Source organism: Oryza glaberrima, chromosome 7 (assembly GCF_000147395.1).
Source record: "Oryza glaberrima chromosome 7, OglaRS2, whole genome shotgun sequence".
In the NCBI taxonomy this organism is placed as follows: Eukaryota; Viridiplantae; Streptophyta; class Magnoliopsida; order Poales; family Poaceae; genus Oryza; species Oryza glaberrima.
This window is the reverse complement of record NC_068332.1, coordinates 12993455-13137633: the sequence shown is the minus strand read 5'-3', so window position 1 is coordinate 13137633 and position 144179 is coordinate 12993455. Positions and strand designations below refer to the sequence as shown.

The window sequence follows — 144179 nt, the reverse complement described above, 5'->3', positions numbered from 1 at the left end:
GTAGACCACGCGAACGTCCCCATGGAAGGCGTAAAGTTCCAACCGGCGGCTTTTTAGTGGCTAAAGGGTATTTTGGAAAGAAAAGAAAATATTTGAAAAGCAAATATAAGTTTAAGTTGGAAATTCAAATATAAGATTAAATCAAATAGTTATTCAAATGGTATTTGAATAAATTAAGGAAATTCAAATAAAATCTTAAAATAGAAAATTTGATATCAAAATGAAGAGTTTGAATTTAGATGAATTTAGGTACAAATTTCACTGGAATCGGACCTACGGTTTAGGAGATATGGGCTTCTAAAAATTTGGATTTGAATTAAATCTAGAAAATGAGAAATAGTACTGTGCAGGGGCCCACCTGTCAGTATCTTTTCTTTTTCATTTTCTCCTTCTTCCTCCCGTCTTCTTTCTTTTTCTTCTCTTTCCAGCCGAGCAAACAGAGGAGAAGGGAAGGAGGGGCGCCGGTTTTCCGGCAGCTGGAAGACGGCGACGCCGGCGGCGGGTGGTGTTCCCGAACACCACGCATCCGGGGAGGGCGGTGGCTGGCGGAGAGAGTGAAGGAGAAGGCCGGAACGGCGACGACAAGAGCTCGACCGTGGCAACAAAAGGAGTGGCGGTGATGGCTTGTTGTGGTGGCTAAAAGAGAAGGGAAAGGGGAAAAATGGGTTCACCTCGTCGAGGCAAACACGATGGCGCAATGGCTTGGCCGGCGGGGCACCGGTGGAGGAGATCGACTAGTAGTTGACATTGGGAGGAGAGAGAGAGCTCGGTTTGACATAGGCGGCGAACGTCGGTTTGGAGGAGGAGGGCAAGAGGGTCACGACGCCGGTGGAGTGGAGGAGAAGGAGACGGCGCCGGCTTCGTTTCTTAGCCGCGACGGAAGAGGAGTTTGCGGCGGCGTGCGCCGTGCGCGTGTACGACACGCACACTGGGAGGAGCCCGGGGGGGGGGGGGGGGGGGGGGGGGCGATTCGGCTGTGGGCCGAATTAGGCTGAGGGGAGAGATGGGCCAAGGGAAGAAGGAAAGGAAATTTTGGCCCGATGACAAAAAGAAAGAAGTCTAATTTGAATACTTGATTTGGATAACTAGGTTTTACAAAGAATTTGAATTCGGAAAGAATTCACAAAGGAGATTTCTTAATTTATTTGAGTGCAATATTTAGAGGTGGAGTTTGAGGAAATTTATTTCGAAGCACTCAAATAGGAAGGGAAATTAATAATATTCCTCGAAATATTTTTGGGAATATTGAAGGGAATTAGTTGAAGGCAATAAATAGGATTTGAACTCTAAAATTGGTGTGATGTATATTTGTGGCTAAAAGGGAAAGTTGAGTGAAGAATATAAATTGCAATAAATAAAGAAGTCTAATTTGAATTATTCACAATATTTGCAATAATACTATTCTTGTGCCGAAGAGTAAATCAAGCCACAAAGATTAAATTGGTGGCTAGATCAAAAGGAGGAATTTGGATATTTGGATCGAGAATCAAAGGATAGGTTTAAGATCAAAGATGGGCTAACAATTAATTCCAATGAGATTGGAATTACTTTGGTTTAGGTTCAAGGCAAAATTGGAGGATTTCTTGGACCATAATTCATAATAGTAAAAATAGTTTTCAAACTAAATTTGAATAAAAGAGTTTTAGTCGAAAGAAGGTCTAATATTCAAAAATAGAATTCCAACAAGAAATACCAAATATGTTTTTAATTGAAAGGCACAAAAGAGATTAAATACCATAGAAGTTTTTATGCAAGTTAGTTTTAGAAGGTCCCGCTAATTATATTTTCCTAGGTTTAGAAGGTTATTAAGAACATAAGAATCGGTATGATGCAAGATTAGAAAATAACACATTTTAAGGATGTTACATCATGTTACGTAGGTTCCTTTTTTATAAAAATATCACAAATCCGCTGAAGATTTTTCCTTAACCAGCATACCAAACAGAATGATCTAGAAGGAGAGAAGTCGGATGGATGGGTGTTCGGCCTAAACCCACCACGGTGGATTCGGCCACGGCGGACTAGAGGAGGGAGCCCAACTCTGATGGAGAAAAACGATACTAATCTCCTAACAGAAACCAATCTATTTCCTCCTGCACGGTATAGGAAACCCTACCCCTTCATGCAATCATGTAACTTCACAACCGACCAACGAAAACTTGTGAAAACTATAAAAACGGAAACCATGTGATGAGTAGATTCGATTTTTCAAGGTCCCGGCTACAAGCGACGAGATGCAAAACTGGACCCAAAACTGACGTACAATTCACAGACTTAGTGATTAACCTGTTAAGGTTAAGGATACCCAATAGTAATCGACTAAGCTCGATGGGGCCCACCATATACCAAATCTTATATAGAAGGAGTTCCGGATAAGGAAGGACGAAAAGAGTTCTATATGGAAACGACGAGGAGTACTTGAATCGTATCCATACTTGACTCCCTAGTTTTACATGGACAAGGGGGCATCTATGGGTATAAATACAAGCCCCCCTAGGAGGAGAGGGGACAAACCAATAGACACCACAGGGGCACAAGCCAACACACGTCGCCAAATATCGACATCAGAGATAAGCCTAGGAAAACCCTATCGGTGCCTACGGGGGCCGGTAAGAGGGATCTAGCACCATCTCTGATCTCGACGAGTTCATACTCGAGGAGAAAGACTATCCTTTCGTCGACTACGAGTTGGTTATCTATCCGCCAAGTCGACAATGATTAGATAGGTTCTCTCAATTATTGTACTCTGTGGTTTCTATATCAATCCAATATAAACAGGACGTAGGGCTATTACATGTCAGATAAGGGGCCCGAACCTATATAAAAATTCTTGTCTCTATCTCTTTTACCTCAATCTCGCATATACCCTGGTACCAACGATCCCCATACTATCCAAATACCCTAGTCGTGACTATCAAACGTCGACAGTGGCGCGTCAGGTATGGGGATTTTGGTGCTTCAAGGTTTCGACAAGATGGGTTCAAGAGATGGATTCTCCGACGACATACCACTCGACAACTTCAGCTGTAGGGAGACCTAACCCAACCAGAGTATGCCCCCCCCCCCCCCCCCCCCCCCCCCCCCCCCCCCGATGAGATCAGAATCATCGTCGCGGAGAAGAAAACACCGACCTCCACACAGCCGTGCAGCTGCTGTCCCAAACGACTCCCATCCAAGGATTGGCGAGCTCGACTTGGGCACAGATCGATCTGCACTGCTTCGTTCCTTGTGTCCGGTTAGGACTGGAATTGGGTAAACGGAACATATGCATGCATGACAACCGTGCCAGCCAATCAGGACTCACGGGACATTTATCCACGGGCCTACATGTTTGGTGTATGCACATCAATACATGTCCGCACAGTACGCCTGCACAATATTCAAACAAATCAACAGCGGTATTTAGTATATTGATTTTTTAAATTAATCTCCTAATTCCGTAGATATATCCGGCATGTATCTACAAAGTACGTAATATTTTGTATACAATTTACCGTACCTATTTTTCAACTATATACAATATTGTCAGATCAATAATTTATTATGTTTATCTAGAGCATATGTGTTTTTTATACAATATTTATTGTGCGAGTGTTTCCAATATTAAGCCAACTACGGTTTAATACTGGGGCTCGCCCTATTTTCTTCAGTATAAATCATGCTTGTTTACGGTTTACATAATGCTTGATATTTAATTTGCTTATTATATCCTGATAATACTAGAAGATTTATGCAGTTTTTTGAGTACATACTCAATTTTCTTTGCTATATATCTTGTCTTCTAGAAAATACTTATCAGGAACAATTGAGCACTTGAGTAGGAGGTGGTCGAGTACACCCCATTATCAAGAACATTCTCGAAAAATGCTGAGTTGTCACAACCAACCTACCAACAAAGACCGACAACTTATCTCATCTATAGCGCCAGCCACATCCGGACTATTGGAGAATATGTCATTAACGGATAATCCCTCGCGAACGACGTCGGCTTGATCACCCGACATGATTGCGAACAAACATCCGCGGATATGCTGCAAGTTGGGTATGTGAGTCATGCTGGCCACATGAGATGCACATGCAATAGCCAACTGTAGCACCCTTCCAGGTGATTGAGATACGCCTACACCTGGTTCTCGACCAGTAGATAGTAGCGATCTCTCACCACCTAAAAATTCATCTTCGGGTGATCGAGATACGCCTACACCTAGTCCTCGACCATTAGATAGTAGCGATCTCTCAGCACCTAAAAATTCATCTTCGGGTGATCGAGATATGCCTACACCTGGTTCTCGACTAGTAGATCGTAGCGATCTCTCACCACCTAAAAATTCATCTTCGGGTGATCGAGATACACCTATACCTGGTCCTCGACCAGTAGATAGTAGCGATCTCTCACCACCTAAAAATTCATCTTCAGGTGCTCGAGATACGCCTACTCCTAGTCCTCGACCAATAGATGGTAGCAATCTCTCGACATCTAAATCAGCATTGTTGTGATAGTGACAACCAAGACCGACTAGATCGCTGTTGTCACCAGGATGACAACGTCAAGGATTAATGACATCAGGACGACAACAAACAAGGTTAGCGACATCACGACATCACACGATGTCGACAACACTCGAGATCCCTAGACTTCTAGAGGGCCCAAGGACGAGGTAGTAGGTCCAGGAGCTAAAACTCCGACTACGATAATTCCTCATTGTCTTCATCGTCATCAGGAGGCTGTTCTCGTAGGTCACGAGAATGTCGTCCATCTATTACACTAGATTCCCTTCAAGTGGTCGAGATACGACTACAACTAGTTTTCTACCAGCAACGTAGCGATCCTCACACCACGACTTCTAATGGTCAAGGTACGATTACGACTGGTCTTTGACCAGCAATGTAGCGATCCTCGTACCTCAACTTCAAAACGGTCAAGAGACTGCTACTCCTGGTTCTCAAACTAGTTCGTAGCGATCTCTCGTACCTCCACTTAAAGTGGCCGAGTTATAGCTACAACTGGTCTTCGACCAACGGCGTAGCGATTCTCCCATTACCTCTGCGATTTGTTGAGTACAACTATACACCTGGTCTTCACCCGGTGTGGAAGTCGTCTCATCACTTCATATACATTAACTTATGTAAGTGTTTATTTGTGCAATATTTGTCCGTTGATCCCTTACCACGATAACACCTACTCTTGAAATCGAACCTACTGACCCTTTACGCCGTTCCGACAAGCCTCCGAGAAACCTACGGGAATTTCGGCTAGGGACGCCCAGAGCAGATAAGGTCTTGTCAGATTCTGAGAGCCGAATGACCATGTAAGACCTGGTCATGTAAGAGTGTTAAAAAGGTGTATTAACTAAGCCGTGTAACCGGTAATTGATTTTTCCAACTTCACGGCTGGGGGCTAGGTAAATCGCATATTCAGCTAGGCAAGTTACGAGTCATCGTGCCTTCCCCTCCGAGAACGATTTCCCCGAGGACAAGGCTAGGGGCTAGGAGGAGTACCAAACTTCATTTGCAGAGGGCAACTCTAGCGAGCGTACTCTTTTATTGTCACAAGTAGATTCAATTTATTTTCAAATATTTCCATACATATTATAACATCTTGCCCTTGAGCGTTCGCTCGGGGGCTATTTCTATTTAATATTCTATTTTGAGTATTGATTTCAGGAAAGTTCTATTCAACATTGTCGAAGACTCCGTGTCTCTACGGTTTTACACCGGGATCGACTAAGCGAGTACGGTAAATGTTCTAGGTATTGATTTCAGGAAAATCAGACATCAGAACAATCAAGTTAGACTTCAAGGCTTTGTCGCAGACTCTACGCCTACTCGATTACTCGAGAACGGTTGACGGAGCTCGACCAGGAATATGGAATGAAGCGATGGTGTACCTGCTGAGACGAAATTTCTTGACTTCAATGCAAATTCTCGATTAGAGTGAGACGGAAGACTTAGTCGCATGCTCCGTACCTTCTCGGTTGACATCGGAGATTAAACTAGCCAAACCTAATATAGTGCCTACAAAGGACGATAAGAGGAATCTAGCGCTATCACTGATTACACCGAGAACGGTCAAGTAAGTACGACAACGGTTATTCCAAAGTCTTCGGTCGAGAACATGAACTCGTTCATTTGCATTGAAATCGGGGGCTACTATCAGGGTTATGGATACCACATACCCAATAGTAATCGACTAAGCTCGGCGGGGCCCACCATATACCAAGTCTTATACGGAAACAAACCTCGTATATAGAAGGAGTTCCGGATAAGGAAGGACGAATAGAGTTCTATATGGAAACGACGAGGAGTACTTGAATCGTATCCATACTTGACTCCCTAGTTTTACTTGGATAAGAGGGCATCTATGGGTATAAATACAAGCCCCCCTAGGAGGAGAGGGGACAGACCAATAGACACCACAAAGCTACAAGCCAACACACGTCGCCAAATATCAACATCAGAGATAAGCTTAGGAAAACCCCATCGGTGCCTACGGGGGCCGGTAAGAGGGATCTAGCACCATCTCTGATCTCGACGAGTTCATACTCGAGGAGAAAGTCTATCCTTTTGTCGACTACGAGTTGGTTATCTATCCGCCAAGTCGACAATGATTAGATAGGCTCTCCCAATTATTGTACTCTGTGGTTTCTATATCAATCCAATATAAACAGGACGTAGGGCTATTACATGTCAGATAAGGGGCCCGAACCTATATAAAAATTCTTGTCTCTATCTCTTTTACCTCAATCTCGCATATACCCTGGTACCAACGATCTCCATACTATCCAAATACCCTAGTCGTGACTATCAAACGTCGACAGAACCCTAGACCTAAGTGATGAACAGATGCAATACTCAAAACTAAAAATTAAATCTAAAACTAAACCAGCACTCGACACGACGATGCAATCTAGAATTCAACAACGCAAAAACTAATAGAACAATGCAACAGCTCAAACTGTCTAGGTAAAGAACAAATATTTTTGTGTGGTAATTTTCTGGTTATAGGAAGATAAATTACCTAATGGGCAACCGCGCTCTGATTCCAACTAATGAGGGTGTTAAGTCCCGATCTTCCGAATGGTTCTGATAAACAACGATTTGGGCAGAGTCGTGACACAAATCGATCAGGCTTCTTGAACGCATACGCTCTTGAGGTCCATCTGAAAGTAGACTCCATAAGCTTTCCAACAAGTACTCATGGGCCCCGAAATTCTTCCTAGATCAACGACTAGGTCCGTTTGAAGTTGATGCTGTCAGGAGGCCCGAATCTGAATCCAAAATGTGTAGAACTTTATATCTTGTCTTCTATGGACTAAAAGTGATGTGGTAAGATGAAAGAAGACTTGGAGAAGTTCTTGTATTGGTCCCCAATCAACTTCTTCTATAATCCATGCATTCCTTACGCTCGGTCTCTTTTCTATCGCCCAAGCAAGTACCTCTGCAAACAAAAACACACGAAACTTATTTGTGTAGCAATGGTTGTTCAAATATATAACAAGTAAATCTAATGTAGAACATATGCACGTTTGGTTGATAAATACATAAGGTAGTCTTGGTTCCATCCGAGCTAGTTGTGTCCTCATCACTAAGGCTTTGACGTACATACCCACGGTCTAAAAGATCTTGGACTTACTGCTGAATTTCCTTAGTCTCCTCCGGGTTGGTTCGATAAGCAGCACGGTTTGGCAATGAAGCTCCTAGAATCAAATCAATTTGATGCTCTATCCCTCTCATAGGTGGCAATCCCGAGGTATCTCAGCTGGAAAGACATCCTCATACTCCTACAAAAGGTTATTAACAGCAGGAGGTATCGAACTAGCAATATGATCTACAGAAAACAAAACTTGTTTGCATACTAAGGAATAGCAAATATCATCATCTGAAATTTCAGCAATGTCACATTTTGTTGCAAGCATAACGCCACCCTTCAATTTAATTCCCTCAACCTTAGAGCTTGGTGAAAGCTTATCCTTTTTAGGTGGGAAAACAGATTTAGCAACTTGCTGATTTTCAGATTCATCAAGTTTCAAACTAGCAGCTCGTTCTTTATCAGCTTCTACAATTTCAGCAAGGGTCAAAGGTAGCAAAGTAATTTTCTTTTCATTATGCACAAAAGTGTATTTATTACTTCTACCATGGTGTGTAGCATCATTATCATGTTCCCAAGGATGACCCAACAAAAATGAACAAGCTTGCATAGGAACCACATCACAATCAACAGAATCTGCATATGAGCCAATGGAAAATGAAACTCTACAAACATGTGTTACCTTTGCTCTTACGGAATCGTTTAACCACTGAATATGATAAGGATGTGGATGTGTATGTGTGGTCAAGCCAAGCTTCTTGACCAAATCAGAACTCACCAAATTGTTGCAGCTACCTCCTTCAATGATCACACGTGCACGACGGTTGTTGATGATGAAGAAAATCTGAAACAAATTATGGCGTTGCAACTTCTCAGGCTGTTGTACCTACGTGCTGAGCACCCGCTGCACAATGATGGTCATGTGGGCCGTTGTGTCATCACGACCAAAGACTTTGCCATCCTCATCCTCAACTTCTTCTTCCTCCTCTTCCTCTTCAACGTCGGAGGTGGTGACGTAGCCATCTTCTATAGCAACATATGCCCGTTGACTAGGGCAATCTTTCTGCACATGCCCAAACCCCTGCAACGGTGGCACTGAATGCGTCCCGTCGAGGCGACGGATGATGCACTCTTGGCGGGTACATGCGAAGAACTTTTACCTGACTCTGCTGGTCGTGGGGGAGGTGGTTTTGGCGCTGCAGAAACTCCGGAAGCAGTTGGTCGCTTGCTCGCTGGTGGGGGAGGCGCCCGGAAAGAGACGGCCTTGGGCTGTCCCGCAGATGGCGTCGTGCGCGGAGTGTATGTACTCACCTTGTTCTTGCCCTGCTGCTCACGCCCCTGCAATTCCTTCTCTGTAAGCATAGCAAACTGAAACAACTGGTTGACAGAGTTAAATTCCTTATAATCAACTATGTTCTGAATTTCCTCCTTCAAACCATAATAAAAACGACAAATGGCATCCTCGATCCCCTCCACTTATGCCACAGCGCCGCAAACCCTTTTTGTAGCTCACCATAGTAAGACTGTACATATTTATCCCCTTGTTCTAAACGCATCAGTTTCTTGCGTAAATCTCTATGATAAGATGGAGGAACAAATCTATCGCGCATAGCTATCTTAAGTTCTTCCCAAGTAGTAGGTAAAACTCCTTCATCAGATAACCCTTCCCACCACATGATAGCAAAATCTTTGAACTGACTACTAGCTTGTCGAACTCTATGTTGCTCAGGCACAAGGTGGGCATTAAACTTTTTTTCTACTATCATCTCCCAATCAAGGTATTTCTCAGCATCATAATATCCCGAAAAATATGGTATTTTAAACTTAACCTTAGCATAAGTATCATCGGGCACACGATTATTATTACCTTGTTGGTGGTGGTGAGTGCCACCCATACTTGTGTTGTTTGTGTGTAGACGACATCGTAGCCATGCTTGCCTTGTAGCTTGTGCATTAACATTGCCACTAGAATCATACACCATGTCTTCAGGATGACCATCGTCGTTGCTGCCGCTCACTTCCTTATTGGAAGGTTGTTGTGTCTCCAACGCAGCAACCCGATCAATTAGCGTGGATATCAGCTTGTCCGGCCTCTCCATGTGGTTTAGGAAGCCGATTTTATTAAAGCCATTTTGGACAGACTTTGCAACGGCCTCTGTTATGTCCTTTTGAACATTTTCTTGGAAAGTTCGTAGTTGCTCTTGATTGACACAGTCAGCGAAATCCTGCAGAGTCCCCTCATCATCGTCACCTGCCATTGAAACACCAAAATAGCAATAAACAATGAAGGTTATCCCTAATAATCTACTACGCAGGTGTAGTAGTGCCTCTCAACAATTCTCAACAATATGGAGCACCTAACCGAGCTCTTATAAGGTTCTTACTAGCAAAGCAAAGGATACTTGGAAGGCGTAGTAAGCGATTGCAGGGATCAAGAACCTGTGCTGTCCAAAAGTAATATGTTGAGCTAGGAAGGCCAAATATATATATATATATATATATATATATATATATATATATATGTACATGTATATATATATATATATGTACATGTATATATATATATATGTATATGTATATGTATATATATATATATGTATATGTATGTATATGTATATGTGTATGTATGTATATGTGTATATATGTATATGTACATGTGTATATCTGTATATAGACATGTGTATATCTATATATATGTATATGTGTGTGTGTCTCTCTCTCTCTATATATATATATATATACATATATATATATATATATATGTATGTATGTATGTATAAGTACACAATCCAATGACAGATAGTAATGCTGAATAAAAATCCCAAGTTACTTGCCCTTATTTGCTGCTGTAATCGTGTCCTAGACAGTAGTGGCAACAATGATGGCTCAAACGAATATGACACTAGTAAACTGCAAGGAAGGACTGGCAGGCAAGCTTCAGCGAGTTTCAGCAAAAACAACAAAACTGATCTGGCTGATAAGCTCAACGGAGCGTGCCATCAGCTTAATGTACTAGTGGAAATCAACTTTTCTTTTTTTTCTTTTATTTTTTTGATTTTTTCCTTTTCCAGGAGCACGAAAATAGGCACACCACCAAGTTAAAGCTCAATTGGTGTTGATATGTGGCCTATGGAATTTTCTGAAACAACTATAAATAATGTGCAGAAACTTGTGAGCTCGAGCATACAATTTTGCAAGCCATATTTCGGAATTTTGGATTCGCCAAACCCACCTATTGAGGGCACACTATGTCCTTTACACATACGGGCCCCTACTGGGCTTAAATGGCTTGGCCCATCTATCTGGCGAAATCCCCTGAGGACGTAGCGGCCCGCTAGGCCTCCCGACAACGAGGTTCGGTACTCTGGCGAAACCCGTGCCCGTGTGCCGAGGCTTTCGCCGCATCATCTTCGCCCGTGCGGCCTTCTGGCAAGGACTCCACCCGGTGAAGCTGGTGTAACCCAAGCCACGGCTTTCGCCCATATGGCTTTATTCTCAACCTTCGACGCCTGCCTCCGGAGTGAGCCTGTTGCCTGAGTCTTTTGGTTTCGGCAGGTTTGGCCGAAGGCCCTCCGTGGTAAGACTCCAACATACTCAAGATAAAGATCGTGCAAAGTGTGTGTGAATAATATGGTGGAAAATATGATGGAAAATAAAATGTGGATAAAAAAATTGCTTCTCCTTTATGCTTATGCTTTTCTTCCAAAATATCCTTTAATTTTCATAGAGAGGATATGGCTACTTTTTCTTTTTTTTCTCTTTTTTATAATGCTCTAATTTTGGGAGAGCAATAATTTATTATTTTTCTCATAGCCATACCTTTCCCTCTTTCTTTTTCTTTTATTTTCGCAAAGGATTTTTCTTTGGAAATCAAACATGGATGGAGAGCTTATTTGTGGATAATGATGATATGGATATGGTGGACGAAGTGGATGCTATCTTCTAGTGTAGAAGCTTAGCATATGTGTGCATATGTGGGTGTATGATCTTGATCATAGAGCAAGAAAAGTATCTACACAAGTCACAAGGATTTGACAAAGTTCAATGGAATTACAAGTAACCAAAATGTATATGGCTTAATCAATATGGATATTTTTGGCTCTGGTAGGGATTCATATCAAATGAGGAATTTCATTTTGGAAAATAAAACATCCAGAATTCAAGTCAAACTTAGAACAGGATCATAGCAACTCTTATTTACTATCTCATATCTCGCAACAAACTAGACTCAGATCAGCAAAGTGCAGCTCACTTACCTCAGGTTCCCGGATAATTATTGGATACTCTTATTCAAATTTTAGAGAGTACTTAACCATGAACCATATATGAGAGATATAAAACAGAGCAACTACTCATCATTTCAACATGAAGAACTAAGCATGTCTTACCTAGCATATTAAATGTAACCTATCTTTTTTTGGTATTTTTAGTTTTGCAAACTTTTATGTTGTTTTTAGGTTTATAAATGCAATGCAAAAATTTAAACATGCAATTTGAAAAGGGAAATATGCAATGTGATACAAGTTACCTTTGTGGGAGCAGAAGTATCTCACCCCAAGCTTGCTTCTAGCTATGGCTCATGGTGGATATCAAATCCCTGGTAGCGGTAAAACGTTTGCCAATAGCTTGCTGTTATTGCATCATAGTGTTGATGTTCGCGAGCTGTGCATCAACAGACTGCTACCATTCCCGTGACTGTACCACATGATCCTCCAAGGTGTGTTGTTCGTTCCCTACCTACAGTTCAAGTGTATCCATCCTCTAGGTGAGTTCTCCTAGATCCCCTCGAGAGGAGACTGAGCGACGCATCCAAGAGGATGAAGGTGGACCACTTGAATTGGAGGAGCGCGAGTATCCCCAGTGCAGCTCCTATGGCTCATGCCACCGGCCGTCGCTGGTACTCTGCAAGGATGAACCTCCGGCGTCTTGTTGCAGGAATTGGGTCCAACAGGGGCATCCGTAGTCGGATCCCAACTGTCCCCCGTACATCTGCACTGGTGGCGAAGTGGAAGATGTCTCTTGTAGTGCTTCTCTCGCCGCGTTATCCTGCGTGGGACATCACGAGGCAACTCCACTTGGAGTGGAATGGTTAGTTCTCGGCAGTTATACAAATGAAACTCCGGGTTTGGTAACAGGATCTCATTTGTATAGTCGGGAAACAAAAATCATTTGGACCATGTTTGAGTGTGTGGCCTTGAACCAAATAGGCCTCATCAACATTAGAGCGGATAGCAGGAATACAAGATATTTGCACATTAAGCATAATCCCAACTCTTCATGCTAAACAAGTCACCAAAGAAATACACTCAACAGGACTAGACGACTTCACATTTTCTAACCATTGCTTGATCATGGGTTGAATGGGTGAAACTTTGATTTTTCTATCCATGGCATTCAAAAGGATAAGTTCGTACTATTCGGATATCAGCTCTAGGAAACAACACGAAACCAAGCAACCTATGCAACAACCCCAAGGTAGGATAATGGATGTCACTAGTTCTAGTATTTTTATAGGATGAGAGACCCGAAATACTTTGCCAAAACATACGCTTGTTAAAAATCAGGAAATGCGTTTCTGAAATTAACTTTGCATGTTTTGTCAAAGCCTAGATGCAAGCTAAGGTCTTTCCAAGAAAAGTGATATTCCTTCCGGAATGTAATGGACCCAAAAATTGTAAAACCTTGAATACATATTATAATCAGTGAAATGGGGTCCCCTCTGTCTTCTGAGATTATTTTGCTTGTTTTTGGATTTTTCATGCATCCGTCATCTCATTCATATGCATTGAAACTAGCTTGGAATAATTTTAATAATTAATCTGTCTATGCAAAAATCCTGGAAAAATTCAAAAAATTACTATACACTATGATATACCTTCTGTTAAATTGGCATTATTTTATCAACTTATTTGGTACCTCAATTTATTTAGTCAAACCAGTCAAAAATTGGAACAAAAACATATCACTTAGTCCTCTTTCAAAATCTACCACAGTAAAACCATAACTCCTCTGCCCTTGTTTTTTCTTTTGCCATATAGATCATCATGATCTCCACTCATAGTATTTTTGCCAAAAATTTCATCTCAGAGTAACCCACTCGAAATAGCCGGTCAAAGAGACAAAGTGGGTATGTGATTTAAATTTGGGAGAATTCAACTTGACCTTCACTCACCCTACCCTATTCCACTTCCAGTGGGTCCAGCCTTCCTTGGCCCCACTATCTAGTCAGTAGGCAAGCCCAGGTCACCACCCAGCCTTCCCACCTTCTCTTCCTCTCTCCCTGTCCTTGTAGGCATTTCGTCGAACATGTGGCATGCGTCTTCTTTTGGAGAAGAAAACTACACCACTCAGTTTTCCACCACGCCAAGCCGAGCCTTCTCCGCTAAGACTAGCCGTTAGAAGTCTCTGCAGGTGGGCCTAGACACCGTGTCTCCGTCCCATCATCCACCTCGCGCCATTCTCCTCCTCAATCGTCACACGAGTATGGCTCCATTGAGAGTAGACGAAGTCGTTCCGGCAAAATCTCCGCGCCCCGATCAAATCTCCTCCTTCATCCGTCCAGATGTCCTATTCCATCGCCACGCTGCTCGAGAACGGAGAGACAGAGACGAGACCATAGACCGAGCTCATGAGCACCACATCCAAACTCCACCATTAAGCCTACCCTTGCGCCAACACTCTCTCCTAGCTCGCCTCTTCACGTTCCAAGCAAATCCATGGAAGGAAGTCTCTTGGGACGGCCGGAACGCGAGCGCCCGCGTCGGTGCCGGCAAGCCCACGCTGCCATTGATTTCCCTCTGGTGAGCCTCGCGAGAAACCGTTCACGTCATCTTTCTTGGCATCCCTCACTGAACCCATTTTACCCTTGTCCTCAGATGAAACACCGCCGGGCAACGCTGCCTCTCCAACGTTCTTTGTGTCGGCCAGAACACCGCCGCCGCCGCCTTCACCATCGATCCGCTGCCACGATGAGCTATAGCTCAATCCCTCTCGCCACCACACTCCTAGGACCACCACAAGACTTTCCCCCTTGACTTTCCACAGGTTCCATCGTCAGAGAAGCCCCCCGGCTGACGCCACTCGCCGCCGGAGCAGAACACCATCCCCGGAGCTCCCCTCACCGCTTCCACCCAAACCGTGCCCGGGGTGAGCTTTCTCATCTGCTATAGGCTCCATTCAGAGGATTGGTTAAGGACGTATTCGCTGCAGCCGCTTCGCCCGCTGCCTGGCTGCGAGACCTCCCATGGCAGCCATGTTTCCTGTATCGATCTGTTTGTAGGAAGAAGATGATGACCTATTTGTAATTCTTAAATCACACAGGTATACCAATGCATATTTGCTGTGAGGAGATTTGATCTGAAAAGGACCCATCCGTAAATAGCTATAACTGGGGAGTTTTTCTGCATTATGTATTCACTCACGTTAAGCTCCACCCGACATGTAGGCCCCACTGTCAAATAAAGGAAAAACTAGAAAAATGATTTCCGAGATTTATTTTTACACTGTAAAATGCTGAAACTTTGAAAAATCACAGGGAATTCATTTTAACTCCGATTTGAATGAACCAAATTTTAGTGTGATCCTCATGATGTTCTCTTTAAAATGGTTGGAACAAATCTTGCACAAAAATCGCGCAGATGTACAGCTAAATTCGAATTTTCAAACAGTGAGTAGTAGTCTTTGCAAATTTCAGGATTTTAAACTTTGAAAGCTTATATATAAGGCATACGAACTCGGATTTAAATGATTCTTTCACCTAAATTCATCTAAAATCATCCCCCATCTACTGTACCAGAACCATGCATATTTGATTATTTTTTATTTTTGGTGTTTATTTGGTGTTCATTCGAATTTCGTTTAAATTTGAATAGACAACGAAGTTGCAGCCGTAGAGGAGTGCGAGCAGGAACCTGAGACTTGTGAGGAGTTCATTGAGCAAGGTAAGTCCTATTTAATTCCTCCTTCGAACATGTTGAATTCTATATTTTTGCAAATGCTATATTGTTTATAAGTTGCATGCGATATTGCAAAATGTGGGATTTCGGTAGAACAACTCCTATTTGCTGCACTTATCCTCCTTGATTATTGATTACCTTCCTGTTGATAAATCTAGGAATGGCTGTGGCACTGTCCAAGTGCCAATTTGGGTACATTCGTGCTACTAATATAGCTATTGCTTAGCCATGCTTAGAGTTTCGTATGTTACAAATGATGGATTATTCACTCTTCAAAATTTGGGTTATTTGAAAATGTTGGACAGAGGTGTCGCCTCTGTTATTTGTGAAGATGAAAACTGAAAAATGATGATTTTAGGCTTGGGCAGCAAGTGGTGTGCATATGGTGGTAGTTGCATACCGATAGGGGAGTGTTCGTCCGAGTCGATTAAGGACCGAGCTATGTGTTACCAACTAAGATTTACAGTGCAACCACATGTGTTATTTATGGGGTAACCTTACTTATGAAGTTGCTTAATGTCTAACCTTGCATTCGGATGATGTAGTAGTATGGACTAGTTGGAATGATGGTTTATAGGACCAACCTAGTGCGGTTTGTGCCTAGGCGTCTAAGCGTATCCAATATAACGGTTAAGTGCCTCGTTGAGGGAACGGATGGTTCGCTTCATGACGCTAGTGCCAGTGAGGGCCCCCTGGACGAGCAGCACTAGGGTTGCTTCTAGTGTGGGTATACACTTGCTGTGCTCATGCAAGATTAGGCTTGAGTAATGTAGTAACTTCGTCATATGCTAGCAAATCGGGTACCGTTTGGTATTGCGTGACATGGTTTACATGGTTGCTAGTTTGTGTCATGTCGGTACAGTGCACAGCCTCTACAGGGTGTTGAACTAATCAATTAGTCGTGCTCACGGTCATGAGCGACTTGGTGAAATGACACAAGTATAGTGTTGGTGGTTTAATAAATGTTTTGTGAAATTGGCATGGTGGGAAATCGGTGATGACTTTGCCTGATGTGGGCTGATAGTAAAATGGTTACTTGCTGCCTTGGAGGGCACAAGGATGATATTAATATGATGCTTATGTTCCTACTACTATTGTTTACTTATTGCTTTACAAATTTCGTTGCAATCTATTACTACTTACTATTGTGAATCAAAATTTGCTTTATGATGAAATTTAGTCCACAAACATAGCCTCATTTGATCTCAGCTTGCAATAGACATAGGCTTCCCAAGCTTTGGGTAGGACTTGCCAATACGTTTGTATTGACCCACCTCATGTTGTTTTTAGAGCTTGATGCAGGAAATGAGATGCCTAGTGACGAGTACTTTGCACCGGGTACCGGAGGTTTCGAGGATGGTTCTTTCTAGGGTGATTCCTAGTCGATTGCCTGTGGTGGTTTGGTAGATGGGCATACCGAAGAACTTTATATTTTGTTACTCTTATTCCGCTGCGTTTAAACTTGTTCATTTGGCCGGCCCTATCTATGTTTTATGACTTGTGCACTCGCTAAGATATGTGAACCTTGTTATCTATTTGTATGTGTATTATGTGTGGATATGATGACAAGGTTGTTGATGCGTGTACTAGCCACTGATCATGGGACTAGTACGGTGTACGCTCCGGGTATTTGGAAAGTCCATCCCCGGGTGCCGACACGGAATAACCGGAAAGTAACACCATCGCCTACCTCTAGCAAGGTACATAAAAACTACATGGTAAGCAAACGGGAACCCGGCTCGTCTACACATGCAAATTTATCCCAACCTATAGCACGCCAAATAGTATGAAAATCAGCATCCATACCTATCCTTTTCAGAAGGTCGAGTCGTATGCTCAGGTCTGAGCACACATTCGGTCTTTCAGCATATGATAGGCTTGCATTTCCCGGTCGCCCACAAGGTCAAGATCGGAGTTGTCGTACAGCCTCGGTGGAACATACGCCTCCTCCATGGATGCATCCGCGGAAGAAGGTGTACTCCGCTTATCGTGTCAGCTTGTCAGTGTGCTTGATCATCTCTTGAATATGCCCGAAAGTTGTTTCTTCATAGCTACAGCAAAGAGCAAGAATACAAGACTACTTGGACGGGGGTTAAGCATGTACCTGCCGATTAGCCTTGCACCGAACTAAAGCAAACTTGTATATGCAAAGTGTCTAAACTAAATGCAGCAAATTATGTGAATTTTAGGCAAGCTTGCAAAACTTTGAATGAATTTTGAGAGCAAGGTTTTGAGAGGGAGTGAAAATGAGTTAAAGTGGTGTGACTTCCCTCTCCTAGCCGAGCTGCATATATAGTGTATGGATAACGGCTAGTAATGGCATGTTGGCCAAACTCCTGGTGGACCCAACCGGCCCCACATTTAGCCATTGGGTTCCAACGGCTAGTGTGGAGGTGGTTGTGCAAAATTTTGCCAAAAATTGCATTTTATTTTGCTCACAAAAATTCATTGGAAGAAATTGCCTCAAATCCAATTCTCAATATATAATTTTGAAAAATTCAAACATGCTTTGATGCAATGGAAAATAAATATGAGATAACTACCAATTTACCTGTTGGCAAGGGCGGCGTCGTTTCAAGTCTGACGAGCACGACCATACCTCTGACGCATTTAGCTCGATGAGGCACCTAGTTCCGGAGGTACAGGAACGAGTGCCTTCTCCTTAACCCACCACACCTTCTTTGTCTTAAGTGCGGGCGGCGGCCTCTTCGTAACTGGGAACACAGGTTGACCGGCCTGTATTCTCGGCTTCTTGGATGCTGGCTTAAGGTACTGACAGTTCCTCATTTCTTCCTGCTCCAAGAAGCTCATCATGAAAACGATGAGGCTATCTGTCCTTCGGGGTTTTACCTTGACCTCTTTGTGGGTTCGGTTCGTTCTTGATCTACCCCATGGAGCAAAGCTCCATCCTCGGCCTCCTTGTGGACGATACCCGTTGTTGTTGTTCATGACCATGACGTCCTCACGGGTTTCCGGACAATCCATTCTAGAATGACCAGTACTGCCATAGACCTCACATGTCAGGTGAGAGCCCAGAGCCTTAACGGTACCCTGATTGGCGTCCTTCTCATTGTTGTCCAGTCTCTTCATAAGGAGATCCAACTGAGTGGCTAGCATTTTCGTCCACTTGACGGTGTACATGCCACATTGACGGGTTTGGAGTCATTCCTCATTCCACCCCATATTTGAGAGCATCTTCTCAATCGGTTGGCATCTGACTGTTCTTGAGAAGAATGTCCCTCCAGCAGCAGCATCCAGGTGATCCCAGGACGAGGGGGTTAATCCGTTGAAAAAACTCTGCAGGATGAGTCACTCGGGCATTCCATGATAAGGACGGGCAGTGACGTATTCCTGCAGCCTTTCCCAGGCTTCAAGAATGGTTTCATCCCTCGTCCGCTGCAAACTGGATATTCTTCCACGAAGAGCATTGGTCTTGTCTATCAGGAAGAATCTTGAGAGGAATGTCGTTGCACGGTTGGCGTAGAACCACTGTTTCGCTCTCCCGAGGAGGAAGAACGGGAATAGTCAGAGCCTGATAGTATCTGGAGTGACTCCGTGCTACCGATTCCAGGAATTTGTGCAGATGAGCACTTGCATCCTCATTAGGCTTGCCACAGAACGGGCAAGCCTGCGCCATCTTGATTAGGCTGGTTTTCAGATCAAAGTCACCATCTCCCATGCCAACTCAAAGTCCAACGGGCACGTTGTCAGCGAAGGGAGCAGCGAACTCGTGAAGGGTCTTCTCAGCCATATCGTTAAGTGTGATGGCGCTGGTATGATTTATCTGGTTAGTGATAAAGTCACTTGAGGAGAGATGACTCTGGGTCTGACTCTTCTCAGGTGTGATTCTGGATTCTCTTTGAAACTTATCAGCAAATCCAAACCAGTCATGCACTACCCTGTTTTCCCATAAAAGAGAAAACAAACAATGTTTAACTACAAAGGACAGTGACTATACACAGATAAATATGAAATTATTAGCGAGTAGTAAACTCTTAATCATTTATCTTCCCCGGCAACGGCGCCAGAAATGCTTGTTGGTATTTCTTAGCAACACTACTGGAAATATAATTCCCAGCAATAGCACTAGAATAACCTTGGTATGTTATGGTTACATATGTGATCCGCAAGCGCACGGATATACCAATGTAGCATTTCACCAGGGAGTATTCCAAGGTATCGTATTTATTTTATCCCAAGGGAAGATATGATAAGAGAGTACTATGCTAATAGTTTATATATTACTTCTATACATCAAGATCTATGTAGGGACAAGTTAAGCTTAAGGGCAGAGTGACACACAGCTAAGGATTCCGCTAACTCCTCCTTATCCTAAATATGACTTCCTGTACTTCTAGTATACAACATCCTAGTCTATTCTACTAGTATACTCTATGTAGTATAACCCCTTTAACAATGCAGCATAGCTAAGCTAGAACTTAGCAATGCCCTCCCGATGCATCGCAAAGTTACCCCAGGCTGCCGAGTTTCTTACGACAACCTGTCATAACCCTCCAACCGAAGTAGGATACATAGGTGTATCCAACCCCAGGAAATTGTATGTAGAAATATAAATTACGGGGAAGACGCCCATACTAAGCTGTCACCATCAGCGGCCTGCTACTCTCCCGTCGAATATACCCCCAAAATAATGATAAGTGATAACCTAAACCCCATGCTTAAGTTACTACTTATTACTCTATAGGCTTGCAATCGGTGCAGAGCATCTGAGTCCCTGGGCCATAGCTCTTGGCCTAGCCAGAGCAGACTTATGACCCGGTAATTAGACATTATACCAGCATCAATGCATATCCCAGAAGGTTTAACTACTAAGATTATACTGATTATAAATAAACTAAGAATGGTACTCATATTCTATGATTGGAATAAAGTACTAAACTTGTATAAAGAAGAAACATTATATTAATAAAAAGGAAGTCTTACAAAAGAAGAAAGGAAAAGCTAAGAACTTTAGTGAACTTCCCGAAGCTTCCGCGGACTCGGAACTACTGTAATTCTATTCCACTAGTATGATACTAATTCTAACTTTGGAGAAATGGACCTTCAATCCTTGCTTGAGTGTGTGTTGAAAGTGAAGGAGGTGAGGTCCTTTTATAGCTCCCAAAGACGGTTGTAGAGCATGGGAATTGTCGGAAATGCCCCGCAACCGCCATCAGAACTTCATCCGGAGCCTCCACGCCAAAGGAGAGAGCCAACAGCTGGGTTCGGCCGAACCCTGGACTGGCCCAACAGGCCTGGTTTTTGGCCTGCTGCTTCCTCCTCGGCCTCCCTTATCTCCTGGCCAAAATGCGGTTGGATTGGGCTCAACAAGGGGTCGGTCGACCCCCTATGGGCTCTTCTGGCCCCCAGCTTCTTCCAAGAGACTGGTAGACGGGCCCCCTAAATCAGTGACATGGATTCTAGGCCCATTTGTGATTGTTAAATTGGACTTTTGGGCCTTCTCATACAATTGCAGGTCACCGGCAGACTTTCGACTGATTGATCGATATATTTCCACCTTCTTCTCTTCATTTATGAGTGCTTCCCCCGCATACATGTTAGTAGCATAGCACATAGTGGAAGTATATATTTTATTTTCAAATTATGCATTGCAAGCATAGCTAGTCTTCATATATTGGATAATATTGACGGTCGAAACTAGTCGATAACGACCGTCAACACCCTCCTTGAAAGATCTCGTCTTTGCGCAAGCTAAAAACCCAGCTGGCTCAATTAGTTGCATTAGTACCTGCAACTGAATCTGGGAGGATTCCAAAGCAGCCCAAATCCTCCATTAAAAATGTCAAGGCGATCACAACAAGGGGAGATAAGTCCACTCATGATCCGCCATATCCTAACCCTGCAGGGACTAGCAGTATCACTAAGGAAGCGCCATCTGGTAATTCGGCTGATGAAGAGGTTCAGCCAGAGAAAACTATGCCGCAGGAGTATTGCAACACACGCTTGCTGCCATTTCCTCAACGGAGTAGGAAACCGTCAGTGGATGAGCAGTTCGCTTATTTTGTTGAAGTGATCTAGAAAATCCACATCAACATGCCGTTGTGGATGCTATGCAAGTGCCAACATATGCACGATATCTCAAGGATATCCTTAACAACAAGAGACCGCTCCCAACAATGGAGGTGGTCAAGCTGACGGAGCAATGCAGCAACGTCACACTCCACAAGCTCTCGGACAAGAAGAAAGATCTGGGGTGTCCTACGATCACCTGCTCAATCGGGACAGAACAGTTCGACCAAGCCCTGTGTGATCTTAGAGCAAGTGTAAGGTCATCCCAAAGGACGTCTTTGACAAACTTAACTTCATGGTGTTGGCACCAACACCGATGCACCTGTAGCTGGCCGATTCATCAGTCCGTTACCCGGCAGGCATAGTGGAGGATGTGCCAGTCACGATATGGGATTTCTTCATCCCAGTTAATTTCGTGGTGTTGGACATGGACACGGGAAAGGAAACGCCGCTCATCTTGGGGCGTCCGTTCCTTAGCACCGCCGGAGCCAGCATTGACGTGGGAACGAAAAGTATACGTTTCCATATCAACGGGAAGGAAGAAAAGTTTGAGTTTCAGCCAAGGACTGAACAGTGCTCCATGGTCAGAATCAAGTTTGGGCCAAACCCGCAAAACATCTAAGTGGTCGAAGTGGAACCACCCAAGACGGACAGCCTAGTGAAGTTCATGCGGAATTTCCTAGTGAAGAAAACAATGTTTCCCAGCAACCGTCATTGGAAGACGCTGGTAAAATCTAGTACACCGGCCAAAAAGTTAGAGCAGCCGGCTCAGAAGAAGCCGTCTTCCGCACCAAAACCAAAGAAGGTGTGGAAGTAAAAACCAAAGACACCCACTCCATCACCTCCGGAGATGGGTGGAAAATTCGCGAACTAAACCGAAAGAAGGTACGGTCTTGCACATCAGACCCAAAATGATGCGACCTTCACCAACAGGTAAACTGTATGTATCCGCATATTTATTTTCATCAATTTGAATTTTTGTATCAGCACATGTTTGAATTTCAAAATTTGCATTTAGGATTTTGAATTTTGAGGAAATTCATTCAAATGAATTTTTCAGAGCAAACCAAAATAAAATTTTCAACGAAAATTCACTATGCCACGACAACACTGACCGTTTGAATCCAACGGTCAAAAGTGGGGCCGGTTGGGCCCACAAGGGGTTCGGCCGAACCTCTGGTTCGGCCGAACCGGCTAGGCAACGGCTACATGCCATTTTTGGCAGGGCAACGGCTAATGGGGCCAACATGTCATTTTTTACCGTTGTGGCTGCCCTATATAAGCCAGCCGGCTGTGAGAGGGAATTCACCCCATTCCAACACATTTTCATTCCCTCTCCAAACTTTGCTCTCTAATTCATTCAAGCTTTGATAGTTTCCCTCAAAATTCAAATACTTAGTTGCAAACATACAAGTTGCTTTGGTGAAACTAATCGGCGGGTGAAATTCTTGCTATTCTAACCCCCGCCGAGTTAGTCCATTCTTACTCCATTGTGCAGAATGAGGAGGCGATTGTCTCGTCTGTTCAAGGGATCCGACTCTTCATCAAGTCATCATGACAAGTCTAGTGCTCGTTCATCAGCCGATGTCTCGATGGAGGACGCCGACGTTCCGCAATGTCTCTTGAGCGACGCCGACCTCGACCTTGTCAACGATCGGGAAAGACAAGCCTACTACATGCTGAGAGACCGGGAGTATGCTCACACGCGAGAATACTCTCCGGAGCTGCTGAAAAAGATATGTATGGATACTGACTTTCATGCTATATGGAAAGCTGTTGGTTGGCAGAGATTTGTTGTGGTAGATGAGCATGGTTCTCGTTTGCTTACTTTGCAATTTCTATGCACCTTGAAAGAAACAACAGAAGATGGAATTTCCTTTCGCTTTTTCCATAAGGAACACACACTTTCATATAAAGGATTAAGTACACTTCTTGGTTTTCACGATTCCTGTAAAATCGATCTCCAGAAAGGAATTTCTGGGTTCGAGAAAAATAGGTTTTGGGAAGACATTTCTGGTGCTTCAATTTACAAGAAACCTAGGAGGAATAATATCCATAATCCTACACTTAGGCTTATGCATAAATGGATTGCTATGACTCTGTTTCCTAGAGGTAATCTTAGACCCATTAGGGGGGATGAATTAATTATCATGTTTGCCATCGTTAGAAAGATCAAAGTTGCTCCTGTGAAATGTATGATAAGGCAATGGTTAGAAAGTATAAGATTTTCTGCTCCTGTTGAGTGCACTTCCTTGATTACTCGAATAGCAAACGGACTAGGGGTCATCAATGACCAGATTGCTTATATCTCAGCTGTCGTCCTTGTATTCATGAGAATTATCTAGTGCAAGGGCATATTCTTAAACATGGAGTAGATGGATCTTTGGTATACTGTTTACCCGGTTGTACAAATGAAATCCCGTTGCCTAATGCGGTATATCATTTGTACAACTGCCATGAACTAACCATTCCCCTGCGGACCATAGAAGAATCTCGTACAGGTGAAACATACAGGGAGACACGCAACATGGCAAGGAATGAACAAGAAGGTTCATCATCCTCAACACTCATGCAGATGTATGAGGCAGGTTGGGAGCCAACTAGGGATGCACCCGGATGGACCCAGGCTCCACGCCACAGCATCGGAGTCTCAAGCTAGGCAAGTGCTAGTGAGGACCAGCGGCATGCCCCTCATAATATACAGTAGGGAGACATGAACAATCAACCCCCAGATCGAGTGGTATGCCTCCATCTCTAGGTAAATGGCGCTCAAGTTCCTCTCGTTGGGACTTGGGTGAAATCACCAGGAGAATGAATACCCTTGATATACAGACGGGAGAGATCTAATACAACCTCGAGGAACACATAGCACAGATGCAAGAATGGCAACAGACTGCTGATGCTCAGTTCACCAACATCAACAACATGATGCAGCAACAGCATGATGACCTTCAAGCGTACTTTCGCTTTCAGGGGTTCAATTCTTACCAAGGACCCTGAGCGAAAGCCAAGCTTAGGGGGAGACATCTTCCCCCACCTAAGGTAACTTGTATCACATTTCATATTTCCCTTTCCAATTGCATGTTTGCTTTCCGATTGCATTTTATAAACCTGAAAACAACATAAAAATTTGCAAAATAGAAAATACCAAAAATATAGGTTAGGTTTTGTCATGCTAGGTAAGACAAACTAGTTCTCTTTGTTGAAATGTTGAATAATTGCTCTGTTTATATCTCTCATGTATGGGTTCATAGGTAAGTGCTCTCTCAAAAATTAAATATGAGTAGCCAACAATTATCTGGGAACCTGAGGTAAATGAGCTGCATTTGCTAATCTAAGTCTAAGTTGTTGCAAGATATGAGATAGTAAATAAGAGTTGTTATGATCCTAGTTTAAGTTTGACTTGAATTCCGGATGCTTTATTTTTCAAAATCATAAATTTAAAATGTTCCTCATTTTATACAAATTCCTACCTGAGCTAAAAATGTGCCATCACGATTTAAACCATATACATTTTGGTTACTTGCTATTCCATTGAACTTTGTCAAATTCTTGTGACTTGTGTAGATACTTCTCATGCTCTATGATCAAGATCATACACCCACATATATGCACATGCTAAACTCCTACACAGGGAGCTAGCAACTATCTATTCCATTTCCATACTACCACCAAAATAAATTCTCCATGCTTTTATGTGCTTTCTTCTCCTAAAAAGAAAATCCTTTCTGAAAAAAAGAAGAAGAATGAGGGAAGCATGGTTATGAAAAAAAATTAATAAAGTTATGCTCCAGAAAGCATGAGCACGATATAGAAAAAAAAAAGAAAATAGCCATGCCCTCTCCTCATTAATAAAAGAAGGATTTTTGGGAGAAGGAAGTAAGCACGAAGGAGAAGCGTTTTCTTTATTTTTCTTCATATTACATTTCCACCGTATATCACACACACACACACACACTTTGCACGATCTTGATCTTAAGTATGTTTAGTCATCGACTCTAGTCTGAGTTTTTAACTTAGTAATAAATGTGAATGCAAGCATACCATGTTTGATCCCTACCGAGCCCCACATATCAATCCTTAGAGTAGGAATCAAAAAGGCAAATGGTGAGGAATTCATTTTGATACACTTGGAGAGACTGAGCGAATCATTTGAGGAACTTGGTTTTCTTTTGCAAAATCATTTGAAAACTTCCAGAATAAAAGTTGAATAAAGATTGGGTGATTAGTGCTCTAACTGTTGTTCAGTCTCTCAACCGACCAAGGCAAGGAGAAGTAGTGTCTCGGGGGAATCAGGGGTAAGGGTAAGCCACCGTGCCAAATTATTATTTAATTTGAGAGAGAGTACATATACCTTGCACCTGTATCTTTGAGATATACAATATAGTAGCAACTCCTGATCTACAATCAAGTCTTTGTTTCCTTTCGTCCTTTACGGGGGACGAGCAAAGGTTTAAGCTTGGGGGGTTTAGTTGACGGTCGTTAGCAATTAGTTTTGACCGTCAATATTACCAAAATAGAGGAGAACTAGTTATGCTTGCAATGCATATTTATGTTAGAATAATAATATTCCACTAGTTTTAGGTTTACTAACTTTTTGCAGAGAATAACTATAAAGTGGAGGAGAATCGACATCAAATCAGACGATAAATCAATTGGACGATGTCGAGAATCAGACTTATGCATGAATAGGCCAAGAACTCAGAATTGACACGATGAACTGGGCCAAAATTCACAAGTCTGTGTATGGGAGCAATAGAGGAGGCCACCTGCCGAGTTTGGGCCAGGTCGGCCTAGCCCATGGTTCGGCCGAACCTGCCGTGGCGCCGATGGATGCAGGGTTTTGATGGATGGCTAGGATTGATTCCCAATGACGGTTGGAGGGTATTACCGACCTTTCCAACCGTCAGAACCGTCATTACCTGCCTATAAAAGGAGCTCCTCTTCTCACTTCACTCACACACTCCAAGCAAAGCTCTCTCATATTCTCTCAAGTTTAGTTTAGTATTCTTAAGCTAGTGGAGTAGGAATAGAATAGAAATCGGAGTCCGGAAGCCTTCGGAGGAGTTCGGGTATGGCTCTAATAGCTTTCCTTTCCTCTTTTGTAAGCTTTGTACTTTTATTAGAATACTCTTCTTTATATATTTATGGTATTGAAATACTTTCCGAGTATATGAATGCCAACTTTACATTATGTTCATGTTATACTAATTAATTATACTGCTAGCTTATCTGGGAGATGCATAGGTACAGGTATAATGTTTACTTATCCAATTACTCTATGTCATGATCATAATATTAGAGTAGTATCTGGTAATTTAGGCATGGTGTCTAGATTACGGGATATCATTATTTGGGGTTATATGCTGCGGATGAGAGGTGGACCGCTGATGGAGACAGCTCAGTATAGGTATTCCTCCGCGCGTGTATATTGTCGTAAGTTAATTTCCTGGGGAGGGTACTCCTCCGTATTTAGCCCCGGTTGTATGGTCATGACGGGTTGTTGTAAGGAACTCGACAACCAGGTGTGGCTTCTTGAATTACTAGGAGGGCATCGGAAAGAGGGTATTAGCTAGTTAATCATATAGCTAGAATGTATGTATACTATGTATATTAGAAGTATAGGAATAGATTCTGTTTCTATTTTATTTCCACTTAGCTTAGATATTTTAGTATGAAAATGAGTAGCTCCCTGCTTGTGTGTCACTCTACCCTTGATTTATCTTAACCCCTGCTTAGACTATGATTATTACAAGTAACATATAAATTATTAGTCCTGTTCTCTCTACTATGATTTTCCCACGGGATTAAATAAATACGATACCCTTGAAATACTCTCGGGTGAAATTCTACAATGGTATATCCGTGCGCTTGCGGATAAACTCTGTAACCATAATATACCAGGAGTATTTCTACGCTATTGCTGGGAATTATATTTCTAGTAATATCGTTAAGAAATACCAACACGCGCGAAGACCAATATCGTAGTCGGGTCTTGACCACTTGTAAAGGTGGTAGGACCGCTACGTCCCGTGGCCATGCGAAGATCAACGATGTAGCCGGATCTCGACTGCTAGTAAGGTTGGTAGGACCATTACAAACTATGGTCACGCAAAAACCAATTGTAGTCAAATCTTGATCACTTGTAGAGACGTTAAGACTAATACGACCTCTGGTGCAGCAAAGACTAGCTGTTGTAATTAATAGCTTTCCGGCGGTACATATAATTGCTGGGTACTTTTTTTTTTATGGAAATTGGGTTGTTTTAGGTGAGAACTGAAGAAATAAGGCGCCCATAGACCAAGCGCACGAGCTTTGTGTGGACCGGATCACCGGATACGGCTAAGCTAGAGGTGGGGTCCTGCCCCTACTCTACTCCTAGAGAAGGCGGAATTGCGGTTGCGGGCGGGCTACGGAAACCGGCAGAGCCGTCCTTAACAAATCGGACGGCTGGGATGAGGCCGTACTCGTAGTGGGGGTGGGTCGCATGGCAGCCGGAATCGCGGGCTTGCAGAACCGTTGGTAGCAAATCGGACGGCCACAATCGAAGGTCATTTAGTCGTACAGTAAAAAAGAAATACTCGTACTAGAGTAAAAAATACCACACCCGGCAGAAGGCTTACGTCACAGCGAGAGATCTGAACCGTTGGAGTAGATACGAATGGTAGAGATTGTAAATGGTGGGGCCCACATTGAGCCAGCACAGCAACGTTATAAAAACGGAGAGGAGGGGAGGTGGGGGCTTCCCTCTTGTTGATCGCCTTCGTCTTCCACCTCACCTCCGGGCTCCGGCCCTCGTACCAGGCGAGACGAGTGAGGCGCGCGCCGAAAGGTGAGGAAATCTCTCCCTCCTCCTCCTCCTCCTCTCTTGTCAAGTTGGATTCGTTTCTCTCTTCTCCTCGACCTCGCTCTCTCTCTCTCTCTGTGTGCGCTGCTCTGCTCTGCCTGTGATTCGATTCGTTTCGTGGTGATTAGATCGCTAGCGCGTCCGTTCGTGTACTGTAACATCGATAGCTCTCACTGATGGTACGGTGGGGTGCGTGCGTGCGTGCGTGCGTGCGTCTGAGGTTGGAGGGTTACTCATCGATCTGGTAGCGAGCGTGCGTGCGTGCGTGTGAGGTTGAAGGGTTGCTCACCGATCAGGTAGCGTGCGTGCGTTCGTTCGTTCGTTTGTTTTTTGGGACCCTTTTGGTTTCTGGGAGATGGTTAGTTTTCTTCTCGTCTCGGGGTTTTGGTGATTTTGCTGCTGCTATGCTACTATAGTCCATGGTGATCTCTGTTCGCGCTTCTTCCGTGCGGACGAGCACCGCGAGTCCATGGTGATCTCTGTTCGCGCTTCTTCCGTGCTTGCTTGGAACGTTCTCGACGAGTATGTCTTGCTCGCTCCTTGGTTCTATCGCTTTGCACGTCGTTCTCGTGTAATAGTACGTTCCGTGTCAGTTCAGTTCTAGTACTACTTGTAGCTAGTCAGCGCGGTGTATTGCATCTCTCTCTCTCTGCTCTGCTCTGTTCTTTCGTGTCTGCTCGCCAATGGCTGCCTCGTTGTCTTTCTGATCGGTGGTTCTCTTGGTGAAGGAGGAGGCTACCGAGCACATCCGACTCCATGGGTCATCTCGGTTTTGCCGGACTTGTTGTCGATCGATCGATCGATTGGTGATTTTGTTCATCCGGCATATATTCTCTTGTTTTTGTTTTCTGATTCTGATGATATGCGCAGTTGCGCACACGAGCGTGCGTCTCCTATTTTCTGCTCTTCCGGAATGAATACTAGTAATTGTGATCATGGCATTACTAATTGATGCATGTAATGCAATTGCAGGGCATGGCAAGCACAATGAGTTGAGTTGTGATCTAAATTCATTTACACTTAATAAAGGCCAGCTACTAAAGATCAGATGTTTCATGAGAGGTCAAAGCACATTGATATTAAGTACCATTATATTCACGATATAGTCGTGCAAGGTAAGCTAAAGGCATGTAAGATAAGTACTCATGATAATCCTGCTGATATGATGACAAAGCTTGTTTCTGTTGCTAAGTTTGAGCTTTGCTCAAGCTTAGTTGGTATAGTGGTTTAGCCCAAGAGGCTATTTGGCGCCGAAAGTGTTTGTCTTTGTTGTGTTCAGGGTGAAGGATTGATTCATGCTACAAGAAGGAATTTGTCTCAAGGTGGAGTTTGTTGAGTTTGATCCAAATTCATTTGCACTTAATAAAGGCCAGCTTCGTCATCCCTTTTAGGGTTCCACCATATATATACCTCTTGTAAACCGCCGTGCGGCGATGTAACCTCACCTCAGATATAGTGAAGATATTTTGCTGGCTGGCGCCCGTGGTTTTTTTTTCTCTCCTGTTTTAGGAGGGTTTTCCACGTTAAATCTCGTGGCTTCTGTGATTGATCTATTGTTTTTTATCGTTTGTTCGCTCATCGTTTCCTCACACAATGAAGAAGAAGGTGGAGTCCAAGCATAACAATAAGGACATGAAGATGGCGTTGAAGCATGATATACCACTTGAGGTTCTGCAAGAAGGAATCCCAACTGCTCTTCGTGGCGCGCCTGACAACGAGGTTCAGGCTGGGAGAGTCATAAGAGTTTCCAGCGCCACCGGCTTGAAAGAGGCTCTTCAGCAGGCGGGGCCGGGAGCGCCTCTCAAGGTCTATGTCGTCAGCTACTTACCTCCGTCCACCGCGGCTCAGATCCGTGAGATGACCACCACTACAAGAGGAGGCAAGGAGGCTCAAGAGAAGAAGCCGTCCGCCAGCGCCACCATTGCCATGGCCCAGCCTCAGCAGGATCAAGATAAGGCCGCCAGCGCCACCATTGCCAAGGCCCAGCCGCAGCAGGATCAAGCCAGCGCCACCATCGCCAAGGCCCAGCCCCAGGAACAGGAGAAGGCCGCCGACAAGCTGTCCTCCAGCGCCACAATTGCCAAGGCCCAGCCCCAGCCGCACGACCAAGAGACGGCCACCGCCCCGCCCCAGCCGACCAAGTCGTTGTCCGCGCCCTTCAAATTCAAGGTCAAGCTCAGATCGCACTCCAAGGAAGACGACAAGTTGAAGAATGCTGGTAGCAATGCTCAAGAGAAGATACCTACCACTGTCAAGTTCAAGGTTGATAGTCCGAATCCGAATGCCTCCATCGGCGAGGAGGAGGAGAAGGGCAACATCGCCGGTTTCATCATTGCCAATATTCACGTTCTTGAAGCTAAAGAGATGGCTATGATGGCCATGGAAGGCGACATGTCCGTCCTTGAAGAGCTCCAGAAGAGAATCTCATCCTCTCCAGATCTCAGCCCGCATGATGTGCAAGTGCAACTACCAACAACCGCTAACAATCTTGGAACCGATAAAGGGAAAAACATTCTGTTCTCTCTGAAGAAACGATATCTGTTGGCTCATCTGCAAGCAGGTAAGATCTCCATCTGTTCGTATCCGCATGTACAATGTAGAATCGACTATTGCTTGCTTGCTCGATCTGTTCGTATTGGTCTATTTGCTTTGCTTTTATAAATCTTGTGAATTCCCATTAATTAAGATTGCTTATTGTTGCATACACGAGTTCCTATTGTATTACGTTCGATTGAATTATCAGCATTTGCAAATGTTGTGCCTGCATCGATCATATATGTGCACTGCACACGGTCCTCTTCTTAATTACATCATCAGTTTCTTAGATCTTCATCCACCCTAGCCTAGTGGCTGATAAAGCTATCTGATCCTGCCAACTGAGATTATGATGATTGTTTTAATTTGTGAATACCTACCAAGCCGTCCGTCCCATGATCTATTGTCCCTTGATCCATTAATTAATTTGTATGTTTTAAGTTTTAGATAGAAGACGCCCATCTGAGAGATAATTAACTAGTTAGTTAGTTAATGCTTTGATATAACTAACCATGCCGCCCACTGTTTTCTTTTTCCTTCTTCTTGAGCGCACCTTACTATCTTAGAACAAAAAAACTCAACCAGATTGTGATTGAAAATTTGAGCCCCAAACTGCTCAATTTATACTAGTACCATACTATCTTAGAAAAAAAAAACTCAAGCAGGTTGTGATTGGAAATTTGAGCCCCAAACTGCTCAATTTATACTAGTACCATACTATCTTAGAAAAAAAAAACTCAAGCAGGTTGTGATTGGAAATTTGAGCCCCAAACTGCTCAATTTATACTAGTACTGAATATGATTGAGCAGAACGTAGTTAATACTCATCGAAGTTACAAGTTACTAGTGCTAGTACTCTACTCCATATTGTTGTCTCATCATTTTGTTGTCTGATCAATTTCGTACGGGAATTCTCTGTTGGGCAGGGCTAGGCTGGAGTACAAAAGTAAATTATACTACTCCCATTATTTATACCTGCAAACTCTCTGTTGATCATTTTGGAGTATTATTTATGCTTGCATGCAGGCCACAGCAGGATGGCCACAAACATCCTTAAATACGTGGATCTTGCCCAGTACAATTCTTTCATAGAAGAAGCCGACCCTGAAAAGGCGTCAAAAGCTATGGATGCTGTCAAAGCTCAATATGAATTAGAATATCCTGGAAAGCACAGCCCAGGATGGATGGCTAAGCAAGTGTTGGGTGTTGCAGCCCATATGTATTGGGAGAAAAAGAAGGCCAAGATAATGGGCGAGGATGGCTTATGGGCTGCTGACAAAACGACTGTTCTGACCAGGCTGAAGAAGCAGAGCAAAAAGATGCAAAGACTCGCCAACAAGAGGTCGCTCATAGGCGCCGCCCTAGCAGGTAAGCCATTGCCATTGCCACTACTACTGTATCTCGATCTATTTACTACTCACTCCGCTATTATATATGGTAATTGAGTTGCTCAGTCAATTAACTAATTGTGTTTTTAATTTAGGTTAATCGATCTGACAATTTAATTCTTACTACTTACTCCTCCACACAATTTTCTTTTTTTTTAGACTTCCGTGCAGTCTGAAGAGCCTGCCCGAAGGGCGAGAGGGGCCAACCCAGTTCAGTTCGTCCAGAAGCAAAGAGGAGTGGGCGAGAGGCCAACCAGTCTAGCTAGAAGAATATAAGAGTGGGCGAGGGGCCAACCGCCAACCAGAAGCAAAGAGTCGTGTTGACGTCCCGCGCCATTACATCAGTAGAGTAGGAGTAGGAGTATGTACTGTTTGCAGTAGTACTGTTGCCTCTTACTTGTGTTAGCTTTTTTATTTCTTTCGACTGATGTTTTGCTTCAAGTTACTGAGTTTGTCAGATTTCTGCTTCTGCTTACCGTCTGTAATTTCTTTCTTATGTTTGCTTTGCGTTGTGCCATGTGCAATTTGGTACTACTATTTTACACAGTTTTCTACTACTAGGCTGTGTTTAGATTGGCCCAAAGTTTGGAATTTGGTTGAAATTGGAGACGATGTGACTGAAAAGTTACGCGTGTATGAAAGGTTTGATCTGATGGAAAGTTGGAAGTTTGGAAAAAAACCTTGGAACTAAACACTACTAGTAGTTCTCTGACTTTATGCTCAGAAATTGCCGTACAAGTAACTTCGGCTGTGAATTAAAACTGCCTAGCAGGCACTTTCTTTCACACACTGACTGAACCCAACATTGCCCTGATCATCTCGGCCTCCTCTAGGTTGTTCCTCACATATTCCTAAAGCTTCAGGTGGGTTGCGTACTTGGGTGGAAATGCATTCCCATTGTCATGTGCTGAACTGAAAATCACAGCACCAGGTCTTAGAACTATTATATCCTGCTCTATTGATGCTGGAGGAAAATGTGCATAAGAAGAATCAAGATCGTACACATTGCTGGTTAATTGATCAAATTGTCCTGGTTATGGATTATAGATTCCATTTTTGCTGTCAGAAGGTGGCATCTAGTTAGAATCCACTCTCTTGTTAATTTCCCACTGGCCATTGTTGTTTCTTATAATTCCCAACTTAAAGACGGCCACCTGTATCTTCAAACAACGGTTCTTCTCCCTTAATCTCGTGCTTTGCAATTCCTATGTTGGGCTTGGACCCTATATCTGTGGGCATACAGAGAGCGCCATCAGATAAATGCCACTGCGTCCCTTCAGTTCTGCTCCGCCTTTGACTCTCCAGGAACCATCATGCTTGATATCAATTTCAGATGCATCATCTCCACAACTTTGGATCTATAGATGACTAAGGCCTGGTTTAGTTCCTAACTTTTTCTTCAAACTTTCAACTTTTCCATCACATCAAAACTTTCATAGACACACAAACTTCCAACTTTTCCATCACATCGTTCCAGTTTCAATCAAACTTTCAATTTTGACGTGAGCAATGGAATTCATTTCCACTATAAACTCACCAAAGCGCTATGATGGATCAATGATTATGTTGTCCAGAGAGTAGTTTTTCAGGCAAGTTGGGCACTGCCACTGCAGACAAGAAAACAATATAGTTTTGTTTGACAAGGAAAAAAAAGAGAAACATGCTAATTGATGTGAGGAAGATAATCAAACCCATCTTGAACGTTGATTAAGTTCCACAAAAGCTTCTAATTCAAAACAACCCATGTGAACACAGGGTTTGAACTGGCCAGTTATCTTGATCCTTGAACCAGTCATCTGTCAAGATAAAATATCTTTTTCGTAAGACATTTTACAGATATCATAACTCATACGAATACTCCATAGCTAACTTTGCGTGAAGGAGTGTCAGCCATACTATGAATCAAACATCATATGGTTAGCAAAATAGGATCACAAAAACATCCAGGTTAAAAATTATAATGAACATGTATAGATGATAATTCAAGCAAGAGTAAATTTAGACCTATGGTGTCAGGGATGCAACATAGAAAATAACTTCAGACTGCATAAGCCAACACTCCAATGAACAAGAGAAATATCATTAAGGATCTAAAGCATTCTCAAAAATAGTCACAGTACTTACAGGGAATCGGAGATTTACAGAGACAGAATCAGCTACAACTTCAATATCACTGTCACTGTCGGCATTACCCGTCTCAGTTCCACCACCAACACAGCAACACACACGAGCAAGGGCATCATTGAAATTCTCGCCATCTTGTTCCTTTGGTACCAAAGATAGAACCTGTTCGCCATAAATAAAGCAGGGTACCTAAATCTTAAAAGTTGCCATGCTGGATGGTTCCTCCCAGGTACCAGCTTGTGCGTAGCAGATCTTGAGAGAACCAGCCAGTTTCTGGCCTGATTCAACAAGCTTCATACAGAGGTAAAAAAGGGAAATGAAGTAAAAAAACAATAGGCATTTGTTGCGAAAAAGGGAGGTATCAGGATGAAATTACCAAGAGATATCCCAGGTGCTTGCTAATCCAAAACAATCTTTATCTGCCAACATTTATCTCTGAGACTGACTAATATTTTGGTTCACAATGTCAGTACAAATGCATAGAGCATCTCCAACAGCCTCCATATCCCACTCTCTAAGTTAAATTTTGGTAATTTTGAAGCAAAATCATACTCCAGCAGACTAGCCAACCGGATGGCTTTGGCTAAACTCTTCCTCGCGCTGGCCAAATTTGGCCAGCTAAAATAGCCTAGCCAAATTGTGGGTCCCACGCCTTTCCCCTATACCATCCCATCCCGTACTCTCTCTCTTGGCACCAGATCGAGCGCGCCCTCCGCCATGCCGTCCCTCCGCGCTACCACCCTTCGCCGGTGCCGCCCCTCCGTGCCGCCGCCCCTCCGCATTGCCCCTCCGCCAGCGCCGCCCATCCGCACCGCCCCTCTGCCGGTGCCACCCCTCCATGCTGCCCCTCCGTCATCGTCGTTGGTGGCGCCATGTGTGCTTGATGATGGGAAGGAAGGAAAGGGGAAAAGAAGGAAAGAGAAGCAAGAAGGGGAAAGAGAGGAAGAAGAGGAGTGGAGGTTGACATGTGAGTCCGTTGTTATTTTGGAGAGGATTAATAGAGAGTCTGTTGGAGTAACCATATAGTTTGACCAGCCAAATCAGATAGAGAGTTGGCCATATAGATGTTTGGAGAGTCTAATTTAGAGAGTCTATTAGAGATGCTCTCAAATAGTTACCTGTTCTATAGATCTCCTCTTGGTAATCCTTACTACCAAACAGAATGTGCGAGAGTCACTTCTAGATAGAACAATCTTATTAGACCCCTCTCTCACATATGCTGTTAACTGGATACAGAAAAATGGGCAGGGAGAAAATATAAATACCCAAATAGAAGAGTCAGTTGACATGATGATGTAAAAAATATTTCAGATGAATCATCTATTAACTTATTAAAGGAATAGAAAAAGGAGCCTTCACATGCGCTCTCATGGCCTAAAAATTATCATATTAATTAGAGAAAAAGAAAAACAGAGTCCATATAGAAATACAATTTAGAAATAGTTGAAATTCGGAATTAAAAAATAAGGAATATTAGAAGATGGGACTTGAGTCATATCGAAATACAATTTATAAATAACTGAAAATCAGAATTGAAAAATAAATAATATTAGAAGAAGAGTATAGAGTCCATATAGAAATACAATTAAGAAATAATGTAAATTCAGAATTAAAAATAAGGAATAATAGAAGTAGAGTATAGAGTCCATATAGGAATTTAAAACTAACTAAAATTCGGAATAAACATAATAAAATTAAAAGTAGAGTTTAGAGTCCGTATAAAAATACAATTTACAAATAACTAAAATTCGAAATTAAAAAAAACATGGGAATAAGAGTCTAAAGTCAATATAGGAATACAATTTAGAAGTAACTGAAATTCGAAATTAAAAATTAAAGAATATTGAAAGATGAGTTTGGAGTCCACATAAAAATACAATTAGAAATAATAAAAATTCAGAATTAAAAATAAATAATATTGAAAGAAGAGCCTAGAATCTATATAGAAATACAATTTATAGATAACGAAAATTTGGAATTAAAAATAATAATAAATATTGAAAAACGAGCCTAGAGTCCATATAGGAATATAATTTAGAAATAACTAAAATTTTATATGAAAAATAATTAATAACTAACACTTATATAAAATACAATATGAATATTACACATTAGTAGTTTCGTAAAGTTAGTACAAAATTTAAAATTATATTGTCATTTTAATATATTTGAATAGTACATTGAGAAAACATATATGAGAGAAAATATAATGTTGCTAGCCGCGTAATCTGCGCGGGCCAACATGCTAGTTCTGAGTAAGACAATAGCATGCTTTATCACAATAAAATATTACTGGATCATCATCTCTACCATTCATCCCCTAACTGTTGTGTGGGACTGTGGGTTGCCTGTTGACAACCCTAATAAGTATACTGAAGAAAAGAAAAATCAATTGCCAACATGAACAGTTCAGAATCTAAAGTAGTGAAAAAATAAGTTTTCCAACACCAGATTGCGTCACGTCATCAGATTAAAACTGTTTGTTGAATGCACCAGGAATTGAATCGCTACCGTCAGATGCAAAGTTAAGGTGAGTGAAAAACAAACGGTTTTGCTACTTATCTGTCGACAGTTTTCAGCGCTAAACACTGTCGATTTGTTGGTTGTTCGATCCGGCTCCAAGATTCGTGCTGAGATATTTCGTTATTGGATCCAAATCAACTTTGTCTGTCCGTTTGGCGCTGTTCCCAATTTTCAAACAGTATAATGCCGCGTCAGTTCTGTTCTTTTCTATAAATTTCTCGTTGGGGAGGAGACACAAGCGGAGGCTGAGGCGAAGACCCCACTCTCGGCGATTTTCTCGACGCCGGCGAAGACCCGGTCTCGGCGATTTTCTTGCCGCCGGCGGAGAACCTCTCGGCGCTGGTGGTTTTTCTTGCTTGCGTGCTTCTCTTCATCCGCTCGTGTCCATCGTGCCCGTAGCTGATCTGCTTTTACCTTGCTCTCTTCTAAAATTTTCAGGTGATTTTTTCGCTTCATTTCTCGATTTGGTTTCATTTTTTGGGGCATTTTAGATGTTGTGTTTAGATCCCGCATGGTGTCTGCCATATAAATTGTTTTAGGTTTGGTGGTTGTTCTTCTCCTAGATTTTTAGGGGGTTTGATTCGTTGATTTCATCCCGCATGTATAGTCGTGGATCTGGGATGGAGACACTAATGCTTTCTCTTCATGGCGAACCGTGATATCTGTGTGCTCTTGCTTAGTTATGTTGACTAGATCTGGTGGTCTACTGTATCGTGCTAATTTGTTTTATCGCAGATCTGCACAGTACAGATTTGCATAGTTTGCAGACATTCCATTTGGATTGATCCCTAGTATGTATGTTCTGCATGTTGCATCTGAAGCATTTGTTCAGAAAAGTTTCAGATATGCATTTGGGTTGATCCCCCCTAGTATGTTATGTGACTTATGTAGTTATGTGTTTCAAGCATTTTTCGTTTGAGTGATGCATGGACAGATCTAGCAGTATGTTCTTGACCGTTTGGTTAATTGGAATGGTGGGATTCTAGTCCAAGAGATCTGGTTGCAGGTTTTGCAGCATTTCAGTGCTCGATGTTTTCCTGTTCATGAATTTGTATCGGGTTCAACTGTGCAAGTTTGGGGTTGCAATTTGCTTGGATTCTGGTGTGATTTGAATAGTGAAGGGAAAACATTAGTTCAACTTTATCTGAATGCTGCATTCGTTGCAACTTTTCCTAGTATACTGCCTGTTGTTTGGTTGATTAATTGCCCAACTCCCTGTTTGTGTCTGAATTCTTCTGCATTTGAAGCATTTCATTTCAGAGATGTATGTCCCAGTATGTTCTGAGTTGTTTAGTTAAATTAAACCCAATTCCCTGCATGTGTTCTGCACTTCTGCTCAATTAGCTCAGTTTGTGTAGATATTTTTCCAAAAATATGCCATGTGACTCACAATCCTTATAGAATCTGACATCATTTGGTGCTCATCATACAACATGGTGTGCCCATAGAGTGTCATATTTCCTGCTCCTGCAAAATTAGCTCAGTTTATAATCTAGTTATATAACATTTACACCCTAGTTATAAGGCAGTTACAAGGTAGTTACAGGGCAGTTACAGCGTAGTTACATACCAGTTACAGGGTAGTTACATAGCAGTTACAGGGTAGTTACATGGGAGTTATAGGGCAGTTACATGGAAGTTACATGGCATGCATTGGAATTGAGCATGAGCTCTTATGTCACTAGTCTTTTTTCATCTTGTTTGCTTAAGTTGTATGCAGCTTTTAGGCATTGTGTTGAAAGATGATTTTTTAGTGGTGCATGTATCATTGTGTAAAAAAGAAGCAAAAGCATCAGAGTGTGATAATCCAGTTATCCAGTTACATGAAACAGTTACAAGAGTGTTTTGTATGATGCAAGAGCATTAAAAATACCGGACATCGGCTAGTTGCTAGCTAGGGTTAGTTTTGTTACCCAGGTAGCTTTGTAATTGCTTTTTTTGGGAGTTTATGTCGTTCATATTTTATCATTTGCTAGATTAATTGTTGGACTGTTTTCTAAGCGTACATGGTAGATGAAACCTGAATTAGCATTTTTTTGTCCATCTAAAAGTATGTGAGAAATCCAACCTGGAGGAGCAGATGTTGGTTCATTTCTTGGATTTTCCTCCATCTACTTTCGACTATGTTCTTGAGTTGTTTTAGATATGCTTCTTGTTTCGAATCTTTTTTTGGCTGTGTGATGCCGGAGCTTTTTCTTTCTTGACATGCAAGTTGATCTCTATCTGGGCCTGTGTTTTGTTCTCTTCATGGGCTTAGTAATCAAAGTCTGAGTAGTCTAGTTTTTGGGATGGGTCTTTTGTTTTGTAGGTCTGTTTTGTTTTTTATTTAAAAGATTGGCATGTTCAGTGTTTCTTAACGGGCCCATGCACTTTAAACGTTGGTTCTGTGCTTTTAGCTGGTCCAGACCCGTTTCCTAGGACCCATTGATTGCAGATCGTGAGGTGCAAAAATTTGACTGCTTTGGGCCTTAAAAACTGTCGACAGCGCAATAGCTAGTCCCAAAACAAATCTGGTCAATGGTCGAATGCTCCAGATTGGGCCAACGGTCCATGGTCCACGCGAAGCGTCATGAACAGGGGAAGCCGAAGCGTCGCGTGTGTATATAAAAAGAATCACCGAGGAGGTGAAAAGATACGGAAAAAAAAGTAACGCAGAACCCATCTCCTCCGAAACATTTTGATTGAAACATTCGGGCCACAATTTGTTGGTATTTCTTACTACCATAGATAAATCCGCAAACGCATGGAATACCGTTGTAGTGCTTCACTTTCAGGTGACCCCAAAAGGATATCAAACTCAGGGAACGTGTGAAATCTATCTAATACTAAGACTATCCAAGGACAACAACTAATGGTAGGCAGGCTAGAGAGGACTTTCTATGTGTTCTAATTATCTACGCAAAGCAAGGTAATTCCCTATCTGTTGCTTTGGGCACCGACCCCTGCTGGTCTGCCAGTGTGGTTCCGGCTATAGCTCTATGATGTACCCGAACGTGCAGGATTGCTAGGACGGGATTCAGGGCTGTCACCACCTGCCGTCTACCTCTGACAAATCCGTAGTATACACAACAAACAAATGTAATATCTAACCTAGAAACCACGTCTAAGTTATTAATTACTACTCTAATACTTGCGCAAGGACTTCCTTCTCTATCCGGAGTCCTAGTACTAGAGCACTTAGTATAAATACCAAACAATGAACCCGCAAAGATGGAAATCTATCTTACTTAAACAAAGTAATTAAATAATATAAGAAAGGAACACGAATGCTTACTTTATAGAAGAAGTTCTCCAAACCCGGAGCAAAGCGTACCAATAGCTCCGGTACTTCTCCTGAATTCCTCCTAGGAAGCTACACTCGTCGAGGTAGAAGTCGGATGAGCGCCAAACTTCGGGGCACTTCTCCAGAGCTTCCCCTCACTCTCTACCTTATTCTAATGTACAAAAGATACAATAGAGCCTCTTGTAATCCAACTCAAAGTTGTGTGTTGTGAATGAATGAGAGGAGCTCTATTTATAGCCTCCATATGACAGTTACAGGTAAGGGAAACGACCAAACTACCCTGCAACCGTCATTGGGATGAAATCAGGACCGTCCATGTGAAAGATGGCGATGAACGGCCACCAAAGTGGTTCAGCCGAACAGGAGGTTCGGCCGAACCCAGGACGGCTCCGTTCAGCCCGTTTTTCGTCGTGGACACTAATTTTGAGGCCCTCAGCCCATTGGCATGATAGTTGGGCCCATTTGGAGTTGTTTAATTGACTTATGGGGCCTCAAATCCGTGTAAATGTGTTCTGAATGCGCGGAGGTGCAGTTTGTCGCTTGGTGCATACACATATTTCACCAACACTAGTGAAAATGATTAGTAAAAATCTCTACCACTCAGTTGGATACCATGTTTTATTTCATTATATGCAGGTATTGACAATCAGATATTATGATTTAAGGACCATCAACAACACCCCCACACTTAACCTTTGCTCGTCTCGAGTGAAGGCTATGGACTCTACAACAAAGTTATGACTTCCTTACTAATAATCATGCAAACAAATTATTCAAAGCCATACCTGTACTTGTGGGTCTTTGTAGTGTCTACCATGCGATCCTGAGCAATTGAGAAATGGAACAATCTTGACTCAAGTCACCCTAACTTTTCATGAAGAACAACTTGGGTTTTTTTTTCAAGTAACACAAAACTATAACTTTGCTTTTCTCCTCAATTGATTCTCTCGATCACTCAAGGTGTATGATTCCTCACAAAGGCATATGATTGCGCCTTTTCTTTTCCTACCATCTAATCAGGCTTATGTGGAGCTCAGGGTATGGAAAAGAGTAGAGCATTACTTGTATCACATATATTGCAAAGTCAAATAATGGATTCACGGAAATACAAGACATACTTTCTGGTCAAGAATATGCATGTGTATGTGTATGGTGAATTTGTGGGTGGAAAAAGGAAAAATAAAGATAACTCCTTTTGTATACCTCCTCCTCCATTTATTTTTTTCTTTTGAAATTTGGAAGAGTGCATGGCTATCTTTTTTTTCTTTTTTTTTCACCATCATGCTCCATATTTGTATGAGCATTTTTTTCTCTTTTCTTTTTGCATAGCCATGCCTCTCTCTTTCTTTCTTTTTTTTTGAAAGAACTTTGGAGGAAGAGGCATAAATAACATTGAGTATTTATTTGATAGATGAAATGAATGACAAACGGGAGATGCTAACTTCCAGTGTAGAAGTCAAGCATAGGTGGGTGTATGTGGAGTGTATGTGTGTTCTTGACCACGAAAGTATGAAAAGCGTTTCACTAGGGTCACAAAATTTGACAACGCTCAATGAAATGACAAGCAGCGTATGTAGCAAGCTAATCATGAATGATAAACCTATGGCTCTAGTGGGAATAAAAATATCAATGAGGAGTTTAGCATCGTTATATGTTTTTTTTTCTTTTTATAAAATTCCCAAGTGTACAACATGAAGAGCAAGATTTCTATCATCAGACTATATCACATTCATCAATTATCTAGATAGCATGGGGTCCCTATTGAATATGTCACCACAAGCAACAAATAATGAGCAAAGAATAAAAGGCATGCATGTTATTTTCAGAGAGATCATGGACTCTAATTGTACCATCCCTAGCTTGAGTTTAATTATCTTCGATATTTTAGAATTGACGATCAAATTGAACTCAAGATAAAATGGATGTCCAAAGAAAAATTGTGCAAACCTGCGCTCTGTATAAAACAGAGGGCGATTCATGGTAAAGGAGGTTCAGCTGAACTGGGGTTTTGGGGTTTTGGCTGACTCCTCATTGGTTCTGACTGCAACAATTTTCCTTGTGTGGTTTGTCATGGCTCATCACTTCTGGGGTGATCTTGCTTTGGTTATGGCGTTGACGTGCAAGATCACCTCCACACCTGTCTTCGTATCTGGGAGGCTTTATTGGACAAAAAAGAAAACAAAAGACAAAAGTGAAGCAAAAATGACTCACTTGGTTCGAAGACCAAGGAGCCAACTTTATTTTATTCTATTTTTTTATCAAGATATCTAGACCTAAGATAATTAGATGGGGGGCCAAAGGACTCGTGGCATTGAAAACTAACGGATCAAGGGGGACCTAAAGACTCTGGGTAGAAGCTAAAAGACACTAGATTCACAACATCTAAGTCATGATCAACTTCTAACGGATCAAGGAAAACTTTTAACGATGGCCATTTACATTGAAGATGTTACCTTCGTTGTCGCGCAGCGTGACGGCTCCATGTGATGAAGCGTCGACGACGGTATATGGACCCATCCATTTACTTCAAAGTTTTCCATGTCCGAAAAGCTTCACCCGTGAGTTGAACAGCTGCACCTTGTCCCCTGCTTTGAACTCCTTGTGCTTGATTCATTTATCATGCCATCTTTTGGTTCTGTCCTTATATATCTTGGCATTGTGGTAGGCCTTGTCCCTCCATTCTTCCAGCTCAGAGGGCTGCATCTTCTTGTGCTGTCCGGCTCCCTTTAAATCCATGTTCCATGTCCGGATAGCCCAGTGTGCCCTGTGTTCTAACTCTACTGGAAGGTGACAAGTCTTCCCGTAGACAAGTTGGTATGGTGACATACCGATGGACGTCTTATAAGCAGTCCTATATGCCCAAAGTGCATCGGGTAGTTTGTTCTTCCATGCCTTCCCTATCTCGTTGACAGTTTTCTACAGAATATTCTTGATTTGTTTGTTGCTCGTTTCTGCCTGTCCACTAGTCTGGGGATGATACGGAGTGGCGATGTTGTGCTGAGCCCCAAGTTCTTGCAAAAAGTTTCGAAAGGTCTTATCGATGAAATGAGACCCTCCGTCACTTATCACCATCCGCGGAGTTCCAAAACAAGGGAAGATAATCTCATGGAACATCCGGCAGGCGTGCTTAGCATCTGCGGCTCTGCATGGCATTGCCTCTACCCACTTCGACACATAGTCAACGGCCACCAGGATATACTTGCAGTCATAGGATTTTGGGAAAGGTCCCATGAAGTCGATGCCCCATACATCAAATAGCTTGACTTGAAGGTTGCATGTTAGTGGCATCGCATCCCGAGCAGTGATCCCTCCATGCTTCTGGCAACTTGTGTATCTTCGGATGAATTCTTTTGTGTCATCATACATTGATGGCCAAAAGAATCCACTCTGCCAGATCTTTGCGTGAGTCCTGAATGCTCCATAGTGACCTCCATATGAGGCAGCAAGACACTTCTCAATGATTTTCATGCCTTCATCTACCGGAACGCATCTTCGTAGTAGACCGTCTGAACAGACTCTATACAGGTAAGGTGCATCCCACAAGTGCCTACGACTCTCGTAGATCAACCTCTTCTTATTTTCTCCCGGTGGTATATGCCCCCGCAACCATGAAGTTGACAATGGTTGCATTCCACGGATCAGAGTCTGCGACTTTCAACAGCATGTCGTCTCGCAGATAGTCATTTATCGATCGCTTCTGCATGTTAGTGATTTCCATTCGCGACAAATGATCTGCAACAGAATTCTCTACTCCCTTTTTATCTTTAATTTCAATGTCAAATTCTTGGAGTAAAAGAATCCACCTAATCAGCTGAGGTTTTGCATCTTTTTTAGTGAGCAGGCATTTTAGTGCAGCATTATCAGTGTAAACAATTACCTTAGCTCCCACTAAATAAGTTCTGAACTTATCAATGGCAAACACCACGGCTAGGAGCTCTTTTTCAGTTGTGGAATAATTAAGCTGAGTTCCAGTCAACGCTTTACTAGCATATACGATAGCATGGTGTTTTCTATCCTTAGTTTTCCCAAGGACAGCTCCCACAGCAAAATCACTTGCATCGCACATGATTTTAAACGGCAGCGACTAATCAGGGGGTTGGATGATTGGTGCTGAGATGAGTGATTCCTTAAGGATTTTAAAGGACTTCATACACTCATCATTAAAGTCAAACAGAACATCCTTAGCTAGCACGACAGTTAGGGGTCTAGCAATTTTGGAGAAATCTTTTATGAAGCGCCTGTAGAACCCCGCATGACCCAAGAAGCTACGGACTCCTTTGACATTGACAGGAGGTGGAAGCTGTCGAATTACTTTGATTTTTGCTTTGTCCACCTCAACACCCCTTTGATTATGTCCCAGGACTATTCCTTCACGAATCATGAAGTTGCACTTTTCCCAATTAAGTACCAAGTCCTTTTCCTGACATCTTTGTAAGACCTTGTCTAAGTTCTCCAGACATTGATCGAAAGTTTTACCATAGACTGAAAAATCATCCATGAAGACTTCCACGATATCCTCGATCATGTCAGAGAAAATAGACATCATGCATCTTTGAAATGACGCAGGTGCATTGCACAACCCGAACGACATTCTTTGATATACATGCGTTCCGTATGGGCACGTGAACGTGGTCTTACTTTGATCATCAGGATGGATGGGGATTTGGTGATAACCAGAATATCCATCAAGGAAACAAAAGAAGGAATGGTTCGCTAGCCGCTCAAGCATTTCATCAATGAAAGGTCAGCGGAAAGTGATCCTTCTTAGTAGCTAGCCTTGTTGAGTTTCCTATAGTCAATACACATCCTCCATTCCGTTACGGTTCGTTGTGGGATCAACTCGTTGTTTGAGTTTTCAACGACCGTCATACCTCCCTTCTTAGGCACTACTTGGACAGGGCTAACCCAGCTATATGGCACGGGAAAGGTAATCCCGGCATGAAGGAGTTTCAAGACTTCCTTTTTGACGACCTTCCTCATCGCATTATTTAACCTCCTTTGAGGTTTCCTGGATGGAGTGTAAGACGGGTCTAAGGGAATGCGATGAGTGCAGAGGGTCAGACTAATACCTTTTAAGTCTTGGAGGGAATAGCCAAAAACAACACGATGCTTTTCTAAAACAGCGATAAGTCGGGCAGTCTCCTCCTCAGAGAGTTTGTCACTTATAATGACAGGAGACTCCGCATCGCCATTCAGAAATGCATAGCGTAGGCCTGAAGGTAAGGGCTTTAGCTCAATTGGGGCTCGGGATGGCAGATCCATCGTTGCTCTAGTTTCATCCTCCCCTTCATTGAATTCTTCGATGGATTCATCGAAAATAGACTCTGGGGTCTCGAATGGAGAAACGGCCATCACTTCCTCAATTGGCTCAGGAATAGGAAGAGGCTCCATCAAAGATTTGGTTGATTGAAACACAGGGACGGAGGTGGCAATTCTTCCTATTTTCAAGTTGAGGATACCGGTTTCGGGCACATCTAAGAGTTTCTCTATGGGATGGCCTATGAGTATGTCGAAATCAGAGATGTCGAACACATGGAAATCTAAGATGATCTCAACGTTGTTGTGCCGTGTAGGCACTCCAGAGATAATCCCTAAACCTTCAGTAGTAGAGTTTGTGAAAATCCGGAAGGTTTTGACGGTTGGTTCCAACGGTCTGTCCCCTAAGCAATCGAATGCAAAGGTTGCGGATATAATATTGGCACCAACAGAGGGATTATCCAGAGCACGGACCAAATTACCTCCAATGAGACACGTAATGGTTAAGGAGGGGCATCGGATCTGAATCGATTCAGATGAGAGCTCACCTTCCCTCAACCATTCATTACTCATGATGGTGGTCAACTTCTTCATCGTCTCTTTAAGCATAGCTTTATCGAGAGGTTCATTAGAATTGACCTTGGTCAGTGTTCTCTTCTCGCAGGAATAATTCAAGGTGTTCCCATAATCTTCGAAAAGATCTTCCTCGAATTGGAATGGAATTTTCGGAGGATGAATTTCTTCTTCCTCCGGCTCTTGCGACTGGGATGAGGAGTCGGCAGTTGAGTCGGGTTCTGACTCCACATGTAGAGATTCCTCATGGATAATCTCGACCTCCGGGACAGCTTCGCTTCGACCGAAAGAATCGTTCTCTAAGATCAGATCTAAGAGTTCTCTTCCTTCAGTGGTTGTTTTGTGTGCGAACGATCCTCCGGCGGAAATATCGAGATTTTTGGCAGACTCCTTGTCCAACCTGTACCAAAAATGTTGTAACAACACATGGTCGGGTAAAGACAGGTCTGGGCCAGACTGAGTTAACAGTGAGAACCTGGCCTAGGCTGCACCGAGAGATTCCTTCTCGTTCTATCAGAAAGAGAGGATGTCTAATCGAAGATTGATTACACAGGTTAATGGAAAGAAAGTAAGGCAGAAATTGCACTTAAGCTCCTCCCATTCACCGTGAAATTTCTTGACAGACAAAGTGTACCATTGCTTCGCTTCATCTCTAAGAGAAAAAGGAAACAATTTCCACTTAAGAGTTTCATGTGTCATGCCTACGATGGATACACACGAACACACTAACTCAAAGTCCCGAAGATGGAGGTATGGGTTTTCACCGGTACTACCAGAGAAGGTTTTCTCTCGAACCATGGCTATAAAGCCAGGACTGATTTCGTAGCCATTCGAAAGGATTGGTTTTGAAGAACACCATGGTTCACAAAGATCAGCCCGAGGAGCAGAAAGGTTTTGAATTGTTGGTTGCTCCAACAAGGAAAAAAAATAAAAGAAGAAGAAATAAAAATAAAGATATGAGGATGACCTAGACTCGGATAAATTAGCAACCGTTCCCCAGCAACGGCGCCAGAAATGCTTGTTGATATTTCTTACGACCACAGATAAATCCGCAAGCGCATGGAATACCGCTATAGCACTTCACCTTCGGGTGACCCCAAAAGGATACTGAACTCAGGGAATGTGTGAAATCTATGTAAGGCTAAGACTATCCAAGGACAACAACTAATGGCAGGCAGGCTAGAGAGGACTTTCTATGTGTTTTAATTATCTATGCTAAGCAAGGTAATTCCCTATCTGTTGCTTCGGGCACCGGCCCCTGCTGGTCTGCCAGCGTGGTTCCGGTTATAGCTCTATGATGTACCCGAATGTGGAGGATTGCTATGACCGGATTCAGGGCTGTCATCACCTGCCGTCTACCTCTGACAAATCCGTAGGATACACAACAAACAAAGGTAATCTCTAACTTAGACACCACGCCTAAGTTATTAATTACTACTCTAATACTTACGCATGAACTTCCTTCTCTATCCGGAGTCCTTGTACTAGAGCACTTAGTATAAATACCAAACAATGAACCCGCAAAGATGAAAATCTATCTTACTTAAACAAAGTAATTAAATAACATAAGAAAGGAACACAAATGCTTACTTTATACAAGAAGTTCTCCGAACCCGGAGCAGAGTGTACCGATAGCTCCGGTACTCCTCCCGAATTCCTTCTAGGAAGCTACACTCGTCGAGGTAGAAGTCGGATAAGCGCCAAATATCGGGGCACTCCTCCAGAGCTTCCCCTCGCTCTCTACCTTATTCTAATGTATGAGAGGAGCTCTATTTATAGCCTCCATATGACGGTTACAGGTATGGGAAATGACCAAACTACCCCGTAACCGTCATTGGGATGAAATCAGGACTGTCCATGTGAAAGATGGCGATGAATGGCCACCAAAGTGGTTCGGCCGAACTGGAGGTTCGTTCAAACCCGGGACGGCTCTGTTCAGCCCGTTTTTCGTCGTGGACACTAATTTTGAGGCCCTCAACCCATTGACATGATAGTTGGCCCATTTGGAGTTGTTTAATTGACTTATGGGGCCTCAAATCCGTGTAAATGTGTCCTGAATGCGCGGAGGTGCAGTTTGTCGCTTGGCGGATGTGTTTTCTTCTCAATATACCTGCATACACATATTGCACCAACACTAGTGAAAATGATTAGTAAAAATCCCTACCACTCAGTTGGATACCATGTTTTAATTCATTATATGCAGGTATTGACGGTTAGATATTATGATTTAAGGACCATCAACACTATTCAGTATAGAAGACCATTTGCCACGGCATGTTTCAGATAACAAAGTATGAAGTGACAAGACCACAGGTATAGCTAAAGGGATGAAAATGTACAAAGTGTTGCATTCCTAAGGGCCTATTTATGCTATTTTGGAGCACTTTTTGCCATTTTAGATCTAAACACTAATAGTAAAAGTTAGCAATTTGGTATTTGGCATTTGCTAGTCCATGGTAGCAAAATTTGCAAAAAAGTGCTCCGGGACCACACCCTCCCTCTTTCTCTCTCTTTAGTGCTAAAATGGTAAAACTTTAAGATGCATATAAACACCAACTAGTACTTTTGCAATGTCAAATCTTTTACCACCAAAACTTTTGCCATTTGCCATTCCAAATGGATCTAAACAGGGCCTAAATAGATGAAATAAGGAATATGCAAAAGTGCATGAAGGATGCAAAAAGTTGTGCATACACAAATCACCCACAATAAAGCAAAACAAGAAGGAGCAAATTAACTGGCAATGAAACAAAATATGAGCTGAGGATGAAATTTGGTTTTTGATGCAGCAACAAGCACCACCATCCATCCATCCATCTAGCTTGGGCAAATAGGCTCAATTGTACCACCTAAAGCTTGATAGACAAAAAAGCTACGACAAACATAAGTTCAAGACATCCTAAGAGCAAGTTTAATAGTATAGCCTACTGCTAGCTCCAAATCATCTATAGCCAATGCAATAGCCAATTCATACAATAGTTGCTTACTATACTATTTATATCTGGTCCCACCTGTCATACACACAATACGTCTTCTTTATTTTGCTTTATCTCTTTAAAATATGTTTATAACTGGTTTATAACCTGCTATTGTACCTGCTCTAACAGCGAACACCAATCAGACTATCCAAAAATTCAAGGCAAAAAAACAAGCCATACAATAATTCAAGAAGTTGTAGAAAAACTATTGATAACAAAGGAGACAATTAAATGACGTATGTTCCAAGACACACTGTTATTGTAACATGACTTGTACGAACAAACCAATGCAATGAATTTGAGAATGTGATTCAATAAATGAATAAACCATTTTCTATGAAACCTATTGTTGAAGTAATCCATGGCGCCATCGGCTACCGCCATCGGCTACAGCCATAAGCTACACTGCCATCGGCTGTCTACTGCTCTAGTTATCCACTAAGCGCTTGATTCCGGTTTTGTTGGGTCATGGCGCATGTATAGCTCTGACGCATGCTGTGTTGATGCGGGAGTTTGTTTCGTTTTTCCGTTTTTAGGGAGTGCGTGTGCCCTGCATGTTCTTCGATCGTGGGATGGCGTGATCACCTCGGGAGACATGGCTGGGGCGCCGGGTTGTTAGGAACGCGTGGCGCACACCTCGGTCGTGGGATGGCACGATCCAATCGGAGGTGGGAGACGTGTGTATGTTTTTGTTATTTAAGTTCCCTAATGCATCAAAAAAACGCTGCCAAGTTTTACGCAGCACAAACATCGTCTTCTCGCTTGCTCTGTTTTGATCGGCATTTCATCGAACACATGCGGTGGTTCGATAACAATTGGTATCAGAGCCTTGTTGGCTTGCTGGTGCCATGGCGGAGCGCACACCGCCGCGTCCCTCTCGCACACCACCACATGCTCCAATACCACCACACTCGCGCTCTCCTCTTTCTCGCCCGTCGCGTACACCCTCACGTCGTCGTCCTGCTGAGTCCCCGCCGCCGCGCCGTGCGCGCGGGCGTGGCGAGCGACAACCCTTGGTTGCTCAGCCGTGCATCATCAGGGAGTCGAGCGCCGCCGTTCACTACCCGGTCCTGACGAGGACCAACAACGAGGAATGGGTGCTCCTCATGACCGTGAACCTGCAGGCTCAGGGGCTCTGGCACGCTGTGGAGCCGTACGAAGACGAGGAGATCGAGTACCGCGACGATCGGCTAGCGTTGGCTGCGATCTTGCGAGCGGTGCCGCCGGAGATGCTACGCTCCCTCTCCACCAAGCGCACGGCGCTGTCCGCGTGGGAGGCGATCAAGACAGTCCGCGTCGGCACTCAGCGCGTACACGATGCAAATGAGTAGCTACTTCGCCGGGAATTTGCGGATGCTCGGTTCAAGGATGGTGAGAACGTCGATGACTTCTCCATGCGCCTCACCGGCATCGCAAACAGCATTCGCACTCTCGGAGGCGATCTCCCCTAGGTAGATGTTGTTAACAAGCTGCTAAATGTTGTCCCTGAGCATCTCTCGCAGATAGCCATCTCAATCGAGACACTCCTAGATGTTCGTGACCTGTCCATTGAGGAGGTCATCGGCTGGCGAACATCGCGGGCTGACCGGGGTGTACTACATCCCGAGCCTCACCGCCAACCTGATCAGCGTCGGCCAGCTCGACGAGAATGGCTGCGAGTCCCTGGTGCGCAATGGCTTCATGCGCATCCGCGACCAGGATCAGCAGCTGCTGGCGAGGATACCGCATTCAAGGAACCAGCTCTACCCCATCCGCATCAGCGCCGCGCGTCCGATCTGCCTCACCGCCCGCAGCTCCGACGAGGCTTGGCGCTGGCACACGAGGTACAGTCACCTTAGCTTCCAATCGCTGAGGAAATTGGTGCAGGGTGACATGGTGCGCGGCCTGCTGATGATTGACCACGTCGATCAAGTCTGCGACAGCTGCCTCGCTGGGAAGCAACGCCAGGCGCTGTTCCCAGCATGCACGAAAAATTTCGCCGAACACTTGCTCAACCTGGTGCTCGACGATCTATGCGGGCCGATCTCGCCGGTGACCCGGAGTGGCAACCGCTACTTCTTGCTGCTAGTCGACGATCAAGCGCTTCTAGGCGGCGGCGGAGCTGGAATCCGACTGCAAGCTCAAGGTGCTCAGGACCGATCGCGGCGGCGAGTTCACCTCCGTCGAGTTCGGTGCCTACTGCGCGGACCGCGGCGTCCAGCGCCAACTCACCGTGCCCTACTCCCCGCAACAGAATGGGGTGGTGGAGCAGCGGAACCAAACCGTGGTCACCATGGCGCCCTCCATGATGAAGGCCAAAGGGCTCCCTGCTCGGTTTTGGGGGGAGACGGTTTCGACGGCGGTGTTCCTCCTCAACCGCGCTCCTACGCGAGCCCTTTCCGGCAAGATGCCGTACGAGGCCTGGCACGGCGTCAAGCCGGCCGTCCACTTCCTTCGCACGCTCGGCTGCGTGGCGCACGTGAAGAACACGAAGCCCAATCTGAAGAAGCTCGACGACCGCAGCTCACCGATGATCTTCTTGGGCTATGAAGCTAGGTCCAAGGCGTACCGGGTGTTCTACCCGTTGTCTAACCGTGTACAGGTCACGCGCGACGCTGTGTTCGACGAGGCGGCCAGCTGGGACTAGGCCGCTCATGGCGGCGCCAGCGACACGGACGGCGCCACCGATTTCACCATCAAGTACACCGTGGCGCCGACCGACATCAACGCTCCAGAGCAGGAGCAAGCCGGCATGCCGACACCGAGCTCTGGCTCACCATCGACCGCCACGGGGAACGCACCCACGCCACCGACGCCGGCAACGCCGGAAGCCGAGACAGGTGCGGCATCGCCCAAGTTCGTGTCGCCCCCAAGCAACCTCACCGACGTCCTGGACGCCGATCATGATGACGACGTCCCTCTTCGGTTCCGCACCGTCGAGAACATCCTCGGACACACAGCGACACCGGGCCTCGTACATCTCGAGCTGGACGCCGGTGAGCTGTTCTTCGTGTCGGCAGAGGAGCCCGCTTCATTCAAGGAGGCGGAGCAACACCAGAGCTGGCGGTGTGCCATGATGGACGAGATGGACTCCATCACCGACAACAAGACGTGGGTCCTCGTCGACCCACCACCGTCGCACCGACCGATCGGGCTCAAGTGGGTGTACAAGGTGAAACGCGATGAGCGAGGCGCCATTGTCAACTACAAGGCGCGCCTTGTCGCAAAAGGGTACATCCAGCAGGCTGGCATCGACTTCGAGGAGGTGTTCCCGTCGGTGGCGTGCATGGAGTCCGTGCGGCTCTTGCTCGCCGTCGCGGCGCACGCCGGCTGGGGCGTCCATCACATCGACGTCAAGAGTGCTTTCCTGAACGAGGAGCTCGCCGAGGAGGTATACGTGCAACAACCGCCGGGGTTCGCCATCGAAGGATAAGAACAAAAGGTCTACCGGCTGCACAAGGCCTTGTACGGACTTCGGCAAGCGCCCCGTGCCTGGAACGCCAAGCTCGATGACAGCCTCCTGTCGCTTGGTTTCCAGAAGAGCGCCAACGAGCATGCCGTGTACACGCACGTCAAGGGCGATGCAAAGCTGATCATCGGCATGTATGTGGATGATTTGATCATTACCGGTGCAGATCAAGCCAGCATTGGCGCGTTCAAGAGGGAGATGTGCAACATCTTCAACATGAGCGACCTCAGGCTCTTGTCCTACTACCTTGGGCTCGAGGTGAAGCAGAGGGAGATAGGAATCTCGCTCTGTCAGTTGGCGTATGCCGGCAAGCTACTCGATAAGAGCGGCATGGGCGATTGCAACGCGTGCGCCACTCCGATGGAGACACGCTTGAAGCTGAGCAAAACAAGCATGAGTCCGCTGGTGAACGCGACGAACTACCACAGCATCATCGGCGGGCTATGCTACCTGGTGAACACGCGGCCGGACATCGCTCACGCCGTCGGCTATCTGAGCCGATTTATGGAGGAGCTGCACGAGGATCATCAAGCGGCGGTCAAGCATGTGCTCCGGTACATCGCCGGAACGCGGCACCATGGTGTTCACTATGCCAGGAAGCAAGACGGGAAGCCTGCGCTGCATGGTTTCAGCGACAGCGACATGGCCGGCGATCTGGACACGCGTCGGAGCACGAGCAGCGTCCTCTTCTTCCTTGGCTCCAGACCCGTCTTGTGGCAATCGACGAAGCAGAAGGTGGTCGCGCTGTCGTTGTGCGAAGCAGAGTACATCACCGCCACAGCCGCCGCCTGCCAAGGTGTTTGGCTAGCTCGGCTCCTGAGTGACTTGCTCAACTCAGAGCCTGGAGCGCCGGAGATCAAGGTGGACAACAAGTCTGCCATTGCAATGACCAAGAATCTCGCCTTCCATGACCGAAGTAAACATATCGACACTTGATACCATTTCAATCGGGAGTGCGTGGAGAACGGGAAGATTGTCGTCAACTACGTTCGCACGGAGGAGCAGCTGGCGGACGTACTGACAAAGCCGCTCGGCCGTGTTCAATTCCAGGAGCTGTGCAATGGGATCGGCATCGTTGAGTTTGATGGCGATGACGGCAAGAATTAGGGGGGAGAATGTTGAAGTAATCCATGGCGCCATCGGCTACCGTCATCGGCTACACTGACATCGGCTACTGCCATCGGCTGTCTACTGCTCTAGTTATCCACTAAGCGCTTGATTCCAGTTTTGTTGGGTCATGGCGCATGTATAGCTCGGTCGCATGCTGTGTTCATGTGGGAATTTGTTTCGTATTTCCGTTTTTAGGGAGTGTGTGTGCCCTGCATGTTCTTCGATCGTGGGATGGCGCGATCACCACGGGAGACATGGCTAGGGCGCCAGGTTGTTAGGAACGCATGGCGCACACCTCGGTCGTGGGATGGCACGATCTAGTCGGAGGTGGGAGACATGTGTATGTTTTTGTTATTTAAGTTCCTTAATGCATCAGAAAAACGCTGCCAAGTTTTATGCAGCACAAACATCGTCTTCTTGCTTGCTCTGTTTTGATCAGCATTTCATCGAACACCTGCGGTGGTTCGCTAACACCTATTATAGAGTATACGTTGTTACATACAGTAAGCCAAGGCACATACCGTTAATCTGAATATCATAATGTAAAGGCTAGTGGATCCTGAAAGGTACGTTATCATTGAACAGGATATACCAAACCTGCATGAGAATAAAGATTGCAACGGAAAATCAAGGCCAAAATTCGATATCTGCATGAGTAATTTGGCCAATATATTGTTAAGGGTATAGATGTTCAGTGGTATTTTGAGGTTTTCCCCATCTGTTTTGTATAACATATATTTGTCATTTGGACCTAATCAATGCAAGAATTCAATCCCCAATTTCCTCTCTTCTCTCTGAAATTGACATGGTATCATAGCATAGATCTAAACTCTAGCCACCAAATCTTATCATTGCCGGCGTGCCGGCGGCAAGTCGCCGCCTGCGAGCCATCCTCGTCATCCTCCATCGGCAACAAAGAGCTGCAGCAAGTAGCAGCGTAGTCAAATCCAGACAGCTGTTGGTAGCCTCCCGCCGCCGGACACAGCGCCCGTCCACGCCACCAGTCGCGGCTCGTCGTTCTCGTCGTTCTCTGCCATGCGCCATCACCAGGCAGGCGCCATCCATCACCACGATGGTGGTTGTGATGCCGTCGCGGTGCTTGACGATCTGTGAAGTAATAGCAGCATCAACAACAAAATGTTCGTAGTCTTCATATTCATCTAATCAAGCAGCAGCACCTCGTCCGTCTTACCATCGAGAAGTAGCAGCAGCAGTCATGCGTCTTCAAGCAGCAAACAACGAGCAGCAGCAGCCAGTAGGAGCAGCTCCTGATCTCCCTTCCAGATCCAGCTCCAATCGTCGTCAGCCTCGTCCGTTTTCCTCCAACTAGCAACCATCAAGATGCATTCATTTCTTTGGCCTCTCATCGTGCTAGCTGCAGCAGCTGCATATCAGTATATCCTTGGTATAACTTGATACCATGCCAATCTATCTCCAACTTCCCCGGCTCCCTATCGGAGTTGGCCTTCGTCATCAGTTCACAGCTCTATGTCAGAGCTGATCATCATTCTTTCATCATCATCAACATCTAATTCAGCAAAGGCCTGAAGAACAGTTTGTGAAAGGCCTCTATCATCATCTTTATCATCAATGTCTCATCATCAGTCAAGGGCCGAAGAACAGTTTGTGAAGGTCCATTGTTGTCATCATCAACAACAATATCTCCGAATCAATGAAGAGCCGAAGAACGGTTCATGAAGGCTTCAAGGTACCAAGGGCCGAAGAACAGTTTGTGAAGGCCCCAAGGTCCACTTCATAGAGGAGGGGATACATTTTGTCTTCTTCATCATCATCCAAGAATTGGCACACTTCGACGACATCATCAAGATTTCGGAGATAGGCTAATATTTAGTTTGTGTTCTCATGTTTAGTTTACACTCCAAATGCAATGTTATTTTATACACATTGCATTTGAGTGGGGGTGTTAAGGGTATAGATGTTCAAGGGTATTTTTGGGTTTTCCCCATCTCTTTTGTATAACATATATTTGTCATTTGGATCTAATCAATGCAAGGATTCAATCCCCAATTTCCTCACTTCTCTCTGAAATTGAGGGTGTTAGGAATATATATGTACTAGATAATACTCTGCGCGTTGCTACGGGATATCTAAATCGTTGTAGAGATGTTAGCTTGTTGAATTGCTGCTTTCTGGTTACATGATAATATAATCACTACAAAAGAAAAGCCAAATAACGAAATAGGTGTGAACAAACACTTGATGGTCAACGTCGTCGTTGATGATTGATGCTTGATGAAGAAACTTAATTTACAGGATGCAACAATCAGTACTTGCTTTTGTTTATAATCGATTGTCAAATAAAAACACTCAGTTCAAATTATTGGATTAAAAATTTATAATTTGCAAGGTAACCAACTTGCAAATTGTAAAATAACAAAAAATAACAAAACGGTTACAGTTTAAAATAGCACCTCTAAACCTAGAAACATCTGACCTGACCGACATGAATGGATTAGCTGATAGTGATCAGAAGTGATAAAACAAACCAATGCAATAGAAGGAGTATTGGAGGATAATGTTACCATGCATTATCTGGACATCGGAAAAGTTGATATATCTGGCAGAAACAAATAGGATATGATTATATGAAGACTGGCGCCTTCAATTTTGCACCCCCAAACTGCCCAACTCAGAAGGAATTTGCAGTTCACCTGTGATTGATCAGCAAGGTGATGTTGTCTACATGAGGCGACTTGAACGAAGCTCCTAGATGCAAGCATGGCAAACACAAAGCCCAGTGGTGGTGCTTAAGATCTGAGGGATGATGACCAAGATGCATGATGATAGGAAACATCCAAACGAAACCCCTTTCTTCGTTGAATGTGCATATTTGTTTTATAGGCTAGATATGACTTTTGAGCTCCTCTTGGGGAAAACGGTGCAATCACTGATCATATTGGACTGGTAGACTGCTAGGCTCCTTGGCAGTTTCGGCCACACATCAATTATCCGCAAATTAATCATCGAGTGATAGCCGAAAAAACGTTTTAGTCTCTGGTGCAATTGAAGCTAGAACCAGATCCAATGGTGTACATATGATGTACATATTGATCGAACGGCAGATATAATGTTGATGACGTGGCGAATTAAGGAGGCAGCTTTGGGTCTTAACTTTATAAAAAGAAGGGATTAGTGTGTATGTGTTAAGGGGTATTTCTGTCTTTTCACGTTGTATTCATCTCATATTAGCCATAAGGGCCAACTCAATGAATCACGAGTTCAATCTCCAAATTCATTCTCTTTTCACACATATATATCGAATTTTGGCCTTGATAAGAAAGCGTCTCAAAAATTAATAAGAAAGCATAATAAGCATACTTTATATACTTTATACTGAGACGCTTTTTACAGATCTTAATACGTTATGGCCCAAAATGATTAGGTATGGTCATCCTGAACAAAATTGATAGTTGAATGGAACAGGGGGAAAAAGCAATGGAGTTAACCTGGAGGTCATATTCATCTTCCTGAAGCATCTCCCAATTAGCTCTCTATAGCGGGAAGGTCTTCTCGAAGTATTGTACAGCATATGACCTGGACATAAGCATGAATCACAAACACAAAAACGGGGAAAAGGAAGTGGAGAACATTGTAGGACCCATTCTGCTTCCTTGCCCCTACACTACTGGGGAAAGCCTCTTCTCTCCCAATTCGCAACCCCTTTTACTCCCAGGTAGCGAACCGGGAGGGAGAATCCGAGACTGAAGATCGCTATCTTTAGTCCTGGTTAAAATACCCGGGAGTAAAAAACATCTTTAGTGGTTAAGCCACGTGACTGACAGTGACTGACGCAGGCATCTTTAGTCCAAAGACTTTTTTTTTTCTTTTTTTTCCTCCTTCGGTTCTTTCTCTTTTATTTTTTTTCATTTTTTTCTCCGCTCATATCGATTCATTCATAGTAAACATATTCATTCACAACACCCCAAATACATTCACACAAATCATCACAGATTCGTTCACAACATATACATTCACAAATCAACATCCACAAATCCAACATATACATTCACAGATCCATTCACATAAATATTCACAAACACATTCACAAATCAACATTCAGAAATCAAACATCCACAAATCATAAAAAAAGGAAAAAAATCATCCCCGGCCAGATCTGGGGGAGAGGAGGCGAGGCCGACCTCCATCCTACCGCCCCGCGCCCGGCCGGCGCCGGCCAGCCTCCCCTCCCGCCGCCACGCCGGGCCACCGCCGGCCGACCGCCCCGCGCCCGGCCGGTGCCGGCTGGCCTCTCATCCCGCCGCCTCACGTCGGGCCGCCACCGGCCGGCCTCCATCTTGCCGCCCCGCGTTGCCCAGCGTCACCCCATGCCCGCCGTTGCTTCTGCCGCCGCCCGCCGAAGGGGAGGGGAGGGAAGGAGGGGGAGGAGAGGGGAGGAGGAGAGGTGGTGAGAGAGGATGAGAGGAGATAAGGATGGAGAGAGGAGATGGAGAGGCTGCAGGATTGCAAAAATTATGTCTAAAACATTAACGGTTGGACCAATAGTTTACTATTGAACTTCTTTGACAAAGTAATTTAAGTAATGAACTACTAAATAAAGTATTTAAAATTGTGAAATAAAGTTCATTCTAATCCCTTCTTGGAATTTATAAATATAGAGAATTTCGATGAAAGTTTTGCTCTCGACACAACAGTAAAAAGCTTATGTATGTATATGACCTAACGAATGTAATGATCATCCATATGTGTATCATGAATTTGTGTTAAATAAAACATGAAACTGGAAATACCAAGGATTGTTTAGTTTTTAGTTTGTACTTTTTATATATAATTTTAAAATTCAAAATTAATAAATACTAAGTTGGACAAATCGCAAACACCACAGATTCAACGAAAAAAGACGCAGCGATCTACCAGGTTGGGGCAAGCTTATTACGGTTAGTAGAAATAACACAAGCACGAACCTAGGCACTTGTTGTATGTCTAAGCTTAGGTTTGGTAAAACGTGCTCAAGAACCAAACATTTTTTTAACAACTTGCATGAGACAGTGCGAAGTTCTATTGATAGAGCAGGAGAAAATTACAAGATTACAACACTGGAGGGTCGTAACCAGGAAAAAGAAAAAATATACCACCCCTCACACACCGACAACGCCAACACACATGACCAGGAAAAGGCTAGCACCAGACCGGCCGCCGCTAAGCGTGACCAGCCGCCGCTAGACCAACAAAGGAACACATACGAGATCGTCCTATAGCTAGGGGGTGCCAAAACGATATCTTCAAGAAGAGAAGCAACGGAAAACCGCCGCCACCGTCCATCAGGGCTCAAAGGAGCCAAGACTGGGCTTTCGCCCAGCAACCACCCTTGAGGAGTGAGACAGCACGACAACGCCCTCAGGAGGGGGAATTAACCATCATTGTCGGTCCAGCCAAGGCCAGGCTGGGTTTTCATCCGCCGCTAACCACCTGCGAATCCACGGCTGACGCACCGATGCTCCACCACCACTCAACCTCTGCCGACATGTGGGACCCTGCACCGGCGCCCCCCTCGCCGGCCAGCCTTTGTGCGCCGAAGACCGTGCCACACCAACCGGCAACTCCTCCTCCACCACCGGTCGTGCCTCTCGCGCCAAACCGGCCTCCTCCACCAGACACGCCAATTCGGCCTCCCTCCATCGGCCGCTTCTGTCGTGCCAAGCCGGCCTCCATCTCCGCTGCCCGCGGGCCTCCATCTCCGCTGCCCGCGCCTCTTGCACCGAGATGGCCTCCGCTGCCATCGGCTGCACCTCTCGGCGCCAAGCCGGTCTCCGACCCCTCCTCCATATGCTGTTGCGCTGGCCAGGTGCAGCCGTCTGCCATGCCCTCGGCTAGCCGTTCGAGGCCACCATGCCACCTCCCACACCACTACCACAGCCGCTGCTGCTGACGGCCAACTCGCCGCTGGCCAGCCGCAGCCCATCACCGTCGTCCGGCCGCTACCACGACCGCCGCCACGAGCTCTACGTCGCTGCCTCCGCCGCGAGTGACCCATTGCCACAGCAGCCGGCAACCGCCATTGTCGTTGACCAGCCACCGTGCTGTCGCCGACGACAAGACGCCGCTGCCACCGTCGCCATGAACTCTGCGCCGTTGCCACCGTCGCCGTCGCCCCGTGCTCCCGCGCTGTTGCTGCAGACGCTGTCGCCGCGAGCTCAGCGGTTCCGCTACCGCCACGAGCTTGCCCCGCACCAGATCTGCCCTCGGGGGGGCCAGATCCTTCTCCGGCGCGACGGATACCTGCTTGCCATCGCCATCCTCGCCGGCCTCCGGGCAATGGCCTCCTTGCCATCGCCCACGCCCAACCGCCGCCTGCCAACGCTGGGCTTCCACACCCGCGCCCGGCCGCGCCGCCCGCGACCTCGCCCGGCTGCCACTCCCGCGCCACCGTTGCCGCCACCGCCTCTTCCCCGCCGCCAGCACGCCCACTTCCCCACCGCCCGCCGTCGCCAAGCATCAGCCCTGCCATATCCGACCAGATCCGGCCAAAACGACGTGGATCTGGGCGGGGGTTTCCGCCGCCGCCGGCCTTCTCCGCCGCCACCTCTCACCACCAGACACCGCCGCCACCACTCCACCCCGCCGCCACCACTCCACCCCGCCACCCACCGCCGCCCCGCCGGATCCGGACGGTTGCCACTGCCGCCGCTCGACCAGCTCCCTAGACCGTCCAAGCGCGCGCTGGGCGAAGCCTCGCCGCTGCCGTCCCTGCGGCCGCGCAGCTTTGCCGACACCCGCTCAGGCGGTGGCGAGGCAGAGAAGGAGGTGGGGAGGAAGAAGTTGGCGGCGGTGTCGCCTCTCGTGTCGCCCGTGGGAGGGCGACGCGAGTGCAGAAGGTTTGATAGAGTATTCCTTTTACTCAAGAACCAAACATGCCCTAAAGCTTTTCATGCTATTATGTTTTATGTATACATATTTCTGTAAAGGTAAATAGCCCCATCGGAATAAGGTAAAGCCAAAATTTAAATTTTAGAATTTAATTTTAAAGTTGATTTTGAAATATTTTCAACGTAGTTTTTTTAGCATTAGCTTTTAATTCGCCAAGAACACATATATAAAAATTTTACACATATTTTTTTTTGTTACTAAGCCGTTACAGGTTATAATAAGTTTTTGGGCAAACCGATGAGACCCAAAGTGTCAAAATTAAGGTCCCGTTCTCTAACAAGAGTTGGATGAAGATTAAGATTTTCATGGCACGCTTTTCAAACTGCTAAATGGTGCGTTTCCTGTGAAAACTTTCTATATGAAAGTTGCACTAAAATACCATATTAATCTATTTTTCAAGTTTGTAATAATTAAAACTCAATCAATCATATGTTAATACCACCTCGTTTTGCGTAAAAAACTTAATATTCACCTTTATCTTCATAAGAAAAGAACACCAACTAAATAGAGAGCATTAGAACAAATGAAACCTAGCTAATAGGCACATACATGTATACTTTGGGAAGAAAATAAACAAACTGATCATCATCAAGACCTACTTACTACTCCTTCCTTTCTTTTAATACATGGTGATGTCGTTGATTTTTTATACATTTGACCATTTACCTTATTAAAAAAATTATTTAATTAGTATTGTTTTGTTGGGACTTAATTTATCGTTAAATGATCTTGTAAGCATGACTTAAATTTTTCTTATATTTACATGAAAATTTTAAATATGATAAATGATCAAACATTTATTAAAAGATTAATGATGTCATCTATTAAAAAATAGAGATAGTAATAATTAGCGAGTCCCATGGATTGTCCCTGTATGTCCTGTACGTATATACTTCGGATGGGTGCTGCTCTGCTAGCTCTAGCTGCTCAAGTTGCAGAACGCATAATAGAGCATTAACTATGGGTGTGTTTAGTTCATGAAAAAAGTTAGAAGTTTGGAGAAAGTTAAAAGTTTAGAAAAAAAGTTGGAAGTTTATGTGTTTAGGAAGTTTTGGATGTGATGGGATGAAAAGTTAAAAGTTTAGGATAGTTGGAGGTGACCTAAATATGACCTATATGGCCTGTGCTTCAAGGATGGAGGAGGTATACCAGGCTGTACAAGCTCAACTATAGCACACCTTCCCTCGGGTAGGGCGGGCCTGACGCCCGCCGGAATCATCTCTCTGTTGGCCGGCGGTCAGGGGTGCCGTACATATTGTGGCCTGAGCAGCGGCAGCATATTTGTGAGGCATTATAATATCCATATCTATACACATCGAGAAACCATATGTATGCGTCGTAAAACAGTTTGTTAATTAGTACCAGTAGTTGAACCTATTTGACAATACAGCTATATATATAGCTTCTTCCAAGCAACAACATGGTACTCGTCTCTATTTATTGCGGAGCTTTTGTTAAATTTGCTTGATCGGTTGGCACTACTCTAGAATTGATCTTTAAATATACATATCTTTATTTTGACAAATAGATTAAAACAAGGCCAATATGTAAAAAGCTTTGAAAGTTATTTGCTAAAGACCCGTCTACCAAAATAAGTTTATTTTTTAGACAGGCCTGTTACGGGGCTAGTATCAAAAGTTGTCACGACCGACCCATCAACACATCTCTCCGTTCTCCCTTTATATATTTTGCATGTTCCCTTCTCTCTTATCTTGATCTATCCATTTCCTTCCCATCACCTCTCCCTCTCTCTCACCGCCTACTTGAAACCACCACTAGTTGCCCAAGGGGGAGCGGGCAACAAGCGAGAGCTTCCGGTGATGAGCACGGGCACCACATGCCTTGGCTCCTCCATCACGTGTGCCTCGTCTCCTCCTCCTCCACGGTTGGCGTCCTCATGATGGTTGGATCCAGCGTCGACGGGCTCGCAGTGGCTAGAATCAATGGCGACGGCTAGATCCGGCATTAAGACGGGTGTGGCCACCGCGTGCCTCGGCTCCTCCTTTTCCACTGTGCACCTCATACCCTCCTCTTCCACCGCCGTTCGTATCACAACAATCGGATCTAGCACTGATGGCCTTGCGATAGGTGGGAACGGCTGCGACGAGCGCGGCCACCCCACGCCTCAGTTCCTCTTTTTCACTGTGCACGTCTCATCTCCTCCCCTACCACTACTGAGGGCATAGCGATGGCTGGATCTGGCACCGACACCCCCGCGATGGGTGGGAGCGGCTGGCGACTGACGTGGCCACCCCACGCCATGACGCCTCCTCCATCACGTGCATCTTGGCTTTCTTGACCTCAACAGCAATGACATTAACAGTTTTTGGCTTCGGGCGACGGCAGCAGATCTATTTAAGGCATTGGGACTAGGGTTTCTGTTTTTTTAGAAGTTTTATTTTTTTTGGGTCAAAATTCTAGTGTAGGCCTATAGTAGTGTGAAGTGCAAAATTGGATTTCTCATCAGTTGTGGTGCCTAAGTACGAAAATCTTCATTTCTACATACATCTTGGTCTAGCGGGTGGAACACCCGTCCACAAAAGGTGAATATGCACGTTTGCAATAGTAATTCTGTAGTAGTGTGGACGGGCCGGAAGGTTTCATGTAAACTTTCAAAACAAATACTTCTTTTGTTTCAGGTTTTAAGACGTTTTTTACTTTAGTCAAAGTCAAACTACTCTAAGTTTGACTAACTCTGTAGAAAAAAAAGTAGTAATACTTACAACACCAACATAGTTTCATTAAATCTATAATTTAATAAATTTCATAATATATTTATTTAGGGTTAAAAATATTATTATTTTTTTTCTATAAAATTAGTCAAACTTAAATAGTTTAACTTTGGTCAAAGTCAAAACGTCTTGTAACTTGAAACGGAGGGAGTAACTCACGATGTTCCTAGTTGTCAAATTAAAATGTAGGTGTACATATGTACACATCATACCGTCCAGTCTAAACTATGGTGCATGCATTAAGTTCGAGAATTTGTTTTCTACCCGTATATATTCGTACTTCTGTATATAGTACGGGGAACGTACTATATTCGTTCATCAATCGGCACGGTACTGAATATTTGCGCATTTTACTCAAGCCATCTGTACCTGTACGTATATTTGCACATTATTCACACGTACAATGTATATACTGAATATAGCCTCTCTACGTATCCCCCCGTACGTGCACACTAGTACTGATCCAACAAACATGCACACACTGATGAGGCGATAGAATAATAAATAATATACCCACAAATTAAAGTGTCCAAACGATAGAACACTGCAATGCATGCACCCCATGAGCTAGCCGTCCTGGTGGCCTCCATCATCTAGCTAGCTAGCATTGATCACCAGCACATGCTGCAACACACAGCACAAGCCGCCGTATAGCACCCTCTCGCTGTATACCACCCGGGCGGCCATCAGATGAAGTGCAAATGCATGCAACGCAAGAAAGCTATAGCACACCGTGCTACGTACTACATACTGTACCAAAAGTCCAATCCTCCGGTCCATGTGACTGCCGCTACATTGCACACATCAACACTAGCTTTGCATCCGTGTAAGTGTGTAACCACTGAACTGCCAAACCACCACACCCATTTTTTAGCTCGGTTTAATTTTTTGCCCCCAATCTCACCTTGCTTCAGTATGGAACAGGCACCTAACAACTGTACTGCCCGGCTGCCAACTTCCATTCTCCATCCACCCAATTAATACAGTACACCAGCCTAAATCAACGTCCACCTACAATTCCACACTTGTTTTTTTTTTTTTACTACTACATAGCTGCATTCACCGTATCAATGGTTTCATGCACGACCATGTGAATGAGCATTGTACCTTTAGGTCTCTACCAGTGTAACAGTGTAGCTCATCTTTGCTATAACGACCGGCCAGTCTCGGTCCATGGTGGGATCCATGATCCATCCATCGCAGCCGGTTTGTCCTCTGAAAAGCACGCACACATTTACTCCTCGCTCATCACCTCCCCAACGACCCAACTGCGTGCTCCTTTATTGCGCCACCGCCATGGATAGAGCTTCGCACATGGCCGGCCAGCCAGCCCAGCTGCGTGCATGCACTGGTGAGCACCATATCGATCCGTCGATCACTCAATGCTAGCTGCTACAGCTTTACAACTCTATGGCCGTCTCTATATAAGCCAATGCTGGTGCAGGCTTCAGAACCAATCAGGCAGCGCAGCCTGCAGATCAAGCCAGGAGCTTCTTGAATTTCTTCTCTCTTCTTGTTGGGAGGAAGAAGCAGCAGCTGCAGATAGCTTAGCTACCAGACACAGCCATGGCGGGGAGGGCCAGGGGAGCGGCGCTCGTGCTGCTGCTGTGCCTGAGTGGCACGGCGGTGGGCGTGTGGGCGCGGCCGGTTGCCGCCAAGGGTGACGACAATGCTGCCGGTGAGGAGAAGTCCCTCTGGTTGAAGAAGCAATTTGGAAAGGGACTTGGAGCCGGGCTTGGTGGAGGTTATGGGAAAGGTGGTGGCTTTGGAGGTGGTGGTGGAGGAGGCGGCGGCGGTGGCTTCGGAGGTGGTGGTGGGTTTGGTGGAGGCGGTGGTGGCGGGCTCGGTGGTGGAGGAGGTGGTGGCTTAGGCGGAGGTGGTGGGTTTGGCAAAGGCGGAGGGGTTGGCGGTGGTTTCGGCAAGGGCAGTGGTTTTGGTAAAGGTGGTGGGTTTGGTGGCGGTTTTGGTAAAGGCGGTGGGATTGGTGGAGGCATCGGACATGGTGCTGGAGGTGGATTTGGCAAAGGTGGTGGTTTAGGTGGTGGCATTGGTCCTGGCATTGGTGGTGGCTATGGTAAAGGTGGAGGTCTTGGTGGCGGCATTGGTAAGGGTGGTGGACTTGGCAGCGGTTTTGGAAAAGGTGGTGGACTTGGGGGTGGTGGCGGACTTGGTGGCGGCGGTGGTCTTGGTGGTGGCATTGGGAAGGGCGGTGGACTTGGTGGTGGTTTCGGAAAAGGTGGTGGTCTTGGGGGCGGTGGCGGACTTGGTGGCGGCAGCGGTCTTGGTGGCAGCATTGGGAAGGGTGGTGCTCTTGGTGGCGGCATTGGCAAAGGCGGTGATCTCGGTGGCGGCATTGGCAAGGGTGGTGGAATTGGTGGTGGTTTTGAAAAAGGTGGCGGTCTTGGGGGTGGTGGTGGACTAGGGGGAGGTGGCGGTCTTGGTGGAGGCATTGGGAAGGGTGGTGGTCTCGGTGGCGGCTTTGGTAAAGGCGGAGGTCTTGGTGGTGGCTTTGGCAAGGGTGGTGGAATTGGTGGTGGTTTTGGGAAAGGTGGTGGCCTTGGGGGCGGTGGCGGACTTGGTGGAGGCGGTGGTGGAGGTGGTGGAGGATTTGGTGGCGGTGGAGGCAGTGGGATTGGCGGTGGTTTTGGGAAGGGTGGTGGATTTGGTTTCGGTGTTGGCGCCGGAGGTTTCGGTGGTGGCGGTGGAGGTGGCGGCGGTGGTGGCGGAGGGATCGGTGGCAAGCACTAATACACTGGTACCTACTTCGTTTCAGTTCTCTTGCACTCCATGGGCCATCATGGTATTTAGCTTGAGCGAGTAGCTGCAATATTATGTAGGCTTTTGTTGTGGAGCTTATAGCAGTACTGTTGCGTTTGATGGTTTCTCCCCTTCGGACGTTTGGATAAGTCTGTTGGTACCCTATATGTTGTTATTAATTTGTGACGGTGATACCATATTATATATGTACTTAAGTACTTCATGTGTCAACATATCATATGTTTCGAACGATTGGAGGTATATATATAAACTTCATATTAAACACGTGAAATGATGTTTATCTTTTTTTGAAACGAACGTGAAATGATGTTTATCATCCGTGCATCATCTTCCTCATCAGAAATGCAAGTATGCAACGAGACCGCTGAAGCCGGCGCCGCAGCATCTGCGCTTGTGCCCATGAGCGACTGCAATGCGCCAGATGGCGAGCAGCGAGCGAAAGCGGCCCGTAGAGAAGACAACAGTCGGAAGACGCCCAAATTCGAATGCCAATCTTTAATTCTTTATACAGCCAATAGATGGATTACGGAGAAAATTAAAGCATCAACGTCGTGGTCACCTGAAAACCCTGAGGATCACATCTTTAAAGTGAGAAGTACTGGAGGCCTCACAGGCATCACCTGTCAAATTTTCGCATTTTTCCAAATATGTGTGAATTTGGTAAAATAATATTTAAATTCAGCCAAAATTTGTTAAAATTTAAAATAGTTTCGTGAAGAAAAACGACCGAAATTCTCGAACAGGCTTTACGAAATTGCAAATCATGTCACAAGCATCACCTGCCTGCATGGCCAGCCCTGGGCCAGTGCGGACGGTGCGATCGTATTGGGCCTCCAAAAATTAAGAGCCTCCAAAATATGCTATGGTATCAGGTCTGATAGGCTTAGAGGAAAGATAGAACTCCAAGTATTTAAAAATATATTTGGATTTTTACTAAGCTCAAGAAACTTGACATCAATGGATGATATGGAACTAATAGATTGTTGTACTACTTTTGCCAAAACTTTCTCTTCGGATGATTCGTGTGATGTGGACTTAAATGATCTAATATCTAAATTAAAGGTTTTGCAGCTGACTTTGCCTGCTATGGAGATTTTTGAGTTTGTTAAAGAAATGGACAGCTATCCCAATGTGTCTATTGCTTATCGAATCTTGTTTACTATGCCGGTGACCGTCGCATAAGCTGAAAGAAGCTTTTCAAAGTTGAAGTTATTGAAATATTATTTGAGATAAGTGATGTCTCATGAAAAGCTAAATGGCTTGGCTACTTTGTGCATTGAGAAGAGGCTTCTGAATGAGATTGATAGACACTATCATCACTGATTTTGCATCTAGCACTATTAGAAGAAATTGTTTTAAATGATCTAGAGACATTTCTTTTTTTATTTTAAACTTATTAATGTGAAATTCGTTAATGAAAATGAGTTTTTAAATATTATCTTGTATTTTAACAATGAGTTTTTAGATATTATCATGTATTTTTACGATGAATAGAAGCCTTTATTTTTTTTTCTGCACCAGGCCACCAGGTTAGGGCCGGCCCTGACCATGCATCCCTCGGCGGCCATGGAAAAACGATCAAAAGGCTGGACGCTCGATTAGCGTTGGGCGGTGGATGTGCAAAGGCAAAGGATACGGATCCATTGAAGATATAGTATTATTAGAGTAATGATGAACAAACGTGACACAAAATAAAATAATAAACTAGAAATCTAATAATCTATCTAGTACTCTAATTAGCTAGATCATTGGCACTAATGCCAGGACGTTTTCAGATCATCGGAAAAAAGAAGGCGGCGCAAACCACGTCGGCGCCCGGCAGGCCTCCAGCGGGTCATCACCAGCGCCGTCCTTCCACAGCATCTCCAGGCTCCCGCTCTTGACGTCGAACGTCCCGACGCCGGTCAGCCTCCGGTTCGACTCCCGCGCGAAGCAGCTCACCTTGTCCGCGAAGTAGACGCGGTCCCCTCCGATCGCGCCGCCGGGGGCGCGCACGGGCGCGGCGCAGCCGTTCCCGACGAGCAGCGCGCGGCCGCGCAGGTCGCCGGCGGCGCGCCACCCGAGCGGGTCGCCCGGGTCGCTGGCGAGCACGGCCATCTCGTCGGCGCGCGCCAGGACGTCCCACCACCGGAGCACCACGTGCGGCGTGCCGTCGAGGAGGAAGAGGCGCGCGCAGAACACGTCGGCGGACGGGAACTTTTGCCGGCGCAGGGCCTGCCTCGGGCGCAGCCTGGCGACGGGGAGCTTGCTCGCCTCCACCGGGCAGCCGCCGCCGCCGCCGCCGCCGCAGGCGCTCAGGTCGAACACCTGGATGTCGAATAGGGCGGTCGGAGCCAGGTACGTGACGTGCGTTTCGTCCGTGGCGGTCAGGCCGAAGAACCTGCCGCCGCCGGCGTGCACCACGTCGACGACCTTCTCCGGATGGCAGCGCGTGCCGGCGTTGGGAGTCGTCAGCTGGCGACACTCGCCGAGCCCGGCGGCCGTGTACACCACCCTGTCCCAGAACACCGCGACCGCGAAGGCGCCCACCTCGCCGTCCCCGTCGTCGGCGCCGCCGGGCGCCGAGAAGGCGATCTTGACCAGGACAGAGTCGAGGAAGGTGTCGACGGGGAAGAACTCCGTCACGGCGGTCGGCGACTGCCTGTACTCGACCTGCTCGTGCAGCCTCCTCGATGCACGGCCGCGGCCGAATCCGACGCCGGGGCACGCGGTGAGCGGCGGCAGGTCGACGCGGGCGCCGGAGAGCGGGTCCAGTATCCTGACGCCGAGATCGACGTCGACCGCGGCGATCCAGCCGTCGTGCATGCCGACGCACCGCGTGCCGGGGCGGTGGAACGGGAGCTCGAAGCCGGCGGAAGTCCCCGTCGAAGGGAAGAACACCGCCGGGGACGACGCGGCGGCGGCGGCGGCGTCACCATGGGCCGGCGGGAGGCGGAGGAGCCACGGGAAGGGGTCGATCTTGTCCGGCACGGCGGACGACCACGCGGCGCAGACGGCCCTAGCGCGGACGCGGGACTTGATCGGCAGGGAGGCCAAGATGAGGCGCAGGGTGTCCGGCGGCAGCTCGGGGCAGTCGTGGTCGCCCTTCCTGCTCGCCGTCGCCGTCGCCGTCGCCATGGTAGGGTAGATTGAAAGGCGGTGTGGTTACGTTTTTGCCTGACACGTGAACGTGACACGGCCGAGGCTAGACGTACACAATAGGAGAATACGGAAACGTTACCAGTTAGGTGTTGGATAAATAAGTACTAACGTATGACGTAGTACGATTCGTACCGTGTATCTTGTTTGTATACGACTGAAACTGAGAAAGCTATTTCGCGATCAGTAGCGCCGTAGGGGTGAAAACGGATCGAATACGGTCGGAAATTAAGGATGTGTTTGGTTCGTGGTCAAGACAGAATAGGATATGACCATCCATATTTCAAGGGATATGGTGGTCCAGTTTTTTGTTTGGTTAGGTGGATATGGCCATCCAGTTTCTTATTTGGTTGGGTGGTTGAGAATGGATTGGATGAAAACGACAACATATTAATTAATAATAAAATATGTTAATTATCATTAATATAGCTATAATTTATACTAATTAACAACAAAATAGAGTAATTATATCTAATCAACACTAATTTTTGACAAGTTAATTACTAATTAACAATAATATACTTTAATTATTGCTAATCAAGAACTAATGATCAAGATTAGCAAAGATGGATATCCTCATCTGGTCAATTTGGCCGGATACACTCATCCAGTATCTTCGTGGAATATTCCCTCTCCGGGCCGCCCTATCCACCCTTGCCCACCAACCAAACACATTCAAAAACTAGATCACCATCTCCCATTCAGGGATATCCCTCTAACCAAACACACCCTAACTCTATCGTATTCGTTTTCATAATTTTTTTCGGAATCGAAATAGGAATCGGAAATCCGGATATGAAAACAAAATCGAATATTATCGAATACAAATACAGAGTGAATATGAAGCGAAAAGAATACGGTGACAAATATTAACCAGAATATAAAAACTACTCACTACTACACAAACAATTTTTTTACGTGACCCTATAATTTTTGCAAACGGATCACAACTTGCCACGTCGGCATTTTCGCATCCGACTCCTTAAGACGCCAAAATGAGCTCATTTTGTGGACCACTTAAGACACTGTGTAGAAAAATCAATTTTTCCATACGGACGTCTTAAGTAGCCGTATGCGAAAATAAAATTTAAAAAATTGAAACTAGTTTATTCAATCATATGAACACCAAATTGGATGATTCTTTTTCCTAAATGTTTCTAAAATTATGCTCTATCATGTTAATGTATTTTTACTGCTATTATTTTGGTTATTTTTTCTTGTGACTTTGTTTTATCAATTAAAAATTTGTATTTCAAAACTTCAAATGATATTTTGAAGTAGTAAATAATTTCAGCTGAAAAAATCATGAACATAAAAGCTGTAGAAGTAACTCATCAAGACATACAATATTTATTTTGCTCATTTCTTCATCCGACAAAGTGACAGTAATATTGTTCACAAAATTTACATATCTCTATTATAGTTTATAAAACCATATGAGGGATATGTAAATTTTGTGAAGAATGTTACTATTACTTTGTTGGATGACTTTGATGGATGAAGAAATGACCAAAATAAAAGTTATAGATCTTGATGAGTTATACAGCTTGTATTGATGACTTTTTCAGTTGAAATCATGTAGTATTTGAAAATATTGTTTGAAGTTGTCATATTTTCAAATTTAAATTCAAACTGTCAAACAAAGTCATATAAAAAAATGACCAAAATAAAAGTTGTAGATCTTGATAAGTTATACAACTTTATTTTTGACAATTTACCATTTGAAACCATTTACTAAATGAAGAATTATTTGAATTTCTTATATTTTAAAATTGAAATTTTATATAGTTCAATGAAACTCGGATAGAGAAATGACAAAAATAAAATTCGGAGATCTTAATGAGTTCTACAACTTTGTTTTTGACAACTTTTCATATAAGCTCATTTAGTATCATAAAATTCAATTCGAAATTTATTTTTGCTAAGAAGTCTGATTTGCCTCCTCATGGGTTGGGCTAGCTTATGGGCTATGGCAGCCTTATGCGTAAGTCGGATATCCGATGGAAAATACCTGATAGGAATAAGTTCACTTTGGGTCTCTCAATTTGTCGCCCAGTCCGATTTTCATCCCTTGACCGTAAAACCGGGTATGACCCATCCCCCAACTTACGAAAACCGGGCAAACGTGGTCCCTCGGTGGTTTTGAAGGCGGTATTGGCCGACGTGGTTTGTTTGACTAGGCCTCCATCCCACGTGCCATTGACGTGGCGCTTACGTGGCAATTATCTCCCGGAAAAATAATAAAAAGAATGGCCCCACATGTCAGAGGACGGCGCGGGTGGGCGGCGGAGCAAGCAAGCTCCAGCGGCGGCGGCGGGCGTGGTCGGTGCCAACCCCAACTGTAGCGCCGCTGGTCCGAGTGAAGGCGAGCAGAGCGGTGGCGCCCTGGAAGACGCCATCGACGCCGCCGACCACCCGGACGCCCTCCGCACGCGCCGGGACGGTATCGCTGAGCGCCTCTACACCGCGCTCGTCGTCCTCCTACCGCCGCTCCACAAGCCACCTACGCCGCGCTCTCCCCTCCCGACGTCGTGCTCCGCCTCCTCGCCTCCCTCCCCTGCGAGGACCTCGCCGCCCGCTCCACGTCGCTCGATGATGACCTAGCCGCCGTGGACGCATCCACCTCCGAGTCCCTCGCGGCGCTCGAGGCCCGCTAGGCTGCCGTCCCCGCGCGCCTCGCCGAGGCTGAGGCGGCGCTCTCCGTGGCCGTTGCGGAGGCCGAGTCCGCGAAGCCCCCGCCCACCGACGTCTGGGGCGCGCTCCGGTGGATGTGCGGCCACCGGCCGCATGGATGCTCCCGCGTTGTGGGGCTTCATTGCGGCCCGCCGTCCAGAGCTCGTCGCCGTCTGGAAGGAGGTTGGCACTGCCGTCGCCGCGGAGGATGGTGTTGGTGAGGACCAGGTCTGGGTGCCGTCGCCATGGCGGAGGTGGCGAGGGTGGTGCTGGAGGTGGAGTTGGTAGCGGCAGCGGCTGCGAGGGATGTGGCAGTGCCGGGGAGCGGCGGCGGAGTCGGTGGTGGTGGCGCTAGAGAGAGAAGAGAGAGGAAAGGGGATAGAAATGAAGACAACGACGCTGAGTCGACTCACCCTCCACCTCTGCTCCTGCGGATGCCGTGGCGGAGGAGGCGACATCGTGTTCGGGGTAAGCATGGTGCGACGACTGCCCTATTCCGCCCTGTCGGCCTCGCACCGCCGTCCGCCTGCCGCCGCCGCCCCCCGCTCCGCCCCCCGCTCAACCACCCACGCGAAGCTTCTTGGTGGTCGGCTGCGTCGATGGCATCTTCCAGGGCGCCGCCGCTCTGCTCGCCTTTACTCGGACCGGCGGCGCTCCGGTCGGGGTCGGCACCGACCACGCCCGCCGCTGCCGCCGGAGCTCGCTTGCTGCGCCACCCACCCGCGCCGTCCTCTACCCGGGAAGGAGAGAGAGAGGGAAGAACCGAAGAAGAGAGAGAAGGGAGAGGGAAGGAGAGTGAGGCTGACATGTGGGGCCCACATGGGCCCCACCATTTAAAATTATTTTTTTGTGCAGCTGACATGTGGGGCCATTCTTTTTATTATTTTTCCGGGAGATAATTGCCACGTAAGCGCCACGTCAATACCATGTGGGACGGAGGCCTAGTCAAACAAGCCACGTATGCGCCACGTCAGCCAAAACCGCCTTCAAAACCGCCGAGGGACCACATTTTCCCGGTTTTCGTAAATTGGGGGATGGGTCACACCCGGTTTTGCGGTGAAGGGACGAAAATCGGACTGGGCGACAAATTGAGGGACCCAAAGTGAACTTATTCCTACCTGATAATATCCGATGGATATCACCTATATCATATTCATTTTCATATCCGAATTCGTTTCCGAATTTGAAAATTTCCAGATATATCCAACCGAAACTATCTAAATCCCAAAAAAGGTCCGGTCGGACGGAAATTATCTGAATCACTTTCAACCCTCGCGCGCACCCCTCTCGCGGTTGAGCGAGTTTTCCATTTTTTTTCCCTTTTTTCGTTTCTGTTCGGTTTGCCTTTTTTTTCCCTTCTTTCGTTTCTTTGGTTTTTCCCTTTTTTTTCCCGGTTTCTCTTCTGTTTTTTCCCTTTTTTTAAGATGTATGAATACAAAGTTTGTATTCGTACGTATACAAAGCTTGTATACGCGTTTGTAAAGTTTGTATATTTGTATATGCGTATGCAAACTTTGTATAAGTGATGTATTTTTTAGTTTTTTTAATACGTATGTATATAAAGTTTGTATACATCGTATACAAAGTTTGTATATGTCCTATATAAACTTGTATATGTCATATATAAACTTTGTATATGTGTATAGATTTTTTATGCATTAAAATATATTCATAAAAATAAATAAATAAATAAATATATATACATACACACACGTATCTATATATATATATATACATGTATATATATACATATATATACGTATATATACATACACACATTAGCAAATGTTTGTTGTAGCACTACATTGTCAAATTATAGAGTAATTAGGCTTAAAAGATTTGTCTTGAAATTAATCGCAATATGTGTAATTAGTTAATTTTTAGCTTATATTTAATACTCGATGTAGGTGTTCGAACGTTCGATGTGATAGGGTGTAAAGTTTTATGATTGGATCTAATCACAGCCTTATACAAAATTTTAAAGATGGTTCTTGTACTTTAAGTGTATCTTTTTAATATACAAGTTTGCATGTTTTTCCTGTTGAGTAGATAATACTTTAGTTGTTTTCTTTACATTTTTTTCAGAATTTAAATACAGTGGTATATACGCAGAAAGGTCCTTGAGGATTCTAGGAATAGGTCGTGTGGTCCCTAGCACGTGCTAAATCAAAATTCATTAAGAGTGATCAAGTTTTAATTTAGTTGCATGCAAGTTCTTGGGTCCACATGTCATGCTATACGATTTTACAATTTCAACCTTACATGTTTTAAACTATTTCTAATCACAGTCCTTAGTGCCTAATTAAATGGGCCCCACCTGTCGTTTGCTCGGGGGAGAAAAGAGCGGCAGCAGCAGGAGCAGACCTCGCCGGCCGGCGAGGTTCACGGCGATGCCGACGGCGGACGGTGCATTCTCAGCCGATCCAACCAAAAGAGAAAATGCAGATGACTCCATTGCGAACCCGTAGATGGTGGTTTTGTCGCCGGAGCAGCGCGTAAAAGTGATTTGTGCGGCGACGGCTTTGAGGCTGCATGTGCAAGCGAAGGTTGAGCTCGGATTAGGCATTCTTGATTCATGCATGTGTGTTTATAGAGGTCCTAGGTACTCACAAAGCTTGAACCCAGCACGGTGAGGTCTGGTCGTCTGGACAACGGCGGCAGTGGAGAAGATGGCTCGGCGACGAAGGATGGCGTCGGCTTCACGGCGACGGGCTCGCTCCGGTCGATGGGATGCTCAGAAAAGGTGTATGTGTGGTTAGTGAGATCGCTAGGGAGTTGCATGCGCAAGGAATTGATCTGCGGCTCACCGGAGGAAGAGGATTCGACGGCGGCGGCGGTTGGCCGGAGTTGAAGAAGATGATGCCGATCTCCCCGTTAGCTGCGCCATTGGCTTGGATTCTTGAGGGCTTTTGAAGAGGAGATCGATAGGAGGATGATGGCGAGAGGACTCAGCTCGGGGTGGTATCCTCCGTTGGGCACGACGACGATGCTAGTGCCGGCGACCTACGGTGCTCGCTCCGGGACAACGATGGCGAGGTCCGCGTTCCCGTTACTGCAGTGGATGAAACAAGATGGGCTCAACAGAGGAAATGTTCGGCATGGAGAGAAGAGTATGGAACGGAGATGAGTTAGGAATGGCGATGACTCGTCGGCGACAGCGAGCGTCGTCTTCTTCATGGCCGGCGGCGGAGAGTGCGACGGAGGGGCTGGGGGCTCTCTCTCTCGGTGGGCTAAAAGAGGATGTCGGCGTTGCCACGACTGCGGACACGCGTCGAGCACGAACAACCGCTCTCGGTCTCTGGCCGCCTGTCTCTGTGTTCTTGTCGGTTAAAGAAACTACACAGGGGTGGAGGCAAGCCAATGAGGATGTCAAGTGGATCAAGGGCGATGTGGTCTATGGGTGGGTGTAGAGAAAGAGGTGAACTCTTGTTTTGGATATTCTCTAGGATTTTTCCTTTTTATTTCTTCTCTCTATCTACTATGTAATTCAATAATTTAATATAGAGAACCGATTAATAATTGTGGATATTTGTGATAGCAGATAAAATAATCTAGTTTACATTTTTCCTAGTTTCACTAAAAAAATATTTATATTTTATTCTCAGTAAAATAATTAAGAATGGCTTGGTAGAAATTGGTTTGGATCTTTAGGAGGACAAAACCACTGAAATAAACTATGGAAAAATTATATTCTTACATGTTAAATAAACTAGAATTGAATAATTTTGTTTCATATACACTTTGTACATATTGATGCATATTTTGATGAGTATTGTCTTTGCTAAATAAATTTAAAAATAATATATTATTTGACTACTTTGACCCATTTAATTGAGGTAATAAATTTAGAGATTAAATTATCTCAAAATTCCAGTGAGTTCTAAAGGTTGGGTAGCATCTACATGAATCTTTCCATGATTTTATGTTACACCATTTATTTCTAGGTATTCATTGAGCTTAACTTTTACATTATGAAGATGCTATATTTGCATATATTTTGCCAGAGGTGGTGTCATTAGACTTGATCCTTATGTCTTCATAAATACTTCCCAAAGGTATTTTACTAGGTAAAGCTTAAGAAAAAATTGAGTTATGGAATGCATTCAAAATTGAAAAACACACAAACAACTAAAGTCACATTAATGGATTATGCAAATACAAGCACTCAACCAAGTTTTAGCTTTTTATATAGGTTGGTAGGGAAAAGGTTTTGAATCATTCTCAAATTCTCTTATACTGAATTCTATGCAAATTAATCGCTGGAGAGATAAGCCACGTGGCACATCCCTATTCATGGAATCAGTCTCCACACATAAGAATAACAGTCGGAGAGATCGAGAAAAGAAAAAAAGGGAAAAAGAATGCTACGTTGTGCTGGGTCTTGCATACACACATGGGCCTGACGCCCCATGTACCCTAATAGCATGAAAAAAACAGTAGATTTGTTTTCTTATGTATCAACCTCTCATGAAGAAAGTATATCTTTCAGTGCTAGCGCATGCATGCCCAACAAACGGAGAACTATAGAGAATTATCGAAAAGAAAAATAAGTACTCTTATCATCCATTTGAGTTTATAAGATTATAATAGTACTTTTCTACTTAATTTTTTATACATTATTTTCCCATGTTTGATAAACTGAGCTATATAAGATACAAGAATTTATTAGTGGCCAAGTTACAAATATTTCTGACCAGATGGAGCAATACAAAATTGAACAATAAAAAAGGGAGAGAAAAGGGAGAATTGTTAGGATTTCTAACCCATGGTAAAAAAATTTCATAAAGATAATTACTTAATGTTTAATCAAAATCGAGGCAAGTAACATCCTATATGCCTAAAAAATAAAATAGTAACTAGCGAAATTAAAAGCACCAAAGAAGTAGTATCAAGAATCTCATTATTAAAAAATATTCAAATAAATGTAATCTACTATAGGTTTAATGGAAAATTAAGATAAAATAAGTGCATAAGCAAGTAACGCCAAGAACTTTCATACGATTTTGTAAAATATATAGACATACAATTAAGACAAGAACCATTACCATGTTGATATTTTTAATGAACTAAAAGCAATTGCTTGGAAGAAATCAATGTAGTAATAAATACACATGATAATACACACAGGGCTAAAATTTACCAGCGTGCGAATTGGCACACTGATTTTGTAGTTTACTTATGCGAACTAGTCATATTAGACTCACCTAGGTCTTTTAACGGAAAAAATTTAGTCATGAATTTCGAAACACATTTTTATTGTTCTATCAAAGTCAAAATTTGAAAATCAAATTTTGGGTATGTTACAATTGGCCTCGCACCATATATAGGACATATGGAAGAAATATGATAAGTCATGGAATAAGGGAACTCAGTGACACTATACTCTGAATTTTGTGAGTTCAATTAAAACCAGTTATAGCTGCAATTTTTTTTATTCTCAACATATGAAGTGATTAATTAGAGATCAATGAAAAGGTATGATGCAACTCTCCTTGAAAAAATATTCTTCAGAAAACACTATTGTTGGAGAATAAGGAGAGTTGTTAAAAGCTGGGAACGATTGCAGAGTTGATGCTATATTGGCAAGAAGACAAGAAGTATCTCTGAGTTTTATGTTTCTTCTTATTAGTTCCTTAAGCCTAACTTTTTTTTTGACTGAAGAAGTTTCCTAATTACGTTATTTTAATCCAGAACAGTAGTACAGAGTGTAGTAGTCTAACGTAAAAGTTTAGTAACTAAGAAATTGGATAAAAATTAAAATATACTCAACCTTGCCTACAACAGTTTCGGTACTAAAAATTATCCCAGCGTTAACTGATATAATATTTAAACATTATTTTCATTATTTCAATTTTAGAAATCATATGTAGTCATTTGAAGAGATCTTTTTTAAAAATAACCAATTTATCGCATATATGATAGAAAAATGTATAAGTATTTACAATATTAATATAAGAGATAATCTAAAAAATGCCATTGACAAGCGTCCAAGTCCCAGAAATACCATTGACAAGTGTGAGTTCCAAGAAATGCCATCGTACAAACGATTTTGTTTCAAAAATGCTATCGCCGTTAGGGTTCCGTCCATTTTGCGCCGTTAAATACACTGTTCATCCTATAGAACTTAACGGCACGGAGTGGACGGAACCCTAACGGTGATGGCATTTTTGGGACAAAGTCGTTTGTACGATGGTATTTCTTGGAACTCACACTTGTCGATGTCATTTCTGGGATTTGGATGCTTGTCAATGGCATTTCATGGATTATCTCTTAGTATAATACCCCGTGCAACACACGGGTTGACGAGATATTTTAATCCAGATATATTGCATAATACTGAGAGGTACTAATCCCTTAACATTAATTGTGGGCCCACGGAATTTACTAGCATTAAGAAGATGTTGTCATAAACAATCATCCATGTTTAGCAATGTCAGTAAAATACAGAAGATAAGATTATCCACTTACTAATTAACATCATTCATTTAACACAAACTTAGACAGATGTTTAGGATAAGCCTTAATTTATTTGTCACGGAATGGCCAGACATTTCATACAAGATTTAAGGTTGTACGCTATTATTTTGTGCTAAAATTATACATGAGAGACAGAGTATTGGTTTAAAACAGCAAGTATTTGGTACCTAACGAAAAATATTAGTATAGATAGCCAGACGTCCGGGATAAGTCTTATGTTTGGATGCCATTAATTTCACAAAAATACAAATGTTTTTGATATATATATGTAACCATGGAACAACAAAAAAGGTACACAATCCATAGCTTCATACAGCATAACCAAATGGGCAAGCAGATGAAGTCCCGTAGCCTACTCTTGGTTCTGTTCGTAGTTCTTCTTGCTATGCCTGCACGCATATATGGTAATTTGCTAACTGTTATTCATTCTCAAAGGGACATCTAATATTTTCGTTCAATAAAGAGTTATTTTGTTCTTCTAGAGTAGTCATGATGCACTAAGAGAACATATCTTGTAGGTTCCATTTTGTTTTTTTTGTCTTGTCCTCCCTATTCACCAATCCATGCATCGCATTTGTTTTATTTTTATTTCTATGTTTCATTCTAAATGTGTTCGTTTTGTTTGTAAGGTAAACACATGGTTTACACTGCTAGCCAAACCAAGAACGAAGGAAGGTACAAAGTCAGTATCAATGGTTTGGAACCAGTGAAATGCACCATTTCCCCAGATGGATACTGCTGTTATGACAAAAAATCGAAAGATTACAAGACGTGCTACCCTAACGCATCAGAATGCTGGAGCAATTGCTGTAAACTTGAGGCTCGTGTTTGATCGGCTGACAATGCTTGTAATTCTAAGGAATTTATAATAATACCTGTTGCAAACCTGCGTGATGCATGGGTTATTATTGTAAATATTACTTAATAAAGATGCATTAGTTGTTTTCTAAAATTGCAGTGATTTAGAGTCCTTTGTCAATTACAATATGCTAATTATAATTCTGGATTTCAAAACATAATACAATTTCATATGTATTAATTAATTCCGAAGTTAAAATACAAAAAATAAAGTATCGAACGGTAGTATGATAGAATAAACTAGGCTCATCGGCCTTGGCCCTCCCCTTATGGTCCTGTCAGGGGTACCATATTGGCCCTCACTTACACATGGCACTACGAGAGTATTAGGTATCTGACGTCTTTTCGTATTCAGATAAATGAGGCCCTCACTAGGCCTTCGCAAGAACTCGACTTGAACTTGAATTCACTAATTTGATGTCCATCTAGTTGGAAATAATTTTTGACTACTCTATGCCCTAGGTCTAGTATATATGTTCAGAGTTGTTCTGGTTTTAGAAAGGAGCACCTTAGTGTAGTACAAGAATTGTTGGTTTGAACTTTATTTCGTCAAGATAAGATGCCGACTACTGTAAAGCCTCCGACTAGTCTCTTTTACTCAAGAGGACCAATTGCTATAATCTCCTATACAGATTGGGCACTTTCTACGAGCTTTGTCGCAAACAAAAAAAATCTGACCATTTATTATGTTATCGAACAATCATAACCTTAGATTAAAAGATCTTATATTACGGACCACTTTTAGAAGCCCATTCAAACCACACGTACGTATATCAATCCATGTGCAGCATAGTACATACGTAACAACCAAAACCTCTCAGATATATCTCCTTATCTCGATCAGCCACCGTACATAACAACAAAGTTTGTCAATAGATCTCCGTATCAATCTCATATTGCAACTTCCACGACTTCCACTAGTATGCCTACACCAGGAGCTGGAATAGAGACGACAGGGTACATCATGCGTATGATGTCCAGAATTCTCCAGTGTTGGGCAAGGTGAGATTTTTTCAGTCCCAATTATATTTTATTAGTTAGAAAGATCCGGTCAAAACTTAGAAGCATGTTGCAACCGTGATACCTCTCTTTTCAATGAAAGATCCAAACAGAACTTTATAATTTTAATTTTGTTGTTTAATTAAATGTTTCCTATCTGAAAATAGGTTGTCCAAGTTTTAGATCCTATCTGATGCACGATGCAAAGGCACATTGATACATGCCTACATCATACTATAAAGAAATTTCAGGCCATTAGTCTCACAAGAACAACTTTCGAGGTTTCTTCAGTTGCACAGCATCGTCCACAAGAAAAAAATAACATATTTTCTTAAACGTTAGCAACGTTACTAAATCAGAACATGCGGAGTCCATTAAACATAGCAAAACTGGGGACCTATATGGATTTTCAAGCATGGATGTCTTTTTCCGAGAGAATAAATAGCAAAACATACTTATCAGGTAAGATGTTGGTTTGCTATACTATTTCCTAGCAAGAAAATTAATGACTTCACTTGCTTCACATTAACTCCATGTGTTTGTTCTTAGATTTCATTGGCATCGCACCATATGTAGTAGGACATATGGAAGAAATATGATAAGTCATGAAATAAGGGAACTCGGTGACACTATACTCTGAATTTTGTGAGTTTAATTCACACCAGTTATAGCTGCAATTTTTTTACTGTCAACATATGTAGTCATTAATTAGAGATCAATGAAAAGGGTATGATGCAACTCTCTTTGAAAAAATATTCTACAGAAAACACTATTGTTAGCGAATAAGGAGAGTTGTTAAAAGATGGGAACGATTGAAGAGTTCATGCTATATTGGCAAGAACACAAGATGTATATGTGAGTTTTATGTTTCTTCATATTGGTTCCTTAAGCTTAACTTTTTTTTTACTGAATAAGTTTCCTAATCTCTACTATCGAAATCTGCACAAATCAGAGGGCAATTAGCGAGGCCACGTGGCATGACTGGATTCATGGTTTGGTCCCTCACGCACAGCCGTCAGATCACGCATCTACGGTGATATCTCGTGCGGTAGATCTTGTTGTAAAATATAATCTTTCGAGGGAGTTTAATGCAAAAGAGTAGAGTATCCATACTCCAGTAAAGACTTCATTCGTCACCTGTTCCCATCCGCCGCCAAGGCTCCAATCTCCGCTCGTTCCACACCGCGGCCGTCGCCTCGCTGTCGCCGGGTGGCTGCCGATCCCGAGCCAACAGCCCGCCCTGCTGCCGGCACGCGGTCGTTGAATCGAGGGCGACGTCACCGTCGGATCGAGGGCGCTGCCTCGCCCCCATGATTTCTGGTGCGTCGCTGCTCTCCACGTGTTCCTCATCAGCCGCAACATCCACTTTCTCTGCCACCGGCAGCGAAGGCGCCGCCTCCGCCCACATCGCAGCATTGACTTCTCCAGGTTGGCTCACCAACTCCATCGGCTATTCCAGTTCCAGGTCATCCACCGTCTCATCTGAATTGCAAACTACTATCCCCTGCTGCACTCTGCCTGTTCGTTGTAATGCTTATTAGTGGAAAATAGTTCAACAATGCCATCTGCCAACTATTAGTAGAACCTATAATGTGAATCCATCATGTTGTTTGTCTGTGACCACTGAGAGTTTAATAATGCTTATTAATATGTTGGCATGCGAATGCTCCTAGACCAAAATGTAGTCTCTGTCAGTTTCTTGGGTTTCTTTGTAACCATCTGAATTTAAATCGGCTAATTGCCTATCTGTTGTATGTAATTTCAGAAGTTTAAAATAGCAAACGTCAAGATGGGGCTATCTCATGATAACCTTAAGTGGTGAGATGAGGTTGGGGATACAATTCATATCAAGAGTTTTTTACTGATCTGGACCAATTATCATGTACAATTTTAAAATGACACAAATAAAAATTATGTAGACATGAACTGCAAAAACATATATGGTGATTAGATACTTAGATGAATGAGAGAGAATCCTTGCTTACTTAGGTGGTGCAAGATTAAAGATTAAAAGAAACGGTAAAGTTTATCTTCTAAGAAACGGTAAAGTTTATCTACGGTAAAGTTCAGCTGCATATATAAGTTACAATGTGCAACATGTAAGACCAGGCTTCTTTGCAATCATTTATCTACTAAGAATCTACTAGTACAAGAGGATTAGGAGGAACCAGCATATTCTGCTCCTGTTTGAGGTAAACACTATACCAAATTATTAAACGAATAATCAATTCCTCAGTCTCTTTGTGTAAACTGAAATGCACTCAAAACGTGATCTTTAAAGAATAAGAAGTGAAAGTTATTTAGAAAAAAGGATTTCCAGAGTTCTTATAGACATATGGAGGGATAAAATGAACTTTCATTACTTCGGTTCATTGGAATTTAGAAATTGTGCGCACATATTCGACTTTCAACTGATGTCGATGAACTCATTGTCTTGCAGCCTTCAATTGATCTGAATAAAGCTTATGCCAGAAACTATGTCATATCTTAGAACAATTAGATATTAGAATTAAATTAAATTCATATTACAGAGAGCAGAAATTGGTACTAGAATTGTTATGTCGTTAGCATTATTATGTTACTCTATATTACAGATTGTTTCTGCATTTTCTCAGCACTCAAGTGGAAAATAAGCTGGAAATTCATGCATCGTTTTGTAATTTTAATAAATTTCTAAACTAATAAATAACCCATGGAGATCTTTCTCATACATTGTAGTGCTGTTGAAACTCAAGTATGGTTGAATTAGTACCATGATTAATCGTAGCTTCATGCACTTTCTTTTATTTTGGCAATGGTCTCTTTGCGTACTCTTCTATTCATGCAATGACATGAGCATTGAATTCTGAAACTGAACTGGCATTATTTTGAAGAAATAAAAAAAAACCCAATCATGTTATCTTATTAGGCAACAAGATCAGTGATCATGCTCAAGTTGATAAGGAACCATATTATTAAATGTTTAATTTTGATTATTTTCCTAGCCTGGTACTGAAGTACTGTCTAATTTGACCTCTTTGAAGTACTTGACATTTGAATTTTTTCTAACTTTGCCATGACGATTTTGTAAGGTTGCTTTTTATTATACCTGTACAGTTAGATGCAGTATTTAACCAATCTAAGTAGGCGTTTTTGTGTATTCTTTTAATATATAATTTTTTTCTTTTCAAAAATGCGGAAGAAACACAAATTGGAATTGCAAAATTTAACGCTGACAAAGCATCCATTCAAGGCATTCCTTTTTTTTTTAGAGAATCTCTTATATGCCACAAGAAATTGGTTAGTTCTCTTATATGCCACTCAAAATTGGCTTCTCCCTTATACACCACTAGTTCAAGTTTTTTCACCCTTTTATTCTACTCCCACCACTATGGCATTTGTTGACGGTTAGTCAAATGTTAGTTTTTTCATAAATGACCAATATGCCCTCTCAACTAAAAAAATGTGTAAACTTCAAAAAAAATCATAACTAATTTATTTTAAATCCTTTTTGAGTGAACAAAGTTTTGTCAGAACCGGTGGAAAATGCTCTTTGTATTAAAAATATGGGTAATTTGGAACCATGCCATTAAAATTTTGCAAAGTTTGAGATATGTCATCGGTATCTCAATGACATGTAGGACCCACATGAGTCAATGACATGTGGGTCAGGATGACATATCTCAAATTTTACAAAATTATAATGGCATGGTTTCAATTTTCCCTAAAAATATTGTTGGAAAGCTGCATGTTTCATACTTATATTGAAAATTTATTTGTGATGGTGATGTCTAAAATTGCATGTGATTGAAAAAAAAATCAATTTTCATATGTTGTATCCAGTAGATATATTAGTACGAAAATACCTATCATTGGTTGTATACCAACTCTCAATGGTAAATGCGTCTTTTTACTATGAAGTTAACGATCAATTGACGGTGGAGTGACAGCAATGGCATAAAAGGGAGGACAAACTTGAACCGGTGGCATAGAAAGGAGGAGCCAATTTGAAGGGGCATATAAGGGAACCGGTTAATTTGGAGTGGCATATAAGGGATTCTCTCTCTTTTGTTCATGTTAGCAATGGTGTAATTAATACTCACCTGCCAAATACATAAATTCCATGCCAATGGTTCTACTAAGTCCTTTTTCTTGCTCTTGTTCAAGAACAATTTATGTTCCTCTTCTGATCTTAAGTCCCAACGTCTATTAATTTATTTCTTTAGGTTTCTGGTTCAATGTTTTAAGAAAAAGGAAAAAGTACGAAATACCCCCCAGAACTATAGCGGTCGTCTGAAATACCCCCCTAAAAACGAAAACCGGACATAATTCACCCTCAACTATCAAAACCGGTTACTTAACCCCCTAAGGCAGAATTAGGGGCAGTTTTGACCGGTCTTCGTACACGTGGCAGTACAGCGTGGCAAGGGGACGACACGTCAGCACGGGGTCACTATATAACAGCGGAGCGCTCTCTCTCTCTCTCTCTCTCTCTCTCTCTCTCTTTCTCGCAAAATTTCCCCTTTCTCCCCGAAACCCTAGAACGGGCGGCGATTCCGGCGACTCTGGCGAGGCTGGCTGTGGCAGGGCTGGGCAGCGCTCTAGGCGGGCGGGGGTGGCGCGCTCCAAGGCGGCCACGGCGACGAGGCCGGCGAGCTCCACTGCGACCACGGCGGCACATTGCAAGGCGGCTGGGATCAACTAGGCTGGAAGAAACCGGGCATTTGAGGTATGTGATTTAGCTCGATTTGAAGTGTGGATTTTTTGGTGAAGTAGTTGGAGTGTGGGATGGATTGATATTTTTTTGAGCAGTTCTTGCTAGATATTAGTCAGATGCGTTGGGATTGTTATTATAGTGCAGAAAGGTGGAGTAAGTGGGAATATGGGGGAGGTTGATTTTCGTGTTGGGATTGTTAGGTCCTGCATGCATAGGGATTGATTTTGTTCATTTTATAGTAAAGGTGGAAGTATGGTGGTTGTTTTTTAACTGTCAATCTTAGGGCACATATGCATTGGGATTGATTTTTTAGTCTTAACTTTTTTTAGGACAATTTTACCATCACTGCAATGGATCCTCTAGAGTATTTATCTGTTAGATTTCACTTTGGCGGTGAATTCATTAACAATGGGAGGGAAACATTTTATGTTGGTGGATCTGAGGGTATGTCTTACATTGAACGTGACAAAATATCCTTGCCTGAGTTAATTGGGTATCTAAAAGATCACTGCGAAGTGCTCCCTGGTATGCTTTTGCACTGGCTTTTTCCTGGGAAAGAACTGGCAGATGGGCTGAGGGTGTTGGTTGATGACAAGGTCTGTGACTATATGTCAAAGTGTGTTGTGGATGGAGGAGTGGCTGAAATATATGTAGAGGCAGTAGTGGGAGGGGAGTCCAATGAGTCTGGTAGCAGTGATGATAGTGACTTTGAAGATGAATTGGAGGACATGTCTCCTGCTGATGATGAATGGGATGATTTAAATGATGATGCTGTGTTTGAATTACCTACTGGGAAGCCTATTCTTCTTATTCAGTCAACACCAGAGAAGACAAAAAGTGATTTAGATAGATTGAGAGCTTGGAGTACCCCAAGCCCAAAGGATAAGGGGAAAGCTGTGGTACTATGTGAAGAGAGGGTGAAGAGTGCAGACTTGTCTGGTTCTCACAGTGATTACGTTGGTGGGGAGTCTTGTTCATCAGGAGAAGATCAAGAGGTTGAGGAAATTAGGAAGGCATACAAGGAGTTTAAGAAGAAGCTAAAGGATGGTGAGGTAGGAAATTTAGATGATGTGATCTATATGGGGTCTTCAAGACAGATTAATGATGGAGCCTTGGTTCAGATTCAGGGTGAGGAAGATAATAGCCCATATGAGAACAACATTGCAGATGGTGATTCATATGAAGAGGATAGTGATGGATAGTTGGTCAGAAAGAAGTCCAAATACCCCAGATTTAATGCCAACCAGCCCCATGTTAGGCTTGCTCTTAGGATGAAATTTGATGGGAAAAAAGAGTTTAAGGAGGCAGTGGTCCAGCTAGCCTTGCAGAACAAAAGATTCATAAGGTTCCCCAAAGATGAAGGTTACAGGACAAGGGCAAAGTGTGACTGGGCAACCTGTCCATGGAGTTTTTTGCTATCAAGGAACAGTAGGACAAACAGCTGGCAAATAGCAAGTCTTGTTGATGAGCACAATTGTCCTCAAAGGAAGGATAACAACCTAGTCACATACAAGAGAATTGCTCAGAAATATGAGAAGATGATCACAGATAACCCAACTTGGAGTATTCAGAGCATGCGGTCAACTGTCTCTGAGCAAATGTTTGCAAATGCCAGTGCATCTCAGTGCAAGAGAGCAAAAGCATATGTCCTGAAGAAGATATATGAGTCTAGAAGGGATGAATACTCCAGAATTTTTGACTATCAATTGGAATTGTTGAGGAGTAATCCTGGGAGTACAGTTGTTGTCAAGCTTGATACTGACCAGCCAAGCCCAGTGTTCAAAAGGATATATGTTTGCCTAGCTGCTTGTAAGAATGGGTTCCTATTGGGATGTAGAAAGGTTGTTGGTTTGGATGGCTGCTTTTTCAAAGGTTCAAACAATGGGGAGCTATTATGTGCTGTTGGCAGAGATGCCAACAACTCCATGTACCCAATTGCATGGGCTGTGGTGGAAAAGGAAACAAATAACTCATGGGATTGGTTCTGTGATTTGCTATGCAAGGACTTGGGAGTTGGTGAAGGTGATGGTTGGGTGTTTATTTCAGACTAGCAGAAGGTATACTCTTCTAACATATTTTGTTCAGTGTTATTTACTGTATTTCTTGATGTGTTGTTGTTATTAAATGGCTTCTATGTGGTTGATTGCAGGGAATTGTAAATGCAGTTCAGCACTGGGCTCCAAGTGCTGAGCACAGAAATTGTGCAAGGCATATTTATGCTAACTGGAAGAAGAAATTCAACAAGAAGGAGTGGCAGAAGAAGTTTTGGAGGTGTGCCAAAGCTCCAAATGTCATGCTATTCAACCTAGCAAAGGACAAGAGACTGTTGAAGGTGCAAGGGCTATCATGAACACAGATCCTAGCCACTGGAGCAGGGCTTGGTTCAGGTTTGGCTCAAACTGTGATTTTGTAGACAATAATATTTGTGAGACATTCAACAAGTGGATAGTTCAGGCTAGGTTCCTACCCATTATTAGCATGTTGGAAGCTATTAGAAGGAAGGTGATGATTAGGATACATGAGAAAAGAACCTTGATGGACAAGTGGCTAGAATCAATTTGTCCAAACATACATAAGAAACTTAATGCATACATCATCGATTCAGGAAACTGTCATGCAATCTGCAATGGGATGGACAAGTTTGAAGTTAAGCATCAGAATCATAGGTTCACTGTTGATCTTGAGAGGAAAACTTGTTCATGCAGATATTGGGAGTTGGCTGGGTTGCTATGTTGCCATGCTATAGCCTGCATTCACTTTAAAACCAACTGCCTTGATAGTTATATTGCACCTTGCTACTCTATTTATTCCTTCAAAAAGACCTAAAGCTGTTGTTTGGAACTTGTTGAGGGAATGGAAAGCTGACCTACATCTGATAGGCCAAGGCCAAAGGCTCCAGGTTATGTTAGAATGCCAGGAAGGCCTTCCAAGAAGGAAAGGAGAAGAGAGCCACATGAAAAGCCCAAAGCAACAAGGGTGTCAAGGGTAGGGTCAGTGATGACTTGCAGGTTGTGCAAACTCCCTGGGCAAAACAAGGCTTCATGTCACAAGAGGAGACAGCAACAGCAGGTCATATGTCTAACTGCTACCACTTGCTGTTGAAAGCTTCATCATCTCGAAAGAGGCAGCTGAAAGCTTCAACATCTGCAAGGGCAGCTGGAATGGTTGGGGTTGAGCAGCCAAGAAAGAAGTTGGAAGTTAGGAGATCTCCTCGGCTAAACAGAGGATGAATAGGATATTAGGTTCATAATACTTTTGGACATGCTTACTGGATTAGCAATAGGCAGAAGATCACCACCTTTTGTAGAGTAACATGTGGTATGAAACTTCTGTAATATGATATCTGTGGCATCTAATAGGCCATCTTTTGTGTAGTAACTGAAGGAATTACAGTGCTCTAAAGTTTGAAGCAACCTGTGACATTTACTGCCACCACTCTTGTTTACTTGCTGATGTAATCAGATACAATGGGTTCCAGATGTGGCAATATATGTCATTATTCATCATCACTTTTGCTGTTTCCATTATCTCCAACTGCCATAACATGCATTGATTCCCAGTCACCCAATATGGCTGGTCCATTTGCCAGTACAGGTCATCAAATCACCTGATTTTTAACTTTCATCTCAAACAAAACCACAATTTTGCATTCATTCCAATTTGCAATTACAGATTCTAGTAGAACAGCTAACAACACAACAATTCCATTCATTCCAGTACCCATTACAGATTATAATAGAACACCTGACATTTTCTTAACTCCACACTGACCACCTAAACCCTAACTTTCATCACAACCTACAATTTTAGATACATAGTTCCAACCAAGAGAACAACAACAGCTACTAAAACATACACCAACATCATGATACATGTCTGTTGTTTGTTAATCCTATCAACTAAAACACAATTTGCAGCTTCCATCTTCTCTACAGCAGCTCTTAGACCCTGAACTTCATTGCTTTCTTTCTTGGGGGTAGACTGCAAGTTGTGCTGGGCTACTGTCCCGTCCCAAAGTGCAGCCTCCAGGCCATTCACCTGCTCACGTGCAGACCACACAACATTCCTCAAATCAAGCAACAGTTGCTTCATATATGGTTCTGCCTCAACAGTTGCTTCATATATGGTTCTGCCTCATCATCACACCACTCCCAAAATCCGCAGCCCCCAGACTTCACAAAAAAAGGGGAAGTGAAAGAGTCAATCCCTTGAAAACAAATCTAAAATGCAAAATCAATTTAAAAGGCACAAAATTTAACTCACACGCGCATTGTAGCATGTAAAATATCTCCTCCCGGGGTTATGGGGACTCCAAGAAATCCACCGAGCTGCCTTCACTTTACAATCACAGAACACGGGAAGCTCATAATCAAGAGGCCCCTCCCTGTATGGCACCGGCGGCTGACGCCTTCCTCGCTCACCACCTCTATCCCAAGAAGACAATGGCGAGCCACGCGATGTACCTGAGCTTGGCATGCCCACATTCATATAGATGTTAATGAATCTAGACATATATGTGTGCCTAGATTCATTAACATATATATGAATATGGGCAATGCTAGAAAGTCTTATAACCTGAAACAGAAGAAGTAGTTATTTTCATTATTTAAATTTTAGAAATCATATGTAGTCTTTTGAAGAGATCTTTTTTTAAAAATAACCAATTTAATCGGTATATATGATAGAAAAATGTTTAAGTATTTATAATAATAATATAATAGCCCGTGAAACGCACAGGATGATGACTAGTAGTCATAATTTATGATATTTTAATCCAGATATATAGCATAATTCTTAGAGGTACTAATCCCTTAACATTAATTGTGGGCCCATGGAATTTACTAGCATTAAGAAAATGTTGTGATAGACAATCATCCATGTTTAGCAATGTTAGTAAAATACATAAGATAAGATTATCCACTTACTAATTAACACAATTCATTTAACACAAACTTAGACAGACATTTAAGATAAGCCTTAATTTATTTGTCACAGAATGGCCAAACATTTCATACAAGATTTAAGGTTGTAAGCTATTATTTCGTGCTAAAATTATACATGAGAGACGGAGTATTGGTTTAAAATAGCAAGTATTTGGTACCTAACGAAAAAGATTAGTATAGATAGCCAGACGTTTGGGATAAGTCTTATGTTTGGATGCCATTAATTTCACAAAAATACAAATGTTTGTGATATATATATATATATATATATATATATATATATATAGGTACACAATCCATAGCTTCATACAGCATAACCAAATGGGCAAGCAGATGAGGTCCCGTAGCCTACTCTTGGTTCTGTTCGTGGTTCATCTTGCTATGCCTGCACGCATATATGGTAATTTGCTAACTGATATTCATTCTCAAAGGGACTTCCAATCTTTTCGTTCATTTAAGTGTTATTTTATTCTTCTAGAGTAGTCAGGATGCACTAAGAGAACATATCTTATAGGTTCCATTTTTTTTTTTTTGTCTTGTTCTCCCTGTTCACCAATCCGTGCATCACATTTGTTTTATTTTTATTTCTTTGTTTCATTCTAAAAGTGTTCGTTTTGTTTGTAAGGTAAAAACATGGTTTACACTGCTAGCGAAACCAGGAACGAAGGAAGGTACAAAGTCGGTATCAATGGTTTGGAACCAGTGAAATGCACCATTTCCCAAGATGGATACTGCTGTTATGACCAAAAATCAAAAGCTTACAAGACGTGCTACCCTAACGCATCAGAATGCTGGAGCAATTGACGTAAACTTGAGGCTCGTGTTTGATCGGCTGACAATGCTCGTAATTCTAAGGAATTTATAATAATACTGTCGCAAACCTACGTGATGCATGGGTTATTATTGTAAATATTACTCCTTCCATCTACTTTTGATAGTCATATTTCATCTTAGCATATAGACCAAGGATAAGTAATCCTACTTATCATCCATTTAAATATGCTACTAGTCATTCCTCGTAAATAAGCGATTCATTAATATTTACATTTCTCAATGCCCATATAGCCAATCATGTGTGGAAGAATGGAGAGTCATGCATTAAAATCCGAGAAAGTCATTAAGATGATATGTTGTTGGTTTGAGATATGCCTACCAAAAATAAATTTTTCAGATTTGGAAATATGACTATCAAAAGTAGATGGAGCGAGTACTTAATAAAGATGCATTAATTGTTTTCTAAAATTGCAGTGATTTAGAGTCCTTTGTCAATTACAATACAATATGCTAATTATAATTCTGGATTTCAAAACATAATACAATTTCATATGTATTAATTAATTCCGAAGTTAAAATACAAAAAACCAAAGTATCGAACGATAGTATGATAGTATAAACTAAAGGCTCATCGGCCTTGGCCCTCCCCTTATGGTCCTGGCGGGGGTACCATATTGGTCCTCACTTACGCATGGGCCCTACGAGAGAATTAGAAATCTAACATCTTTTCATAGGCAGACAAATGAGGCCCTCGCTGGGCTTTCCCAAGAAAGCGACTTGAACTTGAATTCACTAATTCGATGTCCATCTAGTTGGAAATAAATTTTGACTACTCTGTGCCCTGGGACTAGTATATACGTTCAGAGTTGTTGGGAGAGAATGAGCATAAAGAATGGAAATATATCTTGCGCTGATGGACTTGCATGGTTTTGAGATACAACATATAAAATATGCAATCATCCGGAGCCAAAACATGGAGTATCATAAAGTGGGGCACACATGTCAGCATCCTGAAGAAAGATGTGAGCCAGGGGAGCAAACCAGGGTTCGGCCGAACCCCCAGCTGGCCCAACCAGGCCCATCTTTTACTAGGCAATAGTTATCCTTATCCCAATGACGGTTGTGAGCGTTGTACCTGAAGAAACCATCATGGACACATGACAAGAGGAGATGAAATATGCTCTTTGGATGCTTGAGTATGCCACTTGTCATGAGGAGAGCAAAGATGCTCATAAGATGCTTGGAGCATCTCCACTCTCTCAAGGCACCTCTCCACCTATAAATACCCCTCTCCTCCCTCATTCTCACACACACCAAAGCATGAGCTGAATTACAAGAAGCTCTAGTGTACTTTATTGTATATTAGAATAGGGAGAGAGTAAGGTGGAAGGAATCGGAGGAATCCCGGAGTTGTCGGTAATCTCCTCTAACTATTGTATCTTGTTAATTACTCTACTTTTAATAAAAATATCATTCTGAGTAATTAAGGTTTGCTTAGTGAGAATTACTTCTTGATTAGTTCCTAATTAGCATACGGGATCATTGTTCACTATAGTCCATTTATCTATAGTGATTGCGTTAGTGTTTGATCGGCACTAGAGTAGTTATTAATTGCGCAGACGCAGTGTTTGGGTAATTAATTTCCAGTGGTTGCTGCGTACCCCACAGTACATTTGAGGTGGGTGTAGAGGTGGTGACAGCCCTTAAGAGCACTTAAGTCCTCCCTGTCCGGGTATGTAGTAGAGCAACATCTTGGAACAGCGGGTTGCCAGTGCATGAAGTATTGCATTAGGATTAAAGTTAAGCTTTCCCTAGACACTATTTCTCATTAGAAATCATCTCTGCCCTCTGCACATATTAGCTTTGTGTCCTTGCATGAACCTGATGAGGAGATAATCACACACGTTCCCTTGGATTCGATACCCTTGGAATACTCCGTAGGGGAAGTGCTACATCGGTATATCTGTGCGCTTGCGGATTCTATCTGTGATCGTAAGAAATACCAACACTACTCGTAGCACAAAATTGGGGGACATATACTAGATAGATGAAAAGTATGGATTTTAAAAACTTTTTGTAACAGTTGATGTGTTGATGCATCGCCTTGAGATGGGCGATATTCATATCGCCCTTAGACAAAACCAAATACAAACAACAAGTGTTGCAAAAGTATTATCGGCTTGATGGCCGATACAGACACATATTTATATATAGGATGTTTTTGTTACAGGAGTTAAGTATGAAGCCAAGATTGTTCATGTCTATCTATTACATCAACCCAGGAAGGTATGGATTGCCTCTATTGCACGGAGATGAAGACTATTGATCTCTTCTATTATCTTTTTGTCTTCGGCGTCAGTTCCTTGCCATTGCTGCAAGATTGAGGAAGACTAATAGAGAGCAGGGGAGAACGCCGCCGGAAGACTGGATCGCCGGAGATGAAGGGGTTTTTGCAACAAGAAGGCTTGTGAAGGATTTAACCGGAGAAAGGAGATTTTGAAGGAGTGGGCCTATGCTTATAAGCTTAACAGTGAAGGCAGAAAAACTTAGTTTTTCGCGGGTTCGAATAGAGCAAATTCCACCGCATTATATAATACAGCGGAAGTGGGGGGCATGTGTTAACAACGGAATTTTGCATCAGGTTCAGAGAAGAAGGAAGAAGATTGAAGTGGATTTGATGTCGGATCGAGTTGGATTTGGAGTCGGGCTGCGCATCGGCTGGATGTCATATCGGCTAAAATAGAGTGTGAGTTGATCAAGGTTGATGAGGATGGTAGCCGATACAGCCGATATGGGACAGCTTTGGTTCGGTTTGGGCCTAAATCATGATAACCATCATTGCCAATTAGAGGTAGAGCTCAATTAAGGCAATTGTATCTATTAATTAGGTTAGTTTAAGTCGGTTTTGTTAGATTTGGTAAGAGACCGCCGTATGTTGTCTTGTTTGTATCTTATCTTCAGGAAGGTTTGAGTCGTGTCCATAATGGACTAAGTCTGTATTTGGGGTACAAATATGAACCCCCTACCACTGTAATATGGGAGACAATCCAATACAACTTCGACGCATCGCCACCCTTTTTTGTTCTTATTTTCAGCGAGTTCTCTCGACAAGAGGTAACCCGTCTCGATGGCTTGTGCTATCGGGGCTATCATGTTGTTTTAGATGTTTAAGTCCTTTTCTCATGACCATCTGTCATCATATGTCCTAGTTAATCTAGCCTTAGTATCACAATTTAGCCTTATCGGCTGGTTCTCGCTTTAGGGTTCCCGCCGGCATCAGCTACATTGCCATACTATAGATTAGTTAACGCATCCGCCATCTTGAAAAGTGGTTAATTCCTTGATTGTTTAGATTTTAGGTTTTTTTACTTACTTTGAGATGCATCATCCCGAGTCTTGTCTAGAACACTAAAAACTAACCTGGAATTAATCATAATTAGAGATAGCATCAGAGTTTCAGCCGATCTTACCTAATATACATGCTTTTTACTAGTTTTATGTACATTTGCCACTTATATAGACAAATCATCCCATATAATCATATCAAGTTAGATCAGTATCGGCTGGGTATTTGAATTACTAACTGATTGTCGCGACCGAAAAAATGCTTTTTTCCAATCGCTAGTGCATTGATCCCCATCCTAGGAAAAGCCGAGATACACATTAACAATCATGATACAAAAGACATGTCTTTATTGCATCGATAATATTTACATTATTACAAAGGTGCTTAAGGCCTGACAAATAAAAATAAACAACAATGGGCTAGCAGGCATATGGCTCCATCTTCATAGGCGCTCAGCTGGAGTATAAGCCAAGACTCCACCTAGGACTTTTTCACCAAAGCTTTCTCTTACTAAAGGGAGAAAGATTGAGCAAGAATGAGTACAACCACAATACTCAGCAAGTCACACCGGGAGATGCATGATTAATGCAAGGGGTACAAGGAGTAATAATATAAGGGGTTAAGTTTTGCAGCAAACAAGCATTTCAAACCACTTAGTTGCTCAAAGCTATTTGCTAAATTCGATCCTGAGTCTACACAATATTATTAATCAAGGCCGTGAACCCACACGACCCTGCCTTAGCCCAAGGCCTACGATGAGTCAGACCAAATTGGCAACCCTGACCCGGATCCCAGCTCGTCCCAAGCCAACCCAGGCCAACCATTCCAGGTTTTAGTTGATTAACCAAATTTTAGGGCTATAGGGCTGCTTCAGGATGCAAAGATAACAGTTCGCTGAGGTACAAGCTTCTGATGGTGGGGTATTGCACGGGTCGGCTTGCTATCAACTGGGTTTCTCAGTTTGGGGCACTTGTCGGTGTAATGACCTAGTTCTTGACAATTGAAACAACAGATATCTTTCCGAACTCAGGATTTGTTTTTCCCATCTCAATTCTTCTGTCCTGGCACTGGGTTAGGAGAAAACTGTTGTCCTGGCGGGGAATCGCGTTGCCTTCATGCTTCTCTCCATTGGAGCCGGTGGGTTAGTTGCCATCTTCTTCATCAGCAGGAAACTGAATTGACAATCTTTTGGTACATGATCAGTTCCTTCGCACAAGAAACAAGTGATCTTCCTTGTAGGACATTCGCCTAGTGGATGCTCTTATCCACAATAAGGGCAGTGAGCAACACACGTGTTAGCAATATGTCCAATTTCACCACAGCGAGAGCATGCCTTGAGTTCCCTTCCACACGTGGAAGTACGGTAGTGCTTTGCAATAGGCAATAGAGGCCCAAAGACCGGTCCTTATGGTGGCCGCTGTGCTTCTATCAAAACAATGCAACTTGAGCCCAGCCTAAAATCATTTTGGGGGTTTTGAATAGAGGGGGAGGTGTATGTCCAATTCCAACATAAGCCAACCATTCCATAATGTCCAAGTGAAATGATATAATTCCCAAAGTCTAAGATTATGAAACCACCTAGGGTTGCCTAGTTAACCAGCAAAGCATCTACCTAAATTCATACTAGTGGAACCATGGATAGAGTACCCACTAGTTGAGGTTTTATTTTCCTAGGGTGAGCAAGGTGATAATAACAATAGCAATGATAAGGCTATAACAAGGAATAATAGGAAAGCTAAATATAACAGTGATAACGCGGGAGTTTAAATAAAGCGGTAATCCAATAATTTAAAATAAAATAATTTTATAAACTGGGATTCAATATGCTCAATGTAACACCCTAAAAAAAAGGCAAGCAGGCGTGCAGGCCATGGGCCTTGGCCTACCCATGCATGCGGCCCAGCAGCAGCACAGCACGCAGAGCAACGAGTAGTAGCAACTAGGTACTGTAGCTGGAATGATCCCACCTCGCTAGTTGAGAGTGATCAACACTAGCATATAAGGATGTTTGCCTGGGTAGTGTTAACTCCGATTCCGGAATTTTTGCGTTAAAGCGAGGACGAAAAACGCAGTGAGTTACAGTGTTAGGTGTGGTCTAACTGAATGAAAAACGCACCGAGTTACAGTGTTAGGTGTGGTCTAACTGAATGAGATAGACCAATGCCGTTTCCGGGCCCTAGGCTGTCACAAGTGGTATCAGAGCAGACTCTCGCGGTTGCGCGTACGGGCGCAGTGTGCGGGCATATGGCGCATGTGGGCTCCGTGTGAGGCACATGGCATATGGCGTCGGCACTGGACGTATGGTCGTACACTAAGAGAAGACGTGTTCCTGGTCATTTGGGAAAGCACGTACGGTCGTACACTAAGAGAAGACGTGTTCCTGGTCATTTGGGAAAGCACAGGTATAGATTAGTTCGATGGGGACGTCGAACCTTTGAGGGTGGGTGTATGTAAAACCCTATAAAAAAAGGGCAAGCAGGCGTGCAGGCCATGGGCCTTGGCCTACCCATGCATGCGGCCCAGCAGCAGCATAGCACGCAGAGCAACGAGTAGTAGCAGCTGGGTACTGTAGCTGGAATGATCCCACCTCGCTAGTTGAGAGTGATCAACACCAGCTTATAAGGATGTTTGCCTGGGTAGTGTTAACTCCGATTCCGGAATTTTTGCGTTAAAGCGAGGACAAAAAACACAGTGAGTTGCAATGTTAGGTGTGGTCTAACTGAATAAGATAGACCAATGCCGTTTTCGGGCCCTGGGCTGTCACAAGGATGATGCGACTTGCCTCTCTCAGAGAGAATGGCCTTCCAAACTTCCAAACCTTGAGCTACGCGAAAGCACACTAGCAAACCTAAAACCCTATAAAGAAGTAATAACAATACATAAAAAGAAAGGCACGGGGTTCTTTAGATTATAACAAAAGTTCTTTAGATTACAAAAAAAATTAAGAAACTTGGACGGGTCAATTCGGAGTTTGTATAACAAGATATGGTCATCCAAAGTTTAATGATGTTATATGGAGATTTACGGTTGTTGTGATTAATTTTGCAACTATAAAACATGTGTAAGTGCAAGCCTGGAAAAGAAAGGATGGTTGCACCGTTGACATGCAGCATGCACATGTCAACCTAAGGGACCACGGTGGACCGGGTGCACAGAGACAATCCACGGGTCGACAGAAGCGCACCCCGTGTGTCAACCGAGACGAGTGGCCGACAAACGAACTCCACTAGACACCACGTGGGTTACGCACATGGAAACTACACGGCTACCGAGTGGGCATACTAACACGGTCACCACACGTGCACACGAACAACCGCCGACACCGGTACACGGGTACCGGGGTTGACAACGGCACGACGTGCACAGTGACAAACACCGAGAGGACGAGGAGGGGGAAGCGAGGGGAGGGGTCCTCACCACAAATAGGACGAGAAGCAGAACGACGACGATGAACGGGCACGGCGGAGACGGCTCGGGGTACACCGGCGGTGACAAACAACGACACTTCAGTGGCGACCCTAGGACGAAGGCGAGACGAGGCCGGCGCAACACTTGATGACGCGAAGTTGAGGACGAAGACGACGATGGGGCAGCAGCACACTTGACGAAACGCAGACGGCGAACGAGCACGGCTTGACAGAGGGACAAACACCATGATGAGGAGGAAGACGGCCGGGAACAACGATAGAACAACGATGACGACCGGTGGCAGCAGCACGGAGGCGAGGACAGCGTGGAACTAGGGATGCAAGTGGGTAGTCCTGCTACCCGCATAAAAACCCGCTTACTAGTTCATTTTCCACATGGTAGTATAAATTTTAGAAAAAAATGAACTAGAAATGAGATAAGTGGACTAAAAACACCCGCTTACCTGTCCCGCTTGCATCCCTACGTGGAACACGCTGCTGCGATGCTGACGGCGGTGGCGGTATAGCGAGACGACGAGCCGACGGAGAGGAACGGCCAAACGAAGGGGACGCTGACGAGGATGAACAGTGACGACGGCGATGAACACCAGCGGGGTTCGGCCGAAAGGGAGGCGAGGCTGAGGACGACCTTGCCCATGCAATGCCGGAGGTGGTGGTGGTTCGGCCGACCGGCGCACGGGCGAGGAGGAAGGGCCAACCGAAAGAACTCCGGCGAGGCGGATGGAGAGGCCGGTGCGGTTGCCTCCGGGCAAAGGCGGGCAGCGGCCAGAGTGGAGAGCAATGCTGCAGTGTCGGAGGAGGAGACGGCGACGTCAGCCGGTGCTATGGCGCCGCGGCAGGGGCGGCTGGAGGCGGTGCAGTGGCGGCAACGCCACTGGTTGCCAGCGGGGGCGCGCTTACGGTGGTCTCCGCGCAAACAGAGGCGACGTCGGTGGAGGGGAGGCAGGTGCGACGCCGAGCGAGGTGGTGGCGCGGCCAACCGGCGCACTGACGAGGCGGCACGGGCGGCTGGAGGTGGCTGGCGGCACGGAGAGAGAGGAGGGCGGCGGGGAGGTGCCTAGGGACCTCGGGAACTGGCGAACCGGAGAGAGGGGAGGGAGGAGGCTCCGTGTTATAGGGAAAGGAGGGACTGCCGGCCACGGGAGAGGGTGGAAACGGCGCCGGAGGAGGTGAACGGCGGCATCAATGGCGGTCAATGAAAGGGGATTAAATCTCGGCGATTAAGGGCCGGACTGAGGGGGAAAATTCAGGGGAAATAATGAGGAGGGGATGGGGATTCCATTCCCCTAACTAATTTGAATTAATCCGGCTTGAATGGATCTGATTTGGGGGGAGAAATTGGCGCTAGGGTTCGGGGGAGAGAGAGACGAGCCGGCCGGCTGGAGGTGGAGACGTGCCTGACAGGCGGGTCCCACGTGGGGCGCGCGTGAGGGCGCCGCCGTGCGGGGGAGCGCGGCTTGGGCCGGGAGGCGGCCCAGGTGGGATGGGGCGGGAAGACTTGGGCCGGGGCAGGCCGGGAGGAGAAGGGGGGCAGTGGCCGGCCTGGAAGGAGGGAAAAGGAGGAAGGAAGAAGAGGGAGAGGAGTAGGACTTTCGGCCGCGGGCCGAGGGGGAGAGAGGAAGACTTTGGGCCCAAAGGAAAGGAAGACTAATTTTTAGTTTTTCTTTTTAATAAACTGTGACAATTGTTTTTTTTTGCTTAATAAATATTTCCGGTGCTTTGAAAATTCATGTAAAATTTGAGGGATCCTTTTAGACCAAGGAGAATTTAAGAAAAATACGCTGGGGCACATTCAATTTTTTTTCTTGTACGCATTTTAATGTTTGCCAATTTTTTTTTGAATTTTAATTAATTATATTATTCCTTTTGGAGAATGATTTTTAAGTCGGGATGAATTTATCAGGACGTGACAAATCCTCCCCCATTACAAGAATCTCACCCCCGAGATTCGAGAAGGCTACAATAAGATAGGTAGGGCGGTCTTCTCTTCTTTGTCCGGCTTCTTCTGTTGTATCTTCTTTAGCAAACTTGTCCAGCAAAACTACCCTACTCTGAACTGCTTGGTTTGGTCTCTCGGTGCAGACGGAATATTCTCTTCGCCTGATCTTGAACCTGGTTGCACCTTTAGCTGACCTAGACTGGGTTGCGGTACTTGTAGATGAGGCAACCTAATAGTTGTGGCATAGAAGGGTGCTACCTAAGGTGATGTTTGAATCTCCCGAAGATGAAGATAAAAATGAAGATTAAGTGTAACGAGGTGATAATAACGTGTGATTAATTAAGCTTTAATTATTACAAACTTGAAAAATAAATTAATCTTATATTTTAGAACAACTTTCATATAGAAAGTTTTCGCACGAAACGTACTGTTTAGCAGTTTAAAAAGCGTGCCACTTTAATCTAAAATTTTATCCACCTATTTCATTTCAGTACATTCGAACGGGCCCCTTAACACACTTAAAAAACGATTTTTTTGAATACTTTCTATCTAAAGTTTATTTAAAATAAATAAATAAATCTACTTTTTTAAGTTTGTAATAGTATAGTGCATCGTTGAGTCCTTAAACTTGTACGATCGTGCTATGTAAGTCCCTAAATACTACAATATATATTCAAGTTTGAACTTATCATATGCCATTCTGGTTCCAAACCACCATGGCCTCTCTGAGATCCTACCTAGCGACGACGTGACATCATCACTACTCTACACTGACAAGTAGAGCCTCGATGTCCACATGAAGAAGAGGAGAAAAGGAAATGAAAAGGAAAAAGGATAATAACAAAATTTCTGAACAGACCCTACTTGTTAGTCATCGTAACATCGGTGAATATGCCATGTCAGCATTCGTCTAACGTGCCATGATAACGCCATTTAGGATCTCGAATAGACCATGACAATTTTGAGACCAGAATAACGTACTTTGGCAAGTTCTAGACATAAACATATATCTTGAGAGTTTAAACATCTAGATTATACGGTTGTATAAATTTAGGGACCAATCCAATACTTTACTCTCTCATTAATTATGCGCAACCTAGACATATATTAACCTCTCTAAACCGCGTAGGATCGGTGAAAATTTAGAGCATCACATCAGCCATTGTTTTGTAAAAAAAAAAATCCTATATCTCAAGTTAATTATGTATCGATCCTCGCTACCCTTCACCGATCCTGTGATAGGATCGATCTGACCGTACAAGTGTCCTGTTCTAGGCATATATTAAAACAAGGAGAGCGGTTGAGAACAAGCACTCCCGAACGCAGCCTTAAAATGATTTTCACTTCAAAATGTAAATCTTTTTTTCTGTTACAGTTATGCACCACCCGGAATTGTGAACGCGTTGTTGAACAACTCTGACCATCACGTGCCTTGGGCAGAACAAGTACGCTCCTGATGAAGACCCGGAGCCCCCTCTCTCACTCTGATGAAGACGAAGGTCCAAGGCCGCGGATAAAGACAAGACCGGAAGCCGCGGCAACCCACCCTCTGCAAAATCCCCAAAATACCCCTACAAAACCCCACACCGAAAGCAGCAAAACCCACCTGCCCACTGCTCCTCCACTCCCACCACCACCGCCACCGCCGGCGAGATGGCCGGAGCGAGACCCTTCTTCTCGCCGCACGAAGCCTTCGCCCGAGCCTCGACGGCCTCCTCACCCGCGGCCGCCGCGACCGTCGCCGTCGCGGCACCTGCTCCGGACCCAAGCCCCGCCACCGGCCACGCCGATGCTGCCGAGGTCGCCGTCTTCCGCCTGCTCCTCCCCCAGGCCTTCTCCGATGCCGACGCCATGCGCCTCTACGCCGCCATCGCCCCGCTCCGCCGCCTCTTCCCCACGCTGCAGGTCCGCGTCGAGACCCTCGGAGTCGGAGCCTCGTCCGATGATGCCGACGGCGACGGCGACGGCGGAGGTGGTGGTGGTGGTGGTCGCGTCGCCGTCGTCCTCGGCCCCGCCTCCCCGGCGCGCCGCGTCGAGGCCTCCTCGTCCTCCGGGGAGCCCCTCGAGCTCTCCCCCGCGCAGGAGGCCCTCGTCGCCTTGCTCGACAGCGGCTGGGTCGTCCACCTCAACGGCGAGGCGTGGGGAGCGGAGCGGATGACGTGCCTCGTCCTGGTCGAGGCCGGGCGCCTCGAGGCGGCCTCCGGGAAGGGGATCCTGTGGACGATCGCCAACGAGTCCGGCGCCGAGGTGCGCGTCACGCCGTGGGGTGGTGAGGGCGGGGCGGCGTACGCGGCGCAGCCGCCCGAGGAGGTCGTCGAGGTATACCACTCTCACTGCGCGTAATGCCCCCTGTTGCTTCGATTGTTATCATACACTGTTGCAAAATTGAACCTACGTTGGTTTCTGCGGCAATTGGGCAAGTAGAGATTAAACAATGTGTGGGCGTGCTTGTTTACGTCAAGGGCTTAGGGGGAATTTGGAAGATAGCGAGTGCAGCATGTTCTACAGGTGCCATTTCAGGGTGAAAACGCAAAAGGATGACACTTTTTTAGGGGAGGATGAGCAGCTGCATACTGTGGAGCCTGAACAATCATGTGGAGACATGCATGATGATTTATTTGTGTAATGTTTAGGGCACTCTCATGAATGCATTCTAAGCAAGAGCTTGGCACACTTAGCAATGCTTGGCATGTGATGTGCATGTTCCTTATGTGATATCCCCCATCTGTGAAAAAGTATGTTCGAGTATTTCCCTAGTGCACTGTTTACTGTCTTGAACTCAATCCTTTTTTGAGTTCTTGTTTCATGCGTATGCTTTGGATTTATTGTGATATAGGACGGTGAAGTTTGACAAGAGTCCATTTCTGTTTTTGTTTCAACAGCTGTATGGAATATATGAAATAATTAACTTATTAAAGGATTGTGTGTGGATAGGTTATCTACACAACTGATAAACCATATGCTTCACAAACACGCTCATCCATGTCGCATGGTCTCATCTGTGAACCACTTCAGCAGTGACTATCTAAGTGGCTTCTGATTCCTTATTTGTGATCTGACTGGTGAAGTAGAGTATAAAATTATTGATGTGCGTTATCAGTAAGTCCAAAATGAATAATAAGGACCTTTTTTTATTTTATCATGTTCCAATTAATATTTACTGAACTGCTGTTAATGGAAGTCATGTAAATCATTCGACTAATTTTTTTGATGAGTGAACTGCGTACTGGAGACGGTTAAGAAGTAACAAACAAAAATGTTGCTAGGGATTAACTGTCTTTTCCCTGTTCTATGTATTTTAAAAAATAGGTTATTTTTACCTCCTTTGTGTACTGACAAAATTTTATGTTGTTTATGTTAATCTACAGTTATAATTCATTGCTTCTTGATGTAACTTCAGATAACAGGAGATGGAACCACTGTAAGGAGAGCTCTTGTTTCTGTGTCTAGCTGTCTTCAAGGTGATGGGCCACTTGGCAGCTCAACTTCTGCTCATTCAGTGAACCCAATTCTCACACAAACATTTCCAAAAGTGCCTGAGCCTGAAATGGGATCTTTGTATTCAGATATGTCAACTGAGCGTGCAAACACCAGCATTCCTCATATTGATTGTCCACAGGGTGCTACAGGAATTGAACAAACTGAATGTGTCATGCAATTTTCATTTAGACTACTCTGCCCTGTAACTCTTGCTGGAGGTTTGATAGGAAAGAATGGCATGGTTATCAAAGCAATTGAAGTTAACTCTGGTGCTTCTGTTGATGTCGGTGGACCTGTTCATCGGTGCATGGAACGTGCGATAACAGTATCAGCCTTGGAGGTTTGAACATTTCCCCATAAATGTTTTTATGCACCATGTTTCATTGCATGATGTACATAGCATAATTTTGCAGCTTTTATGATGGATGTTTAATGTAGAAACTCTTTTGATTTTATATTAATTCTTGTGAGCTTTGTTGTGCATTTGATTCATTATAACTATGGTTTCTTTTCACTCATGTAGAAACCAGGACAGAAATTCTCCATGGTGGAGAATGCGGTACTTCGTATATTTGACAGAATGCAGGTGGTGGAAAGCAATATGCATTCGAGACCCAGTAATCCATTGCATTGCTCTGCCAGGGTTCTAATTCTGAAAGGCCAATTTGGTTATTTAGTTGGTCCAGGTGGTTCACTAATCAAGCATATGAATAACACAACAAGAACAAAAATGAAAATTTTAGAAGAGACTGCTGTTCCAGCTTGTGCCTCACAATACGAACTAGTTCTGCAGGCAAGCACTTTTCTGGAATAAATGTATTATAATACAAAACAGTTTTGTTGTACTTGTTTCTGCTTTCATGCTAAGTAGAGATGTGAGAAGACGGTGACAGTATTTAGGGTTAACCTGATGCATCTAATCTTAACCATCTGATCCTCTTAATTTTTGTTCAAAGAGTACTCAATGCATAGAGGCATAGACTCAGTAGTTCGCTTCAATTTTTCACTTATACTTCTCTTAATTCATGATCGGTTGATTTCTGATCCTTACACTCTTACTATGTTTTGACAGCTCAATACTTATTTAGTTTGGTATTTTCTTTTCTCTACAGATCACTGGAGAGCCAATGAATGTTAGAGACGCTTTATCTCTTGTTTGTGAGAAACTACGTAATCATTGCTTCTCTTCTGAGAAAACAACCTACGGCAATGGTCATGTTCCCTCATCGGCTATTGATGAATTAACTACAAGCAGCCAGGTTAATATCTCTTCAACTGGTCAATATTCAGCTGGCAATTTGTCAAGGGTTGATCACAGGCTTTCTCAGAATGAAATTGACTCAGTACAAAACTCTATCAGCGCCTTCGACTTGGGACGTTTGGGCTCCCCACAAATTCAGGTTATGTATTACATACCTTTTCCTTGTTATACATGCTAAAGTTTCTCTTCCTTCCTGGATTTGTGTACGATACATGCATATTATGTTCTAAATGTTTAAAGAGCAAAACTAAATCAGATGTTGTACAAGAAAGTTACATATTACTAACCTATCAAAAACTAATTTGATATTATGCATTTGGTAAAGTTGCAAGGATCATTGTAGTGGTCTGGAATGCCTGTGTGAAGTGTTTCTACTTCTGTTGAATTCTTATATTATCAAATTTACATAATTTCTATCTTTTGCTGCTGTGACTGTGAGCAACATAAGTTGCAGTAAAGAGATCCCTGGCTGTGTTCTTTTGGCTGTGTTGGGAACAAATCTCCTGTGCACGGAAAACAAAGTGATCCATTAGCGCGTGATTAATTAATTATCTATTATTTTTTTTGAAAATGGATCAATATGATTTTTAAAGCAACTACCGTACAGAAAAGTTTTGCAAAAAAACACACCATTTAGCAGTTTGAAAAGCGTGCGCGCGGAAAACGAGAGAGGTGAGTTGGGAAAGTTGGGGAAAGAACTCAGCCAAAACTGGATATTTAAGATATCTGTCATTTTTTTACTGCAAGTGCAAACCAAGTCCTAGCCTAGGTGCTAATCAAACTTATCCTCTGCTAATGTTTTGCTCATTATAAAACTGTCATATATTTGAGTCATTCTTTTATAGAGGACGAGTGTTTGGAAATTTTAGTTTCACTCAGAGCTCACTGCTAAATAGATCGCATAGAGCACTCATGCAAATATTTGCAAAGTGACTAGTACCTTTTATTGCTGAATAGGACACAATGAAATATTTTTGTCCAATTATGTATCCTCCTGTCACTTTGCAGCCTATTATAAATTTTGATGCACGGTTTTTCTGTGGAAGTACTAAACAAATATTTGGATGCAGAAACCTACCATTGGGTGTGGCACTGAGATCAACAACCCAATTAATGAGGTGGAGAAACCAGCTAATGGAAATGGCACTGGAATTAACAATTTGAATACTGAGATGCAGAATGAAAATGGAATTGACGTTTCAAATCATGGAGCTACATCTCTGGAGGAAAAAAAACTTTTGAGGTAATAGTCATATTTGTTTGTAACCCATTTCTACCCTTGTCCCTTTAGAAGTGGTCATTGCGTAAGATTATTTTATAACAGATCCTGTCTATGGCACTTCAATTTTTTTCTTGTATGTCAAATCACAAAAACCAATATCGTCTTGGGTTCTTATTCCATTTTAGCATAATTGTCAGCTATTTAGTATCATAGATCTTTCTATTTAGAGCCCAAGACGCTACTAGCACCCTGCCATTTACGTGAGGGATGCACTTTACTGCTTAGAATGTTGTATGTACAGTCACAGGAATGCATTTAGGGTTGCTGGATGCATGTACTACTTCATGGGTAATGTGTTTACAGTCTCAAGCGCAGGCCTGGATTATCAGCAAACTCACTGTTTATCCAGAAATTAATGCTTAGAGCAGCACCAAACTGTTGTATTCAAATTTGGTCTTATATTAATAGTTTGTACTATTTTATTATGTCTTGTTCTTCAAGTCCTGTACAGGAAACATCCCATGGCAAACTTCAAACAGAATATCTATTTTGGTCCAATGGAAAACAATGAATAGCAACAAGTATTGCTGTGCACGATTAATCTTCTGTGCTCTAGCACCCTTGTAGTTGTGATTGAACTTTAGCAATTCAATGTATTATATATGCGCCACACAAGTGGTTCCACCAGTTATGTGCCTAATACTATATATTTTTATAAGATTTTGTTCTTGATGAAGTAATGAATTTGCAATTGGTACTGTACATGTTTTGAATATAGCATGCATGTCTTAGTTAATAACTAGAAGGGATCAACAAAGGGCAAATAACATCAGCTGTATAAACTTCCATTCCTATATGTCACATTCCTTTGGTTATTTTACATAATGGTTTGTGCATTTATTGATGCTATGCTTTAGTGACCTGTAAATGGCACTAACTACAATTACAATGATTTCTGCTTCTGGCCACAGAGGAATCAAGACTGCCACCATAACTAGGATCACATATGAGGTTGCTGTTTGCGGAGATAATGGAAACGACTTCACTATGATTAGAGAGGTATTAACGGAGAATTATGTGATCGTGTATGCTTATTTTGATTGCCTTTGAGAATTTACTTCAAATAAATGCTGGTGTTTCTGAGTTTTATTTTTTAAAAAAAAATTGATTAAATGCTTCCTGGATTGGGAAAAAGAAACTGGTTAAGTCATTACGTTTTGAACTCAGAACTGACCTTGCTGATCATGTGTGTTTTCAAAATGCTGTACTGGTCTGGTTTAGTAAAGACACCTAGTTCATTCTAGACCATTTAAATGGTGTGCAGCTTTAGGTGTTCCTTGATTTGGAAAATCTGAAGAAATTTACATTTCCAGCCTCTACATCTATGATGCATTGATGCATATGATGTACGTAGCCATTAAGTTTGAGATTAAACAAGGGACAGAACCTCCCAAGAGATTAAATAAGCAAAACACGAGATTAAATTTACACTATTAGGGCCTGTTTGATATGGATGAAAGGCGCTCTACCATGACAATTAAATATTGTATATTATAAACCTAACAAATACTAGCTTAAAACAAGTGGTGTAAACAATGCTGATGTAGAAAGTTTTTGGAGATATCATACTTTTGGAAGCATGCCACGAATAATTGCAACCATTAATCTAAGCATGAAGCCTGTTACTAGCTTGTTGTCCAAAGAGGGTGAATAAGCCCCTAGAGGATGACGATAGACTGTTGTCCAAAGAGGGTGAATAAGCCCCTAGAGGATGACGATAGACTCTAAGAGTGTGGCTGCGATAAGCATAATATTTTTGTTCTCTTTGATACTGCCTCGAACACCATACACAGAGCTAGCTGATATTACTAGGAAAGTATTTACTTCAATTATCCTTTGTGTTTTTGCCAGTTCTATTTTTCTGTGTTTCTATCCCAACTCTTTCATTATATGTCCAGGCAATCTTTTTTCTTTTTGGACCAGTAAGTTCAAAATTTATTGATTGCCTTCGAAGTTACATTGCTGATTTTCTACTCTGATTGGTATTGAACTTTATGGAGCTAATCTACCATTTTTTATTTTGTGAATACTCAGATGTCTGGTGCAGACGTTACTGCCCACTACCCGCTTCCAGAGACGAGTGACGGGATGATCGTGATATCTGGAACGCCAGATGAGGCGCAATCGGCTCTGGCCATGTTCCTTGACCTTGTCAAAGAGGGGCAGTGATCATCATCAGATCTTCATGCATTAGCCCTGATTCTGCTAACATAGATCACTGTTGGGATGGATCTGCTAACATTTTGCTGACACCACGAGATGTTCTTGAGGTTAACTGACAACATTTTATGTGTAACTATGTCCAGTAACGACACCACGAGACTAGGGTTCATCACGGGACACCACGAGGCAGACGCATTCCTCTGTTTGCTGAATGTAGCAGCAGAGCAGGCGCGTGATTTATTTATGTTTCTTTTTCTTTTTACTTAATCCTTTTGTGCTCTTGCTGCTGGGGGAGGCCTTAATTGAGATGGATATCTGCCTATTTTTTTGCATGCCATTTTTCCCTTGTTGACGGTGTTGAGTTTTGTCGCGCCCGTCCAGGCTGGGGTATTACAGTTGGTAACTTGATGGTGAGTTATGTAGTAGCACACGGGGGTATTACAACCTTTTGCCTGGATCTTTCGGAAGATCGGAGTAAGGGTAATATTTGGAGGCTGGAGCAATGAGCAATCCATCGATACATCGCAGGCTAAGGGGTTCGGGTCGATTACCCTGCTTAGAGAATCAAATTACCCCTCGCTAAGCGGCATGAAAATTATTCAGCCTCTTGTGCTCGAGCGTTTGTCCTGCAAACGGTGAGTGAAAGATATCACGAAATCTTTCATAATTATATCATCGAGTATTTAATTATGGTGATATGTGATGGTATCACCAAGGTATCAGGGCACCTCATGACATCCCATGGAATCATGAATTCCATGATAACACAAAAAAAATATGATGGGAGAATTCTCCTTTGCCACTCATTGCAATTGTACTCTCTTCCTCATCCAAATCTTTCCTTCCTTTTCTTTACCTTTATTTTGTTAGTGTGCTCTTTTGTTTTGCCATGGCTGTTAGGTCAATAGTAATTCGATCTTTAACTTAATTCTTAAAAGACCATTATGTCCTCCTAGTCCTTGTAGATGTTCAGTAGCACTTGAATTTTAGCAAACACCAAGAAAAGGCCAAGAAATCCAAATATCGGCCACTACAAAAAGATTATTAGAAAATATATAAAAATGGGCATTACGACGTAATTATTTTTATTCTAAAATATAGCAACCTAGTCCTATATTGAACACAACCTAGTTGACGAGCTGTTATGTGTCTGCCTACCACCATGCCATCATCGCCATGGGAACACTGGCTGCTGCCCAAACGCCCGTCTGCATGAGGGTGCCCATGCACACCCCCTCACTACCACATAAACAGATATTATTGTCGGCTCATCGCTGTTGGTTTTATAATAAGTGGATGCCATATCAAAAGAGTAATTTTTGGAAGTGAACTGGAGGTGATGCTAGTATCCCTACCAATTCAACTTTCAATATCGGTTCATCACATTAATCGGTAGTGATAAGTGACCGTTACATCTAAATTAAAGGGTTGGGATTCACTGCTCTAATTTATATAAATTGGACAAATTGCCAGTCTCACTGTTCCATCCTCCTCTCTCCCCTCTCATCACTCCTCTCACCCTCATATCCCCTCCCGTCACTCCTCTCCCCCCTGATTTGGTCGGCGGCACCCGCCAACTCCCATCGTGCCACCCACTGCCATCCCCTCTATCAGAGAAATGAGAACTAGGGTTCCCACTTCCTCGGCTACTCGAGGTACTGCGGAGTAGTTAACGTTAAAATTTGGTACGGTTCTTTAGTGAATTCAGTTAAGGAAAGAAGTCCTTAATCAAGATTGAAGTAGATGGAAATTAATCGAGATCAAGCTGAATTCAAAGATGACTCGTGAAGACCACGACAAGTCAGTTTCATATTTAGTGTATCTCTTAATAGGCAGGTTAAATTATTTTCCTTTTCTTGCTAGGAGTCATATCTCGTGTCCGATCATAACTTGTATCAACCCGAGGGTATACTATGTACAACCGGGGTCTTTGTAAACTATCTCCATAGATCAATACAATTACTTTTGGCGCATTGCCACCTTTTACTCTCAACGAGTTCTTAGTTTCGAGTTGGACTGCATCTGTTTCGATCTCCTGCGATGAAGTAAGTTTCGTCAAATTCGCTTGTATCGGCATGTTTAGAACTTTTTCGGTTAAGTCCGATATTCTGTTCAGGTTGACGCAAGCGTTGCCTATATCATATATTGATTCTATCTTTAATTGTACCGTTGTTTAGAGTCGTATCGGCTTAGATAGAACTTTCTCAGTTAGGTTCGATATTCTGATTAAGTTGGTATTTCTCTAAATCGTACTACTATTTTAGATACACTTATTATATCCTTTACATTTGTGTGGATCTATCGGCTAAATAGTTTTTTCTTATTATCTTCAATCTTATACTGTGTCAGTTAGATCCGATCTATTAGATTGCTATTAAAAGTTTATTTCTAGTAAGCCGATATATTTTTATGCAATGTTCAATGAGTTATCTTGTTACTTTCTCTAAGTGTTCTATTGTCTTATACTCAAATTTGTATACTCACTAGTTAAACATCTCTGTATCAACTTCAATCTTATTCTGTCTCGGTTAGGTCCAATCTATCAAGATTGTCTTTGATAAAGAATAAATTACTAATAATTATGCATTTTTTAATTCAAGCCGATGATAACATGAATCTCCATCGAGCCTATAGCCGATTGATCAAACCTTGTTGAGCTGGCCTTGCTACATCACATTAGCCTATTGACCGATTGGCTCTTGGTTCTTATACGGTCAATCCATCTATCTTGTTAGTTGCAAGATCAAACTAACTAGTATGTCTTAAACCCAATTGATTGAACCTGCACTATAAACCCAATTGCTTGAACCTACACTGAAGCTAAAAATATATCTCGGGCTTTCATGTGTGGCGACGTAATTGCATGTCAACAGGAGTTCACCAACAGCCACTACAGAAACTTTTGTGGGGGCCCAGGAAACTGCGTCGAGACAAGCAAGGTGACTGAGGACGTTTCAGCTCGGCCCCGAGTCGCCATCTGCTCGGGGCCATGACGGCTGCCTCAACTGCTGCAAGTGGGCCACATTCCTCTTTACTGTTGCATCGAGATTACATCTTGGCAACGGATTATGGCCTTTAGCCGTTGCAGTATTACCCCGTCTATACACCCAACCAGATATGTGTGGTCATTTAAATTGGGAACTTAGCCCTATAAATAATCTAATCTGAAATTCACTCTTATGAAGATTTGCACTCAGGATCTTGAGATACTACTAAGGTTACTGCAATCACTATACTACATGCCCTTTCGCAAAATTGTGATTTGTGCCTGGGGTAGTCATGCATGATCATTTGATTTATCAGCTCTCCTTTTTTTACATGGCCCTTTTCCCTTGCTGACAATGTTTATTGAGTTGTCTTGTGTGCCATACAGGGGGTTTTCCCAAATTTACATGGATATTATTCTTTGAGAAGGTCAGTTTGGTTTCACTTACATAATAGAGAGTCCAGCTCAGAGTTTGGACGAATACATCCAAAAGATCACTAACAGAGGGTATTTTCAGGAAGTTTAATTAGTTGAGGGGATGCGGTTACTTCTCACACGCATTGTCCGCTCTCAACATTGTGAAATGCATTTCGAAGCTAACCCACATGAAGGATGAAAATGCATTCTATTGTGTGGGCTATCTACCAACACATCACATATATTTAGGAAAAATTCTATATACACCCCTAAATATTAGATTGAAGTCCGTACACAGGGGCGAAGCTACATTGATGAGAGGGTTCCTAGGCACCTGGTTCAGAAAAACTTTTAACCTGTAATTAGCCCACACTCACCATAAGTGCACCCTCCTCGGAACAATAGTGTGTACCCTTTCACAAAACATTCAGCCAAGCAAAACAACAAGCAAGTAGCCAACACAAGCGTATATGCTCACAGACGTAGCCATAACAAATGTCGCCGCCACCGCATGTGTTGATCAAATCACAGGGGAGCCATGCGTGATGCCCAGCAGCCAACCTCATCAAGCTTTTATACCTTAATTACCTCATCAAATCTTTTTTGTCACTGAACATACTAACCAATATTATCATTTGGGTTTTCCGTTTTGGTAAGCACTTTCATCGCTAGAATTTTATTTCCTACATCACTCTTCTTGCTTATGTGAAACTATCGATGCTAAAAAATAATACTGTGCTGGTATTGTTATAGTGTTGTATGTTGTATATATAATAAAAACATACACCCTCCGTCCTATACAAAGCCCTGGTTTAGTTCTAAAATTTTTCTTGAAACTTCCAACTTTTTCATCACATAAAAACTTTTCTATACACACAAACTTCCAACTTTTCCTTCGCATCGTTCCAATTTCAACCAAACTTTTAATTTTAGCGTGAACTAAACACACCTAAAACAAAGTTCTAGCCAGTAAGCTAGACATCCCTATATCTAAATTCGTAGTCAGAAGTTGATTTTTTTAAAGAATAAAGCAAGTATACCACTAAAAATAGTGGTGCACCCCCCTCCATTTTGCGCTGGCTTCACCACTGTCCGTACAGTACCCTAAACATTAAAACCGGAGATTTAAACCCCCCCCCCCCCCAAACACTGAAATGCCATTTTATTACCCCATTAGATACTTTCGGATGATGGTTTTGCGCAATTGAAAGCTTAAAAGAGCAGTTTTAAATAGCTAGTATATCGTATTTTACGTATCATTGATCACCGGTCATCAATTTATATTCTCCCATGATGTCATATTAATATTATATCGACATCAGAGCTAAAAATATTAGGTAAAAAAAAGGTTTAGGTGGAGATTTTATTATATATGTCAATACATATGTCATATCGATAAACTCATCCGACGTATATGCAAATTAGATAAAAACCACTTTTTCCTAAGAATCGTTAAGCCAAATAAGAAATGAAGATAGACATATCATTCATAATATTGTTGTTTGGTACCATGGCATATTCCAGGCGCACAAGGTACGTACCAAAGTTTATGGCAAATCCTTAAATTAGTCCATCATAATAAAAATTCCTAACCCGCTATAGAATTCCTAACAACAAAGAAAGCAAGAAGTCCAACCCCTGACAAAGAGTACATCAGTGCAAATTTGCTTGTGCTGCGTTCTGAAACCTAAAGATCATCCCATTAACATGGAATCGTCGCGCCGTGTTTGGGGTACTGTACAAGAAAAGTCTAGCTGCATGCGCTAGGACAAATTTGATTTGCTGTTCAAAATAAAGAAAAAACGAGTTAATTTTAGCTTTGCCAAACACTAGTTAGATCGCCGTCGAGCCCACTCAATGGCCAATAGGATCCGCATTTTGGGGAGACCCTCATTCACATCCTCCTTGTCTATCACCTGATTCTAAAATGAACTTGTCACATCATTTCGCTTATTCGCGAGTAAGCGAAACGGTATATTTGAAAACGAAAAGTAATTTATGAATAAAACTTTTATATACGTGTTCTTAGTAATCTAGCAACAAAGGCTGAAAAATAAATTTCGATGAAAAACCTCAAAATCACCTCCAAATTTAAAGTTAAAAATTTAATTTTTAGCTGATAAGCATAATGATGAGCGAAAAGATGAGGTCCGATTCTTTTAGTGAACCAGTTTGCTGACAATATGATTGAATACAAGATTCCAAATGAATTTTCCAATAAAAGATAACACAGTAGTGTATTTGTTTTTCTTGTTACCCGGCCGTGACATCAGTATCGCCACTACGAGGTAAAAGCTTAATAAGGTCATGTTGACTTCGAATTAAATTTAGAAATATACTGTTCATTCATTTTATTTTTAGAAATATTCGGAATTTAAAACTTTTTACAAAAATATACCGTCGATCTCGCACAACCATTATGCGAAAGTAACGTGGACGTGACATCATGGGCGGTATCGCGCTGGGAAAGAGCGAGACCGTTCGGTCTCGCTTAACCAATCAACGATACCGGATTTCAAAATGGTTAATTAGTGATTAATTACCATAATTAATGATTAATTAATTATTAATTAATCGCTAATTATTATTAGTTAAATAATTAATTAGGTCATTAGTCACTAACCTAATGCAGTTTAGGACGGTGTCGCTCTCTGCTTGAGCGAGACCGCTCGTCCTTCCCGCGCGGTCTCGCGCGGTCTCGCGCCCTAGCAGCGCGAGTCCGTTGGGGTCTTGCGCTTTCTCCGCGCAATACCGTTCTCAACGTCACCTCTGCGTCATTTTCGCTCAACGGTAGAGCGAGATTGATGGTATATTTCTACAATAAAATTTATATCCCGAATATTTTTAAAAATAAATTGAATAAATAATATATTTTCAAATTTAATTATGTTGACTTCAAACTTACCTGGGTATAGACTTCAAACTTGTCCTCTTTTAAGGCTGCCTTAGTTCTGGAAAAAAAAAGAGGCTGCCTTCTAATTTTGTGAAGAACCTGACGATTCTCAAATTGATGAACTCGGCACAATGTTTTGAAAAGTTGAAGCAAAAACAGTCAAAGTGGAACAAGCCAAACCTTCAGATAATTCTGTATCGAACAGTTTCGTAATTTTGAAAAAAAAAACTAAAAATGAAAAAGAAGAGAATATGTATTTTCGTTGAGTTAGATTATAATGAATTGAGATGCATATGTGGTTAAACCTCACACGCTTAAATGCATTTCGAAACTGACGCAGCTGAAGAATAAAAATGCATGCTACCTGCCAACACTCCACATGCATTACATATGTTTACTTTTTGGATGGTTGCAAACATATAAACTTGTTGGTGGCATGAAACAGCAAAGACAAGAAAATTAATTCTCTGATGCGAGGAAGGTTAGGAGTGCGTATCAGATTTTACAATAGACATATTTGGTTGATTCAGTTCTTACATACCTAAGATTGGTAACATTCAGAGGGTATAGATAGCAGATTGACATTTTCTTTAGTGAAGATTTGTTTTGCAATGTGAGTTGAATGGTAACTGCACAGAAAATTATCACCTAATCTTAGTAAATTTGGCTAACACCCCAAATAGTTACACTATAAACCAATAAAAATTACATCCAATTATAACATGTAATTTTAGTGACAACGGGTTTAATTTGCTCACACTCTCAATGGAAATTCCATGAGAGCACACAAATCTCAATGGCAATTCCATGAGAGCACACAAATCAAGAAGAGAAAAAGAGTGGTGTCTGCACATAGTACTGCAGTTTTTATTAAGAAGCAATCAATTTTCCACCATGATGTGTATAGCATGCATCTTAACAGAATAACTTTTTTTTAATTTGAGGCAGTTGAATAGCAAACTAAAAAGCATTCATTTATGATTAAAGAAGGCATATGATAATATTTATTTATTTATTAATTGAAATAAATCTTGTATGAGAGTACAAATAAGGTAGACAACCCTACCATTTGAGCAAAGTGTAGCAAATAAACCTAATAGGGAGTGAGGATAAAAAAGACATCCATCTACAAATTAGGTGTTCACTAACTTTAATTTGTTATTGGAAATACAATGGTAATAAGAACAATAGATACAAGGGTAAATTGAATCTATACCATTGCAAATTTACCATATTAGATAAATGCTATTACCATTCGCGATATCGGTTGCGTGCCACTAAAATTTTGTAAAATTTTAATCATACCACTACCATCCAATTTTGTATCATCGCCATCTATTTCTATCCGTTCTCTCCTTTCTCTATCACTAGACATTACGGCGCACGTTGTGCGCCCTATCGATGAGCAGATAGCACAACGATAAAAAAAGCTCTCAGACAAACCAAATGATCCGAGGCAAGTTCTATCGAGATTAGATAAATCGATGTAACGAAGCAATGGGAGATAGACATAACCTGCGATTTTCTATCATAGAATGATAAAAACAAAAGATAATGAGAGGGAAACTCATAAACAAATTATCTTATATTTCACTGAACAACATTACACAGGGCACACTGGCAAGATGACCAGTAATTATCAACAGCCAAATATACAGAGATTGAACCGTCACACTGGATGGCCTCTTTTATTTATTCATCACTTCATCCCAGATAGGCACGTTGGTGCTTGCTACAGTCAATAATCTCTTAACATTAGCAGTTGCACCGGTTGCACTTGTAGCAGGAGACATGGGCAACATCATAGGAGCCAGCAGCCACCTCGAACGCTGCTTTGCCGTGCCTGCAAAAGAAAGCAGACAAATTCAGGCCTAGAAAAAATGTTATCTGATTCATAAGTTTCTTCAGCTCAGTTTCTTTTTAAGATGAAATATATGCGAATTATCCCTTTTCAGGTGCAACAAAGGAACATGTTAGCTGAGGTGGTTGTGGTGTTCTTCTCCACCAGATCAGTGTACTGTGTACATCTTCCTGAACCAATAAAAAAAGCATGGCATAAATAAATGTAAAGTAACCGATAGTACTGAATAAAATGTCTTTTCATCTTCATGCAGCTTTATCTGAAGAAACTTTGAAGCAAAGGGAATTAACACACAACATATAGTATATCTTTGAAGCAATGGAAATAACATTATTTTTTATCATGGAAAATATGAAATCACACATCTCTGAAAGCTTGTGTCGGTTTATTTTGACAAATCAATATCTAAAAGGCTTACCCGCAGCCATTGCCACAGTTGAACAAAAAGATGGATCAGCAGACTACTCACTGAGGTGATTACAGCAAAGTTGTAGGCACACATATACTACCTGTGTAGAAGCTGGATCTTCTTGTTCTACCTGCATAGAATGAAGCACATGCAAGCACAGGCGAGGCAAATCCACTGCAGGAGAGTGCACCCCACATTGTAAGGCGAGTGCTTACCCAATGTACATGCAACAATAAAACTAACGGAAAATTGCAACGTCATAATCATAGTTTGGTTATAAAAATTAGGCCTTTAGCTAAAATGCTGAATGAATAGCAGAACACAAAACAGCAAGGTTTTGAGAAATCTAATGATATATATTTATTTTGAACAAAGGTTTTCCTTCCCTATGCACTCTTTTCCTTCCTGAAATTAAACTACATTGCTACTATCCACTATTCATCAGCTAGCACAAAATCACTACAATGTCACAGGTTGATAAGAACTAATATTTAGGTTCTTTATAGTCGAGCACTCAGGCAATGGAAGACAACTTCTATTAAATGAGTAGCAAGCCAGAACAAAAGCTTCAGGAATATTATCAATAATTCTTATAGCTTATGAAATTTGGATCCATATTATGAGAATTTTTTAAAAAAAGAGGTTATGTGTACACATAGATCACAGACTACAGGCTTATATTCATCTACTCTGCAAAAGAACAGAGTTATCACAAAAAGCAAAGCTCTAACCAAAAACTGCAAAACTAACATAGTTATAAGCCGACAAAATAAGCTATGTTTGTCTTTGCTTTATGCGGTTGTATCTGGCTTCTCTATACTGGTTTTCTTGCATTATGGAGCATTCAGTGCGGCAACAATTCTTGCTCCATCTCTGATATGACGCCACCACCGCTACAGAGCATGACAAAGTGAGCATAGAGGAGGGGAGGGGGAGCCAATGAATGGCCCAACTGATTCTGACAATCCAGTATAATATGAGTAAGGTAGCACCATTATACTTTGTCCTAAACTCCTACTAATTTGAGAAGAGGACCTAGCATGTGCTAAATTGCATCAAACCATAAATCCATAAATTTAAATGGTTGTTATATGCCTAGTTTACATTATTTTAGTCCATTGACTGACAGACAGACAACTCAATCTCACATCCAAAAAGAACAACGCGTGTATAATAAAATGACAGAAATGCTAACCTTGTTCCTACTCTAAAAACCTACAATCTTTATTAGCTCAAGCCATAGACTTAAGTTTCCTCGCTCTTATAAGGCATATATCCAGATGTTCAGTATTAATAAGCTATCAAAAATCTCCCTTCAAAAAAAAAAAGCTATCAAAAATATACACCAATTAGCCAAGATCTTGTGTTGCTCAGATGAATCTGATCCCAAGATCATGTGGCTCATCCCCAGAGAGCATATTGATGTGTACTCTCATCCATAGAATCCTGAGATCATACTGATGCGTACTTTGATGTGATGCGAATTTGCAACATACAAAGAAAAACAAAGACAAAGCAACTACTCTGCCTTGTTCCAGCACTGCAACCCTGGATTGGGCACCGAACTGTCAAACTCGAACTCCACGCCACTGCATCGGTTGTCTTTGCTGCTCAACTTGCTGCTTACAATCTGTTCTCCCTCCTCCCCTCGTGGCTAGGAGAGGAGAGAAACACTAATCTGGCCAAGAAAAACATCATCCTTTTTAGTTGGGAACTCAAAGAGCCAAATTCGAACAAATTCTCTGTCGATAGCCAATGATTCACATCGGAAGGGGCAGAACAGATTAAAGGGTCAGACTTGTGCACCAAATTCAACCAATGGGAGCAGCTGGAATAGAGAACCAACACCAAATCCAGCCCCGCAAGAGGAAAGCATCACCTGGTAGGGAGGAGGAGAAAGATGCACCGCCACTTGAATGGAATAGCAGTAGTATACCAGGATGCCACGGTGCGCCGACGCTACGCTGGGCTGCCGCGCCTGCACGCGTTGCATCCACGCTGCCATTCGCCCTTGCTCTCGCACCCAGCTGCTGCGCCGCCGCCACGCACCCGCGTCCTGCTGCAAGCCTCAACTCATCTCCAACCCTAGCCTCCGAATGGATAGTGATGCTGCTAGCCACCGCTAGATCTGAAGGTGGCGCGTTCTCTGTCGGGGCAGCGACGTACTGGGAGAGGGCCAAGGAGATGGAAGAAGGAAGGTGAGGGCATGTGGGAGAGGTCGTCGCCGGCGGGGAGGCAAGGTGGCGGCCGTCGTGATGGCAAAGGAGAGAGAGCGAGAGCGGAGAATCGTGGCGGCTAGGGTTCCGGGAGGTGAGAGTTAGGGATACTTTTTTGCAAAAAGACACCCTGCTTTTCATTTTTCAGAGCGCACTTCTATTTTCTGAATTTTCTCTCCTTCGCATAAGATATTGTAGGTTATGGAGGGCCTTTACGTGAGAATACAAAACTAAGGAACCCAAGATGAGGGACCTACAACAAATTAAGAATAAAATGAAGGGTGTTTTTGCAAAATAGCCAGCTCACGAAAGTCCCCCGCCAAATTACTAAACAATAGAGGTCTTTCTGTGCAAGTCAGCTGAACTTCTGCGCTCGCTCGTACGTGGTTTACACTCCTTGCCTTTCATCTGACTTTGCCATCGGGCAATTACCTTAGAAGTAGCTATATTGGAATACCCCGCTGACTTCAGATTCTGATTGGCTGGAGGTGAAGACCTAAGCATTGTTGCTTTGTTAGAGGGAGAGGAAGCTTCGATTGGTGGATACAATAATTCCAATCTTCTTTGCCAATACTACTACTCTTGCTCCAAGCGCGCGAGGCGACGTGGATAGCGTGGGAGGCGAGCACGCAGCCTCAAATCGTTGTGGTAGCAGCAACTCAGGGCAGGTTTTAATATAACCAATGCTGTCGCGCGCGCTCTCTCTCTCTCTCTCTTGTCCTCTGCTTCCAATCTAGCGCCGGCGAGATGGGCCAGTAGGTAGCAACACGGACGGCCGCCTCTCACATTGGCCATGTACATGTATTGCCTGTTATAATTGATCGAAGGCGAGTAGTACTCTATTGGAAATTTGGTCATAATTTGGCGTATTTTAATCCAAAATAACAAGATAATAAACATGATATTTACAATGGGATTTGATCTAGTGATAGTGGTGAATGTAATCTACATGAGCATGCTTAACGTAGAATAAGCATCAACAATCACATAATAACGCAATGTTGACATTGCGATGAACATTAACAGTAAAACTTCTAATTGAAATAATGTAAGAAGGTTATACCCTAGGAATGGTCCTCCGCTGGAGTTTGAGACAGTATTGCCTCCGTTGGTGTTGACAGAAGCCTCCTTCTCCTTGTCTCCAGTGTTGCCGTTGTCTCCAGTGTTTGACATGTTGGTGAAGACGAAGTAGACATTGACGAACAGTGAGTAGTCGTGCCTTGCGCTTCCCAAAAACCTGATCGCCCGCCCGTCCGTGCAAATGTCGCCGCAGTGCGTGGTTTCGGAGGCCTACTCTCCCAACGCGTGTGCACACACTCGTCGGGATGGGATTACTGTAGTAGCAACAGCCTTGGAAATGGATGAAAGTGTGTCTATCTTCTCCTTAGGGAGATCAAATCCATTCTCATTTTATATCAGGAATGGAAGATGAAGAGTAAGAGTCATGGAATAGGAAGAGGAAGAAGAGGAATAGAGTAACTAATTCTCATCAATTAGCCATGAACCATCCTCCACTACACAACCATCAACCAACCATCAATTAGGAGTAATTGCTGTAGGTTACCAATGGAATAGGAAGAGGAATAGAGCAACTAATTGTCATCAACTAGCCATGAACCATCCTCCACTACACAACCATCAACCATCCATCAATTAGGAGTAATTGATATAAGTTACCAATTCCCTAATCAAATTGATTAATTCTCAAAACTCCTCATCCCATTGATATCCCATAAGAGAATGAATACACATGAATTCCTAGCATAATGAGCCTTGAAATTTATTTGATTTAATTGATTTAAATGGATCAATTACCCAATTAAATCTAACACTCTCACCTTCGATCTTTCATCAACAATCGATCCGGCGGGCAAGGCAGGCAGGACAGGGAATGGCTAACTCGATCGATCCGATCAGTACTGATTGAAAGCAGCAAACGCAAACGTGTCATCCCTGCAGTTTTTCGCTAGCCGCTCGATGTCGTCAGTGGAGCCACAGGGGAGCGCCCAAAGCCCGCCCATGGCGCCGGCGTAGGCGTGCCCCATCTCGGAGAGGACCACCACCGCCATCTTCCAGAGGACGGACCATGGAGCTCCGCAGCACGAACGGCGCCGAACACCTGCAGGGCGAGCTTCTCCGCTAGCAAGAGGCGAGTCGAACGGGTTCATGGACACCAAGAATCTGCTGCCGTGCGTTTGCACCATCGTCCCAGGGCCCGGCCCCAAGTCCGGCACAACTGGCACCGACGTCTTCTTCTCCGACTTGCTTCTCGATCGCCGTCATGGCCTGCTTCAGCTTCCCTATGTACCCTTGTCGTTGTCTACCTCAAGCTTCCATAGAAACTCCACTGTCACCATCCCCTTCAACCGCGTCGAGGCACTACTGCAGAAGCACCTTCTTTGGTGAGCTCGAGTGGGAGCCAGGGTTTGAAATTTCAGTTCGAAATTTCCGAAATTTTGGTAATTTCGCCTGTCACCGGCATACTCAAATCTCGCTCGAAATTTTTAGCTTTTTACAATTTTTTTGTGAATTTGGTTAAATTTTATTCAAATTCATTCAAATTAAGTCAAATTTTCAAATAATTTCAGCCAGAAATTTCCGAAATTACCAAAATTTCAGAAATTTCACCCCCCTCTCCCACCTGCATAAAATCTAATTTCGAAATTGAAAACCCTAGTGGGAGCAGCGCTTCCCTCGCTAACGCCCTCCTTGCCATCCGCTGCATTTGGCTCAACAAGGTGGAGAGAGATGAGAGGAGGGGAGGATGAAGGAAGAAAATGGAACTGACATGTTGGTCCCATATCTAGGGTTATTTTGGTATATATGATAACAGAAAATGATGTGATCATAACTACTATTGATATAACCGTTACTCACATCATTGTTCAACTAGAAGACATCAAAGATCAAACAGCAAAAACTGTGGAATCCAATTCGGTGACCTGCAACAATGTTGACTTCAAACGGCCGCCAAATGTGCATACGATCTCCATTTTTTGCCCATGAGTACTTGATGGAAAACTCTCTGAGTCCTCTTTTCAACAGATCCAGCTTCATCTTCAAATTCCATCTCAGTCGGCCACAATCACAGAAATAAGATGTTGCGTTAGCTATAATATGCCTATGGGCTTGTAACTTTATCTGGGACCCCGGCCCAAGTGGGGCCCATGTGGGATGCGCCCCAACTAAGTGGAACACGACCCTAGTGACCCCTATGTTGTTCTCCCACCTCCTTAAATAGCTAGGTACCCCTTCAGGGTTTCTCTGATTTTGTTTAGATTAAAGTTTAGCCATTACTATTTGCTTGCAACGCGCATGTCAGCTAGACCGCCCATCTGTTTGTTTTCGAAACCCCAACTTATCATTTGTATTTAATTCCTGTTTGCAATTCAGATTGCTTTTATCGTATTCTTGTCTATTTCTTTGATTTGCTTACAAGAACAAGGTTGATCTACACCAGCTAGTTCAACAACCCACGGAGAGGTGTATCAATCGCTAAGGCGCAACACAACAACGTCTTGTACTGTTGTAGTGGGATTGTCAATGTTTCTTTGAAATCATAGTTATCCCAACTCACCGAAAGATCGGACCAATCAAAGCCGTGAGCGTATCGACTGGAGCTCAGAGTTTATCAGAAAACATGATGGCAATGGCATGATTTCAATTTGTACATATTCAAATGGCATGGATACGAATATACGAATAATAATAGCATTTATCTAAAATGATACATTCGTAGTGGCATGAATCCAATTAACCCTAAATATAAAAGGTTTCTGTTGAATTGGTACAACATAAATCCAATTAAGAAAGAGACAAATATTTTCATTTAGATAAATTTAACTGAAAGTTCTTTCGTTTTTCTTTAAAGAATTCCATCTTCCTTAAAATATCATAAAGTCTTCAAGCATCCACCTCCTTGTTGTATGCACGGGAAAATGTGTAGTGCAAATCTTGGATTGAAAAATGGACATATGAGGTTCGTTCACGTCATTAAATATAAAAATTTTACTAATAGGTTTACTCATAAGTAAATTTTTTACTCATGGTGACATGGACGAATCTCAGACGTTTATTTTTCAATCCAACGGTAGTTTTCAAGTTTGCACTGCATATATAGTTTTCACCGTATGGTTTTCCTGAATGCACTGCTGACCGAGCATCATCTGAAGGCACTTCCCTTGCTCCTCTTTACATCCTTATTATTTTCAAAAATTGCTATACGGCAATAATGTTCTGTTGACGTTATGTCGAAGAGTAGAGGCAGAGCTAGCTGATATTATTACGTATGTACTGTATTACTTAAAAATTTAATTATCATTTTGTGTTATTACCAATTGTATTTTTCTGTGTTTCTATCCAGCTACTGCACTATAGGTTCGCAGTTTTTTTTGTTCTTTAACCGAGTAAGTTCATGGTTTCTTGATTCTGTTTTCGAAGCGACGATGATGATTTTTCTGGTCTATATTTGGTTTGATTACCAAAACATTAATCACAGGTCATAGCCGCTGGTGTCGTGTTAACAAAATAACCGTGATCTACTTAAGAGTTTTTTCCCGCGCAGATAATCATTAAGCCAAATAGAACATGAAGGTAAACATATCATATTGTTGTTTGGTACCATTTACATGTTCCAGGCGCACAAGGTACCAAAGATTATGGCAATTTCTTGAATTAGTTCATCATAATCAAATTCCTAATCCATGCTATCCAGTCCCTAACAACAAAGAAAGCAAGAAGTCAAACCACCTGACAAAGAGTACATCAGTGCAAATTTGCTTGTGCTGCCTTCTGAAACCTAAAGATCATCCCATTAACACGGAATCGTCGCTGCCGTGTTTGGGGTACTGTACAACTAAAGTCTAGCTACAAGCGCTGGGGCAAGCTTTGATATGCTGTTCACAACAATGTTCTGTTCCCCATGAAAAGGCAAAAACGATTTAATTTTAGCTTTGCCAAACATCAGTCAGATAGCCATCGAGCCCATTCAATGGCCACTTGGGTCCACATCTTGGAGAGACCCTCATCACATCCTCATTATCTGTCACCTGATTCTGAAACAAAAATTTAAGGATCATCAATTATCTCAATCTCAACATTATTAAGCTGGTATCAGCAGCATGAATATGACTTTAATGGATTCTCATGCCTGTTTGTTTGGCTATTCCGTTCTGACTGTTTTCTGGAACATCCTTCACGGCAGAAGATTCTGGAAGATCAGAAGATGGCTTTGTTCCTTCTGCTGAGGTTGAAGCATCCACCGCCTTGTCTGTCCCAGGTATGCACTGCTGCTCGAGCATCATCTGAAGGCACTTCCCTTGCTCCTCAATTCTCAGCTGCAAACTTCTTTGGATCTGCAGAGCAAATAAGCATTGAACCAAAAGGGTTAATTTCAGAAAGTTCAACACCCTGAAGTCAACAGCTTGGGGAAATGAGAAGTTCACTTTGATGTTGGTCTAGCTTCCTTCATAATCCATGTTAATCAACTAGGTAAGGAATTTGGTTACTTCATTTTTAACGCATCTCATAGACAAAAACATCTAAAGCAGACTTAGCAGATTTTCAATGCCCTGGCCCCTGTTATGGCAGACCTAGCTAATCCATGAAACTAGTTTTTCTAGGAATGTCTAGTAAAAAGGAGCAGAGACAATGTTCAACAACAGGTTTAGCCGACTGTTGATATGAAAGGATAAGAAAAACAGATGAAAACAATACAAATATGGCAAAAAAGTACTAGAAATTAACAGCTAAGTTCATATTTTCCTAATGAGCTGTGATGCCCTCTATTGCAAGAACCTACATGTACGGAAAAAAAACTAAACCCTGAACAAAATAATAACTGCATCCATATGCTAATTTTAACGGTTGGTCTTGGTTTGAAATACTTTTGGATTTTTTTTTCCTAAGGCATCCTTTTTCACCTAATACTCCAATCAATTTGCTTACCACATATGATGTTAATGGTCGGTTATATAATTCACAATAGAAAGAACTCCATAAAGCGCTAATTCGTTCTTTGCTTTATATGCATGGAGCTCAAACAAGTCAGCTCACACTAGTACTATATGATAGCTTGAAGCTTGCCTACTTTATTCTGAACTTCATACGAAAGCCCTTCCCCACCTTCCTTTCAGAAGAAATATAAAGCATGAAAAACAATTCATTAGTATGCTACATACCTCAAGCTGTTCATGAAGCCTCTTTTGGAGTTCTAACTGGAGACGCAATGCCTCAGTGAGATCAAAGTTCCTGCAACAGAATACAAGAATGAACACTCGGACCTCACAAGATGGTCTAATGTTAAGGATGCCCAAACAAGTTGGCTAAAACAGCAGGCCATTGCATATTTGCGGTACAAGTTGGCTAAAAACAGCAGGACATTCCATATTTGCGATCAGATTAGTAGGCAAAATACAAGCAAGAATGAAGGACTAACATTAGACCAGACAAAGACCAGATAGATTTTTTTTTTATTGTGGAAGATCACTGCTTTCTGTTCACTAGACACAATTGCATTTGATACAAATAAATAACAGAAAATGCAAAAGGAGAAAGTTCCAAGGAGACCAAGGAGAGTCAACGAGTTTGAATAAGAATATCTATTGGTAATAAAGAATTGTTTCCAAGCCACTTCAATATAGAACACAGTGCTGTAACGAGTATTGTTGTCCTATCACAAAAAAACAGTTTGCTGCTCAACAAAATATCTTAAGCATTTGATCAACAAATTATTCCTTTTGTTATACCAAGAAAGCCCCTTTTAATGGAGAATCTTTCACTGAACCAGTTTTGCTAATAATATGATTGAATACAGGATTCCAAATGAGACTATTCAAATAAAAGAGAACACAGCAGTGAGATCGCAAGGTAGAAGCATAATGAAGTCATGAAGATTTCAAACTTACCCTCCTTTCAGATCTATTGATGGTATGTCCTCTTTTGAGGCTGCCTTCTTTTCTGAAGAACCTGAAAAATCTCAAATTGATGAACATGGCAATAAAATAAATAATACATGGCAACAAAATAAATAAATAAAAGAATGCAGCAAAACACAGAAAAAGTGGAACGTGGCAGACCTTCAGACAATTCTGGTCTGTATCGAGCTGTTCTGTATTTCTGCAAAATAAATTAACTCAAAATGAAAAGATAAGAATAATTTTCTTTCACAAAAATATCATGCAATAGGGACAACTAACAGACCTGAAGGTGACTTTTAACATGATAAATGGTCAAATTGTCTGCCTTCATTAGCTTTAACACACCCTTGGGAGTAGCTTCTGCAACAATTCACAATAAATGTCAATATGCATAATTAGTTCAATCATAGGAGATGTAACATTTCTTAAAGCAATACACACTTTCACTGCCACCAAGTAGATTGACAGCATCTACAAAGCGCTCATGAAGTTCAGGAGTCCATCTCATTCGTGTCTTGGAGTTGGAGGTATTGGAGGCACCAGAGGGCGAGGGTATAGCAACTGCAGAAGGTTCTCCTGATTGAGATGAAACTGATTGTTGGGCAGCTGATTGGTGAACTGCGACAGATGATTGCGCAGCTGGTCCAACCTATATTGAAGATAAATAGAGCACCACTCAATTACATGTTGGAAACGTCTAGAAGACTAGGAACTAAAGAATTTGCAGAAGTAGTCATCAACAATGAATAGCATAGGGCACTTAGGGATAACTACATGTGACACATCCCACAGTCTTAATTCAAGCTCAACTGGAAACTGGCAGCACCCACCCAAACAAGCCTAAGCTTATCCTGATGATATCAACCAGAAAGAAATTTAGATATCATCTCAGGTTTAAAAAAAAAATTCTTGGTTAAGTTCAAAACTTCACAAGTATGTCAATATTATACCCTTTTCTTTGTTTAAAAAAAAGAGAGAGAGAGAGAGTTCCCTGGCAACCAAGCCGTCAAGCAACTTGGTCGTATAAATTTTAGTTTAAACAACACTATGCTATTTTAGCTGATCTGAAGTTTGGTTATGATATGTTATTAAACCTGTTGAGCTTCTCTTGAGCAAACATGGAGCCTATTTGAGCTTCTGTCAAGAAAATCCCTATAATTCATACTTATACATAATAAGAGCAGAAACCTACATGCAGTTCAAACCAAGTCAAGCCTGCCCAAGCTCATTCAAGATGACTCTCCACAATTCTACATACAGTAAAGTCATCATGTTTTTTGCTTGGTTATATGGAGCCAGGAAAACTACAAGGTTGCAGCAACTGCATCCTTTTATCTTGAGCATAATCGCATTTTTGAACTATCTAGGTGTCAAATGCATCATGGCTAAGCATGCCCAATTGAAAACATCCAATCTATAGTAAACATTTGTTAAACAAAGCAAAGTGTAGACGTTTTGCTTGCATGTCACATATAAGAATAATTGCATTTGTCAACGCAAACATGTAAATCTTATTGGAGTCGCTAGACTGCCATAATGCTAAAGATAATTTATTAAGTGGCAGTTTTGAGCTGGAGATACGAAGAACGAAATATACTAATCTGATAAACACATCGTACATAATATGCATCAAACACGGTAATGTCACGGACAATTGGATGTTGCAGAAACAAAAGGATAATTTTAGAAAGTCAATAATCAAGATGATGCTTCATTTCAAACTCACTAACAAAGAACACATCACAGCATGAAACAACAGTTAATTTAGGAAATAGTTTAGCCAAATAAGAGTAGAATTGTTCTTAGATAATGAAGAATTACTCCCCAAGTTCACCCACCAAAATAGCAGAAACTGTCATACCTGTGGTTGAGTTTCAGTACAAGCTGTGTTATCAATATCTTTCCAGTCATAATTCATAAAATCATTCCACCATTCACTTTGCTTGGCAAGTTCATCACCAGCTGCAATAGAACTGTTTTCAGTCAAATTGTTCCCAGCAGGGACATCATCTGTATATCCAAGCAAGCCATCAACTGGATCAGGACACCACGTCGGCCCAGCATCTCTTGGAAAATCAGTCAAGGAAGGTTCAAAGCCTCCATATTGTGATCCATAATTAAGCGTTGAAGAACTCCCACTACTCGGCGGTTGAGAATTGTAAGGATTGGCATTTGTATATTGCTCATTGCTTGAAACTGAAGAGAACCTTATCGCCTGGGACGAACGCAAAGGCCCAACAGACCCGGTACTGGACTGAAAATGCCCATGAAGAGGAGCAACAGTACTCTGATTCTGATGAGGTGGCATAGGTGTGCTTCTCAATTCTCTCTCCCGCGGAACATTCTGCCCATCTGGAATCCTGGGAATGTTTTCATCCAGGGTAGCTGGTATAGCAGGCAGAGGCGATGGCACAGTCACCGGAATTCCAGAATTGTAGAGCTGATTGGTGCTTATTCTCTCCATTTACAAACACTCAAGCCAGAATTATCCTTCACTGTGTTAATTGGCAAGACCTTTTGTTGACTCGATTTTCCAAAAAAAGAAAGCTTCTCCTCTCCTAGGGCTGACACATCTGCAACAAAAGAATGTTCAACCCAATCATGACAAAAGAAACCTCTGACCACACAAAAGGGTATGGAAGCATAAATTTCAGTGGTGTACAGCAGAATCTTCATGTCAATATGAAAATTATCAATCCCCAGCCTATTGCTCCAATTAAACAAAAAAAAAAACACGACTTCCTTAGTCACGGCTTTGAAGCCTATAATCATCTCTCTTCTCGTCAAAGGTTAGGCCGAATTTCGCGCAAATCCAAACATGAAAAAGCTCTATGCGTAACATAACCAACTGATCAGCCTCAAATCAGAGGGGCCACGAATCCCACGATCCCAAGATACCCATATCCTCCCTCACCCAACACGCCCTCCTCACACGACTCCACCAATCCAAACCAAACCCCAGCCTAATCTCATCAAGCTAATCACACCCGCCGCACAATTCCACCATACAACCAGAACGAAGTCAAGTACCCCCCCAACCCAACCCAACCAACGAACCCGACCGAATCCCAACAATTCCTCACCGAGCCGAGCGCAGATGACCCCGGGGGAGCTGTGGATTGAACCGGGCCCGACGCTGAGCTACAGACAGAGATACAGATAGACGGCGGAGGAGGAGGCCTCACCTCCGGCGAGAGATCGGCGGAGGCGGAGGAGCTGAGCCCGAATCCTTCGCCTTCGCCTTCGCCTGCGATAGAGAGAGAAGCGAGGAGAGAGAGAGGGATGAGATGTGGGGAGAAATGGTGGGAGGCGGCCTTTCGCGTGGCGGACCGCCGCCCGCACGAGCCAGCCCCTGGGCCACGCGAGCCGCTGACAGGTAGGGCCGGGAGGGGTGGGCCCGGGCCGGCCATGTGGAGGGTAGCACCGCACGCGCGTACGCGGAGCGGGGGAAGGGGTGGTCTCTCCGGTGATGGGGAAATTATTCTGTCAACTTGGGTCGCGGGGGTGGGTGGACCCGGTCCATAGGAGATACGTAGCGTGGGGCCCGGTGGCAGTGGGTGGTGGTGCAGTGGACCAGGCGCGGGAGGGGTTTGACACTCGGGGGGGGAGGGTGCGCTTTTGGGTTCCGTCTTGGCGTCCACAAATGGGGAGGGGGAGGCGAACGAGGGCGAGGTTGCTGTTGCGGCCAAGTGATGCCTTTCGGATACGGCGCGGCGCACACGAGCGCGCACGAAATTTCCGACCCAACGGTACCGTTTTGCATTTCTACTGTCTTTTTTAATTTATTATATTTGTTTTGTGTTCATGCTGTACTCTCTCCGTCCCACGTAATATAAGGGATGCGACACATTTTAGACACTATCTGTTATCTGTCGTGTATCGCATCGATGGAGGGAGTATCTACGACGTCAATAAATAATTAAATTAGTAAATCTTGAAAGTTTTTGACAGAGCAAGAAATATTCTCTTAGAAAATGATATCCTTCTCAACCATTTTTTCCTTAGCCGCACCTCCCCACCGTAGAAATAGTGAAAATCTTATAAATAGTTATTAATTACTCATATAAATAGGAGTATATGATGAAGTTGGATTTTTAATAAAAGTTCGACCATTCAACTTATTCAATTTTTGTGTGCAAACATATAAAAAATGTAACTTATGTTTAAAGACTGTATGATAATAAATTAAGTCATAAAAATAGATAATTATATATATATATATATATATTTAAATAAAACAAATGGTCAAACGTATAAAAAATCAACAATATCAAATATTAATTAATGGAGAGAGTACTAGTAATTAATGGATTTCAATGAAATCCTCAAAAAGAATGTATATTCAGGTCGTTTTTCCTTTTCATTAATCATCCTAAAGATTTTTCTACGCATGCGTGTGCTTCTTTCTTCAAATCAACCAACCAAAGAGCATTGTGTTGTTTTTTTGGAAGTATTGAGACTATAAATCAAAGAAACAAAGGATTCTGGTTGAAGTTAGTTATTCCCGTGTTTTTTTTCTTTTGTCTAGTGTGATAACTACTTGCCAGAATGAAATTGAATGTGATTTCTCCTAAATCTACAAATTTAAACTTTTAAGTTCACTAAAACATAACTTGGTGTTTTTGAATCCTCCTTAGCTCTGGACCTATGCCTTGCAGGATTCGTGGCTAACAAAATTTTTGTAGCACCGGAGGGTTTATGAGGGTCCGGTTCCAAAGTAAATATAAAATACCAAATTATTTAAATTGGGGTTCAACGCGAGTTTAGTTGTAGAGTACATGAAGAAAGGATGAGAGAGGAAGAGAAAGGTTGTCATATGAATTCGTAGGGAACATCTCTTCGTATTATTGTATTCGGAAGTAAGAATAATTGAATTATTCAGTACGAAGTTACGCTGAATCAGGACACGTAACAGGGTTGACTTCAAGATAATAGAAAAAGAAAAGAAAAGAGAGACCGAGATGCCAAATGATCAACAGCTGATGACAATGTGCTGATGCACATCATATCGGTGTCTCAGATTATGAGACTATATCTATATGAGACTCTCTTCCAGGGAAAAAAGAAGTGGTATGAGGATGTTTATTTATTCACACAGCCGAGTCGCCCTTTGCATGAACGACAGGACGTTGCGTTTGCTGCTCACTGGTGCACATTGACTAGTTAACCGGGGTTTTTTTTTAAACAAAGAACATAGTACAAATGCACTCACCCACAACGCCTGTGCACTCACCTACCCCTATGAGCACCTCCGAAGACTAGACCAGCATATTTTGAGATTGACGAAGTCACCACAGGCGTCTCGCTGCCAAGAAATACGTCACCTACCACTGAAAGAATAATTATCTATAAATGCGAGCACCCATGTCAAATCTAGAATTTGCTCCACCACAAGAAACCGAACTAATTGAGTTACACTCACTTCGCTAGTTAACTGGTTTTTACAAAAGGAAGGTACGAACTACCTCCGTGAGCTATCGCCGTCAGCCGAATTACACCCCTGAACTCGAATACCAAATATTTTACACCCTTGACTATTGAAACCGGATAAATAAACCTCCGACTTAATCCAGAGTGGTTTTGGTCTTACGTACCATACGCATGGCACTCTAATTGAGGTTGTGACCTCCTCCGTTCAATGCTGCAGTGGGGCAGCCTCCCTTGTCCGCCATGGCCGGCGAGGTGAGGTGGGACAACGACCAGTACGACCGCATCGCCGCCATCTAGATTGATAGCTGCAACCTCCTCCCGACCACCACCGTGGAGCCACGTGGCGAGGGAAGCCGAGGATGAGGTGAGTGCCTGGAGGCCGCCAAGTTCAGGGAGGATGGGGAGAAGTGGCGGAGGTTGGGGACGAGACATGTGATGGCCACCAATCTCGGGGAGGATGGAAGTGGCAGCAATGGCGATCGGGGAGGAGGGCAAGGTTGAGAAAATTTCGCTGAGGAAGCTCAAGACGACGGCTGGCTCGTCGCTTACTTCTCACAAGCTCCGGCTCCGCTGCCGTTGCAGTCGCCTCCGTGCAAGCTCCGGTTCCACCACCCTCCCCAAGCAACTTTGAGCTCGGCCACTGGCCGCCGCCTCCATTGCCTTCACCGAGCTCGGTTGATGTCGGTCACCGCCTCTACGGTCCTTAGCAAGGGGATGGATCTGGGATAAGAGAAGGGAAGATTGAGGAAGATAGAATGGAGAGAGGTGGGATGGAGAGATCTAACAGTGAGCCCCACCGATATTTTTTAAAGAATTGTTTATTAGACTGTCACACGTATGTCATGTAGGACCAAAACCACTCTATATTGAGTGGTGGGTTATTCGTCCAGTCTCAACAGTTGAGGGTGTAAAATATCTGGTTTTCGAGTTCAGAGTAATTTGATCGACCACGATAGTCACTGTTCCCTTTCTAAAAAGCACTCCACACCAAAAAAAAAAAGAAAAAAAGGACATATTGACCAACTAAACTGTCATGGTTATGGATACCGCATACCTAATAGTAGTTGACTAAACTCGGCAGGGCCCACCACATACCATGTCTTATACGGAAACAAACCAACGGAGAAAATAAATTAAATAAATAAATCCCTCCATTAAAAAACATATGTTCGTTCAAAATAAATTAAATAAATAACCCCTCCATTAAAAAGCATACTCTCATAATATAAGGCTGTCAACGGGAGATACTCGTATACCGGATAGTATGGGTATTGGGGTACGTTGGTGCAAGGATCTATACGATTCGACATCAAGCAAACAAAAGAGACAAGGATTATACCGGTTCAGGCCCCTCGTAAGGTAATAGCCCTAATCCAGTTTATATGAGATTGATATGGAAATCCACAGAGTACAATAGAACAACTGATTTCAAGATTACTAGCAAGATCCTTGTCGAGATAGCCTCGACGAGATTTACCAGCGAGTAGGCTTCAAGTCTCATCCGGATTGCTTCTGTGGTGGCAAATTGGCTGGTGTTATGATTCGATGCCTTGGATCTCTTAGGGGGTATGTATTTATACTGTGAATCCCCTTAGTCTCCAAGTAAAACTCGGAGACCCCGGACCATGCATGATATGGTATAATTCTAACCTCTCCGAGTAGAACTCTGTTACGTACTTGCCCGTGAGGATTATTTCCATAATCTCTCGTCGATTTCCTTATCGTATACGGAAAAATATATCACACATGCGAAGGTATGCCGTATCCGTTTATTCCATAACTCACAGGATAGAAGGTATGTCTTATCCGTAACCATGATAAAGACGATTTGACTTTTTTTTCTTAGTTAAATCTTTTTTATGTTTGATAAGTTTATAGAAATACATAGTAACATTTCAACACCAAACAATATGCTATCAAAATATATAATATTAGGTTTAGTGAAACTAATTTGGTGTCATAAGAGTTGCTACATTTCTTTATAAATCTGATCAAACTTATAAAAGTTTGACTTCTTATAATATGAAACAGATGGAGTAAGACGTGTTTTGCTTCGTTTGGATAAGGTTTTGATCAAACTAGCTTTTACATAAAAATGCTTGTCGAAATGACATGTATTTTAGACTGGAGGGGAGTAGATATTAATATGTAAGTTTTAAATTTGTACATAATAAGTTTCAGAGTCAAATTGATAAAGCAAAGATTTTGAATAATAAACTTCCTAGAAACACCGAATCAAAGCCCACGTAGGCGGTATAGCACTCAATGTGCAATCACACAAGTACACTACGGATTGTGAGCCGCCACCACCACCAAACGCCCAAGCAAAAGGTCCCGTGTGGCAGGGTTCCTGGTTGGTAGGAGTAGATGATAACCGTTATCATGTTATCTAAACAAGACTATATATTATATAATCCTACGATGGGATTGACTATTGAGTTGTATGCACATTGTTTTGTGATCAAGTGTAAATTGTATCTTTTGTGTTCTAAATTGAGAAGTACATGGATTAGCAGTTGTGAATGGCGGTACAATTTTGTACGCCGATGAAAAGAGTAGCTAGGACCAGGAGCATGAAATCATGAACCTTGGATACAACCACTAAACCACACATGCACAGCCATGCCTAATAGCACCAAAGAGCAAGGATGTATATCAAGGCTCACAAAACGACCTGCAAAACAATTGTCTGTAGGGCATATTTTTTACGTTTGAGACATGTTCAAACATGTCTACTTTTATATTTGGGAGCACATTTACTATTTCTGGATACATATTTATAGCCAAAGGTTTAGATCTCAGACTTCCAGTGAAAACATGTTTACTGGGTTTGAAAGATGTACATATCCATATAGCCATATTAATGAACACTAGGATTTAGATCTTGGTGGATAAAGCAACCATGACTACCACCATAGACCATGCCAACGAGGCAATTACCCTTTTAAGGCAAGTTCTTAGCTAAGGTTTCTAACTCTCTTCTCTCATTCTACGTGCACGCTTTTTAAACTACTAAACGATGTGTTTTTTTTAAAAAAAATCTATACGAAAATTGCTTTAAAAAAATCATATTAATCCATTTTTTAAAAATTAGCTAATACTTAATTAATGAGTCACTATGTTTGAAGTGCGTGAGTTCCCAATACTACCAACCGAACACAGCATAAGAGTGTATTACCACCAGACCAACTTAGAATTATGTTATATTCTTTGCTGTGATTACTAATTCATTATTCCTATACCAGAAATGAGGGGAACAGAATCTTCAGTCACATTCCATTTTATATCCCATTGCTGTTCTTTCGGAGGTAACATTTATACATGCTAGAAAAAGAATTAACTAGAAAATCAGTGCGCCTATATTTATAGCCAAGTAAACTGCATCACCGATACACAAACTTGACAGGTGGGGGCAATCTAGTACACAAACTTGTAAAATGCTCGTTTTGGTGCATGAACTTATCTGGTGCGTGCGAATGAAGGCGAAAAGGATACTATATGGCTAATCTTATTGATTTAGGGGCCGATTCGGATACTATACAAACATATATCTGAGAAGGTTGCTATTAGATAAGGTGCACGAGATGCTAGACTTCTCCTCAATAAATTTATTATCATTTTAAACATAATTAATGAAATAAAATGTATGTGATTATAGTCGCACCGGTTTTTTTCTTTTCTATTGGTGCGTGTATTGTGTGTCCTATTTAGAGTTAGTTAATGACACATAAATTTTAGAGGACTTTAATAGAGATTATCTAATTTATTTTAAAATTCTAGAAACCATAATATTTTTCATCTGTAATTTTTTTTCTGGATTTTTCTTTTTCTCCTTGATCACTCCATCGATCATCGATCGAAGGATGTGAAATTTCTACAAATTCAAGGTAGCAGATACTGTGTACCAGTTGGGAAGCTTCTTGCACTTGCTAGATGTGGTGTTCAAAACTTTATTTTTCAGGATTTTTTTTCTCTTATATAATTCATAAATTTATCTCAAAGCTTAACTGTGCCACCTGGACCAATTGGTTGTCAATTTCACTGCCAGCTCTAGAATTACTGACTAGAACATTAGCGTGCCGGTTGGCACGCTTTCTTTATAGCCCATTACATTGTTTAGCGTGTGTTTGAAACATGAAAAATTTATAAGATATTTTTAGCAGTCAGATCAACTTCCATGTTCCATCAAATATTGTATTCTCTTGCATATCATTCTGAGCATAACCTCATGTTAATTTGGGATTATGTGTCCTCTGTGTTTCTAGTGGACGGTTTATTATAGATGTTGAATTTCTAAATTTTTTTTGAGAAAATTAAATATTAGAAAAGTATGGAGTTAAATATTAGAAGGGTCTCAAAAAAATATTAAAAGATTGATAAGTTTATTTTTTTTAAAAAAAAGGATTGATTGTAGGCAAAGAAATTATGGGAAAATTGTAAACTTACAAAGTTTGCCCTCGATAATCCATAATACTCTCTATGTCCACAGATATTAGGTGGAAGGATCCAACTCCTAAATGCTACAAGCATAATTTGGAGTTAAGCTGTGGCCTATGGGCATTCTTGGGTTCATTCCGCCCCTCATTTTTCTATGTCATTACAACATGCTCCACTCTCTTTTTCAGTACAGCTAAAACTATTTTGTTAGGCTTCAGCTATAGAATAGCTGGAGCTGAAATTCTGCTAAACTGACGACTACATGTTGTATCACTCACCCCCTTATTTATTTATTTTTCATGTCTTACTTCTAACCATTATCTCATGTTCCAACCATATTTCATTTAATGAGGGCTATTATAATTTCTCACTCCATCCTTGATTTCTCTAGAAAAAGAGCTGGGATATTTTATATTTGTGAAGGAAGTACAATTGCCCCCTCCCCCGATTCACAAGATATGAAGATAACATGAAACATAAAAACGGAGGAATTGAAGTGGTCGATTGGCTTGATGCTGCAGGGTGATGGTAGCCACGAAGCCTGCTGCTCATATTTTAATTGAACTTTTTTCTCCTTAATAATTTTGAGTTGGATATTTGAATACATATAGGGGTGATGTTGTTGCAAAGGGCTAGAATCTAGATATGTAAGTCTGGATCCAGATAGTTTAACTGGACTTATTTTAATTTTTGATGTAAATTTGATCGGTTCTACTATAAGTCTCCCTTTATTGCATTGCAAAGAGCAGTACAGTCGGAGCTTATGTAAGATGAATTTCATTTACCGGGCTTAATTCTTGTTCTACCACATTTATCTGAATTGTGATAAGTGGACCAATAGGCTAGCCGGTAACCGGCCAGCTTGAGAAAAGTAGATAGATTAGGGCTAAGGCTGTGTTTAGTTCGTGTGCCCAAAATTTGTTTGAATTATACGGACACACATTTAAAGTATTAAACGTAGACTAATAACAAAACAAAGTACAGATTATGCCTGTAAACCGCGAGACGAATTTATTAAGCCTAATTAATCCGTCATTAGCAAATGTTTACTGTAGCATCACATTGTAAAATCATGGCTTAATTAGACTCAAAAGATTCATCTCACAATTTACATGCAAACTGTGCAATTGATTTTTTTCATTCACATTTAATGCTCTATGCATATATCTAAACATTTAATGTGACGGAATTTTTAGAAGTTTAAAGGGAACTTAAAAACTGCCTAAATCAATAAGAACAATGGTGTTACAATAAAAAATAATAGGTATACAGTGACTAGACTAGAGGGCAATTGGGATTTGGGATTGCTTCATTTATGATGTATCCAAGGCCAACTATGTTGAACGACCCCATGAATGAGTAAAACCCCACAGCTGCAGAGAACAAGACGTCAGTAATGGAGAATAAACAAAATGACCTATTTATAAATGTATACTCAGCGGAAACATATGCGGATTAACTCCATCATAGAAGGCAATCTAAAAGTAGTAGTATTTCAGATGCAAATAACATGTCATTGGGAGAAGTGCATATGAACTTCCTATCTTTGATCTGTGATCATTTATGACTGGTTATATCTTTCCTGACTATCCAAGTAACCATGCATTGCAACAGACTTCAAATAGAAGTATATCATACTTTTCAAACTAGTAAAGTTGCATCATTTTTAGGAGAAAACATACAAAATCCGCAATCAAACATCAATCCGCAAATAATGTTGCCACAAAAAGCCCTGTTTGATTCAGCTACTGGTAGTAGATTATCGCAGGCACGCCTCCCAAGCTGCAAAACATTTTTTTTAAGAAAAGTTTCTGTGCAGATTTTTTTTAAAATCAAATAAACCCATTTTTCAAATTTTAAAACATTTTTCTTAATTAATGATCTGCCATGTTTTCCATGCCGCAATAAATCAATAATCCCAGTCTCTTCAGCACGATCGAACATTGCCTAGAAGCCATACGGACAAATGCATATCCTCATTCTTGGAAGATCCCACAACTCGAGGGGTCAGTTGTGGGATGGGGTATACTCACAACCACGAACCACCTGACCCTGTTCTTTTCTCCAACAAAAGTTGGATTGAATTTTGGATACTCGCGGCACGCTTTTCAAACTTCTAAACTGTACGTTTTGTACGAAAACGTTCTATATGAAAGTTGTTCTAAAATATAAGATTAATCCTTTTTCAAGTTTGTAATAATTAAAACTCAATTAATCACACGTTATTACCACCTCGTTTTGCGTGAAACACTTAATCTTTATCTTTATCTTCATCTTCAGGAGATTCAAACACCACCTACTACTAGCTACTTTCATTTTATAGAGATATCAAACTATTTGTAAAAAGGATCTGGTGTTGATAATATTAGAAATATTATGGTAAAAATAATATTATACTTAAAAAATTCCCGTGCATATTCCGTGTAGCAAACAAATGATCAAATACTGTCCCAAAAGTAACAGAAGTTAAAATTTATAAATGTCGAGATTATGCTAGTCGTGGCCCAGCATGGTGCACATTTTTCATCATGATCACGCTAGAGTACTTGAGCATTCTACTAACTTGTGAGATAATATGACTTAAAGTCCAAAGAAGTCTTTAGACTTGAATGTAAAAAAACATCATCTTACCTCAACATTCTTCAGTTCAAAATCTGGACTATGAGCCAAGCATGAGTTCCCAAATGTCTGACATGATCCACTGGTTCCATGTAACCTACTCCATAAATCAAGATATAATACTAACTATGATTGTTTTCCGCAAATCGAGGAAATTGTATGCCACAATAGCAACTTACAAATCTTCATCGAGGCACAACGCGAAACTCCCACCTCCTCCAAATGCCAAAGCATCATTCAAGCATAAGTAGTAGTACCTGTTGGCACCTGAATATTTTTGTTCCGACAAGTACAACTTCAATTTTAACAGTATATTCTCTATGTTGATACAGAACATTTGTACTACTATTAAAATGAATCAAGCGGTACATAAATTTCATTTTATATTTCTTGAATATTACATAGAACATTAACATGGTAGATTATAGATTTATGCATTCATTTATAACTTTCACCACAAATTACATCCATCAGCATATCATCCTGGCTACTTTCATTAAAATGCATTGCAATTTTCCTGACCAATGGATCAACAAAAGTGGCATTATGCAAAATGCAAAAGGTGAATATTACATACAACATTAACATGTAAATTATGCGATCATTTGGAATTTTCACCATAAAATCACAATCCATCACCATATCATTCTGGCTACTTTCATGAAAATGCATTGCAATATTCCTGACCAATCATCAAGAGAAGTGGAACCAAATTTTCTTGTCACATCAACCAGTTTGATGTGACAACTGTAGAAGTTCAAAACTATAATGGCAGAAGATGTGTAATTTATGAAGAATGTGCCAAAACAAAAAATTGTTCTCCGACGCCAAAAAGGTATACCAAAATAAAATGCTTACCGGTTGGTCTGAAAAGCCTAGGTTCACCATAAATCGTTGTGAATACAAATGTCTGATTAGTTCCCTGCTTCATCAGGAATATAAATACAATCATTACACAAACTAGGGAAAAACCTAATAAAGGATGGTCTAAAAGGCAGTAACCTAGCCTGCTAAGGCAATACTAGGCACTGAAGGGCATTCTCCTGCCTAGGCAAGCCTAATTACAAATTAGGCCCTAGGCACTGGCTTGCCATCTGACTAGCTTCTAGTGCCTTGGTGAACTAGGGCTCATGCCCTCATAGCATGACTTCATAAGCATAAGTAGCACGAAAAGCTATCTAATGGCTGACCTGGTATTTTCTTTTCTCTGTAGGCCTGAGAGGACCATTTAACAAGCCACCAAACACAGCCCCCCGCATGTCTCCGACAATCTAACATGAGAAAGTTGAGAAATATTGTCAGTTGAAACCCAGCTTCTAGAAACAAGTTGAATTGTAATGACACATAACACCTCAAAATGGTAAATAAATCATAGTTGGACATACCAATAGGCATGGACCCTGGAGATTTTCACTCCTACGGAAAAGTGTTCTTAGCGATGTTCCATGCTTCCAAGTGCTGCACTTCATTTGCCAAAACAACAAAGAATGAAGAAATCAAAAGGTAAAAGAATGAAGAAATCAAAAGGTAATACTACACAAGGCATGATTAAATAAAAATTTCAACCATGGCATGTTGATTTACTGCTTACCTATATAGCAAAACCCAGTGACAACCCTTTAAGGTCCCAGGGAGAGAAGATTGAAAGAATCCAAACAATTTTGGAGATATAAATGTAGACTTTTCAGTTAAATAATAAAGAGAGTCTGTGCAGTCTGATGTTGATGTTTCTTCATTTCCATTTGAGTTATCGATGGGCCTGTGTGACTGCAGGATCTGCTCGTTATTAGAATTTCCATTCCTTTCGTCTCTCTCACTTTCAGATCCAGATTCCTCACTTAATGCCAGGGGCGGATCATGCCACAAGAAATCATTCCCCCTCCATCGTTTAGGAAGCGATTCAGGAGGCAGTGGTTTCATATGCTGTGAACTCGGTGAAGTCCTTTCATGTCCCGGATTTGAGGTTGGTAGAAGGGACATCACGTAAGAAGATAATGATCCTTTCTTAGGGGAAGTAAAATGCTCCACTGGAAAAGGCGTTGCCTGAATAAACACATTGCTATTAAGTATTAATACGGAAGTACAGCAAACAAACAAAACATGATATATGCAAGAAAGCAACATCTTTGAACTAGTAAAACTATAGTAACAAAAAGTTATGACGTACCACAGCTTAAACTTGTAAAAATTATGAGGTACTGCTGCTTAAGCTGACACAAGCCATGAAAATATTTAAAATGTTTCTTTCTATGAACTAAACAAGTCATTAATGTTTCAAAGACTAAGACTGTGCATCACAAATAGGCACTACATCAGTATTGAGTCAGCTCAAACTTAGTATTTTTTTTCTGTACACCTATATACGTTGCAACATTGCCTCCATCGTTAATGGGTTAGGCAGTTACCGGCACTCAGGTTTGTTGCCAAAACACAACCTTTTTATCCTGAAAACCGAAGAATAGTCTCTCCTGGCTAAAGCGTCAACTCTCAACTATCAAATGTGAGAAAATTCACATGTAGAAAGAACATCAATGCCTTGGGAGAAGACAAAATCATTAGACAACACAACATCAACTTATTAAGCAACAATCTGCACCCGAGCTTTCACAGCGACAAAGTAACTATATACATACTAATATATCAAATTGATCACAGAGAAGGGACAGGCAATGAGCAAACGAGGCCAGCGTTCCTCAAAGAACTCTCCTCGTGTGACTCACCTCCCCTACATGGCGGCGCCTTTCAAATCAGCCCCCAGATCCAAATGAACACGAGGAACACATACATATCTACGCCGCAATGCAATTTTCTACATCGAAGAATTACACGTTCTACAAAGGAAGAGAAACAATTCTTCGATTCCGATTCGACATGGGTCACCCTCCGAGGATCCCGCTTCTCTGCCTTCCAGAACCACCGGGTTGGATGCGAATGCGAGGCGACCCCACGCCAACCACCACCAAATTCTTGTGCGAGGTTAAAAAAAAAAGAAATGGAAAATGTGGATCCGGCACAGCGTGCCCGCGCGGGAAGGGAGGGAGGGACGCGGATCTCACCTGCGGCTCAACGGCAGCGGCGGCGGCGGCGGCGGCGGCGGTGGCGGGTTGTGGTGGTGGTGTGGCGGCTGCGGAGGAGGGGGAGGCGGGGGAGTCGGCGAGGAGGCGGGCGAGCCTGTCCGCCACCTTCGCCTTCCAAGCGAGCATCGCCGCCGCGGTCCGCTCTGCCCTACCCTTACCCTTACCCTTACCCTTGCGTCGACCGCGCGGCGGCGGAGGCGGCTGCTGCTCTTGGCGGCCGCGGCGGAGGCGGTGGCTTTGCGTGGTGGTGGCGATGCAGCGGAGAGGGAAAGAGGCGAAGGCGAAATGTGGTTTGGTTTGGTTTTTGGTTTCACATAATAGGCATAAGAAAAGTTTGGCTGGACCGCACCGCACGACACGACACGACACGAGGAGGAGGAGGCGTCGTCGCGGTCGGTCGGTGACTGGCTGACTGTAACGGTCGCCAGCCAAGACACGCTAGAACGAACCCAAGGGGAATGATAATCAATGTGCGAATCTGAATTTGAAATTTTGGAATTTTATTTCGGAGCTGAGTTTTTTACTTTCAGCTTATAAGCAGCTGTCAAAATTTGTATTTTTAGAAATTTAACTTTGGAGTTGGTTTTAAACATTTTTCCATCGTAGTTTATTTTTTATTGAATTTTTAAATAGTGTGGTGTAAATACGTTTTACTCACAGATTATCCATCACAACATATAATCAGTCTGTATTTAGATCAGGGGTAAATTTTTTTACCGTGTCACATCGGATATACGGATACACATTTCAAGTATTTAACATAGCCTAATAACAAAACAAATTATATAATCCGTCTGTAAATTGCGAGACGAATTCATTAAGTCTAATTAGTCCGTCATTAGCAAATATTTACTGTAGCACCACATTGTTAAATCATGAAGCAATTAGGCTTAAAAGATTTGTCTCACAAATTAGTCGCAATCTGTACAATTAGTTATTTTTTAACATATATTTAATATTCCATGTAGGTGTTTAAATGTTCGATGTGACAGGGTGAAAAATTTTGAGCTAAGATCTAAGCCAAATGATAGGAGCATAGAAGCTAGGGGTCGGTAGGACGTAGGGTAAGATGAGACCATAACTATGCACACAAGTTTTACATGCACAATAATTAAAAAATGTCACAAAAATCTAGAGAAAGGTATATTATAACTACATGTAAAATCTTAACCCAAATTCATTATATTTTAGCCGTGAAAAAAAGTTCTGAAATTTTTAAACTACAAGTCGATCAGATCTTTATCTTTTTTTTTCATTCTTTATGCATGATGAATTTGAAAAGTCCATGTACATTTTTTTTTCTAATTTCTACACGTGAATACAATACTATTGAAAGTCCATGTACACATGAAGAATTTATGTGTATACGATACGTTCCCATATAGAATATCCAATTCACCTCCAAATGCCTCAGCATGGACCTCAGCTCTTCCGTAGTTCCGCCGCGATGTCACTCAAATGCAATTTATGGTGCTGCATATTGAAGCCTAAGGTTGTGTTTAGATCAGGGGTAAAAAGTTTTGGCGTGTTACATTGGATATACATACACACATTTAAAGTACTAAACGTAGACTAATAACAAAATAAATTACAGATTTCACATGTAAACTGCGAGACAAATTTATTAAGCCTAATTAATCTGTCATTAGCAAATGTTTACTGTAGCACCACATTATTAAATCATGGAGCAATTAGGCTTAAAAGATTCGTCTCGCAATTTACATGCAATCTGTGTAATTAGATATTTTTTTGGTTTATATTTAATACTTCATGCGTGTGTCCAAACATTCGATGTGACAGGGTGAAAAATTTTGCTAGGGGATCTAAACATGTCCTAAATATAAATGTAAGTAGTAATGTGTTTAGTTCCACGCTAAAATTGGAAGTTTGACTAAAATTGAAAGTTTGAAGAAAAAAGTTAAAAATTTATGTGTGTAGGAAAGTTTTGATCTGATGGAAAAGTTAAAAATTTGAAGAAAAAGTTGATAACTAAACCCGGCCGTAGTAATAACATCTATCCTATTTCATCCATCTCATCGTGAAATTGATGATGGTAGGAGTGGCAAGTCACTACCACTGGTCCCTATAGACATCACATTGCTATAAACATTCATTTTCGTTTTAGATTTGTGTCAAATTTATTTTTGCTTTGTATGGCAACTTCACTTGCTCGGATAAAAGATAATAATTTTATGATCTTAAGGTATCCACAGTCGCCCTGAGCGCTCACATGAGGGTCATTAGTTTATTATCATGGATTACTTGCTCAATGTATTTTAAAATACGATTTCTTAAAAACTCTTTTTTCCTATTGTACTTTTTAGATGACTTCTTCTAAGTTATTTATGAGATTTATAACATACAAATTTATCCCTATAAATAAGAACGTTATCCATTTTATTTCATTTGCACTTACTACCTTAGCCCTTCTCTTGACTAGTGGCGACCATAGCTGGATGGTGGAAACTGGAAACCACGTAGACACTTGGACAGACATAGGTGAATTTATGTTGGCCCAACAGGGTGCACAAGGGAAACGGAGAAGTATCAAGTGCAATAGCACAATTCAGTGTAACCATGCAACCTCCTTTGTGTACAATCTCATCCCTATCGCACATTTTGCAAAAAAAAAAACACCCGTCTCTTGTTATCTTTTTTTTATTTCGGTCCTTGAACTCATCTTCCTTTCTCTTTATATCGTTCCACTTTCCTCACCTCACCGAGTAAAAGATTTACACACCTATAAACGGGAGTAAAAAAATTACTCACGCTTAAAGTCGGGAGTGAAAATTTTACTCATGCTTAAAACCAAAGATTTACTCATATCTATAATCAAAGTAAAAAAATTTACTCACGTCTAAAGTTGGGAGTGAAAATTTTACTCATGCTTAAAACCAAGAGTAAAAAAATCACTCTTTGTGGATTTTGAGGGTAAAAATATTACAAATGTTGTATCCTATCAGTAAAAAAATTACAACCAATATTTATCCATGAATTAAAGAGTAAAAAAAATTATACAGCAAAAAAAGAAAAAAAAAAGGAAAAGTGGTGACGGCAAAGGGTCGGCTGCGGCGTATGTCCCGATGCGGCGAGGTTGGGGATAGAGGCGGAGGGATGCGGCAGCACAACGACGGGCAGGAGCGCGAGCAGACACAGCGAAGGAGGCGACGACAACGGGAGGGAGCAGCCGGTCCGGGGTCGACGACGAGCAGTGCGCGTGAATCTCGATCGGTCCCCTTTCTTCCCCCTCTTTCTCCTCGCAACTGCCGGCGTCGTCCTCCCTCTCTCCTCGCTCCTGCCGATCGGGGACGACGGGGCCATGCTCGCACTCGTCATAGGCGTCAGATCTGCTCACTGCCGCCAACCTCCCCTCGCCGGCTGTGTATAGATATCCCATCGTGCACAT

The 144179-nt window shown here is 42.7% G+C and overlaps 7 protein-coding genes, 1 non-coding gene and 2 pseudogenes across 14 annotated transcripts; 6 read left to right on the top strand and 4 right to left on the bottom strand.

The window, feature by feature from the left end:
- Positions 1-12459: 12459 nt before the first annotated feature.
- Positions 12460-16913, top strand: LOC127780197 (uncharacterized; annotated as a pseudogene).
- Positions 16914-18862: 1949 nt separating this feature from the next.
- On the top strand, positions 18863-18969 carry LOC127780985 (small nucleolar RNA R71). Its single transcript, XR_008018875.1, has one exon. It is a non-coding gene; the product is annotated as a small nucleolar RNA R71 (small nucleolar RNA).
- Positions 18970-28329: 9360 nt separating this feature from the next.
- LOC127778903 (uncharacterized) lies at positions 28330-32983 on the top strand. Of its 3 annotated transcripts, none has more exons than XM_052305550.1 (5): positions 28330-28405; positions 29393-29535; positions 30020-30980; positions 31982-32323; positions 32503-32983. In XM_052305550.1, the coding sequence occupies exons 3-5, from the start codon at positions 30053-30055 to the stop codon at positions 32517-32519; spliced, it is 1287 nt and encodes a 428-aa protein (XP_052161510.1). In that variant the 5' UTR covers positions 28330-28405; positions 29393-29535; positions 30020-30052; the 3' UTR covers positions 32520-32983. The 3 variants fall into 3 exon arrangements, with proteins under 3 accessions (XP_052161510.1, XP_052161508.1, XP_052161509.1); XM_052305548.1 differs by having other exon boundaries at positions 29393-29742; XM_052305549.1 differs by having other exon boundaries at positions 29393-30980.
- A 125-nt stretch (positions 32984-33108) lies between these two features.
- Positions 33109-62510, bottom strand: LOC127780196 (E3 SUMO-protein ligase SIZ2-like; annotated as a pseudogene).
- A 2136-nt stretch (positions 62511-64646) lies between these two features.
- Positions 64647-66318, top strand: LOC127778527 (glycine-rich cell wall structural protein-like). Of its 2 annotated transcripts, XM_052305147.1 has the most exons (2): positions 64647-65668; positions 65705-66318. In XM_052305147.1, the coding sequence occupies exons 1-2, from the start codon at positions 64843-64845 to the stop codon at positions 66022-66024; spliced, it is 1146 nt and encodes a 381-aa protein (XP_052161107.1). In that variant the 5' UTR covers positions 64647-64842; the 3' UTR covers positions 66025-66318. The 2 variants fall into 2 exon arrangements, with proteins under 2 accessions (XP_052161107.1, XP_052161106.1); XM_052305146.1 differs by having other exon boundaries at positions 64652-66318.
- A 1368-nt stretch (positions 66319-67686) lies between these two features.
- On the bottom strand, positions 67687-69260 carry LOC127780536 (uncharacterized). Its single transcript, XM_052307455.1, has one exon. It carries the CDS (start codon positions 69169-69171, stop codon positions 67831-67833), a length of 1341 nt encoding a protein of 446 aa, XP_052163415.1. The 5' UTR covers positions 69172-69260; the 3' UTR covers positions 67687-67830.
- A 16906-nt stretch (positions 69261-86166) lies between these two features.
- Positions 86167-87245, top strand: LOC127780194 (uncharacterized). Its single transcript, XM_052307138.1, has 2 exons — positions 86167-86928; positions 87045-87245. Exons 1-2 carry the CDS (start codon positions 86167-86169, stop codon positions 87243-87245), a joined length of 963 nt encoding a protein of 320 aa, XP_052163098.1.
- Positions 87246-100851: 13606 nt separating this feature from the next.
- Positions 100852-108041, top strand: LOC127778878 (KH domain-containing protein HEN4-like). 3 transcript variants are annotated; one of them, XM_052305522.1, is made up of 8 exons: positions 100852-101644; positions 102726-103145; positions 103329-103598; positions 103918-104064; positions 104134-104205; positions 105137-105309; positions 106260-106347; positions 107383-108041. In XM_052305522.1, exons 1-8 carry the CDS (start codon positions 100979-100981, stop codon positions 107515-107517), a joined length of 1971 nt encoding a protein of 656 aa, XP_052161482.1. In that variant the 5' UTR covers positions 100852-100978; the 3' UTR covers positions 107518-108041. The 3 variants fall into 3 exon arrangements, with proteins under 3 accessions (XP_052161482.1, XP_052161483.1, XP_052161481.1); XM_052305523.1 differs by having other exon boundaries at positions 102726-102786; positions 102892-103145; positions 103918-104205; positions 107383-108040; XM_052305521.1 differs by having other exon boundaries at positions 103918-104205; positions 107383-108040.
- Positions 108042-122864: 14823 nt separating this feature from the next.
- Positions 122865-128535, bottom strand: LOC127780456 (protein PHOSPHATE STARVATION RESPONSE 2). 2 transcript variants are annotated; one of them, XM_052307361.1, is made up of 9 exons: positions 128396-128535; positions 127072-127783; positions 125652-125859; positions 125494-125570; positions 125370-125409; positions 125199-125259; positions 124473-124542; positions 123443-123647; positions 122865-123347 (listed from the first exon to the last, which is right to left on the bottom strand). In XM_052307361.1, the coding sequence occupies exons 2-9, from the start codon at positions 127672-127674 to the stop codon at positions 123331-123333; spliced, it is 1281 nt and encodes a 426-aa protein (XP_052163321.1). In that variant the 5' UTR covers positions 127675-127783; positions 128396-128535; the 3' UTR covers positions 122865-123330. The 2 variants fall into 2 exon arrangements, with proteins under 2 accessions (XP_052163321.1, XP_052163322.1); XM_052307362.1 differs by having other exon boundaries at positions 128294-128481.
- A 7604-nt stretch (positions 128536-136139) lies between these two features.
- LOC127780754 (uncharacterized) lies at positions 136140-141075 on the bottom strand. The gene is made up of 8 exons (XM_052307704.1): positions 140753-141075; positions 139288-139739; positions 139082-139154; positions 138887-138967; positions 138555-138618; positions 137876-137963; positions 137709-137793; positions 136140-136450 (listed from the first exon to the last, which is right to left on the bottom strand). The coding sequence occupies exons 1-8, from the start codon at positions 140897-140899 to the stop codon at positions 136412-136414; spliced, it is 1029 nt and encodes a 342-aa protein (XP_052163664.1). The 5' UTR covers positions 140900-141075; the 3' UTR covers positions 136140-136411.
- Between the last annotated feature and the right edge of the window lie 3104 nt (positions 141076-144179).

Coding starts and splice junctions, on each gene's coding strand:
- LOC127778903 (XM_052305548.1), top strand. CDS start 29,716: ATGCTACAAGAAGGAATTTGTCTCAAG. Junction 29,743..30,019: donor AAGAAGGAATTTGTCTCAAG/GTGGAGTTTGTT, acceptor CACACAATGAAG/AAGAAGGTGGAGTCCAAGCA. Junction 30,981..31,981: donor GTTGGCTCATCTGCAAGCAG/GTAAGATCTCCA, acceptor GCTTGCATGCAG/GCCACAGCAGGATGGCCACA.
- LOC127778527 (XM_052305146.1), top strand. CDS start 64,843: ATGGCGGGGAGGGCCAGGGGAGCGGCGCTCGTGCTGCTGCTGTGCCTG.
- LOC127780536 (XM_052307455.1), bottom strand. CDS start 69,171: ATGGCGACGGCGACGGCGACGGCGAGCAGGAAGGGCGACCACGACTGC.
- LOC127780194 (XM_052307138.1), top strand. CDS start 86,167: ATGAAATTTGATGGGAAAAAAGAGTTTAAGGAGGCAGTGGTCCAGCTA. Junction 86,929..87,044: donor TTGGTGAAGGTGATGGTTGG/GTGTTTATTTCA, acceptor GGTTGATTGCAG/GGAATTGTAAATGCAGTTCA.
- LOC127778878 (XM_052305521.1), top strand. CDS start 100,979: ATGGCCGGAGCGAGACCCTTCTTCTCGCCGCACGAAGCCTTCGCCCGA. Junction 101,645..102,725: donor CGCCCGAGGAGGTCGTCGAG/GTATACCACTCT, acceptor ATGTAACTTCAG/ATAACAGGAGATGGAACCAC. Junction 103,599..103,917: donor AATACGAACTAGTTCTGCAG/GCAAGCACTTTT, acceptor TTTTCTCTACAG/ATCACTGGAGAGCCAATGAA.
- LOC127780456 (XM_052307361.1), bottom strand. CDS start 127,674: ATGGAGAGAATAAGCACCAATCAGCTCTACAATTCTGGAATTCCGGTG. Junction 124,543..125,198: donor TCAATAGATCTGAAAGGAGG/GTAAGTTTGAAA, acceptor ATTCTGTTGCAG/GAACTTTGATCTCACTGAGG. Junction 123,648..124,472: donor GGCTTCATGAACAGCTTGAG/GTATGTAGCATA, acceptor TTTGCTCTGCAG/ATCCAAAGAAGTTTGCAGCT.
- LOC127780754 (XM_052307704.1), bottom strand. CDS start 140,899: ATGCTCGCTTGGAAGGCGAAGGTGGCGGACAGGCTCGCCCGCCTCCTC. Junction 139,740..140,752: donor CCGCTGCCGTTGAGCCGCAG/GTGAGATCCGCG, acceptor GTGTTTATTCAG/GCAACGCCTTTTCCAGTGGA. Junction 138,968..139,081: donor TCCAGGGTCCATGCCTATTG/GTATGTCCAACT, acceptor TTCTCATGTTAG/ATTGTCGGAGACATGCGGGG.